At 40.6% G+C, this 109833-nt stretch overlaps 5 protein-coding genes and 1 long non-coding RNA gene across 13 annotated transcripts; 3 read left to right on the forward strand and 3 right to left on the reverse strand.

Annotated features, from left to right (window-relative positions):
* Nucleotides 1-3334: 3334 nt before the first annotated feature.
* Nucleotides 3335-16072, forward strand: LOC137872928 (cell division control protein 42 homolog). Its single transcript, XM_068711438.1, has 6 exons — nt 3335-3438; nt 6246-6350; nt 10574-10646; nt 11556-11665; nt 11765-11962; nt 12414-16072. Exons 2-6 carry the CDS (start codon nt 6246-6248, stop codon nt 12501-12503), a joined length of 576 nt encoding a protein of 191 aa, XP_068567539.1. The 5' UTR covers nt 3335-3438; the 3' UTR covers nt 12504-16072.
* Nucleotides 16073-31480: 15408 nt separating this feature from the next.
* On the forward strand, nt 31481-57639 carry LOC137872929 (chromodomain-helicase-DNA-binding protein 4-like). 6 transcript variants are annotated; one of them, XM_068711439.1, is made up of 39 exons: nt 31481-31736; nt 32207-32376; nt 34481-34590; nt 35916-36167; nt 40312-40430; nt 40854-41125; nt 41232-41362; nt 41651-41789; nt 42686-42852; nt 43679-43912; nt 44144-44347; nt 44443-44651; nt 44839-44970; nt 45063-45162; nt 45375-45566; nt 46894-47094; nt 47193-47330; nt 47978-48099; nt 48390-48563; nt 48666-48807; nt 48916-49047; nt 49391-49508; nt 49629-49753; nt 49968-50060; nt 50303-50623; nt 50721-50910; nt 51550-51639; nt 51843-51934; nt 52021-52154; nt 52422-52566; nt 52854-53007; nt 53341-53733; nt 54552-54620; nt 54779-54997; nt 55461-55569; nt 55704-55836; nt 56008-56203; nt 56995-57176; nt 57304-57639. In XM_068711439.1, exons 2-39 carry the CDS (start codon nt 32316-32318, stop codon nt 57316-57318), a joined length of 6009 nt encoding a protein of 2002 aa, XP_068567540.1. In that variant the 5' UTR covers nt 31481-31736; nt 32207-32315; the 3' UTR covers nt 57319-57639. The 6 variants fall into 6 exon arrangements, with proteins under 6 accessions (XP_068567540.1, XP_068567542.1, XP_068567541.1 ...); XM_068711441.1 differs by having other exon boundaries at nt 54782-54997; XM_068711440.1 differs by having other exon boundaries at nt 54555-54620.
* Nucleotides 57640-58781: 1142 nt separating this feature from the next.
* Nucleotides 58782-65661, reverse strand: LOC137872452 (vesicle-associated membrane protein 2-like). The gene is made up of 5 exons (XM_068710656.1): nt 65398-65661; nt 63453-63570; nt 63198-63356; nt 60763-60814; nt 58782-60098 (listed from the first exon to the last, which is right to left on the reverse strand). Coding segments are annotated over exons 1-5 (348 nt in total). The 5' UTR covers nt 65400-65661; the 3' UTR covers nt 58782-60081.
* Nucleotides 65662-69727: 4066 nt separating this feature from the next.
* On the reverse strand, nt 69728-83528 carry iffo1a (intermediate filament family orphan 1a). Of its 3 annotated transcripts, none has more exons than XM_068711448.1 (9): nt 81976-83527; nt 76359-76419; nt 75917-76012; nt 75609-75749; nt 75340-75524; nt 75078-75195; nt 73794-73895; nt 73342-73472; nt 69728-72625 (listed from the first exon to the last, which is right to left on the reverse strand). In XM_068711448.1, exons 1-9 carry the CDS (start codon nt 82932-82934, stop codon nt 72442-72444), a joined length of 1977 nt encoding a protein of 658 aa, XP_068567549.1. In that variant the 5' UTR covers nt 82935-83527; the 3' UTR covers nt 69728-72441. The 3 variants fall into 3 exon arrangements, with proteins under 3 accessions (XP_068567549.1, XP_068567547.1, XP_068567546.1); XM_068711446.1 differs by having other exon boundaries at nt 75340-75527; nt 81976-83526; XM_068711445.1 differs by having other exon boundaries at nt 75340-75749; nt 81976-83528.
* A 1603-nt stretch (nt 83529-85131) lies between these two features.
* Nucleotides 85132-93190, reverse strand: LOC137872932 (glyceraldehyde-3-phosphate dehydrogenase-like). Its single transcript, XM_068711449.1, has 12 exons — nt 93128-93190; nt 92800-92847; nt 90304-90403; nt 89347-89456; nt 89150-89240; nt 88895-89010; nt 88590-88671; nt 87767-87918; nt 87103-87181; nt 86749-86832; nt 86293-86390; nt 85132-85480 (listed from the first exon to the last, which is right to left on the reverse strand). The coding sequence occupies exons 2-12, from the start codon at nt 92820-92822 to the stop codon at nt 85411-85413; spliced, it is 1005 nt and encodes a 334-aa protein (XP_068567550.1). The 5' UTR covers nt 92823-92847; nt 93128-93190; the 3' UTR covers nt 85132-85410.
* Nucleotides 93191-101137: 7947 nt separating this feature from the next.
* On the forward strand, nt 101138-103992 carry LOC137872453 (uncharacterized). Its single transcript, XR_011102879.1, has 3 exons — nt 101138-101273; nt 103580-103693; nt 103787-103992. It is a non-coding gene; the product is annotated as an uncharacterized lncRNA (long non-coding RNA).
* Nucleotides 103993-109833: the final 5841 nt, after the last annotated feature.

The following is a 109833-nucleotide window of genomic DNA, read 5'->3' on the forward strand; positions in this document are numbered from 1 at the left end:
CACTTTCCAAATATGACCGGAAAAATGCTTATGTGAGTGTATGGCGTTGACACATAGAGTACACACACACACACACACACACACACACACACACACACACACACACACACACATTTAAAGTATGTGAACTGTGTGCAAACACACAAATACATGTCATGTTACTGCCGCTGGTGTTGGTATTACTTCTTATACACTTTATATTTTTACTACTACTAATAATAATAACATATTGTATTTGTATACCGCTTCAAAAGGTACTCAAAGAAACAAACAGAACAATATAATCAAAATAGATTCTATTGAAATAGAAAACGATACAAACAAAATAGATGACATAACAATAATAAAAAACATACATAACTACCTTTTCAGGTTAAAAGCAGATTTAAATGGGTGAGTTTTAAGTGGAGTTTTGAAGGCGGCGAGTGACGGAGAATGTCTGAGGTGCTGGTGGTTGCTGCTACTCTTCTTATGTTGCTGTAATTTACTTTAGTTTCCTTATTTAACTAGATTTATCTTATTGCTATTCTTAAAGCGTCTTTAACATTTTTTAATTCTTATGTTGTTGTCATTGTAAAGCAATCTCTGGCACAAGAATTACACTCAGGATTAATAAAGTTTTATCTCATCTTATCTATCTTAGGTTGTGCTAAAGCATCTGAACATGCTCTTCACTGTATGAAATGCTGTAACCCCAAAAACACAACAGTCTGTACTTCATCTCCCTCTGGTGGTCACTGAGAAACAGTGACATATACTAAACTCAAATGAAAAAATGCATGTGTGTGTGTGTGTGTGTGTGTGTGTGTGTGTGTGTGTGTGTGTGTGTGTGTGTGTGTGTGTGTGTGTGTGTGTGTGTGTGTGGAATTAATTGTAAATTATTAATTATAAATCAGATAAATACTTTTTAAGATTACATTTTTTTCCAAGCATTTTTTAAAGTCAAACAATTTAAGATAAGATAAGAAAATCCGTTATTAGTCCCTCAGTGGGGAAATTTACAGGATCACAGCAACAAAGTGGACATGGTAAAAAACAAGAGCAGCAAGTAATATAAATAGTAATAAACAGTAAAGAATATCAACTAAGTAAAAAAGAAGTACAAAAGTCCACAATTACTAAATATAACTAGTATTTTTTATTGCACAGTGTAATTATTGCACCGATTAAGGAAGGACCTGCGGTACCTCTCCTTCACACACAGGAGTTGAATCATCCGGTGGCTGAAGGAGCTGCACAGAGCTGCCAGGGCGTCCCGCATGGGATGGGAGGTCACCCTCCTGTCTCCCACCACCTCCACCCTATCCAGTGGACAGCCCAGCACACTGCTGGCCTTCTTGATCAGTTTCTTGAGTCTGTTTCTGTCAGCTGTCAAGATGATGCCGCCCCAGCAGACCACTCCATAAAAGATGTTATTTCCTTTATTCCATAAAAGATGGCTGATGCCACCACTGAGTCAAAGAAGGTCCTCAGGAGAGCTCCCTGCACTCCAAAGGACCTGAGTCTCCTCAGCAGAGAGAGTCTGCTCTGACCCTTTTTGTAGAGTGCGTGTGTGATCAGTACAGTCCAGTTTATTGTTCAAGTGAACACCCAGGTATACTTATAAGATCTCACGATCTCAATGTCCATTCCCTGGATGTTCACTGATATCGGAGGGGAGTGTTTACCCCGGCGGAAGTCCACCACCAGCTCTTACCAGAGTTGATCTGGAGGCGGTTCCGCTGGCACCATCCTATGAAGTCCTGGTTCAGTTCCATGTATTCCCTGTCATCATCGGCGGAAATGAGGCGTCAGACAACTTTTGCATGTGGCAGTTAGGAGAGTTGTGTGTGAAGTCCGAAGTGTAGATGGTAAAGAGGAATGGAGCTAGGACGGTTCCTTGAGGGGTCCCCGTCCTGCAGGACAACAGGTCAGACTCACACTCCCGTATCTGCACATACTGTGGACGGTTGGTGAGGTAGTCCAGGATCCATGCAGTGAAAGGTGGTGGTCCACCCCGGTCTGCTCCAGCTTGTCCCTCAGAAGCAAAGGCTGGATGATGTTGAAGGCACTGGAGAAATCAAAAAACATGACTCTCACAGTGCTTCCAGCCTTTTCCAGGTGAGAAAGGCATCTGTGTAGCAGGTAGATGACAGCGTCATCCACCCCGATGCCAGATTGATAGGCGAACTGGAGTGGATCCAAAGATGAGCTCACCAGGGGGCGGAGATGCCCAAAGACCAGCCTCTCTAGCGTCTTCATCAGGTGGGATGTTAACGCCACCGGCCTGAAGCTGTTGAAGTCCTTGGGTCGCGGGATCTTTGTGACTGGTACCACGCAGGACGTATTCCACAGCTGTGGTACTCTCCCCAGCTTCAAGCTCAAGCTGAAGACGTGCTCCACTAGCCCACACAGCTGGTCTGCGCTGGACCTGAGGAGCCTTGAGCTGATGCCGTCTGGACCCGTGGCCTTTCTCACCTTGATCCTTCTCAGTTCTTTTCTCACCTGGTAGGTTGTGAAGGACAAGTTGGGGGGTGGGGGCGGTGTGCCGTAGGTTGTTGTAAGGAGGGTGGGGGTGGGGCGCTGGTCTTGGAGTGTGGTGTATGAGGAGTGTGGGGGGGGAGCTGAGTGTTGTGGGGAAGGGGGTGAAGGAGGACTGGATGGGGGGAGGGGTGGATGACTGATTGAATCTGTTAAAGAATATGTTCAGGTCATTCACCCACTTAATGGTGTAAATGTAAAGTTTGAATCCATTTATTAAATGCACTATGGTAAAAATGTTTATCTTTAGATCTGAGAAAATAAGAGGAAACCAGACGGAAACACAAAAGAAAAAAAAAATCATTACACAAGTTAGCAACAATAAAAATCCAGCTGAACACAAACACACCAAATTTATTTTTGTATAGCCCAAAATCATAAATTATAAATTTGCCTCAGAGGGCTTTACAATCTGTACACATGCAACATCCTCTTGTCCCGGAACCCTCACATCGGAACAGAAAAAACTTCTGTTATGTTACTTGTAATGTTATCAAGTATTATTTTAGTATCTTAAACTAACTAATATTATTTACAAAATATGAGACAGTTGTGTTTTTAATTTAATTTAATTTTATTTAATTTTATTTTATTTTATTTTATTTTATTTTATTTTATTTTATTTTATTTTATTTTATTTTATTTTATTTTATTTTATTTTATTTTATTTTATTTTATTTTATTTTATTTTATTTTATTTTATTTTATTTTATTTTATTTTATTTTATTTTATTTGACAGCCTGATTCACACTCCAGACCAGAGCGTGGCGGTAATGCGCCAATTCATTGTTTTGCCAACCGCAAATAGACCTCAAAAAAGAAGAAGAAGACGAACACAGCAAAAGTCCTATTTCCGGTTTCCGCACTGTGTCGGGAGGGGAACGACGTTACCAGCACTCCACCTGAGAAGAGACAAGGTAGTAAAAGTTAGCTGTCACTGTCTTTAGCTGTGATTAACTGACGCAAAATGACATATCAACAGAGACACGGCTATTTACTTCAGAGCGACTCTTTTATTGTGAAAATCTGTGACTGTTAGCCTGCTGACAGCTAACTCGGCTAACAGCTGTCAAAACAAACAAGTTTCTTTTATTAGCTAACTCTGCTAGCTTCGCAGGAGTAAACGTTTCAACATTTAGTAGCTTATAAATGCTGTCAACGAGTAATAACGTCGTTCTTTTATAACTTTAACTGTGTGAAAACAAACTGCTAGCTTTCGATAAAGACGATAATTTGGATTTTTTTTTTAGTTTTTACCTCTGTTTTCTATGCGGAAGTGACTGAAAAGTCAGTAACACAGAAGCTAACGTGAGAGAAATGATCACTTAACGTTAAAGCTCAACAACTTAAAGTCTGTAAGTTGGTTCAATGGTCTTAACTTTCTGTCTTTCTTAGTTGTCAACAGGCAGCATCGTTGAAGCAATGACGGCATTTATTTAGTTTGTTACCTTAATTAAATGTTGATTTCAGCATTATATTTACGTTAAAAGGGCATAACATTTGCGTTTGATTCATTTTATGAACACTTTCTGTTTTATAACCGATGCTTTTGGCAGGAAATTGGTTTTGAGCTGAAGTTGATGAACAGAAACTAATCAATGATTGGTTTATTGTCAACATCCTCTGGTTACAGCATCTCAATTTAATTAATGATCTAGTTTTATATCATTGGGTGTCATATATCTACTAAATGTATTTGCCGTTCAGATAGATGACAGGTATTTGTTTTCATAGCCTGGATATCTTGATGTCTCACTGAAGAAAAGTACAGACGCACTCGATAAATTGGGGCTTTAATCGACCGATATTTACATTTTTATGACAAATTTTCCAAATTCAAAAGGCGTGTTGTTGTCCGACCAGCAGTATGGTGTCAAGTCCTCAGATCTGAGAAGATGTTACCAGAGAATCTTTAGGTTTTATACTTGATATGATTACATATCTGTAATCATCAAACTAGTTGCAGAGTAATTCTTTATTCTGTTAATTGATTTATCATTTCAGCTCAATTCCATTCATCTAAAAGAACTGTATGTATTTAAACATTAAGTATTTGCAACCGAATACACGTGCATATCTAAATAAATACACAAAGGAAAAAATAAATTGATAGTTAGGATATTGTTAAAAAGTGTATTAAGTATATAGTGTGTATACTTTCATGCAAATGCAAATTACTTGTTTGTCATCTGTTGACAAATCAATGCTTCAACTAATCTTTTCTTTTGCTTTTAGTAACTTGTGACTTACTGAGTGCTTCTGTAAAAGATGACACTTCATTAAAGAGTAGTTTGTTAATTAAGATAAATAAAATAAACAGTAATGAAAGTAATCAGTTGCTGCGTCTCCAAAAACCAGAAGATGCAGCTTAACAGCGTGCAGAATAAAAACAATAGCGCATTCAAAATACTTGTTCCCACAATTGTCTGCATGTGTTTGTGGAATTCCGCAAACTTAACCGGCGTCATCGTCGCTGCAGAGGACCAGTTAACTTCTCCCTCAATAACCAGCTGAGTGCTGCCAAAAGGCCCCCAAAACAAAGAGCCAGTGATGGAGCGGAGGCTCCATAACCTTTTACCATTGTCCCCCTTAATGAAGCGCCAGGCCCGGTATGTGAGCCGGTCACAGGATCTGCAGCCTGTAGAGAACACTGCGTTACGCAGTCCTCTCTGGTTCTGTCTCAACACGCTCCCCGACGCAGACCGGCTGGAGCTCGTTTACATGCGTTTAGTCCACCGTGTGACGTTATCCTCACAGTTACTCGGGCACATAAACACCTTTTCTGTTTAGGCTGTTTAGGCTCATTTCCCACTATTTATACCTGTTCTACAGTATTATTCCCATTATCAACAAATCTATTGTTTGCTGCATCAGATAAATTGAATATTTTGCTCAACTAAGAGCCCAAAAGATTCAGTTTGATGTGAAAGAAAACAGCAAAAACAGGCAGATGTTCACATTTTTTGCCGTGTTTGCTTAAAAGTTAACTTAAATAATTATCAAAGTAGTTGCAAATTAATCTTCGGTTCATCGCCTGTCGACTAATTATTTCAGCTCTATTTTAGTGCGAAGTTTAAAATACTTTTAATCTTAAAACAATGATGCATCTATAATGTGCTGATTTAAAGTGGAAAATGTCTAATATATATATATATATATATATATATATATATATATATATAATGTGTATATATATGATGTGTGTGTGTATATATATATATATATTACACTTTCATTTTTAATATTCTGCGCTTTAAGTGTCAGAGACACAATGGAGTGCAATAAACTACCTGCTGTATTTTGCACTTTGCTTATTTAGTCTCACAAACTACCTAAAAAAACATCTGAATATTTCATTTGTCCAGATGTGGAACTGAACAATGTCTTTGCATTCATGACGCATTCTTTGTTGATGTATTCATATTGTTTTTAGATTTACAGAGACTTCACTTTTTCAGAGTGATATGTCATTTTTTCTGTTGTATCACCTTTTTAATCATTTTAACAAATAGTGATGTTGTAAATGTGATTTTTCTTTTTGTAGCTTATTTGGACCCAAACTATCTAACTCCCTATATATTTTAGAATAAGTGAGTTATAATACACTCAATGTATTTAGTCTGTAATTCAATCTTTCTTAGTCTTAACAGTTTTTTCGTCCCCTTCCTGTCACTCCTCTCTCCTTTCCTTTCCTTCCTTCCTTCCTTCCTCCCTCCCTCCTCAGATGCAGACTATAAAGTGTGTGGTGGTGGGTGACGGTGCGGTGGGAAAGACCTGCCTGCTCATCTCCTACACCACCAACAAGTTTCCCTCTGAATACGTCCCCACGGTGAGTAGCTCTGAGAACAACAACGACGCAGCAGCAAGCTGCTCCAGTCACACAGGAAGTGACGCTCGTTTACAGTTTGGGGAAAAAAAACACAGAAACGCGGCCGGTTTACTTCAGGATTACTCACTTCTGGTTTCACACCATCCAGACCTCAGATAAGACCAGATAGAACTGTATTCATGCTGGAGGTTGAGACGGATCCTGCCAGAGATTGATCACAGAAAAACAATCATGAACATCATGTTCCGTTTGGATATTCGGAATTAGGGATTTTTTCCAAATGGAGCATTTTCTGACTAAGATATGTTGATATTCAGGTTTTCGGAGCAACAAGAATACATTCACAATATCTCAAAGTCTCAATAGAATTATTATTATTGCCATAAAATTGTTATTTTATGGCACTTATGCGACACACGGCCTCCTTCCTCTTCACGAATGCCCAAAAGAACAGCCCATATTTCTGGTGGGAAAGAGAAAAGCTCCTACTTTTAAACATCATGAAGGATTTGGATATTAACAGTTTTTTTTTGAATATGTGTAAATATCACAACGTCGACCTTTTCTAGAAGGTGTTTGAAGGAACGAAAGGTGGATCGAACTAGTCCAACCGTCTGAGTGGAATATTTATTTTTATTAACAGTTTATTAGAATGTCTTTTTCGGAATTGCCAAGACACCTTTTCATGTCTGTATGCTAACAAGAGAGCAAAGGCCAGAATAAGGTTAGCTTAGCTTAGCATAAAGACTGGAAACAGTTGTTGACCCGCTCTGTAGAATCACAGGCTTTTATTAACACACCTCAAAGTATCTGCTGCTTGCTGTTTGGATGGATTCTTAGGATTGCAGCCCTCTTTTGTTTGGGTGTGTAGATAATATATATATATGTGTGTGTGTTTGTTCATGTTTGTACGTGTAGATGTGTGTGTGTGTGTGTGTGTGTGTGTGTGTGTGTGTGTGTGTGTGTGTGTGTGTGTGTGTGTGTGTGTGTTTTGTTAACTTGTGTTCATGCAGCTGCAAGTTAAAACATGAGAGATTCTCTCTGGTCTGAAGCAGTAAAACGGCCTCACAGGCTTCTGCGGATTTAAAATCCAGACCGTCACCTCAGCCCAGACCGATCCTGCAAACTCTGACTTTTTCTTTTGGGGGGGGGGGGGGGGGGGGGGGGTGCTGACTGACTGTTGACAGGCAGGACTGTCCTGCTGGAATGATCTCAAACATCTAATCGATGGGACGCTTCACTGACTGCTGACGGCAATTTGTCGAATAATTGTCGTCTGGTTTTCTGTCGACACAGTTTGAGGGTTGCAGAGCCAGCAGTGCTGACTCAACGTTATCTTCCTCTTCCTGTCTGTCTGTCTGTCTCCAACACCTCCATGATGTAACTGGGTACATGTATCAGACCACCTACTGTTATGGGTCGGGTAACTGGATAAAATGTGTCACACTTCATGTCGTTTTATCATAATTTCCATATACACTCAGTTGCCAGTTTATTAGGTACACCTACGCAGCCAAAACTAAATCTGGTCTCGGACACGTGTTGTCGACTAGTTGATGAGCTGAATTCATCTTTAAATCTTGTGTTTCAAACACAACTTATTTTTCTCCTAATCCTATGACTAATACTCCATTGTAGTAAGTAAACACCTGTGAAATTCAGCCATATGCTAATACAAATAAATCTTATTTTTGTAATTGTTTTTATTTGTATTTATTTCTTAAATCTTATCTAATTTATTTATCTTTATTTTTTACATAACTCCCACTCCTCCAGGCTGCTTGGTCAGAAACAATTGTTATTTTTTTAATGGTTTTATGACGCCTATTGTTTTTATTGCACACTCAACATGTCCTGTTGTTAGCAGCAGCACGGTTACTCCATGACAAACGCATGTTTTATCTTCAACCTTTGAAAGCAATAAGCCCGTTGATGACTTGAGTTAATCATGGATTAAGTACTGATTGACGTTTAAAGCTGGTTTGTTTTTGTAGACCCTCTTCCTCCTGTGTTAGTTCTTCTCTTCTCTTTCACTCTGAGATCCATTACAGCGATCACTCGCTAGCTTTCTGTTTCGTCTTCGTCACCTCGTCGTGTTTTTTTCGTGTGGAGCATTTTTACACCATCACTGCTGCTTCCTGTCAGTCAGCTGACCACCAACACAACAATAACAACATCAGGAGAGAGGAAGTCTCCTCCAGGAAACAATCACTCACAAACATGTCGCCTTATCACATTTCAAAGTCACATCCGTAACATTTTATCTCTTTGTTAGTTTCAGTACGAGCTGAGATTTGGTGCACAAATCCAAGAGAATACTTTATATTATAGTAACACTCAATAACAAAACCACTAGCTGGGCTCTTCTCCGTGGAGCTGTGGCTCTTTTCCACAGAACCAGTTTATTGTGATCACTCTGTTTCTAGAAGCTTCTGCAGTCTGAGCTCCGTCCAAACACGTCATCAAAAAACCTGTGTGTGTGTGTGTGTGTGTGTGTGTGTGTGTGTGTGTGTGTGTGTGTGTGTGTGTGTGTGTGTGTGTTTATAGTTTGAGTTTTATTGAAATGTGTGTGTGTGTGTGTGTGTGTGTGTGTGTGTTTATAGTTTGAGTTTTATTGAAATATGTTGGTGTGTGAACAATGTGTGTGTGTGTGTGTGTGTGTGTGTGTGTGTGTGTGTGTGTGTGTGTGTGTGTGTGTGTGTGTGTGTATGTATGTGTGTGTGAACAATGAGTGTGTGTGTGTTTATAGTTTGAGTTTTATTGAAATATGTGTGGTGTGTGAACAGTGTGTGTGTGTGTGTGTGTGTGTGTGTGTGTGTGTGTGTGTGTGTGTGTGTGTGTGTGTGTGTGTGTGAACAATGAGTGTGTGTATGTGTGTGTGTTGATAGTTTGAGTTTTATTGAAATATGTTGGTGTGTGTGTCTCCATGGCTCATGCCTCAACGTATCACTCAGTGTCTCTGTCTAAACTTGAACTGACTAGTGTGTGTGTGTGTGTGTGTGTGTGTGTGTGTGTGTGTGTGTGTGTGTTGTATTCCTGAACTCTTCAGTCAATCTGTCTGATCGGTTGAGGTTGTCTCTTAGTAACATTCAATAAAGAATTTTGAGTTTTTACTGAACAACTAGAAGAAGTAACAATAGAAGTACCCTTTGCTAAGTCCCGCCCCTTAAACACAGACGGGCCAATCATAGCGCAGCATCGTCCAGCTCTGACTCAGTGGTTTCTGATGCTCTTCATGTTCAGACGAGGCTTAATTCAAATTTAAATTGTAGGATTATTGTAGGGATAACATATTTACATTGTGATTTAAATCAGGGACTGAGCAGACATTGTTCATTTAGTTTAGTTCGCCTTTTCAGCACTGAGGAGATGTGGCGGTTTGACCGTGCAGCCAACAGACGTATTTAAATAAAGACTGAACGGACGCAGGAGGAAACCGAGCTGGAATCCATGTTATGTAACAATCGATGCAGCTTCCTCTCCTGCAGGCCGCATCCTCCAGTTTATCTGGATCCCAGTTCATCTGAGCCTTCAGTAGTAATGATGCTAAGGATGTTTACATGCACTTAATAGCTTTGATGTGCTCAAGTATGTAGCCTCTCACTATTAGCATTGTTAGGATTTTATCTACACTAGTACTCTTACCGGTTAGGTTTCTTATTGATTCTTTTTTATTATATTGTGAGAAAATAAGACTATTAATTAAGAAAAGAATCGACATTGGTGTCTAATTCTTTCTTGAGCAGCAATACAAGAAGTTCCTGAATATTTGAAATGCATTCGCAGCTAAACAATTAGCTCAGTGGTTAGCTTTCATTGATTAGCCTGTTCTTATTAGTAAACTCCATATGGCACCGCTGACGTTGCCTGCAGTGGACGAGGACGGACGCTGCTCGACAAACAGAAGAAAACTGAACATTTCTGCAGATTGATGTTCTGCTTGTTTACAGATGTTGTGAGGAACTGCTGCTGTTATCTCCTTTTACTTGTGAGGGTTTTATCATCAGAGACGATGCATCATCGTCTTCTCCTGTCTTACAATTCGTGTTTAGAGGACGGGGATTTGTTAGAGTCCAGAGCATGTGCGTTTCTCTATTATTGGACACTCGCATGTCTCTTTAAGATGATAAGTATACTTACTGTTTTGTTTTGAAGAATGTCTTTTTCACATGTTTACTTCCTTCCCTATTGTGCTTCCTCCCGTCTTTCCTCTCTTCCCTCAGGTTTTTGATAACTATGCGGTGACGGTGATGATCGGCGGGGAGCCGTACACTCTGGGACTGTTTGACACTGCAGGTAACACATACAGTAGTGTAGTTTATAACCTGCTGTGTGGGTATAACAGGAACCTTAGCAGGAACAGTAGTGCTCCTGTGGTAGCAGCAGTATTGTTGCATTATTCTCTGAAACGCCAGAGGGAGCGCAAACAACATGTGTTATGAAGAATCAAAAAGATGTCGAGTGTAACCGGCAAAACGCCTCAAACCAACCTCCACAATGCTGAGGAGGGATTATTGTTAACTGGAAGCTCATATCTCATATTCATGGGCTACTTTACTGTGTTTGTAAAAGCCTTGTAAAGAAACAAGTCAAGTATTAAAAGCATTTTAAAGAGACAAATGTTGAATATCCTGTAAAATATTTCATTTGGCTGCAAAATATGATGTAATGTCACCCATTGGTTTGTGGACAGCGGTTTTGAAGCATTGAATTTGGCTTTTTTTTTGCCGTCGCCATCTTTGTTTTTTTGCCACCAGTGAATGGAAGTGACCATATTTGAACCGCAGATGATACGTCTCTGGTAGAGTCCTGTCAATCACTGTGTAGCCCCGCCCTAAAGCATACCCTTCTTTATCTCTCTATTTGACTCTAAATGGATCATAATATACTAAATGAACATCATGGTGTTTTGAAGAAGACTTGAAACTAGAGATTGAGACCATAAACTCATGTTCACAATGTTTACTGAGGGAATAAATCAAGAGAGAAGTAGAGTCATTTTCGACTAGACTTCTATACAACCAGAGGAGTCGCCCCCTGATGGTCATTAGAGAGAATGCAGCTTTAAGACATGAAGCATTGGCGTCAGTCTTCAGAATTGGAGGTTGCCGCCTGGTTGCTGCTTATTTCACCTGCTCCACTTGGTACACAGTGTTTTCTTGTTGTCTGCTGTCGATCACAGAGTTTGTGTGTCTCCCCCTGCAGGTCAGGAGGACTACGACCGGCTGCGACCCCTCAGCTACCCTCAGACCGACGTCTTCCTCGTCTGCTTCTCTGTCGTGTCACCTTCCTCGTTTGAGAATGTCAGAGAGAAGGTGAGTTTGTGTGGTTGAGCTTGACAGGTTTTACTCCAGACTCAGACCTTTGCCCACATTACACGCCTCGTCCTTCTCTGACCGCGCCTCCCTCCACAGTGGGTGCCGGAGATCTCGCACCACTGCCCGCGGACCCCCTTCCTGCTGGTCGGGACTCAGGTGGATCTGAGAGACGACAGCAATACTCTGGAGAAACTGGCCAAGAACAAACAGCGAGCTCTGAGCTGTGAGAGTGGAGAGAAGCTCGCCCGAGAGCTGAAGGCCGTCAAATATGTGGAGTGTTCCGCTCTCACGCAGGTGAATGAAGACGCCTGTAAAATACATTAATGAGGCAATGAATGTATAGAAATACAAATATATAAATGTTTTTTTATCTTTCAATAAATTAATGAAACTTCTTTTTATAATTATGAATAAAATTATTAAATAAAAATCCCCTAATAAATAATTAATAATAAATAAAAGTAGTATATATTTATTTAGTCAACAATGTTGCCTCATTTATATTTATATTAATATATATTTATTGCCTCATTTATTTATTGAACTATATTGACTCATTTATATATTTATATTTGCACTTATTTATTTAGTTATAACGTTAATATTATAACTTTTTCACCTCAGTATTTTTGCGATATTTTCTCTTTTCTTCTGATTTTTTGTTTGTTTTGTTGTTTATGAGCAAATGTTGATATAAGATGTAAATGCAGCTCATCCGTGTTTCTCTCTGGTGTCTCGTGGTCAGAGGGGTCTGAAGAACGTGTTTGACGAGGCCATCCTGGCTGCTCTGGAGCCTCCGGACAACAAACCCAAGAGGCGCTGCGTCCTGCTATAGACACCACAAGAGGAGGAGGAGGAGGAGGAGGAGGAGGAGGAGGAAGAGGAGATGAACCTAGGCGGGTACAGAGGGAGGGAGGTGGACGAGGTAGACACGTGTTTAAACAGTGCCTTCAGCCGTCGTGACTTAACGTGGGCGTGGCGTCGGAGGAGCCGAGCTCTCGACAGGCTTTATTTTCATCATAGATAAGTGTTTTGGATTATATTATGACTAACACATGTGAACAACACTCCTCACTAACCAGGGGGGAGGGGGGGGGTAATTTTAGGAAGGAGTGCAGGTTGCGCAGTAGAGAGGATTTCACCTCAGACGCCTTTTTTAAAGATGCAGAGCAGTGGATGGAGTCATGGTTACAGATGAAACTGCCAACTGCCGCCTCAAAATGATGACGTTTCTCAAAAGTCTTGAACTTTAAGAACTGTATCAAATATCTGAATAAGATTTATTTTATTTTGGTCAGTATACACAGTTGTGGAGAACATCTGTGTTTATTGAACTTTATGGTGGAGCTGATGTGCTGTTTTCATGTTCTTGAACCTTTGTGCCTCACTTAAGTATAGTTGCTTGAGTCAAAAATGTCCAAAAACTACAATTTTGAGGCGTGATCTTATAAAACGTATGATTTTAAACTGTAATGACGATGGGCTCAAACATTGTTGTTTCATTGGGGACATTTTCTTCCTTAAGTAGCTGAGTGTCTGTGTTTTGGCTACAAAGTTTATTATAGGAGCTGAGGTTGAACTTCCAAAACTAGAAATAAAACTCACGACCTTGCCAAACTTTGAGAACATGTTATTTTGAAATTATCAAAAAGAATTCAAAAGCATTGAAAAGATGAAAATGTCCCTCGTGAGGCACAAGGGTTAAGTCACAGTAAAATTCATTAAAATTTAAAATACACAAGAAAATCTTCTAAAATCTTGGTCATTTGAATCTTTGTTTGGTTTAAAGCAGGTTGCATTTGGAAAAAATAAAAGTCCAGTAAAAACATCAATTCAGCATTAATGATATTTATTACGAGCCACTGGTCTGAGAAGATCAAACTAAACACTTTCCTCGAGCAGAACTAACGCGTTTTTTAATTTAAAGAGACGTGAACATGTGACCCAGTTGGTGAGCAGCATTCCCTGCAGCTCAGTGGACCATCGGTCCTGTTTACTGGAGGAGTCTGAGAGTAGTGACTGAACCTGACTTCATCCATTTCAGTGGGAAGAGATTGAGTGAGCTAATTACAGCTTTACTGACTTCTTCTTTGCAGTCTACAAGACGATACACACGCACACACACACACATATGCAGCAGTTAATGACGGCAACACGCAATAATCTTTAACAACAACGTGCCGAGAACGTTTTACGTGAAAACTTCCCTCGAGCCGCCTGGAGTCAACCTGACGACAGAAATGTTCCCGTAATAATTAGTTGTATTGTCAGTGTTGTTTTCTCTCTCTGCCATCTCACTGTGTACGTCCTGAACCGAACACTCCACCAACTCTTTAACGACATTCCATCTAATATAGAGTGGGAGAGGTGTTACATATATAATTATAACATCTATAAATCAATACTATATTCATTTTGAGATCAAATCATTCTTACTTCTTACTGATGGAGATGATTAAAAAGTTATACCCTTTCAAACACCGGGGTGGCGTTCATAGTTGCAGCGATGCAAATTTGTAAATTTTGCTGTAATTAAATTGCAAGAAACTGATAAGAAAAAGAATGCCGAAATAACTACACAGTGATGCAGATTTGTCCAAAAGACTGAATTAGTGGTTTGTCAGGTTTGGCCAGCGAGACGACAAGCAAACAGCTTTTAAAATGCTTTGTTTTCTGAATGTTTGGATCGATTAGTGTCGGGCTACGCTAACGTTGTAGCTGCTCCATCAACACTCGAAATAGCTTCATCTACGCATAAATACCGTCAAGACGTTGTACTTCATAGCAGTCTGGTATCGTTCATATACGTACAGTATATACAGTATATACACATAGTAGCGCCCCGCGAATAGTGCGCTTCGAGTTTTGGTTTGAACGCAGCATTAGTTCGGACTAAAGAGACTCGCTGTTGTTGTAGGTTATAGTGTACGCACAACGTGATCGGTTGATATATTTGCCGTGCGAGAGCTCAGAAAAACTCAAACAACAAAAAAGCATAAATATTTGCATTCCATGTGAACGCATTCGTGACAAAAACAACAGTTAGGAAAAAAAAATGAATTGTGTCGTTGTAAAGGCCTTTTAGGTTCATGAAAGATGTGGATGAACTTCCACTGACATGGAGGCCACCAGTCATCTCAACTGTGAACCAAGAGCTTTACAGCAAACACAAAACAAGAATCTCAGAAAAAAGGACACCGAAAAAGGACAGCGTCCGTCCTATTAAGACATCTGATAAAAGAAGGCTTCATGTTGCACAAAAAATAACTACAAATGCCAAACTTCACCTCATATATTCAATTGTTTGTGTGTAAAAACTTCCAGTAGTCGACTGTAAATGCCTTAAAATGTTTCCTAATCAAGAACATTGCTGCCTTAATGCTTCAAACCAGTTTAATACATATATAAGTCCACACAGTGAATGGTTTTGGGACAAATGCTCCTTTTCTTCTTCTTCTTCTTCTTCTTCTTCTTCTTCTTCTTCTTCTTCTTCTTCTTCTTCGTCTGTTTCCTGTGTTGACTAAATAAAATGGAGTTTAAACTTTCATGCTTAACGCTGTTGATAGTCGGCGTCATTAAATAGCGAACATTTCACACTCGACCTCCTCGTATCGTGCGCTGCTGCTGCTCCGCTCTCCTTCTGGACGTCGAGTGCCGGTTCTGGTGCGTTCACGCGTCCTGGAGGCTGAGGAGAGGAATACCGCTCGGTTTAACGGGTCGTCTGTGTTGTTTTATTTGGTCGGACAGCAGATTCATCAGAGCTTTGGGGTTATTAAAGATATCTCACTTAAATAAAGTCATCAGTTATACCATCAGGCTTCTTTAATCAGCTACACGGATGATTTATTGTTTATTTATTGTTTTAATGTCATAAACAATAACTAACTGGGGATCCGTGGAGTAGTGTTTCTGTTTAAAGGGGAATAATTGATGGTATATTTGTGTAAACTAGATACTATTTTCTGGTAGAAAGTCTTTAATGTCTCTAATACTGATGGTCCTGGTCCAAAAGGAAAAACTATTTAAACCCTTAAACTGAGAATTTTCCCATTAAAATGAACTAAAATTACACTTAATTTTTCCCACTGTTTTGATGATGACGTTTAATTCTGATGATGTATGGATGATTACAAGTATTATATATATATATTTCTTTGCTCCTTATTGTTTCTTGGGGGATGTTATATTAACAGGAGTTTTTTTTTCTTTTTAGATATTTTACTATTACTTGATGGTTGAGTGCCAACGGTTTGAGAGTGTCACAAGCTAAACAATCCTCATAATAAAAACAATACTTATTAAGAGCTGAAGCAATAATTACAGATGTGGGGAGCTGCTCTGTATGGAAAGATTACTGTGGAACTGGTGGGTGTTTGGAAATAATAAAAACAGTACTTGAATGTTGTTTCACTTTGATGTGGGTTTTTTTTCACAATTGAGCCACTTATTTCTTCCTAATATTTTGTTTAATGAGACGTAATAATACATTCTGGGAAATTTAGCATTTTTTTTAATTAATCCTTTCCACAGCAATGAAATGGCAACATTTTGTAGTTGTGAAATTTCTAAATAAATTCTCAAACTTTTATTTGTTTCTTTGTTTTATTTTTTGACATAAATCGACTCCCATGGACAGTTAAAGAGATATTATTATAGAAATAAATTAATGGACTGTAGGATGGAATATGACAAGAATACACATTTATAAACAGGATAACAAAATGTAACTTCAATGTTTATTTACAGGATAAATTAGTCTTGGAGCTACGTGAAACATAACATCCACATAAAATATATAAAACATAGTAAATAATTTAAAATATATTATAAAACAAATACAGTGTCTGTCAACTCACAGTAGATTGTATACATAAAATCTGGGCTCATATTTAAACAAATTGTTAAAAGTGAAATTTTGGATTTCAGTGAAAAGAAATTTTAAATGACTGTGCAGCCTCTTATTTTATCCCATTTGTCTATTTATATATTATTAATGTATGAAAGTGTTCTTGATTTCACTCTGATTGATACACTAGAAATTGAACTCGAGTAAGTTGCTTTTTTATGAACATTTTCGAAAATTTTGCAGAAAAACATCATAGAACATGTAAATATTTGTATTCTTAAAGGTTACATCTATACTTGGAAGTAACTTGATGAATATGTTCTATTCTATTCGTCCGATTTGCACTTTTTCACTCCTAAATTGACACATTTTAACTAAGCATTTTAATGTTCAGACCTTTACACATCGGGGGCAAAAATGTGTTTTTCTTTTTCAAACTGCTGTTTTGTCAGGAGTACTTTAATACACAACAAAAAGTTTACACAGCAACGCATTATGTTGCATCTATATTTATAAGGATTATAAAACAACAACACGGAGGCTCCGTAGTCCGAACCAAGATTTTATTTTTTCTTTTCAGTCTTGACAAAGGCGTTGCAGACCAGATCCACTCCTTTCGCTCTTACATTTCACAATAAAAGCCCCAGACATATATTAACCGCTGGCAAGTATTTCACATTTTTTTGTCATTTATTTGTCACAATGCCGTTGTGTAAAATTGTTAATTCTTAGAAATTTGATTAAAGCGAGTCATGGAGTGGGTCCAGCCATCATAAATATGTTTGATCATTTATCTTTAATCTAAAGACGGGATGATGAGATAGAAATATTATTTGGCAAATCTTTTTTTAAACTAATGGCTCTTTTAGTAGCATCATAAACACGTAATTTCAACTACCCACTCTACAAACAGTTTATCTTGAGACACATATAACAGTACAAATAATACAAATATAACTGTTATTGCTATTATTATTATTGCTTGTATTGTAACATAACAGTAAAATCGATAACATTGTTACTAGATTATAATTAATCCTTTTAATGTGTTTGATTGTTCTGATGGCACATTTCAGACTCCATACTTTGTCGGTGTTCTCTGCACACATCAGGTTAGTGCAGTACCTGGCGGTGAACGGTAGGCGGAGCTGTTCCACTGGTTTTGAGTCTGGGCCTCAGTGAATACAGTATGTAAATGACCTGGGTTCATTTTGATTGGCAGACTAAAATGGATCCTTCAGACCGACGTGGCACGGAGACTCACTCGCTCCTTTGTCTGACAGACGGCAGCGACTGAAACAGACAGAAGCCGTGAGAAGAAAAATGATTTATTCATACCGGCATCTCATCTTTTTCCCCCTCTTAAACCTTTCTCCCATCATCTCTCTCTCTCTCTCTCTCTCTCTCTCTATCTCTCTCTCCCCCTCTCTCTCTCCCCCCCCCTCTTTGGTTTGAAGTTGTGAGGTTGTCACTAAAAAGCTTGAGTCACCTCCATTTCACAACGGCCACTTCTATTATTGCAACACGTTCACTGTCTTCTGAACTTCTCCCATCGCTGTGTGTTGGTTTGGGATCATGACTGTGTCACTGTGGGTTTATTGAGCTTTTTACCTGAAAAAAAACAGGCAAATTTTAAGATATTTATTCGATTAAAAAAAGCCGTTATAGTTTCATTAAATTTCCCCAAATTCAATAGTAGCTACGAAGAACATCTCGGACTCGGAGTTTTCTGGGATGCAAAAGAGAAAAATGAAATAGGCCCTTTAGAAAAAAGATACGAGGGTTTGGATTTTGTCACGTCAGCACATCCACGATCCAAAGGCCAACTCACGAATGAGCTTCATAAAGCTTTTGGTCACGTTTGATTTTTGAATATAATTGACTTTTCCTCAGGTTTCTGTATTTATTTGATTCATGGCACAAAAAAAAATCTGTAAACTCATATATTAACTGTTCCCAAACCTCTACTTTACATGTTTCATATAGTAATTATGTATTTTGTGTGTTGTATCATGTGACCAGTGGTGGAAAAGTACATTTACTCAAATACATTAAGTACATTTTACTCCACTTCTTTTATTTGACAGTTACTTTCTACATAAAAACATTTGACCCCAAAACATGAGTCTATAAAATATAAAGCATTGTTATAGATTAAACAATCCAACAGTGCGTAATAGTTAGAATGTGTTAGTTATAATATATAATAATCTAATATCACATGTCATATACTAATACAGAAAGGGGCCAATCTGCATAAGAAGTACTTCTACTTTTGACACCTTAAGTACATTTTTCTGACAACATGTTTGTACTTTTACTAAAGTGAAATGTTGAACTTGTAATGGGAGTGCTTTTACATTGTTGTATGTGTACTTTTACTTAACATTATGGATTTAAATACTTCTTCCGCCACTGCATGTCACACATGAGCAGCCAACTAAATCCAGTTTCTCACATGTAGAAACTCTTCAGTGCAATTATGCGTGAAAGGAACATTTTTAAACAAATAGGTAATTTTTACACAGTAGATTTAAACGTTGCACCTCAACTGATTTCCTATTTTCTCCTTCAGGTTTTTGTTTAGTTAATATAAGATCAATTTCTAAACATTTTATGCTGTTATGTTTTGCGTTTTAATACCGCGACTAAACCCATCAAGTCAAACTTATTGGACGTCTAGCTCACCTAACAACCAGGTAAATTAAAAGAAGTATAGCTACAGTTTCAGTTTCACTCTGACTTGATCAATCAGAGCCAACTTATTGTATTTATTTGGCGGCCATCTTGTCTTGTTCAGCCTCTGACACTTTGACTGCTGTCTGTCCCAACACGCCTCGCTCTCTGCCGGTTGGGCTGGTGAATATTATTGGATGTCCATCTGACCTCATTATAAGTGCGTTGCCACGGGCAACCAGCTTGGAGAAGAACGAGGGGGGGTGTGTGTGTGTGTGTGTGTGTGTGTGGGGGGGGGGGGGGGGGGGGGGGGGGAGGAGTATAGAACAGTTGCATCATGGGATAGAAACCTGACCTCTCTCTTTTTTTTCTTTTTCTTTTTCTTTTTTTTCTTAGAGGGCGCACACGTGCACTAATGCACATGTGTACACGTGCACACATGCAGAGCGTGCACCCACAGTCACGCGCACGTACGCACAGTTGGCCTGAGCACAGATACAAGAACTGGCATGTTGAGTGTCTTTATGCTGAGTCGGAACAACAATGCAACATTTGTTTGTGGCTGATTGTAAAGAACACAACATGTACAGATAAAGTCACACACTGGACACTGTTGTTGAAGGAATAACAACACTGTTTGTTGCTTTAATGTGTCTCTTCATGTCGAGTTTAGTGTTGAAGTTTGTTGTTTGAACTATGAACAAATCTGATACAATCACACATCACTTTTGCAAGACGAGAGTTTAAAACAGACAAAACACATAACGTAATTTTTCAAAAGATAATTGCAAAAAGAAGTCTGATTGTATAGAAGTCTATGAGAAAATGACTCTACTTCTCTTTTGATTTATTACCTCAGTAAACATTGTAAACATGAGTTTATGGTCTCAATCTCTAGTTTCAAGTCTTCTTCATTACAGCATGATGTTCATTTAGTAAATTATGATCCATTTAGAGTCAAATAGACCATAAAGCAAGGTATGCTTTAGGGCAGGGCTACCTTTTGATTGACAGGTCTCTACCAGAGCTTTGTCTGACCTGGGAGTTGCCTTTGTTTTCGTCTAACTCTTTCAGTGTGTTTTCAGTTCATGAAAGTTATTTGTAACATTTTTGGTTGCCTAAAAAATGTCTTATTCAGCATGCAGTTGTACTTAGCTCCACCCTCTAGTGTCAAAACCAAAATGGCGATGTCCGAACACCAAGATGGCGACATCGGAAAACCAAGATGGGGATGTCCAAAAGCAGAGATGTCAACATCCAAAATCTAAGATGGCGATATCCAAAAACCAAGATGGTGAAGTCCAAAAAAACAAGATGGTGAAGTCCAAAAAAACAAGTTGGTGAAGTCCCAAAAATCAAGATGGTGAAGTCAAAAAACTAAGATGTCGACATCCAAAAAACCAAGACGATGAAGTCCAAAAAACCACGATGGCGACGTCCAAAAATGAAAATGGTGAAGTTCAAAAAACCAAGTTGGCAACATCGGAAAACCAAGATGGCGACGTCCAAAAATGAAGATGGTGAAGTTCAAAAAATGAAGATGGCGACATCGGAAAACCAAGATGGCGACGTCCAAAAGCGGAGAAGTCAACATCCAAAATCTAAGGTGCCGATGTCCAAAAATGAAGCCGGTGAAATCCCCAAAAACAAGATGGTGAAGTCCCAAAAACCAAGATGGCGATGTCCAAAAACCAAGATGGTAAAGTCCAAAAAACCACGATGGTGAAGTCCAAAAATCAAGATGGTGAAGTTCAAAAAACCAAGATGGCGACATCGGAAAACCAAGATGGCGACGTCCAAAAGCGAAGAAGTCAACATCCAAAATCTAAGATGCCGATGTCCAAAACCAAGATGGTGAAGTCTAAAAAAACAAGATGGTGATATCCAAAAAACCAAGATGTGAAGTCAAAAAACCAAGATGGCGAAGTCCAAAAAACCAAGATGGCAACGTCCGAACACCAAGATGACAACGTCCGAACACCAAGATGGTGACAGCTAAAAATCAAGCTGGTGAAATCCCCAAAAATAAGATGGTGAAGTCAAAAAACCAAGATGTTGACCTCCAAAAAACCAAGATGGCGATGTCCAAAAACCAAGATGGTAAAGTCCAAAAAACCAAGATGGCGACATCCAAAAACCAAGATGGCCACAGCGAGTGTCGTGTTTGTATCATGAATGTTGTGCGTCAGTGTGTATGATGATGTGTTGATTACGTGTTTATATTCGTGTGTCTCTATACTTTTATGTAAATCTTTAGATCTTTGTGTCCTGTTTGTTGTGTTTGATATCTTTAATTTTGTGTGTCTACATTGTGTGTCTGTATTCATGCACGCTTTCTGGGTGTGTACGCTTATGTCTATATGTTCACATTTTTCACCTTGTATATGTGTGTGTGTGTGTGTGTGTGTGTGTGTGTGTGTGTGTGTGTGTGTGTGTGTGTGTGTTTAACTTGTTTGATTTGTGTCTGTGTTCATGTTTTTGGATGCCTGTTTTCAAATATGTATGTTACAGTCAGACCATTCTCCTGAAAAATTATGTTCCCATACAACAAAACTGCATTGTGAAAAAACCTTTGTAACTCGGGAGAAAATACGTTTCCCTCGAGAAGTAATTTTTTTTAATGCTTTGTCTCTTTGTGTCACTCTTTTAGAATTTATGCTTTGTTGTTCATGTGTCATTATTATTTATGTGGATGTGTACCTTTATGTCTCCGTCTTTCATTCATATCTTTTGTGTTTGAGTTTGTATGTTAAATCTTGGGTTCGAGCTCCTTTTTTATATTTTTCGTGTCTTTGTTTGTGTCCGTCGGCTTATTTATACGAACATGTATTTTGGGGTCTAAGTGTTGTCTTTCATTCATATCTTTTGTGTCTGTGCTCACTCGTTAAATATTGTGTCGATGTTTGTGTCTGTCTGTTTGATTATATGGACGTGTACCTTTTTGTTATCTGTGTGTGTGTGCGTGCTTCTTTGTGTGTGCTTGTGTTTTAGTATGTGTGTGTGTGGATGTAAACCCGTTAACCTGTAATTGTGTGTGTCTATATATGTGGGTTTGTGGTATGTATGTGTGTAATTTTGTGCCTCATCAGTGTGTACGTGTGTGTGTTTATTTATGTATGAAGTGAGCATTTTCTGCACACACACACACACACACACAGCTGTATGAATGTGTGTGCATGTGTTCTTATATACAGTGAAACACACGCACACAGACACACACACACACACACACACACAGTGCCTTCATCTCTGACATAACTGGTTACCATGCATACTGTGCGTCTGACTATTATGGGGTGTTCTTTGTTTTGTCACGATGTGCCCTGGTATGGAATGGGAGGGGGGAGGGGAACAGGGTGTGTGTGTGTTAGCGTGCGTGTATGCATGTGCGTGGACTGGGGGGGTGGGGGGGGGTGTTATGTGTGTTTTGGTGTGTGTGTATGTGTGTGTGTGTAGAGAGAAGGGGGGGGCAGCAGGGAAAAGGGTGTGTGTGTGTGTGTGTTTGCATGTTGAGCAGAGGATTGGGTGGGGGTTGGGTGTGTGTGTCTGCGCGGACGTGCAAGCATATAATGTGTGCATGAGAGAGAGTGAGCGAGTGCACGCATGTGTTTTTTGAGAAGGTAAGAAGGCGAGGTAAAATGGCGGCTCGTGTGTGTGTGTGTGTGTGTGTGTGTGTGTGTGTGTGTGTGTGTGCATGCGGGCCTCTCAGGTATAATTTAAAAGTACAGAATAATCCTTTTTCCTACTTCTGCTCACATCATCATCATGTCTTTATTAACTATTCATTCAGCATGTGCTTTTAAACGTGTCGCGTTCAAGAGTTCTGATTTGTTGTCGTGTTTGCTCCTCGCCTTTTTGGCCCGACCGCAGCTCGATGATTGGAGTTAGTGGCTTAAACACAAAACTTGAAGAGAGCAGAAAGTGCTGGAACACCTAAAGATATCACTTCCTGTAACTTGAGGTTTGAATTTAAAGTGATTCGTTGACTGTGCGGCCTTTTATTGCATGTTTTACACCATTCATTATAAAAACATGACCATGATACTAGATTTTCTTGCTCCTTCTTCCCAAGCAGCCATTCGGTTTCCATCCGTTTCTGTGTGGCATAACATGTTCCTTTGTGGATTCCGTTGAGTTGTATAATCCATCAAAATCTGTTCAGTCTGCATTAAGTTATTGGTGTCAGAAGGATCATCATATCTGGTGAATTCCTCCAGCAAATCGTTCCAACCTAAAAGCTACTACAAAGAACTTTAATTTTGTGTTGATTTTGGCGATCCCTGCGGTATAAAGCGGTAGTGTTTCCAAGCACCAGAGTCCCTTTAGAAAACCTCTAATTTGAATACAGCAGGAGTCTGACAGTCCTGGTTCTCCCGTGCCTCCCTCCCCTCCAGCAGACCCAACCATAAGGCCTGGGTCTCTAGCAGCGTGGTGTTGGTGTTGGCTCCCAGCGGGGATATAACTATATTGAAATAGTCAATCTTCTCACTGATGGTCTTGTTTACTTATGAGGCATCAGTATTAAACTGAGACTGTTTCATAACCAGTTAAAAGTTCCTCGCAGTAACTTTAATATGGGATCAATATGACTGCTTGTAGCCAGAGAGCTGAGAAATCTGAATCTGTTAGTGTTTAACGAACTCAAACCAAGCAAGACCTTCCTGCAACAGCACAACGGGAAACAAGCAGGAAATACATTTAATGTCAAAGATGGAGTTTGATAATGACATACCAATGCATTAAACATACAAAAAAATATCTCTCTTGCAAATGAATGCATGTTGTTTCCAACATTTACGTGATAGTGCATGACTTGTGCATGACTTGACACGAAGACATGATCCCTGAATGACATTATATATGATATATACCGATTGTTGTATCTAAAACACTGCTGATCAGATGGGGATAGATAGCTGTGACAAACAAAACTAACATCCAGTTTGGCTGAAATTGTGTAAAAGATATAATTGAATAACAGGATAACAACGCACTTGACACAAGCGACCTCGCAGACTGAGAGAGAGAGAGAGAAGGCATCATTCTGGCGTCACCGCTCCACTCCTCTTCCCATCAGCCAACTCTGCCATTGATTTCTCCAGTGATCAGTATGTACAGCTCCCGACGTCCTTGCACCGTGACTTTGCCGTTTTGACGCAGCTGCAAACACACGATTAAGTCGCGATGACTGCACCTGGGATGATACACGCAGTCCTGATTAGGATTGTGGTTTTAACATCCAATACAGATGTCAGAAATGTTGCTCTGTTTCTAGAAGAGATCACCTGTGATGGAGAGCATGTCTGTCTCTGCAGGTATACAAAGAAAATAGTAAAATAGCAAAATAAAAAACCTCACTGAAGACGGAGATCGTAGCTCATATTTGTCCCTGTGTGGACGCGACACATTTGGAGTTCATTTGGAGTTTATTGGAACTGTGGAGCTTTAATTTGGCCATATGAAAAATACAGATCTGGGGCTTTTTTCTTCCAAAGTAAAGGTCCTGTCCTTTATATATATATACTCACAATACTCACAATGCCGAATTGGAAATAATCAACTGGATCTGGATCAGCTGGCTTCAACAGCAAAAGAAACAAACAGCTTTATCTTCTTGAATTAGTGCTTTTCTAAATAAACAATGTCGGATATCAGAACATGCATTCAAACTAAAAGGTTCACTTAGTAATGAAGCTGTTCGTGCCCCGTGTGAAACGAGTCATCTACATTGATTATTTTTTTGTCACGTAAGTGCTCTACTTAAGTAACGCTACTTCCGTAGTTATTTTAACCTGAACCACGATCTTTATATAAACTTAAGTAAGTATTTCACGATCTTTTCCTAAACCTTACTAAGTATTTCACGATCTTTTCCTAAACCTAACTAAGTATTTCACGATCTTTTCCTAAACCTAACTAAGTATTTTTACGATCTTTTCCTGAACCTAACTAAGTATTTCACGATCTTTTCCTAAACCTAGATAAGTATTTTTACGATCTTTTTCTGAACCTAACTAAGTATTTTACGATCTTTTCCTAAACTTAACTAAGTATTTCACAACCACTTCCTAAACGTAACTAAGTTGCTTCCTGTAAAGATGAAAGTTTATTTAGAAAAGACTGTATGCATGTAACAAGTAGGAATTGAAATTTGTTGCTGGACTTTCGTAGAAAACTCAAAAAAAGAGGTAACTTTTTCGTAAGATATCACACGGACCGTTGACTGAGGTGCAGCGGTTCACAACCGGTTTTCCTTCTCAGATTATTTCAGTAGAAGGACTTTTAGAAGCCGGATGTAAATCTTGTCTAACAGATTTTATTTGTCGTAGGACCCCTAGAGGATGCAGCGGTCCAGTATCGGCGCCGGTAGTGACATTTATTAAGTTGATCTAGTGTCTGGTTTGATTTTGTAATAACCAAGCCACATGTGGTTCAGAATGAATAAAACTGTAGGCTTGTTTCTCACAGCCGTTGGTATCTGTGATGATCTGCACTACTGTGAGAGAGAGAGAGAGAGAGAGAGAGAGAGAGAGAGAGAGAGGAACCCCTGTTTGACGAAGTGCGATGAAGACGTCACAGATAGGAAGGCCGGGTATTTTGAGCCTCTTTAAGTGGCTGCCGTTTGGAGAGACATACTGTACTCTGCACTTCAGGAGCCTATAAGACAGGAAATGATGATGGCGGCGGTGGGGAGGGAGGAGGGGGGTGGGGGGGGGGGGGTGGGGGGGGGGGGGGGGGGGGGGGGGCTGTAAGAGAAAGAGAGAGAGAGAGAGAGCGAGAAAGAGAGAGAGAGCAGGCGAATTAGCTGTGTGATTATTATGGAGCGGCGAGCCAAACAGTGAAGAAAGGAGGAGGTGGTGGGGCAGACGAGTGCATATTATGGGATGTCTGTGTTGTCAGGAAGGGGGAGGGGCGAAGGCAGTGAAGTAAGAAGGAGGTGGGGGGGGGAGTATTATGGTCTGGCATAGGCCCATTTTTGTGTGCAGTGGCTCTTCCCTCCCCCCCATTCCACACCAGCTTTGTGTGTGTGTGTGTGTGTGTGTGTGTGTGTGTGTGTGTGTGTGTGTGTGTGTGTGTGTGTGCGTGTGTGCGTGTGTGTGCGCATTAAAACTTGACTGTAACGCACGACGGGGAAATGGTATCCGTCTTCAGGTGCAGAGTGACTCACAGTCAAGGAGGTACCGAGACGAGAGAAAGAGGCAGCACAAAGACACAGAGGCAGAGAGGCTGCTGGGAATTCATCAAAAAACTTCTGAGCACAATACACTCCCTGTGCCCCACCACCACCACCCCATCCCCCATCATGTAAATTATTGAGACAGCGATTCGTTATATTCACTGCAGTTAACCAAGATTAGGAGGGTTTTTTTTACGTAGCCAGACATGAAAGCTCGATCAGCATCGATTCAAAAACGTCACAAAAAAATTGGGTTCAAAATCGTTTAAAGATGTTGTCACAACTGGATTTGGGGCTTTCGGCCCAGCTGTGACTTAAACAGAAAAATATTAGAAAAGACTGGTGAGTTGGGAAATCTCAATGTGCAATTAGGCAACAGAAAATTTGTAGCAAATGTTCACATCTGGAAAGCTGGATTGAGTAAATATTTGGCGGTGTGTTTATTTTTAATAATATCTCGTTACGACAAGATGTGTTGGCTCTTGGTTCCCAGAGGATGAATCCTAATGACTTTCCACCATGATGTTGGCATTTTGGGGCTTTTTTTCACCTAAGCTCAGATCAAACAAGCCTTTATTGATCCCCAGAGGAGAAATGTAATAAATAACTACAAGTAAATACAGAAAAGTGAAGTAAAAAACACAAAGTACATCAAATTAAATTACATCAAAATTACAAGGCAAGCAGTTTACATGAAGCACTGATTAAATGTGGTGACAGCTATTGAATGGATTGTCATTTCTCTCTATCTCTCTTTGACAGGATTGTTAAGTAAGAGTTTGTCTTGTTTGAATTAACTTTATTGGAATTTGTCAGCGGACAAAAACCCACTTGGGGTTTTCCGAGCTTATGTTCAGTGTGAGCAGCCGCGTCATTGCCAGACAATTTGATTTGTACAGTGTGAACATAAAAGGTTCTGGACGATAAAAAAAACATGTTGCGTGGGTGAACACGACCATTAAAGATGAATAAAAACAAAGTGTCTTATTGCTTGATTCATCACTTTGACAATAATTATTCTTTTTACTACAGTAAGCGTAATAGCACCAGAACATCCGAGCCGTCCAGGACTTCCCAACAGAAACGCAGGCGTACCAATCTAATTTTCCGCTTTTTTTATTATCTCTTTGTCATTTTTTGTTTGTTCCGTCCATCTGTCAGCCTACATGCTGTGTGTTATCTCATGTGGCAGACATGTTGGATCTGATCAACAACAAAAAAATGTTTGCACTTTTTTTTTGTTATCTGGTTGCAGCTTCAGAGCGAGAGTCCTGCAGCAGGAGATGGTGGTAGGCAGGGGCGAGGAAGTCAAGAAGTATTATGGTATGCATTTTGACTTACATGATAATCTGACCCCGCCTGTAACCCTCCGCCACCACCCCTCTGCTTATCTCCATGACGACCAGGAGCACTATTATGGTCTGTAGTCCCCCCCCACACACACACACACCTCCCTCCCCTCCTGCTCCTCCTTTTTTCCTTTTTGCCTCAGAAATGATATTATTATCATTATGGGATATGCAATTCTGCAAGTGTTGGGGGGGGGTGGGGGGGTGGGATGGGAGGGGCCTCAAGAGCCGTGCACGAGGTTTCTATGACAACTGCCCCCAGTATCCCTCTGATTGGTGATTATAGGATTTTACCCCCCCCCCACCCCCCCACCCCCCCGCCCTCCCCTCATCTTACACTCCCACCCCCCCCCCCCCCCACCCCACCCTCCCTAAATGCACACATGAACACTGTGTCCATAGTCGAGGAAAAAGGAGATGTGTGGGGGAAGGGAGGATGGGGGGGGGTGTAAACCAAGAGAGAGAGAGAAAGAGGAAGAAATGCAGATAAAACAGAAAGACAAGAGAAGTAGTTGATTTTCTTTGTGTGGGCCGGCGTTCTAACGGAGAGGAAGAGCACCGCTGCCATCAGCGGTGGGACAGAGAAAAAACGTTCAGAAGAGAAGGAAAAGAGATGAGAAAAGAAGGAAAGGAGATGAGTCAGAGCCGACTGTAGATCCACTACAGTCCAGACCAGAGAGAGAGCGAGAGAGAGAGAGAGAGAGGAAGGTTGAAAGGAGAGAGGCCTTCAGCTGGAGGAGAGACAGCTTGAAGAGGGTTAAAAGCCAAAGTGTCGGGGCCGCTGCCACAAATGTGCTGACGTGAATAATTTTGTCGGTAGATTAATGAATCCGCCGTGGATTAAAAAAACAATCTCATGCCGGTACAAATTGTCCAATTTCACAGGTATAGCGTGACACAAATGGCGTCGGTGTGCATTGCAGGATAATAAAAATTATCTCACGGTGGAATGATCACCGCAGTGTTTTTTTTTCCTGCACAATAAGCCATTCATAATGACTGACTAATGCACGATCACCCTGGGAAATTACCAGCAGCTGTTGGTCTTCGCTTGCTTGCAAGTTCTTCTATATGTTCTCCTATATATTCTCTTTTATATTCTCCTATATATTCTCCTTTATATTCTCCTTTATGTTCTCCTTTATGTTCTCCTATATATTCTCCTTTATATTATCATATATATTCTCCTTTATATTCTCTTTTATATTCTCCTATATATTCTCCTTTATATTCTCCTTTATGTTCTCCTTTATATTCTCCTATATATTCTCCTTTATGTTCTCCTATATATTCTTCTTTATGTTCTCCTTTATGTTCTCCTTTATATTCTCATATATATTCTCCTTTATGTTCTCCTTTATATTCCCATATATATTCTCATTTATATTCTCATGTATGTTCTCCTTTATGTTCTCTTATATGTTCTCCTTTATATTCTCTTATATTTTCCTTTATGTTCTCTTTTATATTCACCTTTATGTTCTTCTTTATATTCTCCTTCTATTTTTGTTTATATTCTCCTTTATATTCTTCTTTATATTCTCCTTTATATTCTCATTTATATTCTCTTATATATTCTCCTTTATGTTCTCCTTTTTATTCTCCTATATATTCTTCTTTGTATTCTCCTTTATATTCTCCTATATATTCTCCTTTATATTCTTCTTTATGTTCTCTTTTATATTCTCCTATATATTCTTCTTTATAGTCTCCTTTATGTTCTCCTTTATATTCTTCTTTATGTTCTCCTTTATGTTCTCTTTTATATTCTCCTATACATTCTTCTTTATAGTCTCCTTTATGTTCTCCTTTATATTCTCTTATACAGTATATTCTCCTTTATATTCTCTTATATATTCTCCTTTATGTTCTCCTTTATGTTCTCTTTTATATTCTCCTATACATTCTTCTTTATAGTCTCCTTTATATTCTCTTATATATTCTCGTTTATGTTCTCCTTTATGTTCTCCTTTATATTCTCCCTTATATTCTCCTTTATAAACAAACCGTTTTTTTTTTTTAAGTTTTAGTTCACACAACCCATATTTGTTTTTAAAAATGTCGGCCAATCAAAAAACGAGTTCACATTCTAGTAAATTGTGTGTATTTCTAATGTTTACCTCAAGATCTTTAACTTTGTATAAAAATATACTTTTATGTGCAGTGTTTTAAAGTCAGGTTTACATGTATAAATCTATATATCACATATTGGTTATTGCAATACAGACAGGAGTTTTGTTTTTAATTATTCTGTATTAATTGATGTTCTTTTGCTTTAATTCTTATTATATAATGCTTTAATTTGTAATAGTTTTTTCAGCCTGGGTACATTTGATTGTTACCTGTGATCATTGAGCCGATGTTTGATCTTTGCTCCTCCATGACGGTATATAAATAAACTCCTTCTTATGTAATGTCCAAATACTTTTGGCTCTATCTTCTACTGTGGCTGGTGAAACAGCTGTTACAAATTCTTTTTTTGTTGCACACTTGTGGCTGACTCAAGAGATTTTGTCCTGCAGAGCTACAACAACAACAACAACAACAACAACAACAACAACAACACACAACTGATGCTTCTCAGCCCCCCCCACCCCCCCCACCCCCCCCCCCCCCCCCCCCCCCCCCACGGAAATAAAGTCAGCTGACATGTACTGTTGACACCCCCCCCACAGTGAGGTAAAACGTCACTCAGAAGCCTCTCTGTCCCACTAAGCATTAAACCGTTCTCCACAGTCAAAATGCTCTACAGTCAGTTAATGGTGGGAAAAAACACTGTCTAGGACCCAGACGGTTTCCCACCATTGACTGCAATGCATTTTCCAAAAGCAGCCTGTGGAGCAAAGTGTGTGTGTGTGTGTGTGTGTGTGTAGCAGACAGCTTAACTCAGCTGTTGGCTCTTGGCTCTTGTACTTCTGGGCTCCCTGTTTCTTGTTTTGATGAGGGGGGGTGACAGCAGACTTGGAGGTTGTGTCTACAGCTTGACCTTAGTGACCCTCCACCCTGCAGGGCCGACTCTTTAACCCTCACACCGACCTGCTCCTAAGAACACACAGACGTCTACCTTTTCAGGCCTTCAGGTGAGCTCATGATCAGGTGAGCCATGCGTGATAATCATCCTTATAAAGCCTCATATTTTAGGGTACACCTGGATCACCCCAACTTTTAGGCTCACCCCCCTCCTCCTCCAAGGTGCGTTTTTTTCTTGTTCTTTTTAAAGTCATCGTTGCATTGCATCCACACCCGTGCAGCCGGACTCATATATATATATATACAGTACGGTGCCTGCGCATACATGCAAACATGCACACTCAAGTTAAGCAGTCATGTGACACACACAGTTGCCATGTGATGGCTTTTCCTTTTTTTTTTTTCTCCCTCCTTTCTCCTATCTCTCTCTCTCTCTCTCTCTCTCTCTCTCTCTCTTTTTGGAGTTATGCTTATTGAGGGATGTCAGTGACTGCGCTCATTACTATTATGGGATGCCGCACGGGGGTGGGAGGGGTGGAGGAGGGGGGGGGCGTATCCATGGTAACCACGGTTGCTATGGGAGGGGGTGGGGGGGTGCATGGAGGAATGGGGAAGAGACTGTAGCAGAGGGAGGGGGGGTGAGTTGACTATTATGGTCTGTACGTTGCAAGGTAACTATGCAGAGTGGGGGAGGGGTGACTGAAGTGTGTGTGTGTGTGTGTGTGTGTGTGTGTGTGTGTGGTGGAGGAGGAGGAGGAGGAGGAAGGGGGGGATATTATGGATGCCTGCCCCTGATCTCTTTGTGTGTGTGCTGCGCGCGCGCGGGGTGTGTGTTTTAGTGTGCGAGGGAGAGAGAGAGAAAGAGGAGACGGCGTCGTGCGCACACGCTGCCTACCCAAAAAAAAAAAAAAAACACGGAAATATATTTAAATTGTATGTATACCGTTAGCTTAACAAAAAACAAAAGAGCATCAAAGTATTGATTATTAGACAAAGTGAGCTCGGGAGTTACTGGGGTTTTATTTTTTGGGGGAAGCTGTGAATCAAGTTGTGAGTATCCCAGTTTTATTTTTTGGGGTTTTATTGTTTGTAAAATAGAATAGCAGAGTAAAGGTAAAGATGGACGGGATGAGATGGATGCCGGGTTGTTTACGAGATGTTCTAAGATTAGATATTAAGTGTGCAACCAGGGCTCGTTGTGCTTCTTTCTTTATTATTTTTTTTCTTCTCAAATCTGAACCGGGTCCAGCTCGGGTTAGCACGCGTGCTAATGGAAACTAACGATAGTGGTAAAGATGGCATGTCAGCTGAACGATGGAGGGTGGTAGTCTGTCTTAACTTGATATAGTTAAAGTTACATTTTATTGTCTTGAGAAGTCCACGCTGTGAGTGTTGGTGTGTTTTTGTTTTAATTATATTTTGGTGTTAAAATATTCACTTCCGTCTTCTTTCTCTTTTTTGTTCTTCTTTCTCTTCTGGCCTCAAACCAACTACACCAAACGACTTGGGACGCACTCCAGATTTGGGGGTCAGAACTCTGGATTATCCGACTAAACAAACATAACTTTTATTTAGTTTAGCTAAACTTGTTAGCTAACTAAATAGAAAGTTTTTCTTGCCCTGTTCGCTATGTCTGGAAGCGAGGATGACAGAGACGACTATGGAGCCCCGGAGGACCGGTTAATGCACGGTGAGACCGGAGCTCATTTGTTAGCCTCTAAATGCTAATGTTCACAGCGGTTTCATGCTAGCATGAGCAGATGTTTTTTTTTTTTTTTTTACATTCATATCAATCATGTTGTGCTACGCTAGCTAATGTTGCTAACTACCGGGTAAGCTAATGCTAGCGGCTAACATTAGCTTACTTGTAAATTTTTTTATTTGCTTTCCTCTCCTATTTTCACACCTTTTTTTTAGATAACCGTTGTGTTGCCACGCAACTAAAGCCGTTATGGGGGTTGATGTTGGCGGTGTTTTTGTCGTGAAGTCACGCCAACTCACCGGCGTGTTTCCCGGGGCCTAATATGTTAGCATGCTATGCTAACCGGCATTTATTTACGTGTCGATGACACAAGATGGAGGCAGCCAGTTAGCTTTGGAAGCTCGCGGATGACGTTCTGAAGCGTTTCCCTCCTCGTGCGTGTGTGTGTGGGGGTGGGGGGGAGAAGTAAAAAAATAATACAAAATAGTAAAAAACGTTTCTAGCATCTTATCCATTAGATATATCTTCTAAAATACACATTATAAACACAGACTGGTGGGGGTCGAAGATGAGCATTGTTTACAGTTTTGTATAATACACGGCGAGCACGCGCTGCGTACACAACCGTTGAGAACAAGTAGTCCTGCAAGTGAAGCTTAGGGGGGAAAAAAAACTGCATTTCATTCATAAAATAGCACCAACTTTTTAATAAATATGTGAAATGATGCTGCAAAAACTAAATATTGTGTAATCCAACCAAAAGATGCGTTCACGTGCACGATATTTGATGCAAACAAAAGGTTGGCGCATGTCTGATTTCATGCATCTGATGATGGTAGACACTGCAATTGTCAATGCATCAATGGTAGAAGAAGTATTCCGATATATATATATATATATATATATATATATATATATATATATATATATATATATATATATATATATATATATATAGTAAAAGTAAATACTTAAAATACAATAGTAAAAGTACTGAGTGTTCAGATTGGCCCATTTCAGGATCCTATACATTATATTGATGGATGCATTCACTTTTAAGTTCTTTATATACTCAGTGGTAGCTTACACTATACTAATATATCAGAATGTATTGGTTAAATTATGTTTTGTGTTAATGATGTCAAGTCTGCAAAGTAACTTCAGCTGTCAAATGGATGTAGTGCAGTAAAAAGTACAATACTTGTATAAGTATATAGTAGCGGTAAATAGAAATACTTGTGTAAATAGTACTTGAGTGAACGTGTATCTGTCCACATCGCCACACACAGCTTGGTCTCCTCATAATGACATTTAAAAAAAAAAAAAAAAAAAAAGCTCATCCCATTAAAAGCTTCTTCCTCACCAGGTGCATCTTAATGGCTGCTTGCCATTTACTTTTTTTTTTTTTTTACCATAGTCAATTACATTAACAGGCTCTGAGTGCCACATCACTTCACTTTGAAGCCACTGAGGCAGCGCCAAACGCTGGACTGGGATCCTCTCTGTCATCAGGAGGGTGTGGTAAATTATAGCGACTAATCAGTCGTAAATTACCAGTTTTAACCACTGGAACAAAACCGATTTGAATCACTCCCCTAAGGGCAACTAGTAGCCCAAACCACCGGCTTGTCCTCCACTAGTCCTGGTTCTCGGGACTCCTGTTGGGTTTTTATTTTAGCCGTCTAATCCTGGACCACTTAAACGTCATTTAACACCATGTGAATGTGGTTGCAGCCTGGCGGGGGAAGAAAGAGCACTAAATTATCCCGATCAAGTCTGTACTTTGTTCATTTACTTGTGTTTTAAAACCTAAAAGTAAGCAAGTTGGTCTCTTCAAAAAGGGAAAATGTGGCATCCTGATAGTGGTAATTCAATTAGGAAGAAGCCCCATTAACCAGTCTGTGACAGGACTCTTAAATGGAAAAAATACAGGTTAAAAAAGATATCAGAATAGAAGTGAGAGAAGCTGCTCAATATGCACGTTTGCTGACGTCTTCGCAGCTCTTTGCTCAGTAACATTATCACACTCGGGTCGCTCGTTCTCGTGTATATCTCTAACTGTGAAATGTCTCCGCCGGCTCGGCTTTTGCAGACGACGAGGAAGAGGAGGTCTCGGAGAATGAGACCCCGAAGGTGAAGAAGAAGAAGAAGGCCAAGAAGAGCAAAGAGAGCAAGGGCAGCAAGAGGCGGTCGCGCAGAGAGGTAAGGATGTAGGTCAATGTGTCGCTTACTGTAGCGACATGCAAAGTCAGAAAACTACCTAAAGTACACAACAACTTTTTAGTCCCATGTCCCAGATGATGCGTTTGATAGAAACTAGACTGAAACACTGTTGGTTAAACTTCACACAAAACAGGACCGTCTACCAGACTTTGATAATCTTCTCATGTAATCAAAACAGCCAACAAAGTCAAATTAGCTGGAAGTAGTTATGAGTGTGCAATGTTTGAGGCTCTTCCTGCCTTTAGTATGGCAGAGTTTAATACACACATATCTCTTTATTGTGCATATTAAATGTCTTTGTGCCCGTTAACGCCGTCTAAAGCGGGTCGCTGTACTGTTCATACTGCACAAACCACAAGATCCTTCACCTGAAACTACGTTTTATCATGAAAACACAAGCTAGAAGTGGCAGAGGCGTAGTCATCTATCTACCATTTCATCGTAGACCTGTCACATGCGTATTCATGCAAACACCTCATTGTAGCTCCCAGTCAGGGCCAGATGTTGAGGGTGCTAGTTGTCTGGAATCAGTCTGCGATGCACCGTCAAGCCTCACGGCTCTCGTCTTTTTTTTTTGGACATGCATGACACGGATTAGCCTCTGATCTGGGTGTTTTGACCACCAGCTACATGGAGTAGTGTGAACTAGACAATAATCAGACTTTCCTTTTCCCCACAACGTCTTTATCATTTTTGACTTTTCTCTGACTGCTGCGTAGCTTCTGTGGACGTGAAATTAAACTAAAACATTCCAAGATCTGGTGAATCTGTGTTAACGACTGACGATGTTCTTTCCTTATTATTATTATTATTATTATTATTATTATTAATAATAATAATAATAATAATAATAATAATCTGGCTAGTTAGCTAGCTAGCATTTGCTTGCCAATTCCACCATGTTTATGCGTGGTTTTATTACATTACATTACAGTCATTTAGCAGACGCTTTTATCCAAAGCGACTTGCAGTTCAGTATCTATCTACACACTGTAGACGCAGCTACAGGAGCAATTTTGGGGTTAAGTGTCTTGCTCAAGGACACATTGACATGAGACTAGCGGAGCAGGAGCCGGGGATCGAACCGCCAACCCTCTGATTGAAAGGCGGCCCTGCTCTCCACTTATCCACTTATCCACGGTCACCCGTGTGAAGTTACTTTTAACATTTACACACCTCAAATTGGTCTCGTCTACTTATCTCTTGCGTCTTTATCCCGTTCCCATTTACTGTCGAACATGACAGCTTCAGTTTGCTGACCGCTGTCTTTTTTCTTTTTTTTGTGTTTGGTGTCCTTGTTCCAGGAGCTCCCCATCAGCTCCCCAGAGCCTATGGACGTGGGCGGGGCGGAGGAGGCGGAAGGCGGCGGCGGCCATGCCCAGCGCTCCGACAGCGAGGGCAGCGACTACACTCCGGGACGCAAGAAGAAGAAGAGGGCCAGCAGCGGCAAAGAGAAGAAGAGGAGCAGCTCCGGAGCCGAGAGGAGCAGCTCCAAGAAGAAGGAGCCGGAGCCCGAGGAGGAGGAAGACGACGACGACGATGACGACGACAGCTCGGTGAGGAAAACATGGCCGCGCGTTTGTGGGGCAACAGTCGTAGTTTTAGTGAAGCTTCTCAACACGTACGAAGGACTCTGTGGCTGTGATTTTCACTGCAGTATAAAAGCACTGCGCCTCTGTGGAAACGGAACAAGCATGGCTAGAAGTAGAGACTAAACTGGAGGCTCTATGTTCTATATACATTAAACTATTTACATTTTTACAACCTCTACTTCCAGCCTCTCTGTGTTCAGCAGCCTGAAGTTCAGTCTTAAGATCCACAGAACTGTTGTCATGTGACTGTTGGTCTCAGCCGAATCAATCGTGGCTTCCAAAGTTTCGCTGAAGAGCACAGAATTAAATGTTTTTCACAAGATCTAGTTGGAGCAACCGCTTTATTTGGGGCGATATTTTAAAAAAAGACGCGTAGAATAAAATGTTTTTTTTATGGCATATCCCAATTTTAAGCTTTGTTTCAGCGTTCATCACACATGATGTGTTCAAGGACCGTCTGAAAGATGAAAATCTAACAGTTATGACATTTTTTTTTTACTGCTTCTGGCTGTGATAAAAGGTGTAGTCTGGGCGATTGTTTGAAGAAAACATGCTTTCCTTTGGCGGGGTTTTGTGAGTCAGCCTCAAAACCTGCGTTCGTTTCTGTCAGTTTTACCTTTGCTGTGTGTAAAATGTGGTTAAGCACAGGTTGAATTGAAAGGTCTCCACTTTATCGCCTCACATCGACTTAATGTTCTGAAAGAGTTCAGTGAACGGACACCGATGTGCTCCTAAAGTGCATTTAGATTTCTAAAACACAGCAGCATCATATGCAAAACATGTAGCTGTGAGGTAAAGTATGTGAGTTGTAGTTGAACCATATCATGCAAAACTACTGGTATGATCTTATTTTTTTTAAGTGTGCTAATCTGCTCTTTGTGCACCTTTTTAGTTTAAAAAAAAAAAAAAAAATGCTAAGAATCTGACGTTTTCCAGCCGATTTGTACCGACCACACGCGTCTTTTCTTTGGTGGATCGTGACTTTAGCAGAAGGCCTCTTTGTGTGCTCCTGTTGACTGGTTACCTGTAATGGAGTCGGCTCTGGTTTGACAGACAGAAACGTGAGACGAGAGACGCTTTAAACAAAGAGCTGCGTCTGGTGCACTCGGAACACACCGGCGGCCAATAGGGGGCCTCGTAGCTAATGACACTTATGCAAGGAAGGGGTGGCGTCGGGGTGTGTAAGTCGGTGTGTGTGTGTGTGTGTGTGTGTGTGGGGGGGGGGGGGGGGGGGGGGGGGGGGGGGTGTAAGGCATGTTGTTACCATGGCAACCCTGCTTAGCACCGCACTGCGCTCTTGACCCTTTTTTTTTTTTTTTTTTTTGGTTAGATAAACACATTTTATTTCATTGTCAGAGACGCCCTCGTTTGTATGACGGGAAGCTGGTTTTTGGTGAAAGGCTGGTGGAGGAAGAGGAGTCCAGGGTGGCTGACATTACTGCTTCACCTCCCCGGGGCCGTTTTTAAACTTAAAAAAAAAAGGCCCTGAATCGGCAAGAAATTGGTTTTATTGGTCAAAATATTACCAGTTAGTGTAAAATTCCCCAAAGAGAAACATCAGTTCAGACGCTGGAGCAGTGTGTTTGATACGGAGATGAAACGATTAGTTCAGATTTACCCCAAAAAAATGATCTATTTTGAAGTCGGTTCCCCAAAAAAATCTGCAGAACATTTTTGTGCTTTTCTTTTGTCTGTTGTGATCTGAAACTGAACCGTTTGTGGTTCATTAATCCGGTTTAAAACCTGGGTTTCCACACTGTGTTCTACTATTTTATAGAGCGAACGATCAATGCTTTAATCAAAGAAAGTAATTGTCAGATTAACCTGTGAAGAAGTTGTTAGTTTCAGTCTTTTGTCTGCTTTGATACGAGTGACTCAGTCAGAAGTGAAGGTTGAACAATCGGGACAAAGTTTAGAGGACTAAACTAATTATTATTATTATTTATTATCAACTCATCTGTGTGTTTTTGAGTCATCATTTAGTCTTTTTAGCACATTTCCATCACAATGTCCCCGAGTTTAAAGTTATGTTTTCATGTTTTGATTGAACAAAAGCGACAATAACACGACAGCTCAACTGTTTTGGCACTAAATCAGTAACTATATCCCCAAACCGTTTAGTATAATTCTCTTTAAAACCTAGATGGTTGGTGTGGATTTATCAAATATTACATTTTGTCGCTTTCGTTGGCTTGTTTGTTGCTAATTTTAGACACTTCAAACTGAACAAATCACCGTTAATTCGAACAATTGTGGCAAAAATCTTAGTCCGAATTATTTTGAATTACATTGAGATCACGATTATTTAACAGGATTACTCACTAACTTTGGAAACATGCCTTTAAATTAACTTGAATGCGTCAGTTTGGTTTTACTATAAGAGCCAAATAAAGAGGATTCTAGAGCGATGAACAATTTAACCATAAAGTCATTGTTTGTGTCGACATGAATAGTGAAAGTCACATTCAATTACCTGCTCAGGTCCATATTATTACATGTTATTATGTACGATACCTGTGCCGTAATAATTCAGCCTATTGTGAGGTCAAATAACGGCTGCCGACACAGAACAAAGCTTTCTTTGGGAGAAGTGGACGGTTTTGTATTTCGTGATAATTGTGTTGAATAAATCCGCCGGTCGCGTTCGTCTCTTTAACGCGTATCGAGTTACGGACTCGGTCTCCCTAAACCAGGTTCTCCTCCGATCAATCGACCCGATTTAGTATTGATAACTCCTCTGAGTTGAAGTGGTTGTGAGATGATCCTGTGAGATCGTAATGTTACTGCTGCAATGAGAGAGTTTAATGTGACTCTTTGGCTGCAGTACTTTTTAAAAAAAGTCTCACTTTATTGGCTCCGTTTTGTCACATTTGTGCTGTTTTTGGTTTTTATTACTGAAGACTCGGTGGCTTGTCAATCCCACAAATGTTCCAGTGTTTTCACTGTTTTACCTGCATATGATGTAGTGCTGGGCGGTGTGACCACAAATGTGTATCACGGTATTTTGTAAGATTATACCGGTTTCACGGTATTTTTTTTCACGTTAACGCATGAACGCCGAAAATTATTTTATCGCGCGTTTAATTATTAAGCGGACATTTTTAACACAAGAACCTGCGGCAGCGAGCAGTTGAACAGCTGTTTGCGTGGCGTGTCTTCCGTCACTTCCTGTTTCCTTCACCTACATTCCCCTGGGTCCTAAGCCCCTCCAGGTACAGCTTCTTATCACCCTCTATGTACCAACGTACATTTATAACTAATACCACCCATATTACACTCTAATCAGCGTTGCATATGTGTCTAACCAAAATACCCCAAAAAGCAAAAGTCTCTTTGTTCCTCCTGCGTCGCTCTTTTCTGTTCTTAATGGAGCGACGGAGCCTCTCCCAGCTGTTAGCAGACTTGTACTACCGGTGTAGCTACCGAGCTGTACCCAGCATGCCGTTTGGCGGTGTAATTTTATAAATGTACAATTATTAGTGTTACAAATTGTTTGTCACAAACTGTTGTGTCGTGGTGTTTTGCCCTGTTAAAGAGAGTTAGTTGTGGTTTGTTAATTGTTGTGTTATAACCATGATTAGGGTTCCCTCTCAATACAGTTAAGACAACCAGCTTCGTTGTCTTAGCTATATTTTGCTTCCTGTTGAAGAGCGACAGCAGTTGTTTCGGCTATGCACCGGTATGACGGTATATGAAAAATTAATATCATATGGGAAATTAAAACCGGCGTACCGGCCCAGCACTACTATGATGATTGTTTTTTCCTGCTGGTGTGATTAGTATTACTAACCATTTTACATAAAAAAAGAAAAAAAAACTCAAAAATCCAATAATTCCTGAGACATATTCAGAGGTTCATTGTAAACATCGTCCATTTTCTCCCACTTCTCAGGACAACGCTCCTCTTACTCTCATCCTATGAGTTGACGTTTCCATATTTTATTCACAATTATCAGCCGTCCATCTTGTGACGGTGCTTCCATCTCTTCCTAAAAGCCTTTTTTACAGGCTGCTAACAAAATTAGCATTTTGTTTTTTGTTGCTGTAATGTTTCTGTATGAATCTTGTCCCCCTGATGAAGCTCATTGTTGTTGTTGTTTTCCTGCAGGAGCCAAAGTCGTCGTCCCAGCTGCTCGATGACTGGGGCATGGAGGACATCGACCACGTCTTCACCGAGGAGGACTACCGCTCTCTGACCAACTACAAGGCCTTCAGCCAGTTCGTCAGGTAGATGAGGACACGAGACACCTGGCTGAGTGTCCCAGTGTGTCTCAGGAAATGTCAATTATGCCTTTTTGTGTGTGTGTGTGTGTGTGTGTGTGTGTGTGTGTGTGTGTGTGTGTGTGTGTGTGTGTGTGTGTGTGTGTGTGTGTGTGTGTGTGTGTGTGTGTGTGTGTGTGTGTGTGTGTGTTGTGCTCTTTACTTCATGTTTATTTACCAGGAGAGAAATCTCCCATGATGCACGACTTCTTCTCTTCCCCATTTTTTTATTGTCTGTGTCTCTGTCTGTCTGTCTTGGTCTCTGTCATAAAAATGTTGCCATTTTTATGACCTGTTTTGGAAATATAATCGAGTTAAAATATTCACTGCGATCCTGTTTGGTTCATGCTTTTACAATGAAAATTTTTTACTTCCCCTTCGCCTCTTAAGGCCCCTCATCGCAGCCAAGAACCCCAAGATCGCCGTGTCCAAGATGATGATGGTTCTGGGCGCCAAGTGGCGCGAGTTCAGCACCAACAACCCCCTGAGGGGAGCCGCCGCCGCCAACGCGGCCCTGGCCACCGCCAACGTGCCGGCCGCGGTCGACACCATGGTGGCGGAGGTAGCGCCGGTCGTTGTAGCGCCGCCACCGCCGCCGCCAGCACCGGCCCCGGTAGAGCCTCCGCCACCTCTACGGAAGGCCAAGACTAAGGAAGGGAAAGGTACAGTGATCATGAAACATTCAAGAAGTCCTAACTGATCTTTTGTTCTTCTTCTCTTATCTGTGCCTGACTGACGTCTTTGCCTTTGTGGTTTTTGTGTCGGCAGGTCCCAACGCCCGCAAGAAGACCAAACCTACACCTAAACCACAAGAGAAGAAGAACAGTGCCAAGACCAAGAAAGTGGCTCCTCTCAAAATCAAACTGGGAGGCTTCAACAGCAAAAGGAAACGCTCGTCGGTACGACCCACCGTCTGTCTGTCTCTCTCTGTCTGTCTCTCTCTGTCTTTCTCTGTCTCTGTCTGTCTGTCTGTCTCTCTCTCTCTCTGTCTGTCTGTCCCTCTCTCTCTCTGTCTGTCTGTCCTTACCTCTCTCTCTCTCTCTCTCTCTCTCTCTCTCTCTCTCTCTCTCTCTCTCTCTCTCTCTCTCTCTCTCTCTCTCTCCTTGTGCGCCCACATAAAGTTGGGTACGACCAACTGTTTTTTAAGTGTGTGTGTGTGTGTGTGTGTGTCTCTCACGTTTGCACAGAGCGAGGAGGACGAGCCTGAAGTGGACAGCGATTTCGAGGACGGCAGCATGAACAGCGTCTCCGTGTCGGAGGGATCCAACAGCCGCAGCAGCCGCAGCAAAAAGAAGCCGTCCAAGAGCAAACCCAAGAAGAAGAAAGGTTCGTGTGTCTTCTTCTTCTTCGTCTCCTCCATCCTCCTCCTCCGTTACGTTAAGTAGACAGCAGGTTTTGGGTAACCTGTGGGAGTTGAACCCGGTGAGTCAGAGCTCTTTACCTGTTGAGGCGTGAACCGGCTGCAGATGGAGCCGACAGATTGCGGGTTAAACACACAGAGGTGGATCTGGTAATGACCGCGTGCAGAGTAGAAGCATTAAAAAGTCAGTGGAATGGACAACAACATGAGGAGGTGTACGCACACACACACACACACACACACACACACACACACACACACACACACACACACACACACACACACACACACACATTAGTCACCGTGACTGAGTCAGCTGATTATATTTAGAAGGACGACATCTTGGTCTTGGTTGTCGCCTACTGACGCATCGTCATCCTCTTCTGCAGCCGCTCGCACGACGTCACAGATGGATTCAATCCTTTTTTAACGGTTGTTCTTTAGTTGAGTCTCTGAGGACTTATAACCTTTTAAATCTGGCATTTTGGAAAAGAAACGCAATATACCTTGTGTGTGTTCTGCGTTATGTTTTATGAGGATGAGTATTAAAGTTCACTTTTACATCTTCACTGTGAAACCCCTCGATTTCAGTTTGTTGGTGTTATTGAGGAAATGTGTCGTTGAAAAGAGGAAAAAGTGACTCACTCAGTGTGTGTGTGTGTGTGTGTGTGTGTGTGTGTGTGTGTGTGTGTGTACGTGGGAGAGGGGGGGTTCTCCCACAAACAACATCGATAACACTATGCAGAATGTCATGAAATGCACTGATCACATCCTGTGTCTCGGGGTGAATGTGTTCGGAGGTGTTTTTTTTTTAAAGCCTTGTTTGTGGTTTTTCTTTTTTTTTCCAACTTTGAATCAGCAGCAGAGGACGGGGACGGCTATGAGACGGACCACCAGGACTACTGCGAGGTTTGCCAGCAGGGTGGAGAGATCATCCTGTGTGACACCTGTCCCAGAGCGTACCACATGGTCTGCCTGGACCCCGACATGGAGAAGGCCCCCGAGGGCACCTGGAGCTGCCCACACTGTGTAAGCAACACGCCGACTCTCTTATTCCCTAAAAACCACACTAGGGCAAGTCAGAGCAACACCGACTGCTCAAACATCAACTGAAGGATGATTATTGTGTCTCTACGAGTCCCGAAACTAAGACCAACTCGATCCAAACACCCAAGAGTCCTCTGTAACAAGAAACTTCAGATAAAGAGTCGAACGATTGAGCCGGTCTGAGCGTTTCAAATCATAATGGTGATCGGAACAGAACTCATCAAACACGGATCAAAACCTTCAAATCAATACTTTTTTTTTGCAGTTAAACAGAACAGGAACTTTGTGTTTTGAACGTAATACAAAATCACATTTATGTATTAATTACTCTCCTTTGTTACCTTGAAGTCTCACGCCTCCAAGGTGAACAAAGAATCCAAAAAAACAGGGAATGATCTTGATGAATTGAAATAAACAGTCAAAACAGTACAAATGCGTACTACTTAACAAACGTGTACCTTTGTCAACAACATACTATTTAAAACTGCACATCTGAAGTGTTTTTAATCATAAAGTTTTAGTAAAGACGCGTGTTTATGAAGTAGTGAGGGTCCGACTGGATAAACGACTCTCTGATTATACTGCATGAGTTTTGTGAGAGTTTGTCAACGGGTTGTTTTTAGTTTTTGCTCGTTTACTTCCATTCATCTGGACTTTTCTGTTTTTTTGATACTTTGTTCACTGTAGAATCATGAAAGGAATTCAAGGTAACACAAGGGGAGTGGCTAATACGGAAATGATCATTTAGTGGGCGTAGTGATACTTTGAGAGCGGGTTGAAGATATAAACTTTCTTCCTTTCATTCCAGGAGAAGGAGGGCATCCAGTGGGAGGCCAGGGAGGAGAACTCGGAGGGCGAGGAGGACGTCGTGGAGGCCGTGGACATGGAGGAGGACGACCACCACATGGAGTTCTGCCGGGTGTGCAAAGACGGAGGCGAGCTGCTCTGCTGCGACTCGTGCCCCTCGTCGTACCACATCCACTGCCTCAACCCGCCGCTCCCAGAGATCCCCAACGGAGAGTGGATCTGCCCCCGCTGCACGGTGAGCCCACTGTGGGAGATGGATGTTTGACGTTTGACCCGCCAGAGTTAGATACTCGTCGGGTCTTTATTCACTTCCTGGAGGTGTTTTCTGTGCCTGTTGAGGTCAGCGCGACCGGACTGTTAATGTTGACAATAAATATTCTTCTTATCTCTCTCTTAAGAAACTAAATTCGGGGTAAAAAGGTAACACTATAATATTAATATTTCCTTTTCTTTCCTCTCCCTCCAGTGTCTCCCCATAAAGGGGAAGGTCCAGAAGATCCTGACGTGGCGATGGGGCGACGTTCCGGCTCCCACGCCGGTGCCCCGCCCTCCAGACCTTCCGGCCGACACCCCCGACCCCAAACCGCTGGTGGGACGTCCGGACAGGGAGTTCTTCACCAAGTGGTCCAACATGTCGTACTGGCACTGCTCCTGGGTCACCGAGCTCCAGGTGTGAACTTTTACCGTGTTTCTGACGCTCGACTAGAACATTTTTTTTTTTTTTCATTTTTTTTTTTTAACCGTCGTCCTCCTCTTCTTCTCCAGCTGGAGCTCCACTGTCAGGTGCTGTTCAGGAACTACCAGAGGAAGAACGACATGGACGATCCGCCGCCCATCGACTTCGCCGAGGGCGAGGAGGACAAGAGTGTCAAGAGGAGGAACAAGGACCCCATGTACGCGCAGCTGGACGACAAGTACCTCCGCTATGGCATCAAGTTCGAGTGGCTGATGATGCACCGCATCCTCAACCACAGGTGAGGCTACGGCTCCACTTGGGAGAAGAACATTTGGTCTTTAGTTCCTCCAGTCATTTCTTGTAAAGGTGTACATTTATTAAAGAAAACTCCACAAATCTCTATTTAGACGTGTAATACTTCAGATGTTTGTGTCATGAATCGTCTGCCAAACATGAAAAAATGACTTTTTAATATTATTTCCCAGTGTGGACAGGAAGAACAACATCCACTACCTGATCAAGTGGAGAGAGCTGGCGTACGACCAGGCCACCTGGGAGGCCGACGACATGGACGTGCCCGACTTTGACACCTTCAAGGTGCAGTACTGGAACCACAGGTGAGCATAACGGCTGCAGCAGGGATACAGATGTGCACCCTCAAAGCAACGCTTTACTTTACTTCTTACTGACGTGAACGCGTTTGTTTCAGAGAGCTGATGATGGGAGACGAGGGGAAACCGGGGAAGAAGATCAAGGTGAAGGGCCGAGTGAAGCGACCCGACAGACCTCCTGAGAACCCCGTGGTGGACGTAAGTCTGGAGTATTTAAAGGTTTTAACTTCCTGTTTTAAGGTTTGACCATTCGGCACTTTAAAAACCAAACGGAGGACGTTTCTGTTGACGTTCTTAAAGGGAAAGTCTTGTAAAACAAAAGAATATGTTGCACAGATTTGTCACTTCGTGATACTTTTCCTCATCTGTTAATTTTAACACCATGTACATTGTCTTCTTGTCCCCCTCAGCCGACCATAAAGTTTGAGCGTCAGCCGGACTACCTGGACAGCACAGGGGGCACGCTGCACCCCTACCAGCTGGAGGGTCTCAACTGGCTGCGGTTCTCCTGGGCTCAGGGCACCGACACCATCCTGGCCGACGAGATGGGTCTGGGGAAGACGGTCCAGACCGCCGTCTTCCTCTACTCGCTCTATAAAGAGGTGGGTTTGACTGTGAGATGTGTTGTAACACACGCACACGCACACGCACATGCACACGCACACACACACACACACACACACACACACACACACACACACACACACACACACACTGAAACTCGTTTTGTTGGGAAAAGATTTTTAGCTCACAAAGTTAAAGTTTTTACTTTCCTCTTCATGATTTTAATTCAATTGTTTTCATATTTACTGTGAGACAATACATTTTTAAGGCAATTTTGTCTCCAGAGTAACTGTCTGTGTGCAGCTGTCCTCCTATTGGCCGGGAGCACATCCAGCCATTTTGTGTAAGTCAGGTGAAATCAGACGACATTAAGTTCTCGATCTCAGACGTCCTAAACGTCCTCAGACGCCGGTCGCGTGAGCGGCTGCCGCCACCTAAAGGAGGGAGGCCAGAATACACTTCCTGTTGGAGCAGCAGGAGATCTTCTGCAGAGTTTATGAAGTTGTCCGTCTGTTTCATTTGTTTTTGTTTTATGTACCGTTCAGAACTGGAGGAAACGTTTCACAATGACTTGAATTCAGGACACAGTTTGTCACGTTTTCAGTTTGTGTGTAAGAATTGGACAGAAAATTAACTAGTTTGACAATCAATTAAATTCTTAAGTGATTTGTTTTGATCATCATTGCCAAAGTGTTTACTGGCTCCAACTTCTCAAATTTAGATTATTTTACAGGATTCTTCTGTGGTTGTAAATTTAATATTTGTGAAATTTTGGACGGACAAAAATGTTTAAAAACCTCGTCTTTGTCTCTTTGGGAATTATGGACTCTTTGCTATTTTAAAATGTATATAAACAAGATGATTCATCTACATTACAGTCATGTAGGACACATTGACATGAGACTAGCAGAGCAGGAGCCGGGGGTCGAACCGCCAACCCTCTGATTGAATGGCGGCCCTGCTCTCCACTTACCCACGGTCACCTGCTTGATCTATTAATCAAGAAGATATTCATCTGATTCAATTTTGAATAATACGATTTAGGATCCAGTCTGTAAAAAATATGATCCTTTTTGCATAAATAAGTATTTATTAAAAATAATTCTAGGGATTTATTAATCCCTAGAATTAATTAGATTACTTCATGTTTTCAAATGTGGGTGTCACTTTTGCGAACAGGTTAAAATCTCAACAAAGTTAATTTTATCAGGAAACAAGATTATTTTTTTTTTTTTTTTTTTTTACTTTCTGCTCTCCTGATTTCAGTTCTCATTGGCTTGAAACAAGAATCAAACCCTCGAGTTCGTTGCTGTATTTCTGAAATGATTTAAGTTTGACCTTGACCTCCTCTCTCTCCGCCTGCAGGGCCACTCTAAGGGCCCGTTCCTGGTCAGCGCGCCGCTCTCCACCATCATCAACTGGGAGAGGGAGTTCGAGATGTGGGCCCCCGACATGTACGTGGTGACCTACGTCGGAGACAAAGACAGCCGAGCCGTCATCCGAGAGAACGAGTTCTCCTTCGAGGACAACGCCATCCGAGGAGGGAAGAAGGCCTCCAGGATGAGGGTGAGAGGAGACGGAACGGAGAGCTCCTCCAGATAAAAGAATTAAACACTGACGAAGAAGTGTGACACCTTGTTTTTGTGTCGCTTTGCTCCCGGCAGAAAGACTCGTCGATCAAGTTCCACGTCCTGCTGACCTCCTACGAGCTGATCACCATCGACATGGCCATCCTGGGCTCCATAGACTGGGCCTGCCTGGTGGTGGACGAGGCCCACAGGCTGAAAAACAACCAGTCGAAGGTACGAACGCGCATGTAGACACACGGGGTCCGTCAGTTAAAGGTCAGGGGGAATATCAAATAGATTTGAATAGTGATTTTTATTCGAAAAGCCCATCTCGACCTGTGTTTTTCATGAGATAATAAGAGGAAATCTATCGAGAAATCAGTTTGACTAAAATGACAAAATTATTACTAAAACGTTCAATATTATCTGATTTCTAAAAATAAAAAGGACATTTGACAAAGGACTGAACTGAAATAAAGAGAAAAAACATTTTGACTCAAAGTTGCAAACTTAAACTGGACGAGAACGTTTTGCGTTGCTCTCGACTAAAACTCTGATGGATAAAAATGAATAAAATGTGACTAAAACTAATAAGCATTTGTCTAAATAGAGTGAATCTAACATCCATAATAGAATGCTGTAGGTTTTACTACTTTTTGTATAGCTTTTTGGGGGGTTTTAGCACCGTTTGTATGTATTTTTCTTTTATTCTATCTGTATTAACAGTAAAACCTTCATCCTCAGATAGAACTTCTTGAACCTTTTATGAATAAAACGGTTCTAAACATGTCTGTATTGGAAGCTTGCTCAGACAGCCGTCTCCGACGTTCAACTGAAGCTGAAAACATGTTTTTCTTTGTTCGTTGTTTTTCCTGCTGTAGTTTTTCCGGGTGTTGAACAACTACCCTCTGCAGCACAAACTGCTGCTGACTGGAACTCCGCTGCAGAACAACCTGGAGGAGCTTTTCCACCTGCTCAACTTCCTCACACCTGAGAGGTTCAGGTAGGCGCCGGACTCTGTTCTCCAACACTCTACCTTTTTTTTTATAGGAGGAACATTTTCAAAGCCCTCACCACAGCACTGAGGCTTTCCTCCAGGCTTTAGGTCATGATGTGGGAGTCAGCAGTGTATGATATTAGTAGATGTTTGCATATGTCGATCTTGAGGGTTAAAAATATCAAAAAATTCAAAGAGAAAAAGAAATAAACCTAATTTTGCGTTTCTATCCTGTTTAGTTTCTCTTAGATTTGTGTGTTTTGAAATCTCACCTGTTGTCCGCGTCTCCTTTGCAGTAAACTGGAGATCTTCCTGGAGGAGTTCGCCGACATCGCGAAGGAAGACCAGATCAAGAAGCTGCACGACATGCTGGGTCCGCACATGCTCAGGAGGCTGAAGGCCGACGTCTTCAAACACATGCCCTCCAAGACGGAGCTCATCGTCCGGGTGGAGCTCAGTCCTCTGCAGAAGTGAGTCTGGCTCTTCCTTTTCAAGATGATGCTCCGTCGGGAAAAAAAAGTCACGTTCGTTTGTTTTAAAAATGTAACGGGGTAAATGTGTGTTTTTTGCAGGAAGTACTACAAGTTCATCCTAACGAAAAACTTTGAGGCTCTGAACACCAAAGGAGGAGGAAACCAGGTTTCTCTGCTCAACGTCGTCATGGACCTCAAGAAGTGCTGCAACCACCCCTACCTCTTCCCCACGGCCGCCATCGTACGAACCCAACGTTGTTTTCATTCTGAGGAGATTCAACATTTCTCTCTGCAGTCGATTGAGAACTTCACGTAACCTAAAATGTTCGTTTTGGTCGCTCACAAACAGGAAGCTCCAAAGATGCCCAACGGGATGTACGACGGCAACTCTCTCACAAAGGCTGCTGGGAAACTGTCGTTACTGCAGACGATGATGAGGAAGCTGAAGAACGGAGGACACAGAGTGCTCATCTTCTCTCAGGTAAGAGACCAGATGTTGTTTTTTTTTAGTACCGACTGCTATTTGGCCCTCATGCTCCTATATTCTGTCTCTTAATTGTTAATCTTTCTCTTCCTTTTACCACTTCTTTTTTGTCCTATTCTGCTTTTTCTCTTTTTATAAATGATCGGACAAATGAGTGTTTTCTATTTGAGTTGATCCTGTAAAGTATCGGCTCAAAGAAAAACTTAATTGTACAAAAGGTTGTAAAAAATCGTAGAAACACTTTTTTTTTACGTTGCACTTCCTGCTGTGAGAAGGATTGAAGTGGAGACTGTCGTTTAGCTGTTTCCTAACAATCCGTCTCCTCTGTGATTCGCTGCAGATGACCAAGATGCTGGACTTGCTCGAGGACTTCCTGGAGAACGAGGGCTACAAGTACGAGAGGATCGATGGTGGCATCACTGGAGGGATGAGACAGGAAGCTATCGACCGCTTCAACGGTGAGACCGCGAGCACCAAACTGTGCCGATTTCTTCATAACATGAACTCAAAGAGTTACTTGATGTGTTATTGAGGTTCCAGGTCACTGATATGGAAGCTGATCATTTCTCTTCCCTCAGCTCCCGGCGCTCCGCAGTTCGCCTTCCTGCTGTCAACGAGGGCCGGAGGTCTGGGAATCAACCTGGCCACCGCCGACACCGTCATCATCTACGACTCTGACTGGAACCCCCACAACGACATCCAGGTACAGCAGGACTCCCGCTACTAGTCGTTGTTGTTGATTGTAACGTGACGCTGAAGGTTGAAGTTGTTTGTGAACTTCTGAAGGAAATCTTTCAAACACATGTGCTGAATTTGTACAGTTTTCCATCCCAATATAGAGCGTTTTATTTCCCTCTGAGGTTCATTGAGAAATTAAATATTTTGACGATTCACAACTCCTCTTCCGGTGTTTTCAGGCCTTCAGCAGAGCTCATCGTATCGGTCAGAACAAGAAGGTGATGATCTACCGCTTCGTCACCAAGGCCTCTGTGGAGGAGAGGATTACTCAGGTAAACAGGACGGAGACAACACAACCTTTAGACAATGTCCCCAACCGATGCTTAGATCTGGCCACTGTTTTGTGCAAGGGATGACCAAAGAGAAACAATTATTTCACACTTTCTAGTTTTACTGCAAGACTGGGACAAAACCTTTTGAAAAACATGTTGTATACATTCAAAAAGCTGTTTTTATAGCTGATGAAAATACCGGACATATTAACGAACGACAAATTGCTCTTTCTGTTGTCCAGGTTGCCAAGAAGAAGATGATGCTCACTCACCTGGTGGTCCGACCAGGTCTCGGATCCAAGACGGGCTCCATGTCCAAACAGGAGCTGGACGACATCCTCAAGTTCGGAACGGAGCAGCTCTTCAAAGACGAGTTGTACGGTCTCGGCGAGAACAAGAACAAGGAGGAGGACAGCAGTGTCATTCACTACGACGAGAAGGCCATCGACCGTCTGCTGGACAGGAACCAGGACGCCACGGAAGACAAGGAGCTGCAGAGCATGAACGAGTACCTGAGCTCCTTCAAGGTGGCTCAGTACGTGGTCAAAGACGAGGAGGAGGAGGTGAGCGAAGACGAGAGCTTAACATCCGACGCCGCTTAATGTCTCACCGTTTTTTTTTTTTTTTTAATCCTCTCCGACCGTCTTTTTTTTCGCTCAGGAGGAGGAGGTGCAGCGGGAGATCATCAAGCAGGAGGAGAGCGTGGACCCAGACTACTGGGAGAAGCTGCTGCGTCACCATTACGAGCAGCAGCAGGAGGATCTGGCCCGCAACCTGGGCAAAGGCAAGCGTATCCGCAAGCAGGTCAACTACAACGACGGGTCTCAAGAAGACCGAGGTAGGAATGGAGGTAATATTGGCTTTTTTCTTTTTACTACTCTTAGCTTTTAGAATGATGTGAATGAAGTCTGTGTTGTCTGGTGTTTTTGTTGTTGTTTTATTTTTAATTTCTTTTTTTTTCTTTTTTAAAGATTTTTAATATTTATTTATTTAATTTAAATTTTCTAAGATATATATATATATATATATATATGCTCACAGTTTCCCTTTAATTTCCCCCTGACTGTTTGTCAAGTCGGCGTCGGATGTGCGTCATCTGTTGAATCATGAGACGGCATTACCCACAATGCACAGCACATAACTGCCATGATCTCAGCCCATTTAGCTTGAGGAGCTAAAATGCCGCCCACACAGACACTGTTGTTGTGTCATAAATAGCTTTTCTTCAGAGATTTTTTTTTTTTTTTTTTTTTTTGTTCCTCGTGCATAAACAGGATTAATAACACATAAAACATGTTTATAGAAACAACTTCATAACAGACCTTTATGAAGTTTACCTTTGTTGTTGCACTCAGTAGTTCACATGAAATGTAGCAGAATTAGAGAGAAAACTTCAAACCCAGAGTGTGAATTTGGTGTGAATGAAAAAAGAAATAATCCCTCCGAAGTCTTTCTGGACATTAAAAACCTTTTTTTTTTAATCTCAAAGCTGATTGGCAGGATGACCAGTCTGACGGCCAATCGGATTACTCGGTGGCGTCTGAGGAGGGAGACGAGGACTTTGACGAGCGAACGGAAGGTGAGAACTATTGTCTGTTTTTAGAGGTGAATAACATCAAACAATATTAATGTTAAGCTAATGCTTCAGGTGTTTTTGCAACATATCGATGTGTATAAAAAGGATATGATTGGAAAACTAATGAACAAACGTATAGAAGAGAGAGGACCAGTTGTATCACATGCTTATATACAATAAAAATAAAATTGTTTTAATTTCTGCAGCCAACTCTCGCAGGCCGAGCAGGAAGGGCCTGAGGAATGACAAAGACAAGCCGCTGCCCCCCCTGCTGGCCAGGGTGGGAGGCAACATTGAGGTAGGACCATTTGTTATCCCTCTTACATTGGATTCCCTCCCGCGGTCCAAAAGTATCTGTAAATAAACCCCCCGTCCCCCCACCAGGTGTTGGGTTTCAACTCTCGGCAGAGGAAGGCCTTCTTGAATGCAGTGATGCGTTATGGGATGCCCCCCCAAGACGCCTTCACCACCCAGTGGCTGGTCCGAGACCTGCGGGGGAAATCTGAGAAAGAGTTCAAGTAAGAAACGACGTAAAATAGTCCGAATGTCACTTAAAATACCAATTTAAGACCTTAAAATATGAGTTTATATTTATTTATTTCTTTGTTTTCTTGTTCTTATTTTATGTATATTTTATTTGTATATTAAAACGTATATGCAGAGATTAAAACATGTTAAATATCGTTAAAAATGAGTCTGTTGTAGCCTGCGGACATCTTTAAGCTCATGACTGGTTCGGTGCTTTTATTTCCTGTTGTATGTATTAAACTTTTCTTCCTCTTCAGGGCGTACGTGTCTCTGTTCATGCGTCACCTCTGTGAGCCCGGAGCCGACGGTGCAGAGACCTTCGCCGACGGCGTCCCCAGAGAAGGATTGTCCCGGCAGCACGTCCTCACGCGCATCGGGGTCATGTCGCTCATCCGCAAGAAGGTACCCAAGAAATAAACACTTTGTCTGACTCAACTTTTAGTTGTTGTGATCAGAGAGAGAACAAAGGACAAAAAGGCAAATTAAGACTTACCCAATTTGAAACTAACTTCCTAGAAAGTTGCGAAATCATGTTTACAAAGTCCAAGTTTTGCTCCTGATGTCTTCACAGAAATCGATCGACAATTTTGATGATCGAGTAACAAGCGAGTTATTAATGATAATGATACAGATAACGTGGTTTAGGTAGCTGTGTTTTGAGTCTTCATGTGTTGCTCCTCGTGGTCCAGGTCCAGGAGTTCGAGCATGTGAACGGTCAGTGGTCGATGCCCTGGATGGCCGAGCTGGAGGAGAGCAAGAAGGCCGCGGCTCAGCCAGAGTCCCCCGGGAAAACCCCGTCTACCGGGACCCCCGCTGACACGCAGCCCAACACACCCGCTGCAGGTAAAACACACACGCACACATCACTTTGTCTCTCTCTCACACACATACACACACACACACACACACACACACACACACACACACACACACACACACACACACACACACACACACACACACACACACACACACACACACACTGTCTGTCTGTCTCTCACACACACACACACACACACACACACACACACACACACACACACTGTCTGTCTCTCTCACACACTCTGTCTCTCTCTCTCACACACACACACACACACACACACACTCTGTCTCACACACACACACACACACATTAAAACATAACATAATAAATAATAAATGTTTGTCTTTTGTTAGTCGATGACTCCGCCTCAAAGAACGAGGAAACGTTGAAGGAGGCAGAGAAGGATCCAGAGGAGGTGAAGAAAGAGGGCGAGGTGGAGAAGAACGGCAAAGAGTCGGCGAACGCCAGCAACGAGGTGATCGCCATCCCAGACGACGACGAGGAGAAGAGTCCGCCGGCGGAGAAGGAGAGCAAGAAGAACGGGGAGGAGCCGATGGAGACGGACAAACCGAGCAACGGGGAAGCGGAGGGCGATAAGGACAAGGAGGGAGAGAAGAAGGAGACAGAGAAGGACAAGGAGACAGAGAGCGAGATGAAGAGTCTGGAGGGAGGAGAGGAAACAAAGTCGACACCGGAGGCCAAGACGGAGGGGTCGGACGTCAAACCCGAGGACACAGACGTCAAAGGTAAAACTCCTCCTCCTTCTGAACTCTTCCTTAAATGTGCACCTCTTCTTTTAAGTGAGATGATTTACGTACATATTTCTTTAAAGGCACAGACCTCATGACCCACTAGAGGTGTGTGGTGGTGTCTGGATCTGCAGACCTCTGCCTGGATTTCCTTGTTTTGTCGTGTTCGTGTCGTTTGAGTAAAATAAATTGTTTATTTATTGTTTTAAAATAAATAAAAACAACGTAGCGACTGGGCGCCAGATATAAGATAATCTTTATTAGTCCCGCAGAGGGGACATTTACAGGAGTACAGCAGCATAGTGGACAGTGCAAACGAGACGGTTAATATTCTTTACTGTTTGATTACTTATTTATAAAGCTTGTTTTGATCTTGTTTTGTACCAAGTAAAAAAAATTCCCAATAAGCATCCAAGAGGAAGCTACGATTATAGCGAACACAGCGCCGAAAAAAAACTGAACTTGTTCCAAAACGAGAGTGAATCTGCGGTTATCTTCCAAACCCTCCTTTGGTCGACTTTGAATGTCCAACAAGTTCTTCTTCTTCTGCCTTTAATGGCTCCAGACCAACTTTTCTAACTTCCTCATGATTTGATTGCAGTCTTCTTCTTCTTCTTCTTCTTCTTCTTCTTCTTCTTCTTCTTCTTCTTTGGCTCAGTCGGTTTCTTTCATCCTCAGAGTCTGAAACTTCTCTTCCTCCTCATTCTGCTTCTTAAAATCATTCTCCGTAAACCACAACAGGACCTTCTTGTCAAAACCTTGTTTTTGGGATATTTTTCTTATTTTCTTAATGTGTTTTTCTCTATTTTTTTCAGCAGAAGAAAAGAAAGAAGACAAGAAAGAAGAAAAGATGGACGTCACGCCTCCTGCAGATGAAAAGAAAGGTACTAAACCCTGTTTCTTCTTCTGATATCTGACACAGGACAGTTTTCTAAACAGGAAGTAACTTTAGTACGTTCTTTATCGTGTTTCTTCATAGAATATGATTCTGTTAATCCTCGTCCGTTTCTGCACGTCGTTAATCCTTTCGTTCTTCCTGCAGCAGATCTGAAGGAGGAGAAAGAGCCTCAGAAGCCGGAGGAGGCGACGACGACCAAACTGCAGAACGGAGACGGCAGCAAAGAGGGCGGAGCTTCAGCTGCACCTCCTGCTGCCGCCACGACCACGGTCGCCATCGCTGGAGCCGCCGCCGCAAGCGAGGAGAAGAAGAAGGCGGCCAAGACCCGGTTCATGTTCAACATCGCTGACGGAGGATTCACAGGTACAGACACACACACACACATGTAGAAACACACACATAGAAACACACACACACGTAGAAACAAACACATAGAAACACACGTAGAAACACAAACACACGTAGAAACGCACACACGCATAGAAACACACATAGAAACACACACAAACACACGTAGAAACACACATGCATAGAAACACACACACAAACACACACACACACACACACACACACACACACACACACACACACACACACGCATAGAAACACACACACGTAGAAACACACACACACACAAGTAGAAACACACACACACACACGTAGAAACACACACACAAACACACGTAGAAACACACACACAAACACGTAGAAACACAAACACACACACACACGCATAGAAACACACACGCAGAAACACACATAGAAACACACACACACACACGTAGAAACGCAGTTCATCCTCTAATGGACGTCTTTCCTCTTTCAGAGCTTCACTCTCTGTGGCAGAACGAGGAGCGAGCTGCCACCGTCACCAAGAAGACCAACGAGATCTGGCACCGCCGGCACGACTACTGGCTGCTGGCTGGCATCATACAGTATCCTTTACCCGCCTGTGATTGGCTGTCAGAGCTCGCTGTGTGTGTGTGTGTGTGTGGGGGGGGGGGGGGGGTTGTGTGATGTGGATCTGTTGTTCTGAGATCTGTGGTCGTGGTCCTTCACCTCCTCTCAGACACGGCTACGCCCGCTGGCAGGACATCCAGAACGACGTGAAGTTCGCCATCCTCAACGAGCCCTTCAAGGGGGAGATGAACCGGGGGAACTTCCTGGAGATCAAGAACAAGTTCCTCGCCCGGAGGTTCAAGGTAAACATTAAACGTTGGGCTGGGGAAAGTGTCACAACTGTGGTTGTATGAGGTTCTTCTCCACAGTCAGTTCATTACTTCACGGGAGCAAAGTACCGGACGCGCTTTAGACTCCTAGAAGAATTAATTCCGCAGTGATGCTGACTCCTCCCCCTCTTCTCCTCCTCCCAGCTGTTGGAGCAGGCACTGGTGATCGAGGAGCAGCTGCGTCGGGCCGCCTACCTCAACATGTCCGAGGACCCGTCCCACCCCTCCATGGCCCTCAACACGCGCTTCAGCGAGGTGGAGTGTCTGGCCGAGTCCCACCAGCACCTCAGCAAGGAGTCCATGTCCGGGAACAAGCCGGCCAACGCCGTCCTGCACAAAGGTGAGACGCCGAGCAGGAAGTCGAGGATTTTATTTAATGCACACGTACACCTGTTGACCAGTATGATTTGTCCTCTGGATCCAGAACAGCCAATGTGGACGTTTCTTAAAAAGCTGCGACTCCTCTGGTTGTATAGAAGTCTAGTCTAAAATGACTCTACTTCTCAGTAAACGTTGTAAACATGAGTTTATGGTCTCAATCTCTAGTTTCAAGTCTTCTTCAATACAGCATGATGTTCATTTAGTATATTATGATCCATTCAGAGTCAAACAGACCATAAAGCAGGGTATGATTTAGGGCGGGGCTTACTGTGATTGACAGGTCTCTACCAGAGACATGTACAGTGTCTCTACGTAACTCCTGCTCAGTCCAAATATGGTCACTTCTGTTCGTTGGTTGCGGAAAAAAACAACATGGCGACGGCAAAATCACCGAACTCTAAACTTTTATTTTACTCGTGCCGTTACTCATTTATTACAACTTTTTCTTTTAGATCATTTAACAAATACATTTGTTTCCCTTCTCTAGTTTTTATGTTCTGTAGAGTAAATAGTAAATAAATAGAACTTATCTTCTCAATGAGAGCAGAACACTAAAGATAAACTATGACGTAAAGGAAGGAAATTAAACCATAAAATAAACCCGTGAGCTTATGTACACGACCATAAATCTGACGACTGTGCAAACAGACGAGGTGAGCGACTGCATTTCTTATCCTCTCTCTCTCTCTCTCTCTCTCTCTCTCTCTCTCTCTCTCTCTCTCTCTCTCTCTCTCTCTCTCTCTCTCTCAGTGCTGAAGCAGCTGGAGGAGTTGCTGAGCGACATGAAGGCGGATGTCACCCGCCTCCCGGCAACCATCGCCCGAATACCGCCGGTTGCGGTGCGACTCCAGATGTCCGAGAGGAACATCCTGAGCCGGCTGGCGAGTCGAGGGCCCGAGACACAGACGCAGTCGCAGTCACAGACGCAACAGGTACACGAATACAGACGGAGAGAACAGAACTACGTCTTAGATTTACATTTTAACTTCAGGTGTAGTTCCCAAAATGTGTGACTGTTCCTTTAAGATGTGATGATTAAGACGTTCTTGTTTCCTCCAGATGTCACAGCAATAGAGTGAAACTCTGCGCTTTACCTCGGAAAACCAACCCCCCTGCCTCACCTTCGACATTCCTGATTGGTGCACAGCAGAATGACAGACAGCGCGCTCAAGCTTGAAGCCACGCCCAATTCACTCCTCCTCCTCCTCCCCCCCAAAACCCTCCCCCACCCAAAAAACAGACTTTATGGAGGATCAAATCCCTTCCCCGAAGTTTGAGGCTGTGGACAGAAAAGCTATTTTATTTTTTTCCTCCTTTTTTCAATTTCTGTATTAATATTATTGATATAATGTTATTATGATGGTTTTTTGGGACCTAAATAAAAAATGTAATAAAGAGTTTGTTTGCGGTCAGTTGGGGGGAAAACGGGCTAGTTTGATGTCGTTACATTTGTTCACTTTTACATTAAGTAAGTACATTTTAAAAACTCTGATTTCCATCAGTAGCTTGGTGGAGACAGAGACATTAACTCTTATCAGTTTAGTTTTAGGTGTCACTTCTTTTCTTTTTTCAATCTTGACATTAAGAGAAATGGCAGCAGTTGATTTTGAATTTTCAAGTTTCACTAAATCAGAATTGAAACTAAATCTTCAGGTTGTACGTGTGAATCCGGAGCACTGGTGAGATTTAGTGGATTTAAATAGTTTGAAGGTGCATCATGAAACATGGAGCGTGTTGGATTTAATCTGATTTATATGAATTCCCTTCATGATATTACTTTTATGACAAATAGACTTTATACTGAAATATGTGACGTTTTGTTTTGTTTTGTTTCCTCCTTTTCTGCAGGTGATATTTTCCAAACCCTTGCTTTATTTCCAGACAGCAGCTCGTTCACTTGTGCAAACAAACTTTTCCCAAAAGTATTTTAAGGCTGGGATGATCTTTGTACGTCTTTAGAGGCTCCGCTTAAATGTTTCTACGCTCCCTGGTTCTCTTTGTCCAGTCTGCCTCAGACGAGCTGAAACAAAACCCGACGGCAGACTAATTGTGCACAATATGTCGTCTTCAGATACTGTTTTTACAACGTTTACGTTATCTTTTTATTATGCATACAAATTATGTTAATATATACAAATATTACTTCCTTCAAACCCACAACTTTGGAAACTTCACAAAGAAAAAACAAAAGATTTAATTTGTCTTCTTGGTCCGTCTCTTGCCGTCTCACCATTTATTGCAACTTATTTAAACATTTTTGCATCTTCAATTAGCGCCTCAATTTCCTTTGTTGGATAAATCTGCATGATTTATGTTTTTGGTAAGCATTTAGTCTGTTTAGAGTATTGGTATTGTCGCATAACAAACTCAAAACCTGCGTGGAATTAGTATTTTTTTTATAAATATTGTTATTCCTATTTGTCACCACTAGAGGCAGATAAAGACAAAATGTTTTAGTAAATCAGGGCAAGAATACGACATTTCTGTTGCAAACATGAATTTATTTGAATTCACAGACAGAATCAGAATAACGGTGGTTGAAATCATTCAATGTTCAATGTAAAGTTCCTTTTGATATCCAGCAGAACTGAAGAAACGCTGATGCAGATTTTCGCTCCACAGTTCAAAATCTAATATGTATATTTTTACATTTCAAATAATCAATATCTACAGTCTCGCCATTTTCCTAAAGAAAATGCCTTTTTAAAAATATACAGACGAGTCACATTCGATCAAGTTCAGAACACGGAAACATTCAAACACAAGTCGGGTCGGATCACGAGACGATGAAAGCTGGACTGTTGCTGTAAAATCGAAATTGTTTCTGTCGCCTTTGCCCAAAGTGGAAATGCATCAGTAGCAGTACTGACGCTGACAGCTAGGGGGCAGCTTTCCTGAACAAACCTGTACGAGTACAATACAGCTGGACAGAGAGGAAGAAAAAGCAGGAATCCATTAACTCTGGTTTAAAAAGCTGTTCACTTTTACTTCTTTAAAACAAACACGAGCAACAGAACGTTCACTGTGACGATCAGTTTAGAACCAGAGTAGTATTAGTACACAGTCAGTGGATTAGTTGTTAGTGTTAAGGTGGATTCAGGTTTTAAACTTTCTTATAACTGGAAGAAAACTATTTTTATTTCTTCATCTTTGAAATCTTAATTTTTCAAGATTTTCTGATCCCTTAAACTCTGTTTTCGGTCAGTTTAGGAACAAAAAATCTGCAGAAACTTGTTTCTTGTTTTTAATACTTTTATGTTGGATGTTTGATTCCTTCTGCTTATCGTGGCTTTGTGTCAATGACTGGTTACACCTTCAGGGGGCGGGAGGGGATGAGACCAGCAGAGTTTGTACCGGAAGTTCATAAAAATCAGGTCACAGATCACTTCCTGTCCCTTTAACTCGGCCTGGAAGGCTAATTTTTTGCAGCCCAATTTAATAATTGAAATCCTTTTTTGAGGAGATGGAAGAAGATGCTTTCTGTCTCATGCAAAACATGTTCAAACATCTCGTCTACAAGAAATGTGATTTTTATACAGCAAAAAATCGTTTTGCTTTTCTTCTATCAACTTAAACTTTCCCAATTCAGTCAACCCCCCAAAAAACAAAAACATTACATCCACTCAGGATTCCTGGATAGACGTTTTCTCGAGAAGAGCCGGGAGGGGAAAAAAAGGAGGCACTGGAGCACATTACAGACCGAGCATGGAGGTTTCTGAGGAAGAAGAGGACGAGGAGGACGAGGAGCAGGTGGAGAGGCTGGATTGAGTTTTGTGGCCCGGCCGGCGTTGGTGCAGACTCGTCCTGCGACTCGTGTGTCCGTCCCTGAAGACCAGCTCAGTAGAAGAAATACACTGAGGAGGAAGAGCGGAGAAGTTCATGTCTGAGTGATGTTTTTAGAAACGTCTCCTGATGAAGATCATGTGATACGATCGAAAGCTCCAGAACAGCTTGAGGTGGGTGATTGTTTTGTAAACCTAATTTTTCTTCTGACATCGGATGAAACATTTCCAGTGCTTTGATTTTATGTTTTTAATTGTCATGAATACAAAAAAAGCTATTTATGAAAACAATATGGATCCAAACTAATACAACTAATATGTTCTGTTGCCCCTTTAAACCGGACTAAAAGCTTGAAGTCCAAAACTGAATGAAAACAACAAAAACAACCTATTTTTGAAATAGTAATTTTAATATTTAATTCTTAGAATTTATGTTACATTCATAACACAAAAAAACAAAAGAGAAACTACAAAATACTCTAAAACTTGTAAAATGTGCTGTTTTCTGTGAGGAACCAAATCTACAGGATTATTTAATATTTGTTGACAGATTTATTTAATTCTTTGGTGGAGAACACCTTAAAAAAAGAAGGTAAAGCCTGACTTCTGTATGTGATAAACATACGTGTGTGTGTGTGTGTGTGTGTGTGTGTGTGTGTGTGTGTGTGTGTGTGTGTGTGTGTGTGTGTGTGTGTGTGTGTGTGTGTGTGTGTGTGTGTGCGCAATGAATACTTACAGAAAATGACTCCAAAACATATGAGACCTACAACTGCCATGATGATCATCATCTGGAAGAAAAACACAAAGTCAAAGAATAAACTTTACTTTAATTTTCCATTTGTATATATGTGTGTGTGTGTGTGTGTGTGTGTGTGTGTGTGTGTGTGTGTGTGTGTGTGTGTGTGTGTGTGTGTGTGTGTGTGTGTGTATGTATGTGTGGACCTAAATAATCATGATGACATGAGAGTTAGAGCGGCAGGAAATCACATCACTTCCGACGGGGGGAGGGCGAGAGAGATTAACAAGAACAAGGGGGGAGAGAGAGAGAGAGAGAGAGAGAGAGAGAGAGAGAGAGAGAGAGAGAGAGAGAAAAGATGTCGGTGGGTTGATTCTGAGTTTGTGTGAAAATGTATGAAAGAGAAATAAAGGTTAAGTCTTAAGTTTTATTCTACATTTTCGTATCATCAACAAATCACATAGTCATCTTAATTTAAAGAAAGTCTCAGTAATCTCCCAAAACAGCTGTAGTATTTATCAAACAAACAAGAGGAAACAGTGCATTTGTTGGGGACTATTTTCAGCGGCGGATGAATCCACATTTGGTGAAATAAACTACAGCGTGTGTGTTCATGAGGATGAGGTGAGGCTCATTGAGGTGTTTTTGGACACAGAGGAAGAAGATATATCAGGCTTTGACAGTAGGATAAAGCCTACTCATGTCTTCTCATGGGATTTGTAATATAACAATAACAAAAATATCACCAGCATCAGTAATATCTCCTACTTAAGTCATCAAAAGTCCCAAATTCCTCAAAAACAATACAAAGAACACAACTTTAGGGTTAATATTGAAAGATAGGGAATGTCAATGAGGGTCCTCACAAGAATAGCAGTACAAACATATGTGTGTGTATTGGGGATGGGTGGAGTTACATCACGAATCACAGCTGGCTCTTTAATCCCAGACTGTCACTGTAATCCAGATAGGGATTTCTCTCTCTCTCTCTCTCTCTCTCTCTCTCTCTCTCTCTCTCTCTCTCTCTCTCTCTCTCTCTCTGACTTCCTGGTCGTTGTCAGTCAAACTCTCCTCTAATGTAATCCTCCTCTGCCTCTCTAAAACGGCAGCTTCTGATTGGATGATCTGCCGTCGGACCCGTCAGAGGCGGAGCTAGTGCCGGATGGAGAGATGCTGAGATAAAGATGGATGATCGGAGGACAATGTGATGTGGAGACGGAGGTGAACGAGGGACAAAAATGGTGGCTGGAGAGCAAATCCAGGACTGATCCGAGTCAAACTGGACTTCGTTTCAGTCTCAATCAGCTGATGAATTTATCCAAAACGAGTTTGAATGAACTCATTAACCAGACTATAAATTCAGCCTGTTGTTACGATGGAAGTTAGGGTTAGGGTTAAAAGTTAAATGAGACCTAAATAAGAAAATAGGTTGTATTTATTTTGTTTACCTTCCAGTAAATCTAGCATAACGGACTTAGGTGCGTCTGCAACAACCACTACTGCATTGTGTGATTGAATGAATACAACCCACACATGTCTAACCCACCGTCGAGACACCGATGAGCTGTAAGGCGTCGTCAAACACACTTCATTCAAACTCAAAAACAAGCGGTGATGTATGCAGATAATCGGCTCGAAGTCGTCTTGCCAAAAAAAATCGAAATTACACTCATCAAGCTGTCTGCCCACGTACGATGTACTCAGCAGTGTGTGAGCTGGTAGTTCAGTTAGCTGTTAGCCAAACACGTCGTACAAAACGATAAAAGAGAGCCGCAAGAACAGCGGCCAGGGAGGTACTCAGCAGGATGTGAGCTGGTCGTTCCGTTAGCTGTTAGCGAAAAACACCACGTCCAAAATGATAAAAATGGGCAAACTATTATTCCTAGAGTCTTAACCGGACAGTTAAGAGTAGTGAGTGTGGAGTCAGCAGGCAGTCAACCACAGTACAAAACACGCAATAAAAATAAATTAGTATTTTCTTATTTATGGAGTGATAAAAGGAGATATTCAAAATGACCTCTGTAAAAACCTTTGACTCTAATATGTCAACAAAATGAAACAATCATTTTGCATGTGTCTTTATGTGCCGATTCCTCTTCTAAAAATGTATTAGCACATATTTAATACAAAAAATGCCTCATTTGCATATCTAAACATCTCAGAAAACTTGTAATACATCAAAAAAGAGGCTCCCAGGGTAAATAAATCTGAGCCCCGATTGGTATGTGGCGAGTTGATTCAATGAAAACGTGATCGACTTTAACTAAAATGTGTTGAAATCTGCAGAGAACTTCTGAGACCTTTTGCAACCAATGATGACTAAACCATTAGTTTCAAGTGAGAGGCGTCAGCAAGTGTAGTCACACTGGGACGTCTTAATGTACGGTACTGAGAGGGACTGATGCATGATGGGAAGAACAAAAAAACATGCCCACCTTGCAGTTTTTCCACCAGTACTTGTTCTTGAGTTTGGCGGCGCTGCTCTCGAACTGCGAGGCTCCGGCCTGCAGGGCGTCGGCCCGGTCGTCCAGCTCCGACAGCTTCTGGTCCCTCTCCAGGACTTTGTCCACGTTGACGCGCATGATGTCCACCACCTGATCAATTAAAGTGAGATCACATCTTCATTTATCAACCTTTTTGGTTTGCAGTGAACTCCATGACAGTGTGATTCTTTGAGCGGGGTTCCTCACCTCGTCCACCTGTGCTTGCGTCTGCTGCAGTCGTCTGTTGCTGGTGAGGTTCGGGGCAGCAGCCGGAGGGCCCCCCTCACCCACGGGGGCCCCGGGAGTACCTGCTTCTGGAGTCGACCTGCAGACCGGGAGTGCAGCGTGAGACGATAATAGAGGAAGCACACATCATTATAGAAAAGGTATCGAGCAGGAGCGACAATTACATGACAATGTTTAAACAGGCTCAGTACTGACGTTGAAACGGCAAAATCAATGTATATTAAATATATCAAAAGTGCATTTTAGTGTTTATACTTTTAGCTTTTCATTTGTAGAAGTAGGAATGTGATATTTCTTATTTCAAAAGTTGCTTTTTCTAGCTGAAGAGAAGCTTCGCACAACTGGCAGCAAACAAAGAAAACAAAACTAAAAACTTCAACACTTTAGTATAATGTAACATCAGTGAGTTGTACAGATAAAACAGATGTTTATTGAATCTGTGATGTTTTTACATAGAACCTAAGAGACGAGCATATCTGACCAAAACCTCTGGACCAAGTTTTAGTTTCAAATCTCTTAATCTTGATTCTTTGTTTGCTGGTTATTCATAAGCATATAAACATGTTTATGACAAAAAAAGATAATGTAATAAACAATAAATCTCCTCATACCTAAACATTTTAGATTGTGTTCAGAAATAGAACATTTTCTTAACCAATAAAACTGAATCTGATCTTTCACCATTTACTCGGGAGTTGTACTTAAGTACAGTTTTGAGGTACTTGTATTTGAGTATTTCCATTCTCTGCTACTTTATACTTCCACCCCAATAAATTAATTTGACAGCTACTAATTACTTTCCAATTAAAGATGAATAATTCTGAAATTCAAAAGCTGCCCAGCAGTATATATAGTATATGTAATATTTCCACTTTCTGCTACTATAATATACTTCTCACTACATTTCAGAGTAACTTGTTGTACTTTTACTGTTTTTCAGTTACTTTGCAGGTTTAGACTAATAATACAAAATATAACCAACAAATACACAATGCTGCATTACTACATCAGAATAAACAAGGCAGTATTTAAAGAGGTTGAAATGTGCTCCAGCTGCAACATTAAAGTGATGTTTACTACTGTATTTTTACTCAAGTAACGTTCGGAATACATAACTTTTACTTTACTTGTAGCTCGTATTACTGTCTAGCAGAAGATCTTAGTATTCAATGCAATAATAGAATAATAATAGAATTCAATAATAGAAACATCAACGTATCAGAGAGCGTAATCAAATCCAGTTTCACACGCGCGCGCGCACACAGCAGGTGGTTTGGTGCTCGATGAGCAGTTTCTCTTTTACAGCCGGCTGGTTTTCCAGAAGCAAAATGGAGAAAGATTAGTGCAGACAGAGAGGCTCCGACCAGAGAGGGCTGAGGGAGATAAACATGCACGCTATAATACCTTCCCCATCCTCCCCCACAAGGGCAAATGAATCAAATAAAACAAAAAAAACAACCTATTTTAGCCTGTATGTTTCGTTTTTTTTATAAATAAAGTTTTTGCGGTTTTACGCGACGTGTTAAAACGCGTTTCATTTAGTTCTTTGTGATGTTTTGAGCGGAATAAAGTGTGTATTTGTTTGATGGTGTAAAGCGGAAGACACTTAATCTGATCGCTGTATTGTTGGATCATTTTTTTTTAGGTGAGTCATCGTTATATTTGTTCAGGCTCCCGACAGGTTTCCTTTCAGTGACATTTAAATTATAAAACCAAAGGTTCAAAATCAAGGAAATATGAATTATAATGTAGTTTTAATATCCCAGGAACTATAGCGAACAGGATCTTTAACATGATGAATGCAGCAACCGATTAACGGAGGTTTGATTTAGGATAGTAAACAAATATTCCTCATAGTTTTAGGCGATATAATTAAAAATTAAATGAAATATGTTAGAGTACTCACATCTCAGCGGCAGGAGGATGGAGATAATCTGAGTCCGAGAGCGAGAGAGGACGAGGAGGGAGAGGAGGGTGAGAGAGAAAGATAGAGAGAGAGAGAGAGAGAGAGAGAGAGAGAGAGAGAGAGAGAGAGAGAGAGAGAGAGAGAGAGAGAGAGAGAGAATAAATGATGTATGATAGTATGATCCAGATGATTCTCTCTGTCTGGTATCTTGATTCACTTTTCCTTTCAAATCAAAAAACTACAACTGAAGCAGCTGCGCAGATAAAAATGAAAAAAAAAAAAAATCCCCATCACACGCACGCGCATGAGCACTGCAGTCTGTCGATGGTTGAACCTCACCTGCTCAGGTAAGCAGTAAATCTTGACGTGAGTGCGGTACAGTAAAGTTATAAACTAACAAATAATACACTTGTTGACTTTGCAAATTGCCCATGCTGTCAACATTTTAGCGTATACATACAGTAGCCTGAAGTGTAGTTACTCTTTATGAAATACACACAGTGGTGGAATGCAACTAAAAGCATTTACCTACTTGTACTTTTGCTTTACTTGTAGCATTTTCTGCTACTTTAAACTTCTATTTAAATACTTGTTAGAAGGAAATACTGTACTTAATTTACTCCACTAAATTTATTTGAAAGCTATGGATACTAATTACGTTGCAGATAAAGATTAATACAACAAAACTTAATCAATAAATTAATTATTAATTATTATTATGGATAATGATATAAGTGAAACATAAAATAAATACATGATATGACGGAATTTTTTTTTATAGTATAGCATGTCCATAAATTGTTCTGGTGTGCAATGCATAAAAAAAACCAATGTATGTATAGTATATCATAAAAAATGCATAGTATAGCATGTTGAAAAAAGTCATAGTATAGCATGTCAAAAAAAGTCATAGTATAGCATGACGAAAAAAGTCATAGTATAGCATGTCGAAAAAAGTCATGAAAAATATCATAGTATAGCATGTCGAAAAAAGTCATAGTATAGCATGTCGAAAAAAGTCATGAAAAAAGTCATAGTATAGCATGTCGAAAAAAGTCATAGTATAGCATGTTGAAAAAAGTCATAGTATAGCATGTCAAAAAAAGTCATGAAAAATGTCAAAGTATAGCATGTTGAAAAAGTCATAGTATAGCATGTCGAAAAAAGTCATAGTATAGCATGTTGAAAAAGTCATAGTATAGCATGTTGAAAAAAGTCATAGTATAGCATGTCGAAAAAAGTCATAGTATAACATGTTGAAAAGTCATAGTATAGCATGTTGAAAAATCATAGTATAGCATGTTGAAAAGTCATAGTACAGCATGTTGAAAAAAGTCATGAAAAATGTCATAGTATAGCATGTCGAAAAAAGTCATGGTATAGCATGTTGAAAAAAGTCATAGTATAACATGTCGAAAAAAGTCATGAAAAATGTCATAATATAGCATGTCGAAAAAAGTCATAGTATAACATGTCGAAAAAAGTCATAGTATAACATGTTGAAAATTGTCATAGTATAGCATGTTGAAAAGTCATAGTATAACATGTCGAAAAATGTCATAGTATAGCATGTTGAAAAGTCATAGTATAGCATGTTGAAAAAAGTCATGAAAAAGTCATAGTAGAGCATGTCGAAAAAAGTCATGAAAAAAGTCATAGTATAGCATGTCGAAAAGTCATAGTATAGCATGTTGAAAAAAGTCATAGTATAGCATGTTGAAAAGTCATAGTATAGCATGTTGAAAAATGTCATAGTATAGCATGTTGAAAAAAGTCATGAAAAAAGTCATAGTATAGCATGTCGAAAAAAGTCATGAAAAATGTCATAGTATAGCATGTCGAAAAAAGTCATAGTATAGCATGTCGAAAAAAGTCATGAAAAATGTCATAATATAGCATGTTGAAAAAAGTCATAGTATAGCATGTTGAAAAAAGTCATAGTATAGCATGTCGAAAAAAGTCATAGTATAACATGTCGAAAAATGTCATAGTATAGCATGTCGAAAAATGTCATAGTATAACATGTCGAAAAATGTCATAGTATAGCATGTCGAAAAATGTCATAGTATAGCATGTTGAAAAGTCATAGTATAACATGTCGAAAAATGTCATAGTATAACATGTTGAAAAGTCATAGTATAGCATGTTGAAAAAAGTCATGAAAAAAGTCATAGTATAGCATGTCGAAAAGTCATAGTATAGCATGTTGAAAAAAGTCATAGTATAGCATGTTGAAAAATGTCATAGTATAGAATGTCGAAAAAAGTCATGAAAAAAGTCATAGTATAGCATGTTGAAAAAAGTCATAGTATAACATGTCGAAAAATGTCATAGTATAACATGTCGAAAAAAGTCATAGTATAGCATGTCGAAAAAAGTCATAGTATAGCATGTTGAAAAATGTCATAGTATAGCATGTCGAAAAAAGTCATAGTATAACATGTCGAAAAAAGTCATAGTATAGCATGTTGAAAAGTCATAGTATAGCATGTCGAAAAAAGTCATAGTATAACATGTCGAAAAATGTCATAGTATAACATGTCGAAAAATGTCATAGTATAGCATGTTGAAAAAAGTCATGAAAGAAGTCATAGTAGAGCATGTTGAAAAGTCATAGTATAGCATGTCGAAAAATGTCATAGTATAGCATGTTGAAAAGTCATAGTATAGCATGTCGAAAAAAGTCATAGTATAGCATGTTGAAAAGTCATAGTATAACATGTCGAAAAAAGTCATAGTATAGCATGTCGAAAAAAGTCATAGTATAGCATGTTGAAAAATGTCATAGTATAGCATGTCGAAAAAAGTCATAGTATAGCATGTTGAAAAAAGTCATGAAAAAAGTCATAGTAGAGCATGTCGAAAAAAGTCATGGTATAGCATGTCGAAAAAAGTCATGAAAAAAGTCATAGTATAGCATGTTGAAAAATGTCATAGTATAGCATGTCGAAAAATGTCATAGTATAACATGTCGAAAAATGTCATAGTATAGCATGTTGAAAAGTCATAGTATAGCATGTTGAAAAGTCATAGTATAGCATGTTGAAAAAAGTCATGAAAAAAGTCATAGTATAGCATGTTGAAAAAAGTCATGAAAAAAGTCATAGTATAGCATGTTGAAAAGTCATAGTATAGCATGTCAAAAAAAGTCATGAAAAAAGTCATAGTATAGCATGTTGAAAAAGTCATAGTAGAGCATGTCGAAAAAAAGTCAGGGTTTAGTATGTTGAAAAAATGTATTAAAAAGTCATAGTTTAGTACAGGGGTCTTCAACGTTTTTCAGGTTAAGGACCCCCAAACTGATAGAGAGATGGAGCAGGGACCCCCTATTATATACATTGTATAAAATTGTGTTTTATAATAAACTGGGCCTAGCGCCATGTATAAACATACCTTGTTATTGTGCATTCAGTACTAAGCTATTCAAACAATACACAGGTTTATGTATTCATGTTTTTATTTTAAAGGTACAGTGAGTAGGGTGGCCGTGCCACTGCCATATATAAACATACCTTGTATGATAATCATGCATACAAGCTATTCAAATTGATTTTTTTTATTATAAACATAAATGTGGAAACGAAAATGAGTGATGGCCTATTAGTGCCACTTCCATGCATAAACACACCTGTTATCTTGCATATAACTATTCAAATAATGGACAGATTCATGTTTGGGAAAAAAAAAAAAAAATTGTCTAATCAACCCAAAATTTCGCGGACCCCCTGCAGTACCTCCGTGGACCCCCTAGGGGTCGCGGACCCCCTGTTGAAGACCTCTGTTTTAGAGGAAATTGTGCATAGTTACAACATCATTTCACTTGAGGTTAATAGCAGACCATCTCAAGGTGTCACTCAGACAGAACCAGGACATTCTGATGTAGCCTTTCAAAATTAAAGCCCTTCAAAATGTCATTCAAGAGCCAACTTCAAATCACATTCATGAGACAATTTGTCTAATTTCAGATGGGATTTTAGAGGAAACAGTGCAGTCATGGACGCGCAGAGAACGGACCGGACTCTTACGGGGTAGAATTGTATCAGCAGCTCTGGAGGCAGGTTAAACTTCCCTGAGCTTGCACAGGTTCCTCCTGAAGTCCACTTGTCATCTTTACAGGAACATTCAGCTCCAGGTTGTTCACACCATAGGATCAGCTGTTTAACGTCCCATCTGTATACTCACCCTTAACCCCACATATGGACAATGGACAACAAAAAAAAGTCATAGTATAGCGTGTCGAAAAAAGTGATAGTATAATATGTTGATATTTTTTTTGTACATCAGTAGAAATGTTCTAGTAAATGTACCAACAAAAACTCACAACACGGACTCCTTCGATGTCTTTTATTCTGTGCAACTCTTCACTTAGCGTCGATACATTCATACAGCTCTGTGACTGAGAAACAAAACGCTAAAGTCCTCATGAAAACGACGACGACTTGTTTTACGCGTGAAGAGACGGAGGACACAATCAGAGCTCAGAACATCTGAACCAAGAACAGCTCAGACAAGCTCCAGCTGAATATTTTCCGTCCATGTTTCATATTTCACGTTCATGAGGCCTTTAAGTCGTTTTCTTTTCTTACACACTTGATTTATTTCTGCTCTTTCAACAGATGCTTTTACATTCTGATAATTTAGCCGTCAACATTTCAGTTTAAGCAGCGTCTGTACAGTTTCATGAGGTGAGATGTCTATTTTGCTTTTTGAGTATATTGTACACAGTTGCTTTGCTTCTCCTTGACATTAATAAAGGAATACTTTTACATTTCGGTCCATTTCTTCTGTTCGCACTGAGACATATCTGTAAGACAAGAGTTTAGTGCATGGAAACAAGTCTGGGTTTGATTAGAAATGTGTTCAGAGAAGAAAACTCCAGGACTAAAAGTAAAAGTGTTCCTTTAAACAATTGATTTCTGTGGTGAACATGGCAGGTTATCGAGTAAGCAGACATTTATTTAACTAACGATGTTTGAAGAGGTGAACTGTGACACGTTCATGTCGACAAAGACGGATAAACTGGCACAAATTAATACAAATCATGACTTTAGAAACACACTTTCTTAAACAGGAAACTAAAAACGAAACTCACGTTAACTTGTAGTCATTGCTGAAGGTGTATTTACTCTGATGTACTGATATGATACTACTAGGATGTCTAAATCAATTAAGAGCAATGGTAAAACTAAAAGGTATTAATTAATTAAATGCCACTGATTTCAGCTAAATTGACATCACAACAACATGAAGCTCACAGCGTTATATAGTTCAGCCTTGTTATGTACATTAGATACAATATTTAGCCTTTACAAACTGTACATTCTTAAAATAGGTTTTACATTTTTTGTAAAATGAAAAATAAATTTCCCTTAAATTTCTGCTTCATAGACAAGTTCCTTCTGCTGTTTCTGCAGTAGAAACGTAGGAAACGTGTCACATGGGACTGTTAAGAGCGATGATGTCATAGAGTTCCGTTAGCATTGATGCTAACATGGAGGTTAGATTGTGATTGATGACGAGTTATGAATATGACACCTTCCCTTTTTAAATTTAGAGACAAAAATCCACTTCAGCTTTGATATTCTTCAAATTCTCAAAACTAAATTAACTTTTTTAAGGAAAAAAGACAAGCTGAACTGTCAATCATTTAATCAACTGACAGAAAATTAATCAGAAGTCATTTTTGATAGCTGATAAATTAAATTTTAAAGCAAAAAAGTCCTACATTTAATGTATATTTCTTTAATTTTTGGTCATATTTTACAATTTTATAGAAAATAATTGCAGGATTAATTAGTTTTAATAATCATTAGTTACAGCCCTTCATCTGTCTTTTTTAATTTAAATTTTTAAGAGATAAACGATTAAATTAAACTTGCATAAAGTAACTTTGAGATTTCGATGGAATTCTTTTTTTTTTATAAGCCAAAATGCTAGAGACCCTGTGGGAGACTGGAAGCCAATCAGGGTATTTATCGTGGAAATGCTCAGTAATAAGACATGTTCAATTCAAAGTTCTGCACCTTTAAATTAGGGACTTTCACTCAGTGTAGTTATTTGGAGTTGTGATATCTGCTTATAATACAGTAGAGGAATGGACATAGAGTCAAAAGAGTAAATATTACCTTTATAGTTATAGTATTTATAGATCCTTTGTTGTTTTGTTCTCTGTAACTGCGAGACTATATTTCTATAACAGTTCTCTTGGCTGACTTTCACTCTTTGCTTTAGGGAAGGTGTCACGTTTAGTCAGTTTAAGGCAAGTTGGGCTTTGATAGTTGGAGATCTGTCAAACGTGAACTTTCTGTTAAATAGTTATTTCCCAGACAATAACAATCGGGTTATTATTCAATTTCTGCTATACTCGTAACATTTTAAAGGCGCTGCACATGACAGGATTAAAACACAATAAAGTAAAAAAACTGAAGGAAAACAAGCATTCTATGGTAATAAATAACGAAGTGTTCATACATGTGACCACTCTTGACCACTTCGATGAGCAGTTTGTGTGCAAACTTTTTCTTTGTGCGTGACCGACTCTCCGTGCACCTGCAGCTGAAAGGCGTCAATACGGACACTGTGCAAATAATCAGCTCCTGCACTCAACAGTGAGATCAGTGTGCAGAATAAAATGTTTCCTTTTCATCTGAATGATTTAAAAAAAAAAAAAAAGGGACATTTTGTTCGGTTTGACCGTCGCTGAGGTGCAGTTACAGCTGATAACCACAGGAGGGCAGCAGCGACACATCAAGTGATGAATTACTGCCTTTTTATTTTTATTTTTTTTATAATTTCCTCTATAAGCTTTGCAAGCAAATTCTGGCTTTGTGTGGATGTTTGTTTAACGTACACAAATGTACCTGCTGTCAGGTCGACCAAACATTATTAGACGGGCTGCTTTTAGAGAAGCGTAAAGGACAAAAAAAGGACATTTTACATCTGCTGGTTTTACCTTAAGTAAACTAAAAACCACAGAGACATTGGAAGGAGAGAGGAGCGTTGGTGTGACGTTATTTACCAGCAGTGTGTGTGTGTGTGTGTGTGTTAGGGTTTCCTCCAGGTCAGAGGAGGGATGGCGGCGTTGGCGTCGCAGTAAGAGACGCTGCTCTCAGACTCCGCAGGAAGAGCCGGCTGCTGCTGCTGCTGCTGCTGCTGCTGCTGCGTCTTCTTCTTCTTCTCCTCGCTGTCGGAGTCGTCCACCATCAGCGGGATGAGCGAGGGCGACTTCCTGCAGAGGGAGAAAGAAACAATGTCAAATAAAAGTTTTTCCTCTATTGCCTCCTTTTGTTTCTTTAAAGTTTGTGCCTCTCGTATGTTATTATTTCATATCATGTCACGAAGAAACTGTTTGAAAAACATCAAGGTTCATTCAGTAGCTTTTGGTTTATTTTTTACTTTTACCCAAACGTGGACGAGAAATCTTTAAAAGAGCTCTGAAAAATAGAAATTTGAACAGTTATGGTGTGATATACCTCTTTTTCGTTCTATCTGGGCACAAAAAGGATCGAATGCAGGTATCGTTTGACTGGAAAAGTTTCAATATTTCTTGGTACCAGCTAATTCTGGTTGATACCTTAAAAGATATCGAGTACCGATACCCATCAGACAAGGTTAAAAGACTCTTAAAACAATCTTCTGGGTTTTTAAGATTCACATTTTGGAACTACAGATGTTCAGCTCTGTGACTCAAACGTAATAATAATAATAATAATAATATTACAAGAGGCACAACCTGCTGATCTTGACTTCATCTTATATAGTGAAACCAAAAACATTAACAACACTCTAATGGACAGCATGCACAACACCAGAGTCTTGAAAACCAAAAATGGAATGCAGCCATCACAGGACAACATTTACCTCCTTTAACGCTCTAATTAGGGCCCATTTCTAGTTAGTGTGTGTGTGTGTGTGTGTGTGTGTGTGTGTGTGTGTGTGTGTTACCCGTCTCCGCTCTGCGTGATGAGTCTCCTGCAGGTCTCCATCTGGACGTCCAGGCCTCTTTTCATGGAACACATCTCCATGTATTCGTGCAGGTGACGGTTCATGTCGCTCTTGGCCGTCGCCAGATCCACCTGACCGGGAGGACGGAAAACACCAGCTCATCATCAACCCTGCTGACTCCAATTAAATACTAATAGAGAGAGGTTATTGTAGTCATTCAATGCTCCCATAATCAATATTACACGACTCACAGCTGGAGCGCTTCTATAGCAATCAACATGAAACTCTCCCGGTTAAATCATCACAACAAAAGATTAAGAACGATTAGAATAAAAACTAATATTACTTTTGATGTTCTTTCTGTGACTTGGTGTGAGCGGTGAATCCACACACTGTGACGGTGAACGCCGTTTGTCCCCATAACGTAACAAAGTCGAGAAGAACACACTGACCTCTATCTGGTCGATGGTCTCCTGGTATTCCTTCTCTCTGGACTTGAACAGAGACTCCGTGTCTTTAATCACCTCCTCGATGGACTCCTCCTGCTGCTGCAGCTGGAGACAACCAGCAGGTGTGGGGGGAAGAGAGAGAGAGAGAGAGACGTACAACATATTATATACTGTATATATGTAGTAGTGGACAAAATAATGGCAACACTACATTATGGGCTGATACAATAAAAACACAAATTAGACAGTCCTGAAGAGATCAAAATACGTTAAATAAAAAACTGTGTATTAGATGAGGGCTTCTGTAATAGACAGCGCTCACATTCTGAAGGCGGCTCCTGTTTCATCTAATGCTTCTGTGGCTTTGACTTCTCACTCATTGTTCTCAAAGAGGCAAGTTTAGGTATTTTGGGGTTATTTCTTATTGAGGATTGTCCATTCTACTACTTGAACGGACAATGACAGTAGCTCCCTGGCTGCCTTTCTATGAATGAAAACACGATGTGCTACTATATGACTTCAAAGTCTGTAAATCACTCTTTGTAAACCTGAAAACAAACTGCATGAGAAAGTTAAAGTTTGTGAATGTGTAGAAAAAGATGTGTGTTGAAGATTTTCTTTTTAGAATTTCTACACAAAATATGTGTAGAAATGATACAAAAGGTGAGATAAATGAGGTAACACATGCACACATATTTATTTAAGTGTTTAGGCGTCTTCGGTTTTCTGATTTAAATCTGTACTAAGATGTTTAAAATGCACTTTTCTCACAACGATTTGTATTATTTGTGCAAACATTATATTTTGAAAATTCTAATGATTACAGGTTCACAAAAGGTAATAATATATATATATATATATATATATATATATATATATATATATATATATATATATATACTGAGAAACTGTTTGGAAAAAAAAACTGTTTGTATATATACAATATAAAATACAGCTACAGAATAACATGTAATATAAATAAAAATAAAGTAATAATATAATAAATAGTAATAGTAATAGTAATCGTTCTATATCCATTATGTTTGGCTTTTGAACTAAACAAGACATTTTTTTAATCGTCACCTTAGGCTCCGAGATCACATGAGAACAGGTCATTTATATAGAGATATCTCAAGGATAATGAAAGCAAGCATTAGTTTAATAGCAATTAAACAAACATTAAGTGTGTAGAAAGCGACGATAATGTGTGTGTGTGTGTGTGTGTGTGTGTGTGTGTGTGTGTGTGTGTGTGTGTGTGTGAGAGAGAGAGATTGTGTGTTTACACACCTCTCCCTGTGTCTCCACTCCCAGAGGATATCCAGGAAAATCTTCCCAGAGCAGAAGAGTTTCCTCCGTTTCCTCCCAGGCGAGACTGTCACAGTCATCCTCAAACTCACACTCCCTCCTGGACAACAAGCACACACACACACACACACACACACACACACCCACACACACACACACACACACACACACACACATTAGACATATCAACTTCATGGTTGAACATCAGCGTGTGTCGAAACATTGTTGCTCCAAAAACACCCACAGCTGATTCAGCATCCTCTGCATCTGCTCGTTGATCTGATTGGCCGACGTGCTGCACGACTCCTCGTCCTTAGCCCCGCCCCCCTCGCTCTCGGACACGCTCAGCTCGTCTCCGTCGCCGCCCTTCGCCGACTGCCCGCTCGGTTTTCTGGCCCGGCCGCTCAGAGTGGAAGGGGGCGTGGCCACCTGCTGGAAGGCGACGCGTTTACTTAAAAAAATATATATATTTAAATGCCGAGGGACATTTTTTTTAAATCGCCACAAACATACCTGGAACATGTGGATCATGTCCTCGCAGTTCCTCTGCTGGGCGACGTCACAGAGACGGGCGGTGATGTCGATGCGGCGGCAGATGTCCATGTCCACCTTCATGGCCTTCTCCTGGATCTTACTGTCCAGATCTGACAGGTTCTGGTGGAGATAGAAACAGATTCTTATTCTCCCTGAACACTCACACCTTTCTTCTACACCACAAGGACACAGTAAGCACATCCTTAAATATCTCCAACTACAGCTTGTGAAATTAAGATTTGGTTAGCTTTAAGCATTTTTCCTAGTAAAGGAGAGAGCAGACTCACGCTGCTGACCAGTCCTTTAAAGAGGACGAGTTCAGCCTTCAGCTGCTTCACCCTCAGAGCCAGCTCATCCTGACACACCTCGCTCTCCTGCAGGTCCTACACACACACACAAAACACACACACACACACACACACACACACACACACACACACACACACACACACACACACACACACACACACACACACACACACACAGTGTGAAGTTACATCCTAAATATATAGATTGGATAATAACTGAAGGTGCAGACTCTCGGTTGCCTTTAATGAAAATAAAGAAAGAAGGTGTGGTTTTCATCCTTTGGATCGTTTGTTGTTTAAATAAGAGGCTAGAGATGCGTTCAGAAGAAGAGAAGAAGAAGAGCAGCTACATTTTGTAGATTTTAAAGTAGTTCTGAAGTAGGGGCAGTTTGATGATTCAGCATTTTAAAGGTCACGTTACCTCCTCCAGTTCAGCCACCTTCTCCTGCAGGTCCATCCTGGCTGTGTACTCGTCCTCCCATCTACACAACACACACAGAACGCAGTAATGTTATTACACTGAGGATCGATCGGCACTTTGCAGCAGAAGAACAGAGTCAGAAGATCACATAATATTCAGACTATTTCTACTTGACTTCTACACCCAATAGGAGATTCAACGCTAATTTCATCATCATAGACAATTACAACCTCAGCAGTAAATGATAACTGAATGTCTGGCCTCATATTATGGAATATATCTCAACTCAGTGCTCTCTTTCTCGGCTGATACCTGATCCACTACATGCGGTCAGTATAAAGTGGGTGAATCGGTATTTTGGTGATACTCTGACGTTCCCTGATCAGGTCAGAACTGACACTATTACATCCTTTGAGTTCATGAAATGAAACCTTTACAACTGAATCACCAAACTCCTGTCAGTCTCTGCTGTAACGCTGCATTAATGCCAACGTTAGTACACTTACGATGACATGGAAACATTCAAATTCAGCTCAAAGCAGACTTGTATACAGCTGAAGCTACCAAAGTCAGACAGTGTAGAGTCTGACAAACTGACAGCCTAAATGTCCTAAAAGGGCCACCGTACTCGGCAACAACACGCTTTCCACTGGTGCCACCCTCAGGACAGACTATTTCCAGAATGTGTTGTTTTCTGCTGCTTCTCCGACTTCATCCAAACTATTTGCAACTGTTTAACTGCATCTGTCTTTTAACTGAGACATCAGATGTGTGTCAAGAGACACGGAGAGACACGGAGAGACAGACGAGACGGTCGCAGCGAGAGAGCCGGCGTCCATGTTGCTCTCGTCTGTTTGTCAGTCTCAACACGTGGCTCTGCAGTGAGGCTGCGGGCTGTCATTGTGTTTCTGAGCGGCTACAGAAGCCGGTGTCTCTTTCACTACAGTGAGACCAGGCCGCTGCACTCATGAGCTGCAAACCACGACGTCACAGAGAGGACGACGTACATTCAAACTGTCCTCTGAGAGACGGCCTCCTATTGCGTAGTAGGAGTACTTAAGTATTGTGTGATACATACGTTTACACACATTTCTTTCTCAGAGTTGATGAGAAGAATCTATAGCACACTGATGTCTGTGCAGTCACTCAAAGTATGGAGGAGATTAGCTTAGCTTAGCTTAGCATAAAGACTGGAAGCAGAGGGAAACAGCTAGCCTGGCCTTGGCTCTCTACTCCCTGTTGAGTAAAGATTTATCAAACAAGATAGAACTTCTTAATAAGTGAGCTTTAGAGGGATTGATAGTGTAATTTGTTTTTGTATTAAACTGTACAGGACCAGGCTTTCTGTTTCTCTTTATGCTCAGCTGAGATAATCTCCTACTGACTCTAGCTTTATATTTAGAGATCAGACATTAGAGTGGTATCGATCTGCTCATCCCACTCTAACAATGCAAACACACATTCCCCAGAAAGTCAAAGTACTCCTTGCAGCCAACTTTCAAACCTGAACATAACAAAAAAGAAACAAGCTTGTAAAGAATGATCCCTGTTTTCACCATCACACTGTGGAATATTTACTGTACCTCGAACAACAAATTCTCTTTAGCTGGATTTTAAAAAAGGCTTCTGTGGAGGAAGTCAATCGATAAACAGATGGTGTGTTTTCGCAAATAACCGGCAGTGACGTAAAGTGTGCATGAACTGCAGTTAATGGGATAAAACCAGCAGTGTGTTCCCTTGAATATTAAAGAGTAACTGTGTGGTAGCGGGCTCAGATAGCAACCTGGGTGACCACACACACACACACACACACACACACACACACACACACACACACACACACACACACACACACACACACACACACACACACTCTATGACTCACTGCAGCCTCACAGTGCATCCATTACGAGGTGAGAGAGTTTGCAAGAAAGCATTTAAGCTCGTTGAGACAATTTAAGCGTGTGTGTGTGTGTGTGTGTGTGTGTGTGTGGAAACACTAGAGGGTCTGGGGCTGGTTTTCCTGGTTTTCCTGGTTTTGGGCTACGCTCCCTTTTATACCAGTGAAGGACAATCTTCCTGCTGCAGCGTACAATGATATTTTAGGAGGATAAAACAACTGGACTGGCCTGCAGAGAGCCCCGACCTCGACCCCATCCAACACCTTCGGGATGAAATTGAATGTCGACCGCAAGCAGGACTTCAGACGAACGCTTTGTGGTTGTAGACGATTTGTTGACCATCACATATGGGTGTAACGTCCACATATTTTTGGCCGTGTTATAAGCTTTGGTAAAGTTTTTTCTAATAATAATAAAAAACAACAACAATATGATAATACAGCCTCACTAAGCTGAACAGAATTGAGAGCGTAAGAGGAAAAATAAATCCAAAGAGGGCTGTGTGGTTTGGGGATGAACTGATGTCAATGATGATGTCGTTAATGATGATGTCAGCGATTCTCCTGACGCTGCAGAGGCTCACATGGGACAGAAGACGGGAGGGGGGTGAAAAGAGGGGTGTGTGTGTGTGTGTGTGTGTGTGTGTGTGTGTGTGTGTGCAAGACAGAAGGGCAGAGATGGATGATGATGACTCAGCAAACGTTTCAATAAAACAAAATACAAACAGAGAAAGACAGCATGAAGATGGAGAGGGAGAGAATGTGAGGAGGGATGAAGATAAGCAGAGACAGAGAGAGAGAGAGAGAGAGAGAGAGAGAGAGAGAGAGAGAGAGAGAGAGAGAGAGAGAGAGAGAGAGAGAGAGAGAGAGAGAGAGAGAGAGAGAGAGAGAGAGAGACAATGAGAGGGAGGCAGGGACAGAGAGGAGACTGGGTGACATCACTGCTGGCGGTCACCGGCCAGTGCTGCATTGCAGGTACCAGCTGGGAGGGAGGGGGAGGAGGAGGAGGAGGAAGAGGAAGAGGAGGAGAAGGAGCAGGAGGAAGAGAAGGAGCAGGAGGAAGAGAAGGAGGAGGAAGAAGAGGACCAAGACAGCAAAGAGAGGAAGATGTGAGACAGCAGAGTGAGGGAGATCACGTGAGAGGATAAAACAACAGCTGATGTGTGGACTCCTCCTCCCTACAGACAGACGCTCACAGAGGAATCAAAGCTCTTCTCCTTTAACCCTCACGGACTCTCGTCTCTACAGGAGAGCTGGGTGTGGTTCTGGGAAGTAAAGAAGCTACAATCAAGGACAGTGAGGTCTTAAGAGCATCACAGGTTTATGTTACGGTCATCAGTTTACTTCTACACCTCTGAGAAATCATGTTTGTTTCTTTCCATCAGCGTAGTGCAGTAGATGGCTTCAAATACCACAATACCCATGAGCCTTAGCGGTCACAACTATGGGGAGAAAAAAGCCAGAAGCACAAATAAAAGAGAATTAAGACAATATATATAAGATTATAGATGTACCAAACTAAGAGCCCTTCACTTTCACAATCTGACTGATTTAAAATGCTGATTGTTTATTCTATAAGGTTTGTAGTATTTATATCAAATTTAACTTTAGCTCACTGCTAACAGAGCATGAACACAAATGAAGCTTCTTAGCTCTTCATGTCCACAAGCTTGTACGTTTGACATGTTATTTAAGAACTAAATATTTTCTAACACGACTAGGAAGGTTTTAATATCATCGACGCCTAAAAGTGCTCCTCAATTAACGTAGTTTGAAGAAAAAAAGAATGCAGACTTTTACTTATGGAGAGCTGGACGTCACTTATCACACAGCCAACATTTAAACTTCATAAAAAGTAGGTTTTGACCCTGAAGTAGCTCTTCCTGAAGTGCACAGGTAAAGGAAACGGAGAGGAAATATTTTCAAAAGGAGAACATTCTTCAGCGTTGGAAGATTTGCTAAAACAAAAATTACAAACATTAAAATAAATTCTCAACCCTCCACAAATCAAACTGCTGCTATGTTAGTAGTCGACTATTACATTATTCAGCAACTATTCTGATATTCTGGTTTTAGTCATTTTTTAAGGACAAACATTCTCTGATTCCAGCTTCTTTATTGTGAATAAGTGCCGGTTTCTTTACTCGTCTATGACAATAAACTGAATATCTTTGAGTTGTGGACAAAACAAGACTTTTGAGGACGTCATCTTGGGCTTTGTGTGTTTAGTTTAGTGCAGCACTGAACTTCAAACGACAACGTTCTGAAATCGATGTGAGTGAAGGTTTGACTTGCAGCGACTTCCTGCCTCAGCACAAAGCAGTGAGGTCGGTGCTTTTTTAGCATAAAGCGGCAAAGACGCCGTGAAACAGGTCAGAGCTCCAAAACACAGGAGCTGCAACTATTTTCCTGAGGCTTTTATTTTAAGCCGTTCTCATCATGTAAGCTCCTGCAAAAGTCACAAAAAGAACAAAGAATGAAACAACAACTGCAACTACAGGTGCAATTAGGTTTTCATTGTCTTATTTATTTATTAAAGCTGTACCGTACAATGCTTGAAAAACCTAATTTGTGAAACATTTGTTACAATATTTACATTATTTCTTCATGTACAGTAAGAGTACTTAGTTTAGATACTGAAAACCAGTAGTAAGCTAACACAATATTTGGTTAAATGATTACTGTGTCATATCACTATATGCAATAATGATGTAAAATGAAATATGTCTGTTTTCAAGGTAATCCAGTGAATTAAATAACAGACATGTCAAAGTGCAAGGTTCTCACAATGATGCAAAAATGAATGCATCATGTGTTTTTATGACTTTGAGCTCTTGGTCATAGAGTTTGAAGTCACTTCGGATAAAATCATCTGCCAAATAAATGTTATCGACTGATAAATCCTGTGAAGCGTGCCATAAAGCAGTCCTGCTCAGCGAGGATTTGCAGCACTGCACTCACTGACCCAAAGCCGGCAGCTACATTAAAGCAGAAGGTAGAAACTCAGCAGAAACTGTTTACGTATATAAAATAAAAAATCACTCAAGCCTCCTCAGTTATCATGTTTCAGCTTTTCAGAGAGATCGATGAATAAAACCTAAACATATTGTGGAGAAGGAGCTAAAGCTTCGTGATGAGGTGGAGGTAAAAAAATACACTTTCACTGGAGACTGGAGAGTACTGAGTGTGTATTTTGAGCATAAAAATATATATATATATGAAGCATGACATTTTTTTGAATACACTAAAGTACTGTTGGTACATGATTACTATAAAAAGGTGTTTTGTTGAGAGCACTTCCTAATAAACTGGCAACTGAAGATTTATGGTAAAGAGTATTTTGTGAGGCGTTAAAAAAATATTTTTTTTAAATTAATGATTTCAAGGAAAAGGATTTGTTTACTTTATAACAAGGCAAAACTATTTTAAAAACATATAATATATGTATATTATATAGATATAATATAAAATATATACCGATTTTTTTTTATTTAATTTGATTGATTTTAATATTATTTTGCCATATTGTGATACCAATATTAAATATTCTTATTTTTGTGATATTACAGTCATGGCTCATCATTACTGCCTTTAAAAAGTTGCTCACTTTGACAAGAATAAATGAGAATTCAGCCACTTGAATGTCAAAATGTTTGCATTGGATTTGATGATCCGTGTTAATAGTCTTTAAGAAGCATGCAGCTAAACGACCCTCACCTGATCTTGTACTCGTCTCGTTCTCTCTTCACCTTGGCCAGCACGTTGTACAGGGCCCGGATCTCAGGTGTGATGGTGTCGATCTGGACCCCGACACCGTCCGGCTGCGTCCAGGAGACCCCTGGGCCCGAGGCGCTCGACTCCCTCCCGGTGCCAAACCGGCGGGTGTGGTTGAAGGACCAGATCGTCCCGGGGAGGAAACGCGGCGGGGTTTTGTTGGTGTTCGTCCCGGTGTTGGTGATGGTCTTGTACGGGTCGGTGGGACTCAGAGCCGGGCTGAGGGAGAACCCGGACGTGGTGAGGTTGGAGTTTGAATCCGTGGAGACCGGGTTGAAGTTGCTTCCCAGGTATTTGTTGTCATAAAAAGGAGGGTTCAGGGTTGGAGAGAGCAGGCCGCCGGGCAGGTAGGCCGAGTTGTTGACGTTGTGGAGCGGATTGAGACCCTGTCTGGCAGGAATAGGCCCAATGAATCCAGTCTGGACCCCGATCTCCTTCGTCAGCGGCTTCTGGTGTCCGTCCCCTCCACCGTTCTCCTCGAGCGCCTGCTGCAGCTGCTTCTCCAACACTTTGTTCCTGCGCTCCAGCTCGTGCACTTTGGCCAAAAAGCAGCGGAAGCGCAGGTTCAGCGTCTTCAGGACGCTGATGTTGGAGCCCAGGTCGTTGCGCAGCGCCGTAGCCGCAGGGGAGGGGGGCACCCCGCGGTGTGATAAAGGGTTGTGGTTGTTGCTCAGGTGCAGGTAGGCGAGGCCCGAGGGCGGGAGGGCGCCCAGGTCCAGCCCGGACCACCCATCCGGACCGAACCCACCGTGGTCCCCCAGGAAGTAGCCAGGCTCCAGGACTGCGGAGTCGTTCGTCATCTGATGGTGGTGGTGCTGATGCTGCGGGGCCAGGAAGCCACTCTCCCCCAGGACCGGATTCATGCTCGAATAGGAAAATCTGAAGTGCTCGAAATCCGGCATTAACCCAGACTTCTATACAGGCTATTCAACTCGGAAAAAGTATTCCGTTTACAACCTGATTATAGGCACGAACCGGAATCAGGACCCCCTTGTTTTTGACTCCCCCCCCTCCTCCTAGATCCTTGCTTTTAACACCGTTAAGCAAAAAGAGCTGTGGGCTATAAGGTCTGGTGATGCGGGTTAAAAAGGGTGCTTCACGGGCCCAAAAATCGCAGCAAAATAACAAATCTCCCAATAAAATATTCCAGTAAACCCTAATGACTATACGCTATGGGAAATATAAGTCAGACAATGTGCTTCGCTGCAGCAAAACGAGATGACTGAGTTGACTTTCATGCAGGGATCAGTCGAGAGATCACTGAGGCCACGCGCACTATCATAAAAATGTTTATTCTAAGCCTTGGAATGAAGCGCTTAGGATATATTTTACAGCTGTAATACAAATATATAAGCACCGTACCTGGCAGTCAGAAGAGGAAACACTAACTTTGGCACTAGATGATGAGGTAAAACGAGTCTTAAGCAGAGAGGCGCAGCAGAGCTCACGGATAAACACGAGTGAACTGACTGCGGCGTTCACATACCGTACTGAATGTTACAGAGGAGCACCGTGCAGTCCGCCTGGGCTGCCGTAGTGACCAGAGTAGAGACGCCCAATAAACGAGTATTTTTAAACTTCCTGGATCAATTCTATGGAGACTAACGTTACTCAGTCTGAGGGTTTTTTTCATTGCCTTTTAGTTCACCTTTCAAAAACAAGAAATAAAAAGCAAATGTCCACCTTTACCCCCCAAATGGTTTCTTACTCGAAGTGGTCGACTGCCGTTTGCATTAACGTTAGCTTTCCTGTGGTCTAGCTAGCTAACAGCTAACGATAACATAGCTAACTAATGCTAACCAGGTAACGTTAGCATAATGTAGCGAAAAACATTTAGCAGTCTGCAGTGGTACATCTTTATTTATTACTAATACACCTTTTAAACACATACACACGTCTCCACATTTGTTTGCTGGAACGTTAACTATCGTGAGTTGTTCCTAGTTCACCACGGTTGACGGCCATTTCAGATTTATAAATGGAGGGGGCGGGGTTAATCTCGCCTTGTTTTAACCAGGAAGTGCTCCATTTAGCCCCGCCCTCTTCTCCGGGTGTACCGTGTCGCAATAGGCTGATTTTATTTTTTAGGGCTTTTCTCCCAGAAACTAAATTTTATATTCTGCACCAAACTCAATGTCACTAAAGTGGAATAGAACAGCTGTTAAGATCATGGCTGAAAAAAATAAATACAATTTGAACAGTCCTCTTAAATTCAATTAAATTATTTAAATTGAAACATTACAGACACTCGACAAATTACAATTAAAAAAATATATAATAAATCAAAAAATAATATATATATCTTTTGGGAAATTCTGGAACTATATATATTCCTGGGATAATGACATTTTCCTTTTTATTTCTTCCCTTAGATCTGCTTTTATATACTGTGTTCTATTTTATCTATCTATTTTTATTCTATTCTAACTTAGACATTTAAATATCTGTTTATAACATTTTTTTTTGTTTGTTGTATGGGGGCTACAACTCAATTTCATTGTGCAATCCTGTATTATATAATGACAATAAAGCTTTGAACCTTGCTTTATGACAGACGGATTAATGTAGATCATGGATGATGCAAATAGAAAAACAGTGTGATGTTTCAGCATGTCATCTGGCTGGTGATATTCTCTCCCCGACAACAAATTAGTCAATTAAAAGTGACACGTTAACTACAAAGTGGGGAGTCTCTCTAACAGTTAGAGGAGGCGTGACACTGTCGTCATTGATTAGAGGTAATTAAGAGAGAGAAATTATTTATGTAACATTATCAGGAGTGACATGTCTCCCCAGAAAACTACTGTCCTCCTCCTCCTCCTAACTCTGCTATATGGGGTTCAGTCTAATAATGTTGGACAAATTAACTACTTAATGACATTTTTGGCCATTTTCCCAGAAATATATATCATATTCTGCACAAAACTTCATGAAATTTGTCCGGGCAGGACTAATTAAACAGCTTCGGAGGTTCTGTCTGGAGATGTTTGAATATTTGACTAAAATACAGATGGGTGACGTAAGGAAATTAATATAAAAACAGACCTATTAGGTAGATTATTTCCACCAATCACAGTGAGTACAAACTACATCACAGTGTTTCCACAAACTAGAGAACTTTATTATCATGTTTAGTGCAACCAGACCATTCAGTACAATACAGTTCAGTGATGGAAAAATCACCTCTACAAACACTGCTTAGTGCGGACAGAGCACAGGCGACTCATATCATATAAAAAGGTATTATAATCAGTATTTGTTGTCAGTTAGCAGTTTGTCGTAGAGGATGTTTTGCTCCCAGGTATGGCGGATGGCGCGGCATCCATGTTACAGGTGAAGGAAGAGGGGAATCATGGGAAGGAACTCGAAAAGAGGACTTCACTCCTTGGAGAACATGTGCAGGATCAGGTCGCACACGCGGGTGCTGTAGCCGAACTCGTTGTCGTACCTGCAGAGTGGGAAATATGGGATATTTATGAATGGGAATAACATGTAAAGCATGATTTGTAGAGCAAAGAAAAAATTACATTTTTCAGAATTCAGTGCAGAAAAAATGTGCATGTTTTAAGGAATTGTTTACAAATGGAAAAAAATGCTCTTAAGCGTGCAAGAAAGGGAGATTTAAGGAAGATTTAATGAAGAAAAAGAAAATGGTGGACTCATTGTCAGCACAGACTTTAATAAAGAAGCAGTGACACTTTGTCAGGAATCTATTGTGTGAGCAAAACTGCATCTTTAATAAATGTTGTGTTTATTATAATTTAAGACATTGTTCCCTGCAAAAGTCTGCAAGTGTGATTTCTTGAATACTTTCCTGTCTGGTGTTTAAAGTGCTCTTTAGTGGGGGAACTACAATTGTAAACATGTGAAATGTCAGTTGTTTTCTCCACTTACAGTTGAATAATTTGGTCATTCAAAATTCAATCCATTTCTCATCCATCCATTTTAGTCATATGAAGTATATTTTATTACATTTCTGTCAAAATAAAGTTAGAAAAGTGACCTAGTTGCACAGCCATGAATACAACCTTAATTTTTTTGTGTTTAGTATGATGAAAATTTGTTTCTTTTTTTGCATATCTTTTTTCCCCAAAGGACAAAAACAAGTATCTTATTTTAATTTGCATGTGGACTTTCACAGCTAACCAACAGCCCACATACAGACCTTCCTCCTTCATTAAGGTTTACATAAACTTTGATCCATGTTTGGTCTCAATCAGCCGATCAATGATCCCGCTACGCTGCGCGGCGTTAGCTCACCATGAAACCAGCTTCACAAAGTGCTCGTTGAGGGCAATGCCGGCGCCGGCGTCAAAGATGGAGGAGTGAGTGTCGCCGTTGAAGTCTGTGGACACAACCTGAGCAGAAAGAGGACCAAACACAATAGGTTCACACATGCAGAGGAGCAGCAGACACACAGCTGTCCACATCTGTGGATGCAGCAACACAGGTATGAAGTATTTACTGTACAACGTACAAGGACCTGCATATTTGGCTTCATGGTTATAAATGCAGTTCGTTTTTTCAGTTCAAAGATACTTTATAAGGTTTTAATTTAAGTTAGACATCTTTATCTGAACATGTTATAATAGATGTGCTGCCATCTAGTGGCTCCTACTGGGCTCTACACACACTCCCATAGAAAAGGTTCTGTTCATACAGGTCTAAAATTATACATGATGAATGTCTTGTCTTGTGTTTTTTTTCTTTCTGTACCTGGTCCTCTGTGTATCCCAGAATTCCCTTCATGGGTCCCTCAGAAGCGGCCTTGATCACCTTCTTGATGTCGTCGTACTTGGCCTGAAGGACGAGACGTTTTAATTAAACGAGGATTTATGTCACAGACGATAAACTGAGGGTTAGGTTCCAAAACGGCAGCATGATTTTTTTTATGTGTTCATTATAAAGTGTGAGTCGAGTAGTGTCTAAATAACAGACTCATGTTTTAAAACAACACGGTGCCGTGAAAGAAAAATCTGTGAAAATTCAGATTCTCGTCCCCTTTAACCCCAATTTTCCAGTCAAAAATGAAAACAGGTTATATATTATGAAAGGTTAAGAGATACTCACGGGCTTCTCCAGACGGACGGTCAGATCAACCACAGAGACGTTGGGGGTGGGGACACGGAAAGCCATGCCGGTCAGTTTACTGTGAGAAGAAGAAGTCGAGAGTCACACACCAAAAACATCACAACACACATTAGAAGCAGATGATTTTAGGTGTGTCTTATTCCCTGTGATCATCTCTCCTCGACGGTCTCTGCCCCGTATAAATAAAAATAATTCACGATTCAAGTAAATTCTGCCTTTTCATCAAAGGGGGATATTAACAATGTACTTTAGGGCTGTACTAAAGAAATACTTAGTACGATACGATTTTGTAAATCTGTAAAATTTCCCAAAAAGAATCACACAAAAGCACCAGTTTAAATCTTTTGTATACTAGAGTAAGTTTCTTTTAAAAAAGTAATTTAGCATAAAAAAAACGACTAATTGATTAATGAAAATGTTGACAAAAAAGACGCCCTAATGTACTCATGTAAGTGTATTTGTACATGTACGCAAATGTATTAATGGTCCAGTACTTTTGAGGACAGGAACTCAACTTAACTGTACTCTGTTCAAGTTGTATTTGTCTTTTTGTGGTGTATTAGGATCTATTAGGACGATTGTTCGGGACCGAGCAGCTTGATCATCTTCATAAATAAAACAACCGGGCGACGGTGAATCGTACCCGTTCAGCTCGGGGACGACTTTGCCGACGGCCTTGGCGGCTCCAGTGGAGGCGGGGATGATGTTCTGTGAGGCTCCGCGTCCGTCCCTCCACAGCTTACCGGAGGGACCGTCAACGGTCTTCTGTGTGGCGGTGATGGCGTGGACGGTGCTCTGGAGGAGAGGGAGCAGGATGATTCATTAGCTTCATCTTTTATGTGTTGAATCAGATTGTTTTGTAGTTTTCTTTATATATTTTATTTTTTGCCCTTTTGTTTAAATATGGGTTGTGTATGTTTGTTTGTTTTTGTGCTAAAAATTAAATAAATAACAAATTAAAAAAATAAATAAATACAGTATTGTACAAGATCAGCGCATTTTATTTCACACAGCTGCTGTAAACGCAACAAATAATCAGAAAACTGGTCCAACAAACCATCAAGTTAGTGAAAGAGGCAACTGGTCTGATCATTTTAGTTCTTCTTCAACACGAGGTATAAATAAATATAATTCACCTGAAAAATACGAGTCAACAAACCACAGTGATGATATTTGTTTCAAGTAAAGAAATTGCTTTTTTTTTCAGCTTACTAAATTCAGAAAATAGTTTGTTTTTATGGGTTTTTGAAGCTGGTCAGAATAAGTACGCTTTTGTTAATATAAAAAATATAAATATATATAAAAAAAAATATAAAATCTATCATGTAAATTGAGTAAACTAACACAGCTGCTCAGTTCAAACTGTGACCGTTTCAATAAAAAGTAAACTTTCAGACTTCTGGCCTTAAGCGCTCTTTAATAACAGCGTGTGCAGTTTGAATGAATGAAGCGTCCGAGTTCTTTACCATCAGACCCTCAACGATGCCGAAGTTGTCGTTGATGACTTTGGCGACGGGAGCCAGGCAGTTGGTTGTGCAGGAAGCGTTGCTGTGAAGACGGACACAGTGACCACAGGTTACAAACGACACACAGTTACGCTGCTACTTTGATCAAAAGGTGTTTTAAGAGATGATCTCGGTTTGACATTTGTTTGTTTGTTGTGCAGAGCATTTAAAGGCATTCCAGATGTTCTCATCTGTCTTTTCCTGGTTTGGCGACACACAAATCTATGAGCTTGACTCCTTCAGATCCAGAATCGGCAGCGACTCACCTCACCACCTTCATGGAGTTTTCGTACTTCTCGTGGTTGACGCCCATGACGAACATCGGGGCGTCAGCGCTGGGGGCGGAGATCAGCACCCTCTTGGCACCGCCCTTCAGGTGAGCCTGGACGGGAAACGAGGAACGTAATAATATTCATCACATTTTAAATGAAAAACAGAAAATGATGTAGCTTTAAAATACATCATCAAAACCTATATGATGTTATGCTGAAAACTGCCCGTTTCTTCTCCTCAGAACTCACGGAGGCTTTCTCGATGGTGGTGAAAACACCGGTGGACTCCACCACGTATTCGGCGCCGGCATCGCCCCACTTGATGTTGGCGGGGTCCTTCCTGTTTGATCAAGTCAGAGAGGTTAAACTGTGCTGCGATCAGACTCACAAGGTAGAAGAAAGACGTAAAAAAAAGAGTGTGAATCTAAAAAAAAAACCAAACGTACTCATGGAAGACCGTGATGTGCATGCTGCCGATGACCAGCTTGCCGCCCTCGGCCTTCACCTCTCCGTGCTTCCACACGCCGTGAGTGGAGTCGTACTTGAACATGTAGACCTGCAGGAGGGGAAGATGGGGAAGTAGAAGACACGATTATTAACAAGAAAGGATCTGGTGAGCTAAGAGCAGCGTCTTTAGTCAAAGTGTAGCTGCAACACGTAGCATCTCCAAAGTTTTCCAAACATTTATATTTGCTCTCTTCTTTCACGTAATGATTTAAAACCCCTAATTTTGTGACTCCTCAAAACCCAAAGATGATTTTGCAGATTCATATTTCTAAACCTGCCCGTTTTTTTACACTTTGCCATTAGTTTAAAGCGGCGTGGTCAAACTACAACCCGTTTAAAAAAAATAAATAAACTAGAATATGGCTTGAGCACTGTGCATCGCGCGTAAATAAATTAAGTAAAGTGATCTCTGTACCGGCACAGAAACCAATATTTGCAATGTTTTGTTTGTTGCATCTTGATATTAAACAGATTTACATCTTATATTTACGTTGTGATATTTTAAGGGCACGCTTAAACCATGAACACAAACTAATATTTGTCAATTTCTGCTTGTTTTAACTTATTTACAGATTTTTACACATACGTGTGAACACCACTGTAATGTCAGAAGCTAATCTGTTTAGCAGCGTTGATAGAAAATGGTTTTTCGATGGTACAGGTGGTTTTCTGGTGTAGAAACACAGTTTTTCTTGCAGTATAACTGGCGGAAAATTACACATTCACTACTGTTTGGCTCCTGATGTTTTTCTGTTTCTGATCCGCAATCTCAAACAGTTTGGCTTACAGGATCATACTAAACATAAACTACTAAACATGTTTTATCCAGAGTGAACTTTGAACTTTGGAGAACTGTTTCTCTCAGAAGAAACAGGGAGGAGAGGACGTCCTCTCACCATGTATTCCAGGTCGATGAAGGGGTCGTTGATGGCCACCACCTCCACCTTGCCTCCTGAGACGGCGGCGCGGGTCACCAGACGGCCGATACGTCCGAATCTGAGACGCAGGAGGAGAAGAGACACTGAGTGTGGAAAGACGCCATTTATTTGACAGTTTAGAGAAGTCAAACAAAGAGACAACTGCACATGAAACATTTGATTAAAGATTATTTATATCAAGTAAAAGCTCTTGAGGAGCTGTAAAATCCCAACTTGTCTCTTTTATTTCAGTGTGACTGCTTCTCGCCACACTTCCCCTCTCTGACCAGCAGGTGGCACCGAGAGCCAAAGTGTGAGGGGAGTCCCAGTGGAGGACAGCAGGGCCATAGAAGGCCCGCCACCCTTCACCGAAGATAACAATGGCTGGCAGCCTGTTCTGCACCTAATATGGCAGCCGTCACGGCGGGTCGACCAGCGGAGTTTTAATTTACATATCAACCACTTCGCTGGAAGGAGGAGACAACTCTGATAACGAGTGATCATCTAAGGAAGTGTGAGAGGAGACATGTCCTTCACTTACAGGAGGAGGAGGACACAGATTGACCCTCAATGTCCGGATACATCTAAACTTATGTGCTTGATTAGTTGGCTGAAGTTCTTGCAACAAAAAAAGAAAGAAGCTGATCTGTTTTTGCTTCTTCAAACGTTTCATACGTTTTTATGTAAATAAATGAACAACAAATGAATTCAGTCAGAAGGTCAGAGAGCAAGAGTTGCCACATGATGAAAGTAGAAGTTCAGCATGGTGAAACGTGTTCTGTTTGCGCGACAGAAATAATGGAAACTGTGTTAAGAAGCATGCTGTGCAACCTTTATCAGAGCAGCATAAAGGTCCAGCATGCAGCAGGAAGCGTGATATTCAAGCTGAATAGCAGAGAGAGGTTTAAAAGTGCCGTTATGTAACGTCTCACGTCTCCGGGAGTCACGTTACATACTGGCTTTAAGTTGTCAAGGGCCAGTTTGAGACCCCCCCCCCCCCCCCCCCGTAGGTCGAGAACATAGAGAAACTTTACTGTGTATTTGAACCATGCTGACTCCACACTGCAGAGCCTGGGACTGCCCTGCCTTGCTCAAGAGCAGAGTGACCAACTTGCATCCAAATGAGTTATTCAACCATATAACCTCATTGTCTACATTTTCTGCCTTCCTTCACAGGAAGAATGGACATAAGAGTCTCACTCGGTTCGTTTTGGGAAGCCACCAAAAACAGCCAGAAGGCCAAAATGGATCGGAGCCCGTCTTCTGTTTCTGAGGCTCAGAGCTGGTTTTGATACGAGGGCCAAAAATAAAAGGAGCTAAATCTCCCAGCAGGCTCGACAGCAGCTGCTTCTTATCGGAGGAGGAGGAGAAAATGTAACACTGGGGGTCTCAGAGTCCGAGTCCGGTCTACAAACCGGATGATCTTTGAAATTCGGTGGAAAAGGTTAGAGGGTTAAAAATAGACGAGTGAAGAATAAAAGGAATGTGACAGCTGAGAAGAGCAGCGATACAGACAGAGAGGAGACTATAAATAAACCAGAGAATAGACGGGTCCCGTCCAGACTCTTGTCCCACCAACAACCACATTTAGACAAAGAAAGAGCCCCAAATAAACAGGAAATAGAGATTATTTTTAAGGAATATTGTGGTGATTGTCACATAATTAACGTTTATGCATCTTTACATATTTTATGTTGCGTTACATTCATTTGTGATTTAAAATTATTCCTTGGATGCATTTTGGGGTTCAGTGTCTTGCGCACGGACACTTTACATTTATGTAATTTTGGTAATTTAATGCATTTAATGGGACTTCTTATGGCTTTAATACTGTACATGTCATGTAGAGCTGCAACGAATAAATATTTAAAATTAATTTATTAATGTGCTGATTATTTTTACGATTAATAATTGTAATAAGAAGAAGAATTTAGTTCACAAAATGTGAGGAAATGCTTAAAATTCACATTTTTCCAGAACCCATGGTGACATATTCAAGGTGCTTGTGTCTAAAACTCATATTAATAACACGCATAATAAACATCAACATTTCATCCAGGACATGGAGAAACGTTTTAGTTCTCTATAAGGTACCCAAAGCATACATTTATGACTTCTTCTACAAAAATCACATCATCTCCTCAATGAATCACAACCATCCTTTCAAATTCCCTCTCCTTCAACTGACTCTATTAGGCTCTCAAAGTGGAATAATTAAAGATAATCATTTGGGGTCACAGAGACATGGTCCTCTACACTCACAGCTTCTGGATGCTCATAATATGAGTGATTTAGGAAATGAAGATACTCTCACTCTCGATTCATGTCGTTCTGGTAAGGAAGCAGCAGCTAAAAGCCTGAGATTAGTGTTTTATTTTAAGAATAAAACATATTCTTGAACATCCCCTTTAAAGCTGTAAAAGATGAGAGCTTTTTTCTGACTTGAACCTGAAGAAAAGAAAAGCACCAACTCACCCATTGATTCCGATCTTCACCATTTTGTCTGATATGTTCTAGTCCTCACTGGAAGGGAAACGATACAATACACATTAAATGCATGTTTTATCATCATCTTTGGATCATGCAAAAGGAATAAAGATGCAACAAGAAATACAAACACTCATAATTACAAGACTAAAACCTTAAATGAAAATGCAAAAAATCTAAAAGTTGTAAAAGCAGCATGCAGATCAATTAGAAGACCAAGACCAGAGATGAGATCCACAAAAAGTTTGTTGCATAAGAACTAAACTCTCAAAATTGAAATGTTAATGACTGAAAATGAGTTTGGTGAATAAAGTACCGTTTGTGAAGTCTGTCCTCGTGGGGGGGAGAAGTGAGAGCGGGGGACGAGCTCGAGGAGTCAGCGCAATTTATTCCCAGCGCGCGCCGCCGGGCACGCCCCCCTCCCCTCCCCTCCCTCGTCAGAATGTCAAGGTCGCGTGCAAATGCCTGTCAAAGAGGAGTCACGAGGTTTACAAAAGACCTAAATTTATCTGAGCTCAGATAAAACATTCTCACTAACTTTTATTTCGACAGTACGAGACACATTATAGCCTTTTTAAAAAAAATACTAAAACATCCGCCAAGAAAAGTAGTTCCAGCATAGGAGATAAACGATGTGGTTGCTGAGTGACATGACAAAGCACCAAATACTAACCCGAAAGTGATTTATATGAAAATAAAAGCAATATTTAACACATTCCTCTTACAAATTAAAGGCATAATTCAAACTGCCCTTGTTTAGATGTTGTTGTTTAAATAACTATTTAATTATGATGATGATAAATCGGTCTGTATATATATATATATATATATATATATATATATATATATATATATATATATATATATATATATAATTTATTTAATTTATATTATAAATGATTTCAAACAGATATTTAGCATTCCTTCGTACTTAAAAGTAAAATGGGCAATGCATCTATCAACCTATAAAGACCCAAAGTGTTGAAAAAATGAAATACACAAATAATTACAACAATAAAAGAGTGGACAGCCAATCACATAACTGGCTCTGCACTTTTTTTCTGTCTTTATTGACCTACTTTATGTACTTATTACTTTATTTCATCACATCTTAATCACATTTTTATATTCAATCGCTCTGCTGCATTGTTCTCACAAACTCTCCATTTAGCATCAAGCACCCAAGTTATTGACTTTGTACATTAATTGCTAAATACAGATTTTGAAATCAGATGCTTTTCAGTGTAACTGCAGTTTAACATGCAATAGTTTAGCATGGAAAGCTACCTGAAAGGCTTTAGATGTAACAATCGTAGTAATGTTAATGGTAGTAGTCGTAGTAGTAGTACTAAAAGCGTGACACAGTATATCTAAACAGTAGGTAGTGGATGAATGGGTCAAACTCCGGACTTTCACCAAGGAGACGGGGATTTGAGTCCTGTGAGAAGCCTATTGTTTATTCTATAGCTGACATAAACAACAGCAGTATACAGAGCCCACAGTAGAATATATAACCACAAACAGTATCTAATGTGCAAATAGCATCGTTGTCTTCTGTCCCCTGGGTGCAAAAAAGCATTTTTATATGAATAATCTTTATTTATAGAGCACCTTCTTAAAACAAATCCACGTTACGAAGTAAAACACACAAGCCATGAATCATCAGGTTCAAAAGAAAACAGATCAAAAACTATTTGGTGTATGAACAACCGAACAGTTCGATTACTTCACCAACTGTAGAGTTCAGTTTCCTTCACAAACAAATCAATAGACGTATTTATGAAGATAAGAGTGATTTTCACTTTTTGGCATGTGTTTCTTGTTCAGTGAAAACAATGGTGAGTTTAGCAGTCATATATAATAACATGCTATTTTTCAGATGATGTATTTTGTGTACACAATGGGGCAAAACTGCAGGATTTTACAGGATTGTCACCATGGTCCACAGGCTCCACCTCCTACAGCGACAGAACATGACTTAACAGATGTTTATTTAAATGATAATCCTCAATATTGCCACTTTGACGATGTTAAGATTGAATATTATATTACAACATAATTTACAAGACAACTTGTAAAATCATTTACCGAAAATTTGACCGAAAATCACCAAATCCAGGCTTACTGTGCAACACACTCATGGACTTGGCGTCACCCATTGGTTTGTGGACTGCAGTTTCGAAGCCTCGGCATTTTGGCCTTCGCCATCTTGGTTTTTTTGCAACCAGAAGTGACACAAGAGGGTGGAGCTAAGTATAACCGAACCCTTCATAAGACATTTCTTGACAACCAAAATGTTAGTTAACTTTTCATGAAGTGAAAACACGGACAACTACCAGAACGGACAACGCTGTGGTAGAGACCTGTCAATCACAAGGTAGTCCCCCTAAAGCATATCCTGCTTTATGGTCTGTTTGACTCTAAATGAACCATAATTTACTAAATGAACATCATGCTGTATTGAAGAAGACTTGAAACTAGAGATTGAGACCATAAACTCATGTTTACAATGTTTACTGAGGGAATAAATCAAGAGAGAAGTAGAGTCATTTTAGACTAGACTTCTACACAACCAGAGGAGTCGCCCCCTGATGGACAGTAGAGAGAATGCAGCTTTAAGACACTTCAGCATTGGCTTCACTTTTCTTCACTGTCCGCCTGGAAACACTTGACACAACATCCATCTACAAAACAAATTCATAAACAATCGGAATATTCATTTTTATCTCAACAAAACCAAACAGTGACAAAGACAAATGTCGTCATGCGTCCGTTGATTGAGAGCTGTGTCTATCTGAAAGCTCCTTGTGTCCAAGTCTATTCATGGCTAATCAGTCTGCAGGCCATGATCTCCACACATAGCAACTCACATCCATCACATCGTGTCGACACGCTGTTCAAACACAATGGAGCAACATCTGCCCGGTCTATTATTGATGGTGTGTGCGGCACAGTTTATTAGGCAACACGATTGACGAGGCCTATTGTGAATTGGGTCTCGATGGCTTTGGAAACACTGTTCGAGTGAATATTTGTGTCAGCAGGATGGCGAAATAAGGGATTAAATCTATAAATAGAAGAATATAGAATAATTTCAGACCCAGAGTTACGCAACACGAGTCATGTGTGGGATCCGAATACTCACAATGCTCGGTGGCCGGACGGACATACAGCTCTTTAAGTCAGCCAGCGCAGGTTGAAGTAAAGGTCGCCCTATAAATATATGACGCCCCGACCTTCTCGCGCACCGAGCCTGAGCTCTCTATTTACGGCCTCGATATGTTAAAGGGTTGTGACATTTGGCAGGATGACACGGTGAGCCGGGGCTCCGCCATTCAGGGAGGTCAGGGGTTGACACCGTCGAGAAGGTCTCGAAAAAAAAAAAATGTGACCGACGATTAGTTTTGGATGTTTGAATGAGACAAAAAAAAAAGAAGATAAGATACGTGTGGTTATGGTGCGACGCTGTGCAAACCTGGAGAAATGCATTGTGATCGGTAGGGGCCCACATTTTCATTTATTTTTCCATTCATGAGCCACTGTAACCGTGCTCTATCAGGGAATAGGGAAACAAAGGGAACCTGGTTGCAACAGCTGGCTGGTGATTCAAGTCTGGACCTCTCCTGTGTGATATTTGTCTTTTCTGCCTCTCAGAACATGTTGGTTTGTGGGGTTTACATTTTTTTGTATGACTTCTAATGAAATCAGGGCTCTCTCTCCTCTCTCTCTCTCTCTCTCTCTCTCTCTCTCTCTCTCTCTCTCTCTCTCTCTAACTGTTGCTTTTCAGTTTGATTTTTACTGCAGTTGAGCTAAAAGCTACGGAAGCCCTGAGGATCAAGTGAGAAGAAAAATAATAATATGGTGATCCATTTTCTAAGTCTGATCTAGATTGTTTTCTGTGTTTATGAATTAAGAACAGTTGAAAAACAGCGTATGATTTTTTTTTTAAGTTACTTTTTTTTTCATCTGTGAAAGCTGGTAAAAACAAAATGTCTACGTCTGTAAAAGCATTCGTGTTTTCTTCCAGTTGAGTTTTATTTTCTCCATACACTCTAAGCTCAAGGTATATTAAATTGTGCGTTAGCGAGTAACATTAAAACTCACCTGGAAGAAAACACGAACGCTTTTAGTCCTTCTTTAGAACAGGTGGTAGTGGAGCACTTCTGCCCCTTGTGACCGAAATGAATATTACAACAACAAACACCCGACATTTCACCTGTTTCACAGATAATTTTTTGTTTAAAGGAACTTAAAATAAGATCCTGGCAAAAACCTCTTTTTTTTTTACCTCTGCTTAAGTCAACAATTTAGATCAGACGTAGAAATGGATCACTACAATTTAGTTTTCTTAAAATAAAACTCTTCATTCACCTGGACACGTTTTTAATTCATATTCTGTGACACTGCTGCTATACTTCTGCGTCTTCAGCTAACACCATATAATATCTGTGAAGACACAGATGAAGGCTTACTTTCCTGGCTTTGAGAGAGCATCACGCTTATTCTTCTTATTCAACCAACTACTAGGAAACAAGATGGCAGCGCCGGCCTTTCTCTGTCCCTCTATTGTATCTGCAAAAGTATAAATAACTTGTGTAACACTGAACAAATCCTGATTTATTTTGGTTGTTTGAAGGTATTGCTCTCTTTATTGGAGTATTATGATTTGCTATGTGGCCATCTTGCGTTTATAAGAGATGGGATTACAAGACTGGAGACAGAACACTTAAATAGTTAAAAAGAAAACCACACATATGACACAATGCTGTTTGTGATGTTTACTTCCAGAAGATCTATTTCAAAGCTTCACACTGTGGAAACACTGGTGGAACTGGCTGTAAGTTACTCCCATATCAAACTGATTCATGAAACTTTTGGAACATTAGTGTTGAAGGTTACGTCACTGGAAACAGAAACGAGAACCCAAATTAACAAACTGAGAGCCAACTGGTAAGTTAAAGGCATTTTAATGACTGTAATGAGTGTAACAGGACACAGACGGGATTCACCTGAAAACAATGAAGACAACAATTCAGTAAGATCGTATTAAAAAAAAAAAAAGAAGCAGAAAAGCTGTAGCCGCAAATCATAATGTGTTGTTTTTCTTCTTTATCGTTCTCCATGAAAAGATTGAATTCATGGAGATCATTTCATTACTTAAGGCGATGACATTTATAGCATTTCCTCTTTATTAAAGAGTGGACGTGACAGTGGATGTGGGAGGAAAAGAAAGAAAGACGCACCACAAAGGTCAAGAAGCAGAATTGAGAGAAGACGAAGGGAAGTGGGCGGTAAAACCTGCTGAGCCACCAGGACGAGTCTGTCCAGCATCTTCACGTCTTCTCACATCTTAAAGTCGAACTGTCTTCTAAAAGAATGACGTTCGATGAAACTGCGCTAGGAATTATGATTCGAGGGGAACGTATTTTGTCTTGGATTACGTTGGCTTTCACTCAGGAGGCCGCTGTTCATGTCCCGTGTGAGTAGTTTTGTTGCGTTTTTTAATTTCTTATTAATTTTAAGGAAAACCATCTTGTTTTCTACTAAACAGAACCAGGTAGTTTTGTAACGTTTCTTGTTTTGTTTTGTTTCTATTTACAACGTTAACCAATTTTTAAAAATGTGATCAGAGAAAATACATTTCCTCAAAAAGTACACAGAGAAAGATAAAGGTACCATCTGGAACCGAAAAGGGTTCATTAGAGTGATGCCATAGAAGCACCATTTCGGGTTCCACAAAGAACCTTACAGACCAAGGTTCTTTAAAGAAAGCGTTTTCTTAAACTCGTCTTTAAAAAAAACCCTTTAAAGAGAACTTCAAAGAACCAGAAAAAGGTTTTCTGTGTGTAATTGAGAATGCAGTTGTATGGGAACTTAAATTTGTAGAAGACAGGGTTGCCTCAAGGAAGTAGCCATTTTGGAAGTGTGACGATATCATTTAAGTTTAAACTGATCATCTGTGATTTATAAACAACAAAGTTTGCAGTGTGAACATCACCTCAAGACAATGGAGGGCAGGACGGATATGTGTCAAACTGATACAGAAATGACTATTCATTAAAGTTGACATGTGTGTGTTGACGTGTCGAACTTCTTCCTCAGTGTGTGGACGTCGGATAAAGTGGATAAAGAAGCAGATGTTCTCACTCCCTGGAGGATAAAGAGAGAAGACGTGAGAGTTGTAGGAAAAGATCAATGAACAGTCACAAGAAGAGGAAGGAGATAAGAGATGATACAAGATTAAAACTCCTGAACTGTGCCTTCAGTCCAGTTAAAGAGGTTTATCTTAGCACAGTTTACTGTCTCTCTCTGCTATGTGGCGCCCTCTAGTGAACACATCAGGAGACGAACCGCCGACACAGTTTGAGCATCTTGGCTTTTAGAAACAGGATGTCAGAAAGACACAGACTTTACTGTTGTTTAGCCTCTTTATGATGTTGTTTTGTGTCTCTTTGTTGGTAGTTTTGTAGTTCTGGTCATTTTATGTCATTGTAGTCTTATTCTGTCTCTTTGTAATCATTTTGTGTCTCTTCTTGTCTCCTCACAGCTGTCTCTCTGTAGTATTATTGTGTCATTTTATGTTTGTTTGTGGTCATTTTGAGTTATTTTTTAGTCTTATTGTGTCTCTTTGTTATCATTTTGTGTCTCTTTGTGGTTGTTTTGTCCTTTTTCATAGTCGTTATTCTCTTTGTGTCTCTTTCTAGTCATTTTATGTCTCATTGTGGTCATTTTTTAGTCTCTTCCTGGTTGGTACGTGTCTCTTTGAGTGACATTTTGTAGGTGAATGCAATTGCTATATTTCTTGTATTTGTGGTGTTCGTATCAATTAATGACGAATTGCAAAAACAAAACGATAAACTGCTGTCGTCAGATGTAAAGAACAACAATTTTGCTCGGGTTTAATTTCCGGGTCAGTTTACATTATGTTTTCACTCCTGCTGTTATGTTGCGGACAAATAAATAAACAAAGATGTCATTTTGTAGGTTGGCACATATAATTTGGTGTAAAGGTCAAAGAAACAGAAAACAAAACAACGCTGAGTTGCAGATCAAAACTGGAAGCGACAGCGGTTTTTGTGATTATCTCATTAAATGAAGTCCTGTGCGACTGTCAGACCGCCATCTTAACTCGCCTTCTCCTCGCAGGATTAGACCATCCGTCTTCATCGAGCCGCAGCCTCGTCTGCCTCGGACACGGCGACTAAATCTGAGAGCTTCGCTGGCAGACGCAGAGGGCGTCGTCCTTGTGTCGTCCTCTGTTACAGGAAGGGGCCTCTAATCAGCCCTGCAGAGAGGACGCTGGGACAACTGGCAGGAAACCAGGTGAGGAGAGGTAAATGAGACGGGGGGGGGGGGGGGGGGGGGTGAGCTATGTGACATCTTTCATTCATAATTCATTCACCAACTTGTTTTATTAGTTCACACTGCAAGAACGCCGTCCTTTAATCAGTTTGAAAGTAAAAAACAGGATATAATTACATTTAATTAATTATTTTCTCTCAACAAGTTATTTATTGAGCTTTAAATAATCTTATTCTTATAAAATCGTAAATTTGGTTCTACTTTCCCTTCATTTAGTTCCCCTTTTTGTTTTGATTTGTGATTCCGCCGACTCCTTCATCATTTCCTTCATTAATTCTGTGTCTCTATACTTGGAGCGGCTGACACTTTTTAAGGTTATGTTAGCTAAGACGAGGTTATCAAACAATTTAAGTCTAACTTTTATTCATGAAGTAATTTGACACGGTAAAAAAGAGGACAGAAAAGCTTCTTACCAGCCGAGGATGAAGGTTAAAAAAAGTACTTTTGTCAGTCTGGATTTTCATCATAAAAAACTCCCAAAATGCATCAGACGTTGTTTTACCGTTTCTCATACTAAAACCCCTGAAAATCAAGGTGTGCATTAACTTTTAGTAACGGGACAGTACAACCAGACACCTGTACATAAACACTGGGGTGAGCTCTTAGAAATGAAAGCTCCGCTATTTGACTATATATAAATGTTTACTAGGGTTTTTTTCAGAGTTTAAGACATGGATGACTTTTCCTCATTCAGAGCCTCATTTATACTACATTTTATCACTAAAATCATGGAGAAAGACCGTAATTTCTGATTCATATAATCCTTGTATCATAGTGAGGGCCCTGCAATCTCAACATATGTTGTCAACTTTATGCTACGTTTTAAAAAAATTTGATAAATCATAACCCAACATCATATCCTGTAGATGAAACCCCCTCATGACACAGCGAGAGAAATCATCTCCATTACATCGCTGTGTTTTCCTGCTCTGCACAGAGGCAGTGAACTCAACCCTCAGGAGTGGTTTGTTTGCTTTTCACAAACCTGACGTGGGGCCTAAATGTGGCTTCGGGAGTCCTTTTCACAGCAGCGGGGAGCCGAGCAGCCGGGCGACGCTGTGAGCACAAAACAAAGAGGATCGATTCTGCCGGACTCGAGTGTGAGATCAATCGTCATGGCATTTACTGTGAGCTCTGTGAAGCCTGTCTGTCTGTGTGTGTCTGTGTGTGTGTGTGTTACAATGTGACTGTGTGATCAGTGTGTGTGTGTGTGTGTTAGTATGTGACTGTGTGATCAGCGTGTGTGTGTGTGTGTTAGTATGTGACTGTGTGATCAGTGTGTGTCTGTGTGTGTGTGTTAGTATGTGACTGTGTGATCAGTGTGTGTCTGTGTGTGTGTGTTAGTATGTGACTGTGTGATCAGTGTGTGTCTGTGTGTGTGTGTTAGTATGTGACTGTGTGATCAGTGTGTGTATGTGTGTGTGTGTTAGTATGTGACTGTGTGATCAGTGTGTGTCTGTGTGTGTGTGTGTTAGTATGTGACTGTGTGATCAGTGTGTGTATGTGTGTGTGTGTTAGTATGTGACTGTGTGATCAGTGTGTGTGTGTGTGTGTGTGTGTGTGTGTGTGTGTGTGTGTTAGTATGTGACTGTGTGATCAGTGCGTGTGTGTGTGTGTGTGTGTTAGTATGTGACTGTGTGATCAGTGTGTGTGTGTGTGTGTGTGTTAGTATGTGACTGTGTGATCAGTGTGTGTGTGTGTGTGTGTGTGTGTGTGTGTGTGTGTGTGTGTGTTAGTATGTGACTGTGTGATCAGTGTGTGTGTGTGTGTGTGTGTGTTAGTATGTGACTGTGTGATCAGTGTGTGTGTGTGTGTGCGTGTGTGTGTGTTAGTATGTGCCTGTGTGATCAGTGTGTGTGTATGTGTGTGTGTGTTAGTATGTGACTGTGTGATCAGTGTGTGTGTGTGTGTGTTAGTATGTGACTGTGTGATCAGTGTGTGTGTGTGTGTGTGTGTGTGTGTGTGTTAGTATGTGACTGTGTGATCAGTGTGTGTGTGTGTGTGTGTGTGTGTGTGTGTTAGTATGTGACTGTGTGATCAGTGTGTGTGTGTGTGTGTGTGTGTGTGTGTGTGTGTTAGTATGTGACTGTGTGATCAGTGTGTGTGTGTGTGTTAGTATGTGACTGTGTGATCAGTGTGTGTGTGTGTGTGTGTGTTAGTATGTGACTGTGTGATCAGTGTGTGTGTGTGTGTGTGTGTGTGTGTGTGTTAGTATGTGACTGTGTGATCAGTGTGTGTGTGTGTGTGTGTGTTAGTATGTGACTGTGTGATCAGTGTGTGTGTGTGTGTGTGTGTGTGTGTGTGTGTGTTAGTATGTGACTGTGTGATCAGTGTGTGTGTGTGTGTGTGTGTGTGTGTGTGTGTGGACGTCATCATTCATGCTGCTCCAGTGACTCGTGATGAGAAAACACAGCGCTGATGTGTCATTTGTGTCATTTGTGTGAAGGATGAACTAAAACAACAGCCTTCATGGTGAATGGATGAAGTCCATGTTCAATAGATATACAGATAAATATTCCTCCACTTAGTAATAAACCTTATTTTTGTCCCTTCTTTGGTCAGCTGCAGTTTTGTGGTGTTAGTCGTTATGTCATCATTAACCTTCTGGGTCATTTAATTTTTTATAGCATTGCATGCTTTCTATTTCCTACATGTGTATCAAAAATTTCATAATTTTATCCTGTTAGATATTTGGGTAAAATTATCAATAAGAATGAATTATTGAGTTAAGGCCAAAACATGTTTTGTGAGGTCAAAATTAAGATTTATTTAGTCGATTTTAGTAATTTAAAAAAAAAAATTTTCACACTGAATGACTCATTTCTAAGAAACTCATGAGCACATCTAAACATATCTTTTCCTGAACCTAAGTATTTAACAATCTTTTCATAAACCTAACTAAGTATTTAACAATACTTGTCTTCGTGAAATACTTAGTTCGGTTTAAGAAAAGATCGTTAAATACTTAGTTAGGTTTTAATAAAAAATCCTTAAATACAAAGTTAGGTTTAAGAAAAGATCGTTAAATACCAAGTTAGGTTTAAGAAAAGATTGTTAAATACCAAGTTAGGTTTAAGAAAAGATCGTTAAATACTAAGGTAGGTTTAAGAAAAGATTGTTAAATACTAAGGTAGGTTTAAGAAAAGATTGTTAAATACTAAGGTAGGTTTAAGAAAAGATCGTTAAATACTAAGTTAGGTTTAAGAAAAGATTGTTAAATACTAAGTTAGGTTTAAGAAAAGATCGTTAAATACTAAGTTAGGTTTAATGGAATTTGAGAAAGAAGCCATCACAGTGTGCATCTCTAATAAACATGAATATAGATAACTCGCACAGATTCATGATGTGTTTCTGATTTTAAAAAGTAACTAAGTATTTTTTTTCACCTCTGCTGCCCACTCAACAGTGATGTCACGGAGTACTGACACACCCATGGAGTACACGTCCACATCACTGCAGCAGGATGAGAAAGTGAAACCACCGGAGACGATGTTTAGCTTCTGTTAGGTCACTCTTTAGAGTGAGCAAACTTTCATTAATATCACAAGTTATTATTATCAGATATGACTGTAACACGGTGTGTGTATTGAGTGATGCAATGTTATGTAAATAGGAAACCCTGCGTGTGGAGGCCTCTTTAAGCAGTCAGGGTGAGCAGTTACTCTTCTCCGGCTGCCAAGGACAGGATTACCCAGCAGACCGCCGCGCTGCTGCCGTCACCTCGTCCTGACCCCCCTCCACACAACACACACACACACACACACACACACACACACACACACACACACACACACACACACACACACACACACACACACACACACTCACACGCATCTGCACAGAGTTACTTCTGAGGACGCTGAACACCACCTTTCCCTCAACACTTCCTAACCTGGAGCTAATCCTGAAGCTAACCTCAAAGCCTCCAGATGACAGCCAGATGTGGCTGTTTGAGTTTGGATGTCAGTCTCCATAATGATCCAGAAGGAAGAGAGAAAAACAAAATAAAGAATTAACAATAGGGAATCTGGTAAGCAAGTCTGATTAATGTTATGTGGTAAGAACAACATTTTTTATTAAGGTATTCATTTATTTTAGGTAGGGTTAGGAATAGTTATTTTCTCGAATATGCACTCTTTTTATCCTTTTTTACATATTTGAAGTTTAAGGCACTCTAATGAGTTGTTTTTAATAAAGAGTAATATTAGTAATAGTACAGTAGCTACAAAATAGAGCAAGTAAAAACACATTTAGTATATAAGTTAATCCTACAATGTTTTCATTTGTCACCTTTTAAAATAAATTTGTGGATGAAAATCAATAACACCTTACACTTTTTAGGATAAAAATTTAGATTTTTAATTTCTTTACCACTAGATGGCAGCGATATTCCAGAATAAACCCACAGAAACCTATTATTTAACAATCTTCATTCATTTGGAGTCCTGTTTGTGTTCATCCGTTGAATGTAACTACAACATTCTCTCTCTTTTAGCTCTTCTTTTGGTCTCCACCGACTCGTGAGAAAAATATCTTTCTCTTCAGCTGCTCAACGCTCTACTCAGTTCACCAGCTAGTCTCTAACTGGGTCTGTCTACCGTACGGTAGTGAGCTGGTAGTGCACAGTGGCTTTATAGGGGCTTGTTTGCTCAAATTTACTGCCAATGGTTTTATACTATTATTAGAGTGGTACGGTTTTTACCATTGTACATTTCTGCAAACCACAGAATACGTTGAATGTCGACGGATGGTTAGGTTCAAGCAACAAAAGAACTTGGTTAAAAATCACAGTTTGTGTTCAAATAATAATGTAACAACATCACTAAGGTGAACAAATAACCCTGAGGGGACTTTCTTACGTAACATTTCACAACAAACGGAAAGTCAACCTTTACTTTTAGTTTCGCATAGCACACGGACATCGGTCTCCTGGGTTAAAGTCCTGTGTTTAATTGATCCATCCACCACCCTTCTCTCCCGTCCTCAGTGGACCTTCTCTCTCGTTATACTCGTTATTTTACCACGTTACCTTCCATATCGGTTGCTCACTGAACTAGGTCACTTTGCTGTGATTGAATGCAAAAACGTCGACATTCACCTCGTCTGTGGTTTGGCAGAAATGTAGAATGGCGTCTGTGCTGGTAAGACTCCACCACACAGCGTGTAGAGAACCAAAACGATGAGCTAATAGACTCCATAAAGAAAAGCAAATCTCCAATGTCGTTAAAAACACACCACTGTTGTTCCTGCTGCCACAAATACTCACTAGTGCAACAAATGTGGAATCATCCGCCGCTGAAAATAGTCCCCAACAAATGCACTTTTTTTTCTTGGAAATAAAAGGGACTCTTTGAAAATTCAAATTTGTCACTTTCAGTAGCAACCAATGGGCTTACATGTGAGAGCCACAGACAGGGTAGGACAGTCAGAAAGAAGATTAAATACATGTCAGCCTCACCTCAGTCCTATGAAGTTGAATGATGGGTGATTTTCCTCCTATTTCTATCCCTGTGAGGACATCTGGCCTGCAGGATGAAGAAAGGACAACAAAGAATTGGACAGCGCTTCACACAGGCGTTGAATTCTCACTCGTCATGTGGATTTCCTATTTGTTTTGCAACTAGAAAGCAATCTAACAACAACTGTCCACGGACGAGTCTCTCATCACAAACACACAACCAACCAGCTGTACAATAATGAATTCATGCGCACAAACAGTAACACACAGACGTATAAATAGAAAGCTACGTCTCTGTCTCCAAATGAAGATACGTAACATTTCTCCTTTTTGTCAGCTCCCTCTATTTTATCAGCTTCCTCGTCTCTCCCTCGTTCTCACCTTACCTCACCCACCTCCTCCTCCCTCCAACTCCCCTCTTCTCTTTCTTGCCTTTCCTCCCGTCTCTCAGCCAGAATACTAATAAACCTCCTCCACCACCTCTTTCTCTCCATCTCAAGTCTTTTTTTTTATTCCTACAGAAGCTCATAATTTCTCATAAATTTTTTCTGCTTGAACTCGTTGTCCTCATCTCTCAGCGTGACTCATAGACTTTACCCTCTTCTCCCTCCGTCCTCTTCATCCCTCCATCCCGTCACTCTCTCGGGCAAGTTTTATTTGCATCCACACTTGCTTGGGTTTTTACCTCCCTCTCTCACTCCTTCTTCTGTAACTATCATCCCTCTTTCTTCTTAACCTCCATCCCTCTGTTTTCTCTCCTCCTCCGCACGGACACAATATTTCTCTCATATATCCACATGCTCTCCCTCTCTTCCCCAGAGACAACTTCAAACGACGAAATCGGAATCTCCATTTCTACTGTCATCAGAGACAACTGCTGCACATGTTCTTGGATCTCTGTTGCATCACTGTGCGCGGGACATTGTGTTGCCATGGTGCCTTTGCAGACTCATTACAGGAAGCAAACCCCCCCCGCCACACACACACACACACACACACACACACACACACACACACACATACTCACACACACACACACACACACACACACACTACACACACACACACACACACATAAAGGTCTATCAAATGAAATTCACTTTACTCCAGACAAATGATGCAAATACATCTATTTCACCAAAATCCAATCAGCCGGAAAACTCCGGTTCTGAAGACTGACACAATGCTTCATGTCTTAAACTTGCATTCTCTCTAATGTCCATCAGGGGGCGACTCCTCTGGTTGTATAGAAGTCTATGAGTTTATGGTCTCAATCTCTAGTTTCAAGTCTTCTTCAATACAGCATGATGTTCATTTAGTAAATGATGGTCCATTTATAGTCAAACAGACCATAAAGCAGGGGATGCTTTAGTTAATTGTAACATTTTGGTCGTAAAGAAATGTCTCATTCAGTATTTCGGTTGTACTTATAGTTTCACTTTCTCGTGTCTCTTCTGGTGGCAAAAAAACCAAGATGGCGACAGACAAAATGAGAAACACAAGGCTTTAAACCAGTGGGTGACGTCACGGTGAATAAATCCACATACAGTCTTTGTATCAAATACATTTATTTCTGGCTCTGAAATCCTACGCTAAAAGTGAAATGACTCATTTCTTCTTGGACGACTGCGCCCCATTGTTGGACTGTGACTCTAAAACCGGGAACAGAAAGTGCTTTTGCTTTCAAGCCTTTAACTGGTACCGGTCTTTGTAGGGACTGTAATGTTCTCATGAAACACTAAAAGAGTGCTTGAGAGTGACACCTCAACTCCAGGTAATTTAGTCCAGAAAGCACTTTGAAATCACAATTGTTCGGGACTGAAATGTGATATTCTTGATGCTGCCGGCTTGAGATGATGATTCAATATTGTTGTATATCAACTTTTTAATGGATTGGTATGATGCTATGTGATCATACTGTTCAACAGAAAGTCTATATACCATATTTAAACAGCAAACAAAATGAGTTATTTAAGTCTTCATTTTATGTAAATTACACAAACATCTATGTGATTATTTTCTTTTGTCATCCAGCCCACATTATTACCACAATTCCTTTGAATGTGAAGAATGTTAACGTAAATAGTGAAATTGCTAATTCATATATAATAAATGACATATATTCAGGTGTCAAATTGGTCAGCTGATCTGGTTGGATCTTGTTTTGTGTTTATTGTTGTAGGGTTTCCTCCGAGACAACAACAGAAAATAAACAGTGTGGGTGCTGCTACGATGAAACTACATTTCATTCACAAGGACTGCATGCAGTGTGTGTGTGTGTGTGTGTGTGTGTGTGTGTGTGTGTGGTATTCATTACTGTGCCCTGCTGTCAACATCTCAGCTGTCTCAATGAGCCAGCAGGCCAAGAATCCACCGAGCGACTCTCTGAAAGTGTAAAAAACACACGGAAACAAAGCGGACAAAGACCGAATATTAAACTGAAAACTGAGATTATCCACCGTTATTAAATAAAACATAACCTCTACCTTTAAAAAAAAAAAAAAAAAAAAAAGGTCTGCAGTCATGGCGATGAAGCAGAGTTTTAGTTGCTGCTGAGTCAGTGGAGCAAAAAGTAATTTTGTTTTGTTTTTTTTTTCGTCCCTGTTGGATGACGTCAGGATCGACTGTAAATCTGTCCAACATCTCAGACCGTTCCGGTGGCAGCTGGGAGGACGGAGGATGGACTTTTGGCACCGTGTGCTGGCGTTCAGCAGAATTATTCTGCCCGGTCTGACGGGGCAGCTGTAATTAAAAGTCAGGATGAGGAGCTGCCACGGCCGTCTTCTTCTGATGAAACCTGAGGGGATGACGCAGCGTTTTACAGTCAGATCCTTGGAGGGAGACGTGAACTACTTCAAGACAGAAATATTTGGTTTCTGCTGAAATAGTCTTTAAAATGATTTCATGTCTTCTAACTCAAGTCACTATGCATTAAGTATGTCTTTGCATGCTGCAAATATATATATATATATATATATATATATACAAATATATAACTATACATAAATATATATATATATAAAAATGTATATTTGTTCTGTTCATGTAAATGTGTAACTGTCACATGTTCGTGTATCAACCCAATCTAATGGAAGGCCGGTAAATTAGCGCGACTTTTCCGTCTTTCATTATTTTTTTTGTGTCCTTGAATGCCACGTTGTTACCGTGAAACGGTTGCTGTTATGTTCAGGAAACAAAACTACTTGGTTAAGTTTTGCAAAAACATCCTGGTTGGGCTTAAAATATATATACGTAAACTAAGCATAATACGTTGGGAAACAACGTAATGTAACTTAAAAAATAAAACACCTATTCTCCTTCATGGCAAAAAATATTCAGAGTTTTTAGAAGCTTTTCTTAAATCTCAAAAACACATGAAGCATTAAACAAGGCTGTAACATTTTTTTAAGGATTATTCAACTCTATCACAACGTGGGTCTTATGGTTTGTAGTCTTTCTATCAGTTATGATGACGTTGAACTTACCCAGTGAGAACTGCTGCTCTCTATTGACGAGGCGACGTCTCTTAAAGATCACACAGGCTGTAAAGAAACGGAAGGTTAGCGGAAACGTATCCGAGAGAGAAAACAAAGCAAGTCCTCGTCACAAAACGATGGTCATGTTTTAGCAAAACAAGCTTTTAGGTTTTGGGGAAATTGTGGTCGTCGTAACAAGAAACCAACACCGATTGTCAGTTTGTTCTCCCGAGTCCAAAGTCTTGCACTTGGTCGACTCATCCATTCACTCAGACCTCCTCGGTCAACTGTTGACAGACTACATTCTGACTTTATCTTATAATCTGGGAAGTAACCGGTTACTCACAGGTCTCATTAGTACGATTGATCCTACAATACAACATATAAAAATAAAGGCCCAAACTACAAAAACAAAAGAGTGTTAAACCAGGATTCTCTGTAAATATCAGTCACTATATGACAATATCACTATATTTTTGTGTTAAATTCTTGCTCAAAGAATCAAAAGAAAAGACCCAAAAAAAACAACACATGTTGAGAGACTAAGTCTGAACTAATTCTGACTTAATATTGTGATGTTATGAAGCCACAAATCGTTTGACTGACCGCCGTTTGCGTCTCGTTTCTTTCAGACAATCGATGTTGATTTCTTTCAGGACATGAACCTAACCTAATCCTAGTCATTGTTTTAACTAAAACCACCATCTTTTACTAACTCTGACCTAC

Source organism: Cebidichthys violaceus, unplaced genomic scaffold (assembly GCF_023349555.1).
Source record: "Cebidichthys violaceus isolate CVI_PGR_0920_01 unplaced genomic scaffold, fCebVio1.0.p SCAF_16, whole genome shotgun sequence".
Lineage (NCBI taxonomy): Eukaryota > Metazoa > Chordata > Actinopteri > Perciformes > Stichaeidae > Cebidichthys > Cebidichthys violaceus.

What these genes read in the sequence shown, in the direction of transcription:
- LOC137872452 (XM_068710656.1), bottom strand. An exon ending in CGCAAGCACAGGTGGACGAG is followed by an intron (nt 63,357 to 63,452) that starts GTGAGGAACCCC and finishes TTAATTGATCAG; the next exon opens with GTGGTGGACATCATGCGCGT. An exon ending in ACTGGTGGAAAAACTGCAAG is followed by an intron (nt 60,815 to 63,197) that starts GTGGGCATGTTT and finishes TTTTTCTTCCAG; the next exon opens with ATGATGATCATCATGGCAGT.
- iffo1a (XM_068711445.1), bottom strand. Translation starts at nt 82,934, where the DNA reads ATGCCGGATTTCGAGCACTTCAGATTTTCCTATTCGAGCATGAATCCG. An exon ending in TTAAAGGACTGGTCAGCAGC is followed by an intron (nt 75,750 to 75,916) that starts GTGAGTCTGCTC and finishes TATCTCCACCAG; the next exon opens with AACCTGTCAGATCTGGACAG. An exon ending in AGACCATCGACCAGATAGAG is followed by an intron (nt 73,473 to 73,793) that starts GTCAGTGTGTTC and finishes CCTCCCGGTCAG; the next exon opens with GTGGATCTGGCGACGGCCAA.
- LOC137872929 (XM_068711439.1), top strand. Translation starts at nt 32,316, where the DNA reads ATGTCTGGAAGCGAGGATGACAGAGACGACTATGGAGCCCCGGAGGAC. An exon ending in GCCTTCAGCCAGTTCGTCAG is followed by an intron (nt 40,431 to 40,853) that starts GTAGATGAGGAC and finishes TCGCCTCTTAAG; the next exon opens with GCCCCTCATCGCAGCCAAGA. An exon ending in AGACCGAGGTAGGAATGGAG is followed by an intron (nt 50,911 to 51,549) that starts GTAATATTGGCT and finishes TTAATCTCAAAG; the next exon opens with CTGATTGGCAGGATGACCAG.
- LOC137872928 (XM_068711438.1), top strand. Translation starts at nt 6,246, where the DNA reads ATGCAGACTATAAAGTGTGTGGTGGTGGGTGACGGTGCGGTGGGAAAG. An exon ending in CCTCTGAATACGTCCCCACG is followed by an intron (nt 6,351 to 10,573) that starts GTGAGTAGCTCT and finishes CTCTTCCCTCAG; the next exon opens with GTTTTTGATAACTATGCGGT. An exon ending in AGTGTTCCGCTCTCACGCAG is followed by an intron (nt 11,963 to 12,413) that starts GTGAATGAAGAC and finishes TCTCGTGGTCAG; the next exon opens with AGGGGTCTGAAGAACGTGTT.
- LOC137872932 (XM_068711449.1), bottom strand. Translation starts at nt 92,822, where the DNA reads ATGGTGAAGATCGGAATCAATGG. An exon ending in GTGAAGATCGGAATCAATGG is followed by an intron (nt 90,404 to 92,799) that starts GTGAGTTGGTGC and finishes CCTGCGTCTCAG; the next exon opens with ATTCGGACGTATCGGCCGTC. An exon ending in TCATCGACCTGGAATACATG is followed by an intron (nt 89,457 to 90,303) that starts GTGAGAGGACGT and finishes CCCCTCCTGCAG; the next exon opens with GTCTACATGTTCAAGTACGA.